This window comes from Acipenser ruthenus, chromosome 1 (assembly GCF_902713425.1).
Source record: "Acipenser ruthenus chromosome 1, fAciRut3.2 maternal haplotype, whole genome shotgun sequence".
Classification (NCBI taxonomy): domain Eukaryota; kingdom Metazoa; phylum Chordata; class Actinopteri; order Acipenseriformes; family Acipenseridae; genus Acipenser; species Acipenser ruthenus.
In genome coordinates, this window is record NC_081189.1 from 69464040 (window position 1) to 69608218 (window position 144179).

Sequence of the window (144179 nt, forward strand, 5' to 3'; positions counted from 1 at the left end):
AATCAGACCCATTAAAAAAATAAATAAAAGCAGGTTCTGGAACTGCATGGATACCTGCATGGCCCCAACATAAAGGAATATATCTCAATACATTTACAACAGAAATATAAAATTAAATTAGAGAACAGAGTTGAAGACGACGCAAAGTACCCTTACACCTCTTACTCGGATATCAAGGAATTTGGCAGAATAATTACATTTAATCTGCTCCTGAATGGTTAAAAACAAAAACTGCATTTAGTTGTATATCCCAAACCCATTATACTGAACTTCATTTATGACAGTGTCATTTTGTTTTAAAGTCATCTGATGTTCTGATTTGATTAAGAGCTCCTACATGCACCTTGCCTTTCTTGCTAGTTCTGTAAGATCAGTAGTTTAATTTTACTCTTACAAGAACATTCTGCATATGTACCACTAGGGTAAATTATTTGTGTATGTGGGTCTTACTGTGGGTCTTAAGTATTTTTTTTTAAATAAACAATTTACAATGAACACATTTAAATGGCAAATAAAAATACATTTCCCCTGTAAGTTGGAATAGTGGCACTATTGTCTCCCTTAAAATACTGTAGGATTACAACAAAGATCTTTTCAGTTGACCATACATTAACTATGACAACTATGGCACATAGTAAAATATATATATATATATATATATATATATATATATATATATATATATATATATATATATATATATATATATATAAAAGGTATAGAATACAATCACAGTGACTGACAGAAGTTTATTTATCTGATTCTTTCTGATCTTTTGCAGCTAATGAGGTGCTCACGGGAGTTTCTTCTTTTTCTATCATCTGTAGTTGATCCTTCAGTTTCTCCTTAGTCTGTTTTTTCTTTCTGTTGAAAACAAAAAAGGAGAATTTTAACTGCTGACAAAGTGCACAATGAAAAAAAATGCAACCTTTATTATCCAAAGCCTATGGTAGACCTTTTTCTGATAAGAGCAGCATTAAACGTGTTGCTTCCACTTGTATCTGAAAATAACAATAACAAAACAAACTAAAAATCCCTGAAAACTAAGCAATTAATGTTCCTATAAATGCACTGTTGCCCTGTTTGTTGGAGCAAATGTGTACGTGAAGGTTGAAAAAAGAATTAGAATGAACAAGTCATACCTGTATGTACTTACTTAATTATAATAACTTTATCTTTTTAAAAAAAAAAAAAAAAGGGTCACTTTTTGATACATTTGATACAATAAATACAGAAGACGTTCACTAACTAAAATCAGTTGTTCCTGGTGAAAGGAGTACAGATGTATAGATGTACACAATTGTCATCAATGGCCATTTCTTTAGATGCTAAAAAACACTTCACATAGTCTAAATTAATGATCGAAAAATGGTGGATCTAAACACTGCCACTATATAATTACTCAATCAGATTTTACACAGGCCTTATTTTACTGAATTTGTATTCTATGTAGTAATGTTACACCAACATGAGTAATATGGAGTTGAAGAACAGTGCTTTAAAGATACACCACAATTTGCCTTGACTGTTTTCTGGAAAGCCTCCAAGAATGTTGCCCAACAGGGTTCAATAATCAACTAATTACTGTTTTACAACTGATGATAACTGACGCTATCCAATGCTCTGGACTATATATATATACATATACATATTTTTTTATCATTTGTGCCAAATTTTAAATTTTGGTAAAAGTGAAAATAATTAAAATAAACAGATGTATTTAAGCCTGCAAACTGCTTCTCAATGAAGATCATTGTACATTAAAAAAAATAGTGTATTCAATACTGGTTTCAAGACAGTTTTCATTTAGAACCTCAGGCTCACATAAAAGAAAAATTAATATTGGTGGCCTACAACTTCCAGATCTTCTTTTCTGCTTCCCATATTGGCCGTTAAAACACTGAGAACTAGAGGACTGATACTGTATATAAGTGTATACCTTTCCAAGCTTTTAGGAACTTTCCATTCCAAGACAATTGATAATATTATAGTCTGAAATTCAAAGTAGAGTCTACTATACCACTATTTGTTCAATATGCACCATACAGAAGACTAAACCGACAGTGTTAATCATTTTATGCCAGCATTGTATCAGCAGAATTTCTTCATCGTTTTGCCTTTATTGAATTATATGTTGCAGTTGAAAGCTAAAGGGATTACTTTTGAATAGTCATTGCAAAGGTTGATTATATTCGTATATCAGTTAGACGCTGCATGCTATTATTACATTAGAGAAGCAGACCCTGTACTGTCAGAAATCTGACCGTATGATACTAAAGGACTGTGCTTCCTGTTAACCTATGCAAAATGATTCAAAAGTAGAGAAAGAAATGTTAATGATGCCAAAAGACCTCTATTAGCAAATATAACATTTAAAAGTTCACAAAGAAAGTTACTTGGTACAAAGTCATTCATAACACAAAGAACAGCAGCACACACTTTATACATTTCTTATTTTACAAAAACAAATTCAAATAATAATAAAATTTTATTTTTTGATTACATTTTCCTGAATAATATATTTTTACACTTTGTTACTGCCACAAGAAACAGCAATGTCACACCCCCTAATAGAGCCAAGACGCCATTTTCACTGCTGTCAAAATCATTATTACCATTGCTTTGCAAATTCAACTAAACAATAGTCAGAACATGTAGTATTTTAACAACTCTTACTTTAATCTATCACAGGAGTGAAAATGATATATATTCAATTTAATCTAATTATGAACATACTGTATAGCTTGTTCCAATTGTGTGTATATAGTTCAATTGTTATTGTATCAATAATGTCAATTCATATCAATACACGTCTACATCTTTAAATGCAGTAGAATAAAAAAAAACAATTTGTGATTGGGATTATTTTTTCTAGATTCATGAGAACTAAGATTAATGGAATACAGGCTGATTATGCCATGAATCTGCTCCAGATAGCGTTTTTATCCTTCAGCATGTCCAAAGGCATCCAAACACAAAGCAACTGCCCTTCACTTTTTAATTCTACTTCAATTATCATCCAGTAATGACACTGGTGATTTGATCAAAGCAGTACGTGTTAGTGATTAAAGCTCAAATGAAGATCTTCAAATGACCCTGGCAGCATGAAGTGTTTGCTTACTGTTTTTGGTCCAACCTGTATTAAACAGATGAGGTATTGAGGTGACAGGCTACTGAAATAAAAGTACACCAATTTATAAAGCAAGCATTGACTTATCTTTTTCATATGCGTGAATTTTTTTTTTTTTTTTCACCAGATCTTATTTTGGAATTTATCTTGCATTCATTCAAATCAAACGACAGAATGACTGGGCAAATCTCACTGGTCCAAATTATGCCGTGTTGCAAAGCTGCTGCAGAGCTTGATTTATGGAAAGTGATACTCCAATATCAGTTGTTAAACATACTTTCTTTCCATACATTGTAGGTTATATAAAAAAAAAATACACCATGAACGTTCATAAAATCCATTGGTTATTTTACTCATGAGGCTATCCTAATTCATGGAATAACGGTGTATATCTAGTACTTTTAACCATTTCAGTAATCGTTTAATTGACTAACTCGTTCTTGCAGAGAACTGAACTAGTTCAATATATGTAATGGTTGCTATGGGGTGAATGGGTGAAAATGCTATGCAATAGGAGTCTTATTTCCATCCCTGTGTGTGTGGGCATCTGTCTGTGTTTCTCTCTCTCTCTCTCATCTTAATAGCTCATCTGAGGAATGGGGGTTTGGGAATATATCTGTTGTGGGCTGGGGTGGGGTTTTGGGTTACATGTGTGCCTTGTGTTAAACTCAGCACAGTTGGAAAACGCAGGAGAGTGCTAACACCGCTAATTGTCCAGAGCTAATAGATAAGTATTTTACTTTATGTTACTCTGCATCAGGGCTAATTCATAAACTCTAGTAGTAGTGCATTTCTCTGTATAATTTTACCTGTATGTTAATAATAAAACATGATTACTGTGATTTGAAATTGTTTGTTGTGTCTGGTAATTTTTACTCCCAGGTTTCAATAGATATTAAGAAAATATTAGGCCTTGTTTTCTTACAAGGGATTGACGAAAAATGTTGGTTGCTTATTGAGGTGCTAAAATTGAAATTAGGTTTAAATCACAGCTCCTATTCAATAACCTTTAAACCATGAGTTAAAAAGCATGTGTTAAGGCATTAAATAAAAGTGTTATTAAAAGAAACACGCAACAGCCTATAGATATTGTATATACACATTTTTATTTAATGCTTTTGAGGCTAGATTGTAAATACAATATGTAACAGAGTGTGCCAAAGTGCTGTATCATAAGTATTACACCAAAAGAAATTATATTATTTTCATAAAAGCATTACTGTAAATGCCATTGTGAAAGGGGGTTATGGGTAAAACACTGACAGGTGAGGAGAGACATGGAAGTTGACACTGAATACGGCACCCAGGCGCTCCGGATTGATTTACAGCAAAAGGAAAAACCATGTGCTGCTACCAGAAATGGTAGCGCACAGGGATTATACAACAGAATGAACGTGAAAAGAAAATGCAAAAAGGCTAAAGAAAACACTGAGAAAACAAAACTGGATAGGCTAGCGCTACTGCATAATTCAAGGAGATCCTGCTGACACACCTCGCTATACTTATGATGGTCAGAGGTTTTAGTTTCTTTACAAAATACAGGTTTGTTGTCCTGGGTCGTGTGGACGATCCTGTCCTTGTCTTTTCAACAGCATTGAGGTGTGTCAGGTGACCCCTTTTATTGCAAGGCACGTCATCGGGACACGCCCACCTGCTGGACAGGGATCCCCAGTATAGCAGATTCCCAGTTCCCCTGCAACTGAAGACAGCAGGTAGCATGTCTCAGATGGACCGTGTTGCTCTCTAATCATTTACAAAAACACAAATGAAAACTAAACAAAATACAAAGCACATTTTCATTCTCATGTAAAGGGCCTCAGCCCTGTCACAGCTATGAACACCTATTATAAAAGTTACTAAATAATCAAATTCATGTCACTAAAACATTGTAATAAAATTTATATATATATATATATATATATATATATATATATATATATATATATATATATATATACTTTTTTTTTTTTTCTTTCTACAAATGTACCCTATACTGTGCCTGTATACAGTATGTATGCTAGACACAAAAGACCTTGTAGACTGGAATTATACAGACTGTACTATGACAGCACAAAAAGCAGTTGGCTGGATGATGAACATCTCAATCGGGTGAGAACAACCACCAGAAGACAGTAACAGCATAGAACTAAGAAGCAAACAGGAACAGCAGGGGAGGGCAGCAAAAACACTCTTAACCAGCGTTAGTGCCTGCCAAAGCTTTCAGTTTCCAGCAACCTAGCACCAAAGACGTCTCTGGTTAGGCCAAAGGATTGTGAATGTGTGGAAGTGTACAATTTTTGTTGTGTCAAATTATTATTATATCTATTATATACAATCTATTATGATGAAATTACATACAAGTCAAATCATACCTACATAGCAGTATCAATGTTTCCTGTGTAATGTGAATGAATTCCTGTAGTGAGTGCCCCAGTGGTTCAGCTTGGAAGCCCATGATCTCTCAGATCTACTCTAACAACTTGAACAAACCACCTATCTTCATATCTTTACCCCCACTCTCTACACTGGAATTCAATAGTTTGTTCAGACAATCAGAGCTTGATGCACCATGTACTGGATTAATTTTGCAATCTTTCTTGCAGAATGACCAGGCGAATCACACAGTTTCAAATTACGCTGCTTTGCTACAAGCTTGACATAAGGAAAGTAATTCCCAGAATTGAGCTTTTAATTAAGGTTTACTTACTTACTTAATAATACATTGTACTTATTATATAAGCGAAATACTCAATGAAAGTACATGCTGTGTTCATTTCCTCCATGAGTATGGCCGTAAACAACCTGTTTTGTCTAACAGCATTACGACATTAGGTTCTGTGAATTCTGTATACTGTTAGGTTTATTGCATATTTTTCTATTGCATTGCCTATATAACCAAGCTGCTTAAAAGACTGAAAAATCCCACAATTCCTGTGATATTAAAGGCTATATACTGGAAACTGCTTGTTCGATTTATATTTACTGTTGCATAAACATTCATTATGAGATTGTATTACGTGTGCTGTCTTCCACATTCAACTGTCTTAGTTCCTAGTTCTATTTTCCATGTTCCACTTAGTCTGGGGACTCAGGAGGCAGCACAAATAGTGGAGCCTCACTACTGGGGCTGGTTAGCCCATCCTTTTTTAATTAATATTGCAATAAGTAGTATTATTAATTACTGAAAGTCTGCCTTAGGATATATAACCAGGCAGAAAGAGACAGTGAGAGCTGAGTTTAGCAAGTTTGGAGGAAAACATTATACCGTTAGGTTATTATCATAACCCTGGTTCCCTGAAATAGAAATAAATATTACCTAATGGAATATAACCTCTTATAGCCCAAATGACCTAAGCACTTCATATCAAAGATGCTCCTTTGATATCCTCGTGTACGTAGACGTCGTCTCCGCCCCCAGGAGATAAATACGAGTGACACATTTTCTTTTCGGGCCTGCTGCGCTAGAAGTGAACGCAGTGACCTTGAAGGGTAATGGTTACATTTCTATTTCAGGGAATGTGGCAGGATGGCTTGCAGTGGTGAGGTGTGGTGACATCACGGACCAGGAAGTAACTGAACCAAAACAGTGGATGGGCGGGTGAAACTGAACGCAACGGCGTTCAGCTGATTTTATTAAATCATAAACCAAAAGATTTAAACAAACAAAACACAAAACAAAAAGGCGCGTTGGCCAAACAAATAAACAGAAACAAGTATACTTAAATATAGCAATTGTTCTTATTTTTCCTCGCTCTCTCCGCTCCCCATACTCTCCTCTGTACACACAACCCCACAGCACGGACAGCTGCAGGTTCTTATACTCTGGCCGAAGGGTTAACTAGCTGTTAATTATCTTATTACCCCTCGGCCACAGTCTGCACAAGTTTAGTAAGGATGCGTGACTGTCAGCTAGTTAAATAATCAGTAGCTGATCAGCCACGCATCCTCACGAGGTTTTTAAATATAAAAACAATAAGAAATACGCGGCGCTGTTAACCGCGCCGCAAACAATAATATAAATAATAATTAATAAATATATAGGGGCAGGACACTCCGCCACAGGGAACTAGGGTTATAATAATAACCTAACATTCCCTTTCAAGTACAAAATGTAACCATTACCTAATGGGATACAATACCCAAGCCGTCACAAATGAAGCACTTGCAGCACTAGATGTGCTAAAAAGGAAGATAAGCTGCCTTTAGCATTCTGGCCAAGGACCGATAAGGGTCCATGGCATATAGTCCACGGTACAGTGAGAGAGGACACTCATGCAGTGTATATGCTGCAAGGTTACACTAACTTAAGTTACAGTACCTCAGCATTTAACACCAGAAGTCCAAAAAGGGTGTATGGCTAACTACACCAGGACTTAAAGTGGAACAATAATAAAAAATGTGTTAAAGAGCAGAATGAGTGTCTGCTCTCAACACTGTGGTCCCAAAACCAGGGTTCTGCTGATCTACGACATTTAGTCGGTAGAACCTGGTAAAAGTATGAGGCGTGGTCCATAGTGCAGTGTTGCAAATGTCTGTGACAGATGCGCCCTGAAATAACACTCAAGAGGTTGCAAGCCTCTTGTGGAGTGACCTGTAACCTTTTCTGGTGGGGACAGGTTGGCTAGATCCTAAGCAATCCTGACTGTGTCTGCAATACACCTTCACAGCCGCTGTTCAGACAGGGCTTGTCCGTGAAACTTAGACCCGAAGCAAATAAACAATTGCTCTAATTGCCTCCAACTCGTACAGTCAACATAATACACCAGTGACCTAACCGGACAGAGCGTATGGAACTCCCTGTCAGACTGGAAGGGAGGTGGATGGAAGGCCTCCAATTCCACTGACTGGTTGATGGAAAGCAGAAATGCTTTTAGGGAGAAAAGCAGGATTAGTGCGGAGGAGTAACCTTAGTTCTAGCCTCCGCAAAAAACAAACAGGCTTTTGCTGTTGAGAATGCTTGCATTTCACATACCCACTTAGCGGAGGTAATAGCATGCAAGAAAGTTATCTTTAATGACAGGAATTTCAGCTCTGCTGAATGTAGGGGCTCAAATGGCGGTTTTGGAACACGCCCAATACTAGAAGTCGCCAGCGAGGAACAAGATCCTTTCTAGGGGGTCTTAACCTTTCAAAAACTGTCCTGCCAGGAAGTGTGCTCCTGGAGAGACTGAGTCAATTTTAATATGGCAAGCTAATAGCTGCCAGATATACCTTAATCATGGAGGGATATTTCCCTTCATCAAAAAGGTCCTGCAAAAAATGGCAGTATATTTGCCACGGGGCAAGTTGTGGGGTCCAGTTCATGTGACTGACACCACATCAGGAATGCAGACTCCCTGTACCCCAAAGCTGTTCCAGACAGTGCCCCAACCTAGGCTGGAAGCATCTCTCTCCTCATGACGCCCAAGCAGAGATGAGCTGGCTGTTTTCACCATGAGAGAGCCTCCATACAGTGATGAGACTGTGAGTAAGTGGTGGTGTTCTAAGACAGGGTGCCAGACCCTGTGGTTGAACCAGGCTTGGAGAGGGCGCATGCGTAAGAGCCCTAAGGGGAGAATCTGGTATGCGGCTACCATCAGGCCCAGAAGTCTCGAGAAGGTCAGTACCCTCACCGCTGCATTGGGCTGAAACAGCTCCAAGCAGACAGCCTCTGGATTTTGTAGTCCGACAGACTGGCAATCATGTTTCCAGAATTGAGGCTTACACTGAGATAGACAGCCCTTTGAGAGGGCATTAACAAGATTTTCAACTAGTTCACCGTGATGCCTAACGCCAGATGGTTAGTGACCAGTCCTGTGTAGTGGTGCAATCGACACCCTAATTTTGTATTCGATTATCGTATAGGCATTTATCAACGATAATCGATGTATTGACATTTTATTTTTCAAAATAAAAGAACAAACTTTTTTTTTAACAGAAGATACAATAAACAAAAACACTGTTGTGCATAATAGTTAAACAAAAAGACACAACTTACATTCAAATTAGAACACTTCAGATTATAAAAAAAGAAATACAAAGGACTTGCGTTTTTAACAACTAAAAAGAATATATGTGCATCTGTATCAGATGTCCTTTTAACATTGTTATAATAATAAAAAATACTATATTTTAACAAAAATCATTTCTATCTGAACTATGGTTATTCATTACTGTTAACATTTGATGTCCAAAAGCAAAGCAAAACATTTGAATTAATCTCACAAACCCTCCTGACTAATTTAACTATCGTACTAAATTCAGCTTCTTTTTATATAATATTGCCATATAATCCAAACACTTTGAAACTTTGAAACAAAAGAAGGTAAATCGGTAGATTTAACAGATTTAAAACAACAAACAAAAAAAAAACATATTGCCTTAATTTTTAAATCAAGAAAATGTGAATACAATAGGCCTAATTCTGATTTGGCTTGTACAACGTGAATGTATATGCCTAAAGTGTGTATCCTAGAAACGTGCTAATCTATCGTACTTGCACTAAAAGAAGTGCACTCTCATACACTCAAGGTTTTAATGGAAACTGGCAACAGGAGACTTCAAACTGGATTCTAATCTGATGCATCGATTCACCAATATGTAATCAAAGCTTGGGAAATTTAAGGACAGATGGTCAGTAATCGATGCATAGATTAATTGTTGCAACCCTAGGGCTGCTGGCTTGCAGAGGCTTGCGCCTGCGGCTGCAGCTGCAGCTGCTGCTTGTGAGCAGGGCGCCGATAATTGTGTGTTGCGCACTGTTAAAACGTTCTGTGCATTAGCTCTAGCAGGGGCTGCAGGAGCCTGAATCTGCTTTTGGGGCTGAGGACGCCCATTTTGTCAATGCTTTGCTAGCTTATGGGATGGGGGATTCTGCTTGGGAAGGAGGCGTGCCATATCCTTGGAAAACGTGCTTGGTGAGAGCGTTTTGGCATCTCATCCACTGCCGGCCCAAGCGTATGCCCTGGTGTTACAGGTGCATCCAGTAACAACGTTTTGTCCTTGTTAGGTACTCTAGCCTGCGCAAGCCAGAGCTGCCTTCTTGCTGTCACCAATGCAGCCATGCTCCTGCCCAGTGCCTGACCATTGTACTTAGACAACTAGAGCAGGTGGTTTTTGACCAGGCTCAGCTCGTCCAACTGGAGGGGCGAGGACAGCGATTGTAGCAGCATTTACTGGTAAGCCATCAGTATGCTACTGTAGCTACCAAGACGTGTGCAAAATGCTGAGGCCACACAGGCTTTTTATCAGCATCACTTCAGTGACACGGCACTGTTTATTAGGTCATGAAACTTCAGCCTCAACAGGCGGAAACTGGGCAAGGCCTAGCTTATCTGCATCGTGCACCCTATACAAACAGTCCAGTGACGTGGTAACAGCCGGGGCAGATGCTGGGTGCTCCCAGGATGATTGCACCTTGTGCAAAAAATATGGGAGAACCGCAGTGGACACCCTATCAAATATAGTGTTTAGGCTCATCTTCCGTGGCCCAAGGCACCTGCAGGGCCGTGGTGGCACATCTGATAAGGGAGGTGAACTCCTCTGACAGGGAGGGCCTTACTGTGGGAGCCAAGACATCTGATTCTGCTTACTTGAATGGGAAGATTAACTCTTGGGTGTCCATGCCCTCAGATGCAGTAAGGATGTCCTTCATTCAGCACTCAGTCACACACACAGCTCGTCAGCTGCTCCAGAACCATGGCAACTACGACACAACCACAACAACAGGGCGTCGCAACGCCTTTTATAACCCCAGCTATTCAATTAATAACTTACACATCCCATTGGTCCTCAGCAACACACTTCGGGCCAATGGGAACACACTGAACACGTGAACACACAGTGACTTACAGACGGGACCAATCACAGGGGAGATACAGACCACGGACTACACGAATGATACAGCGGGAAGGGTCAATCACAGGGGAGACAAAGAACATGCCCCCGCGCGCAGGCTAGGGTCACAAGGCAACACAGACAGAGTTAAACAACGGCAGGAAATACAGAGGGGGAAGGGAACACAATTACAAACAACGGGAACGACATAAGACACTCACAGCACTTAAACACACATACATAGTACAGTACAAGACAAATGCACAGATCGTTACACTATATATATATATATATATATACACTATATATATATATAGGAGGCTGTGTGGTCCAGTGGTTAAAGAAAAGGTCTTGTAACCAGGAGGTCCCCGGTTCAAATCCCACCTCAGCCACTGACTCATTGTGTGACCCTGAGCAAGTCACTTAACCTCCTTGTGCTCTGTCTTTTGGGTGAGACGTAATTGTAAGTGACTATACAGCTGATGCATAGTTCACACACCCTAGTCTCTGTAAGTCGCCTTGGATAAAGGCGTCTGCTAAATAAACTAATAATAATAAGAAGAAGATGATGCAAATAATATTTAAATGAGTATATTGCGGCTCTCTTCATTAACATATTTTTTCTTAGTACATACAACAAAATGTGCACTTTGCGAATTGTCGTAACCAAAATGCAAATTGCAGTATGTTTGCGCTGTGACTGGCCCATCTTAGTACACCTACCCCTATACCTCAAGGGGGTGTGGAACTCTCCATGTTACTTGTATTTGAATCCTAGCAAGTCCTCAAGTATACGATTTTCATAAACAATTTTAATTTGGGGGTTTAAATTATTATTTTTGATTCTGCAATTAAGGCTTAATTTGTTCACATTGTACAACTATAAAAAAAAAAAAAATCTTCAATCAAGCCCTGTTGCCCGGTAATTGTTCCACAATAAACACATCCAAGCAGTCTTTGGAGGAAAGGGGCAGCGTAAACTTTGTGTGCTGCATGCATAATCATTGTTTAAATAAGCACTGCACAGAACCTTCATGTATTATATTATTTAAGCAGGGGTCAAAGCTGCTTGTATTCCTTTGGGTAGGATCTGTGAGTTGCAGGAGATTTTAGTTGAGCATTATCCCTACACAGGGTTTTCACAGACTTATGTCTGTTGTTCCCCTTTCATTTACTCTGTCAGTGCTGTGGTGTAATATACATAATTTAAATAACCAGGAAATGTCTCTGGGCTCCGAACCACCTGCTGGCTTTTATTAGCTAATTAATGGTGATTTATCTGAGTTACTAATTTGAGTGGAGCTGATTATCCTTTAGGAATTTCTGAACGCTGTAAGAATCCTGATTGTAATTATGCTTATTTGATGGACAGTCTAATAAAACAAAAAGTTCTGTCTTATTTGCCTGCTGGCTACGAATTTTACTTTCCTGAAGAAACGACCTTGTGCTGTTACTTCTTATTAACAAAACCTATTTTTTTTGTTTTTCTCCTTGTTCAAACTGTGAGGGGAAGACTCACCTTTTGAACAAAGAGAGAGACTACTTAGTAATAAGAAAAATGTATGGGACTGTTACAGGAAACATTTTAGGTGGCCTTGAAGTACCAGTGACTTCCTCATCTTGGTACCATAAAAATGAGTAAAACAATCAGACTTTTAAAAACCAGGAAGCTTTACGTTTCCATGTTTGTTTGTTTTTTAACGATCCTTTTGTTCCACATAAGTTATTTTTTTTAATACAGTTTTATTCCAGGCTTTTGCAGTGTTTCTGGCCCTACAGTCTCCACAAACTCTTTATTCACATGTAAGCAACTCCCCTACCCTCCACCCCCCAGGCCAAAACATGTTACAGTGTACATTTCAGAAAACTAAGTTCATGGTGTACAGGGTATTGAAAATAATTTATAATTACCATCTTCTCCAAAGCAAATGTAAACCTTTTTGAAAATAAATGTGCTGTGAAGTTTTTAGATGGTTTTATGCAAGTAACAGAAGACAGCTTGCTTCCATAATAACAAACTTATAAACTTCACATCAAATTTTTTGGTCTTGTGTAGGAGAAACCTAACACTGTTTAATGGTGCACATCTTCTTGGCTGCATCTTTTGTAAGATCAAAATTTGATAAAGTAATAATAAGAAACATATAGATTTCATTTTTTACCCCAAGAAAGCAGCGCTTGAAGACATAGCGTTGAAGCAAAGAACTAGTATGTACTGTGCATATTCTGTTCAAACAAGATGTCCTGGAGCTAACTCTACAAGTCCCTTTGTTGTCTCTGAAAGCTGACATAAAATCTGTAGAGATCTGTTTTCAAAGATCTTCCCCTACAACTTTACAAGATACATTTATTTTATTACTGGAGAATCAGGTCTGACAATAAGTGCAACCCTGTAGAGCTTGCTACTCTCGTCTTTTACTGCTATATTTATAAAATGCAAAATTTCAAGCAGAAAACACATCACTAGGTTTAAAAAGTCAGATGGCCTGTAAATATATAGTTTTTTAAAGCCATATGATTTGATGCTTTTTTGAAAGTGTTCACACCTTTGTAAACTGTAAGATTATAGGTATGAAACTATGGGATAACTTAGTCATAATTTACCTAGTACATTCATAGCATGGTCTGCAGATCACAGTGCTGGTAAAGGTAGACTGCCCATCTAAGAATATATACAATTTTATCTATAGTCAAGGTCTTATCAGCTTTGGGGATTTCAAAGATCCCAGTGCATGTCAGGATGTGTGGTCATGTGGAAATGTCCTTGCATAGGACACTGGTTTCTATCTCTGGGACCTGATTTAAATGTGACTAAGGGATTAAACTAATTAAACTTCAAGTGGCCTTTGTCTAGCAATAAGTGGATGCTGCAACTAAACACATCCACAGAAACTGCCTAAATGCATATACATTCTCAAATTTCAATATCAAATTCAAATAGTCGGAATGTAAAAACTGTCCATGTAGTTTGAAAGTTGTCTCACGTATATAAAGCCATCCATTCCCAGTGTACTCTATACAGCCAAGAGCGCAAATGACAAATCTTTCCCAAACTTGCAACAAGTAAGTATGTATTGAAAACAGCCTTTTTGAGTGTAAAATCAAAGGAGAGCAACTTTCTAACCCCAGTGGTGGGTGGTCACTACAGAGCAGAACTACCAGACAAAATATGGGAAGACATGGCACGTTACCCTGTCCTTCTTGGATAAAAACAGGCTAGTCTCTCACCCTTCAATGAACTCACTACCTTAATTTGAATAAAATGTCTGATGATCTAAACATTATGCAGAACAGCCCAAAGCAAACTGTCTGTGTTATTTTGAATGAATGGTTTCTTTTATATAGACATAATTTCAAATTGTAAGGTGTTACACTCTTACAATATGGAACAAGTGAAGAATTGTTTGCACAGCAGGAACTAAAATACACCTTTATGTTACATGCTTTGAAATGTTATAAAAGGATGCTTCCTTAGGATTTTCTCCTGTTTTTGTTGATACAAATTGCTGCAGGAATTACATGTTACAAAACCAATGACACAAATACACCACTATATATAGTTTCCAATCACAACAATAATCTCAGTTGCCTGCATTATCATTAGCCAATAAATCATTGTTATTTATACACACCCCTAGGACACAGGGCAGAATTTCTGGTGTTCCTGCTTAAGTAACATACTTTTCCATAAGATTACTACACTATCTATTTATTTGCTTATTGGATTTTGTGCTGGGTATGCCAAAACAAATCTGCTGCCATGATACCCAAGTGTGCAGACAGTACACTCTTTAATATTGCAGTTAATGGTTAATGGTATTGCTTACTCTGACCTTTATGGAACAACAAAAGTAAACACTATTGTGTACAGTCTGGGTAGTAATTATACTGCAAATAAACAAATAAATAAATACATACACATAAGAACAGAACTGTTCCCATTTTGGCACACTTGCCCATGATGTTTAAAGTTGAGATGGAAATATTAGATCCATTGTGCCTGAAAAATGCAGTTATCTTTTCATTCTTCCTGTCTTTTAATGCTCCGGGGATTATTGAAACGGATAGGAGCAATAAGTTCACTTTGCAGAATTAATGCAGTAATTCTTTATCATGAGAGCTGTGCATTACCTTGGACTGCGTTTTATGCGAAATGGTTTGAAGCCTAGTTATTTTAATGATGGCCCTAATTTGTTAGCTCCTTCTAAATTATTAAGCTCTTTTATATTCAAGTAGTTATTACATGTCATAACTGTGTATCTATGGGGTGAAATTTAATAGCATCTGCTGGACCTTAGGAAAGGAGCTGGGTGTGAAATGCTATTAAAAATTGATAATTTGCTAAATATTTGCCTTGGCACATTAACAGAAATTGCAGTTCTAATTAACTGGGGAGCAGCAGGAATTACTGCAGAAGAAAATGTTACCATAAGACACTTACTGAACATAAAATCTAAAACAGTGACAGAATATGTAGCTTACAAACACATAGACCACGTTTGTATCCACGCTATTTAAATATTATTAAACAAATTAGCTGTCTATAAATGGCATGCTGTAGTGAACTGTAAGACAAAAACAGTTTTTAACCAAATTGCAGTAACAGCAAAAACAATAATCACATTTTCCTGGAATCTTTTTTTTTCTTCTTTTTTTTATTACAACCCTTCCCGTATTTGGGGAACCTGGGTGCAAACTTAAACAGTACAGAGACCGACAGCTGGACTGGAAAGGAACTTGCATTCACTGTATATAGTGCCTTTCATCCACAGAGCTTTACAAATATTTGCAATTGAACAACCACTATGCAGCTTCTTGGCCTTGTATACATATCGTTTCTGCACAACACATAACAGCTATAGTTTTTGACCTAAAGTATTATTGTTGTTGTCTCTTCTGCAAGATCGATAGGATGGAAATGCTTAGTTTTTGTACATGTTTAATGTTCTTAATGTTTTTTATTAGCCAGCAACAATATAGATAAAAGTACCTGATCATGTGTGTGTTATTATACAGGTAGTGGACACAAAAATGGAAACACTTGGGTAAATGAGGGACACCAAGTATATTGAAAGCAAGGGCTTCCACACAGGTGTGGCTCGTGTTAATTAAGCTAATAACATCCCAGTATGCTTAGGGTCATGTATAAAAATGCTGGACAGGCCTGGTTGCCTATAATTATGGCGAGCATGGCTGCAAGAGGAGACCTCAGTGACTTTGAAAGAGGGGTGATTGTTGGGGCGCGTTTGGCAGGAGCTTTAGTGACCAAGACAGCTGATGTTTCACGAGCAATGGTGTCTAAGGTGATGTCGGCATGGAACTCCGAGGGAAGGACATCATCAGCAAAGGGCAACAGTGGGCGGAAGCGCATACTCCAGGATTGTGATATCCGTGCATTAATTCGAAGTGCAAGGCAAAACAGGCGAGCAACTGCAAACCTATTAAGTGACTTTACAGTGGTGTTTCCATTTTTTTGTCCACTACCTGTATATTTACACTTTAATTACAATCGTGTATCACCTGTCAATTAGTAGGTAAAAGTAGAGTACTTTTAACTACATTCTGCTGTTTGTACCAACTCACTGCATGACCACTACAATTCAACTAGAGCTATTTCTCACAGAGTGACTGACTGGTGTATATTAAAACTTCAATTTTTCTACAATACAAAATATAAACAGTAAAAAGTAAATAAAATGTCTTGTTTTAACATCATCTAACATTTAAAAGAGTGTACTTGGAATTGGAAAGTAAATTGTTATTCTGTCAATATGTCTAATCCAGACAACTATCTAAAAACACGCGCCATGAGTGATTGTTTACATCACTTTTTTCTATTATATGTTCCAAAATTCATATGGATATAGTGCTGCCACTAAGAGGTCATGTTCAAGTACATTCATTAGGATATACAATTATAAGATGTAGTCAGAAACGTAATTGATGACTGCAAAACGAGGTTCATTAATAAAATATTTCTCCTTGGTCTATGTGACCCCCACTGTTTCCCTTCTTTTTTCTAACTGTTATTGGTGCTGTGACAGCAATAAAGTTACAGAACTAATTACTCTAGGCTCAGATAATAAATAGACCCTTTTATTATACTGGTAACCCTATGGCTCTGTAAAGTTTGGAGGCACATTCATATTGTTTATGTCATTGTGCATCATCGAGAGATTTGCCACCTAAAAATAAAATAAATTATCAATATTACAGTTAATTACTGTATAACAGGACACTCAAATGCAAATGACAGCCTGTATGGCTCACAGCATTCATATAACCATGTATTCAATGAGATATTTTGACACTTGGCATCATCAGCGCATCACAGCCACTAAGGTAAAGGAAAGAAAGTAAACGTTAAGTTATTATCATAACCCTGGTTCCCTGAAAAATAAATCTAACCATTACCGTATGGGTATTTACCTTGTAGGGACCTTTTTTTCCTTCAGATCTGCTGCAATCATGGACGCAGTGCCCTTGAAGGTTAATGGTTACATTTCTATTTCAGGGAACCAGGGTTATGATAATAACCTAACGTTCTCTTTCAAGTACGAAATGTAACCATTACCGTATGGGTGAGTGTACTAAAGCCGTCGCAAGGGCAATATTGCAGAACGACTGGAATGCTACAAGGCTAAGCCAAAGGGCTGCCTTGTGTATTACCATACGGATCCCCAGTAACAGTAGCTAGGGTGAAAACACTGCGGGAGAAACTCACCTCTATGCCTGTGTTGTAAGGGTCGACTGAGAAGCTGCCCTTAACACTCTAGTTACAAAACCAGGGTTTTGAGGATCCACAAAATTCAGTCTGTAGAACTGTGACAGAGACAGAATGATTCTTGGTGATAAATCTCTCTCCCGACCTGTGAGGGCGCTGTGTAAAGAGAACAGAGTGCTCTGAACTGGATGGCCAGACAATTCATTCCCAGGGTTAGAAGGAAGTCAGTCATCTAGAAAGGGTGCAGAGCTACGATACACTAAATCATCAACCCGGAAGGAAAACGACGTGGCAGCTGTGGATTGGAGGAGCGGTTGCACTAGTTAAACAAGGAGTCATGATTGATGGTACAAAAGGGGGCATAGCGAAGTGATTTGTTCCTTGTTATGGTTAACTCTAAACTGGAAGGAGACCCGTATTGTAAATCGTGAGTGTTTTGTTTGTCGTGTCTAAAAAACTGTTTTTTCTTTTTATTAGACGGCTAACACAATCCGGAGCTGTCGCCAAAGGCCAGCACTTACCTGGAAATCACTGCACATTGTTTCACGAATAACTGTATTTACACCACGAGCACTTTAGCACGTACTGTGGAATTGTGTTTGTGTTTTGTGTTACGTGTGGGTGTTTAGGAACTGGACTATTATTATTACGGGACCAACCCTGGGATTAACAACAGAGCAATATACGCCACTGTATTACCTGTTCTCATTGTTATTGTTTACTGCCGTTTTGTCATCAGACTTTGGATTGTACAAATAAAATATCATTGCACCTGGATTATCATTTTCTGTCTGTTCATTGATCACTGCTGCATTCCTACAGCTGCACACTGTTAACCACTTTGCCACAAGAACCTAGTAAAGGTATGGGGAGTAGCCCACACTGCTGCATTGCAAATGTCTCAGACAGTTGCACCCTGGAATAAAGCCCATGAAGTTGCCATGCCTCTGGTGGAATGAGCAGTCAGCTTTTCTGGAGGGGGCATGTCGCCCCATACCAGACAAAAAATTGGGTTGCCTCCTACTTTTCGTTCCTGTCAACGTAGTACGCCAGGGCCCGAACTGGGCAGAGTGTATGGAACTGTCGCTCTCTGTCAGACTGGATATGAGGTGGATGGAAAGCCTCCAATTCCACAGACTGGTTGAAATTAAATGCCAAGATAGTCTTCGGCAAAAAGACAACATTGGTACGGAGCATAACCTTTGTCCGGGCCTAAAAATTAAGCAGGCTTTTGCATAGAAAATGCCACTTTAAATGATAAAAATTTCAGCTCAGCTGAATGCAGAGACTCAAATGGAAGCTTCATGAGTGCATTAAGCACCATGTTTAGCCTCCAGCGAGGAACCATGTCTTTCATAGACGGCCAGCGCCACCAAGCCTTTTTAAAAAATTGCTCCGCCAGGAAGTGAGCTCCTGGGGAGACCAAGTAAATTTTGACATGGCAAGCTGAAATAGCTGCCAGATAAACCTTTAACATGGAGGGGGATTTCCCCTTGTCAAACAGGTCCTGCCAAACTTGCAGTATTACTGCCATGGGACAGGTTGTGAGGTTAAACCCACGAGGCAGACACCACGTCTGGAAAACACCCCACTTGTACCCTTACTGGGAATGTGTGGAGGGTGCTCTGGCATTCTGCAGGGTGTCAATAACCCTGTTGGAAAGTCCCAGACGGCTCAAATGCAGCCGCTCACGGCTGCAGGATCGATGGGTCGGGATGCCATAAGGTCCTCGTGCCTGAATGAGCAGGTTGCGGTGCTCGGGCAGTCTACACGGCTGGCTGCTCAGGAGCTGCATCAGGGTTGAATACCAGTCTCCTGGGCCAATAAGGGGCTACTGGGAGCACCTTGGCCCAGTCCTGACTGATTTTCTTCAGACACAGCGGGAGCAGGGTGAGCGGTGGGAAGGTGTATAACAGAAGCCTTGGCCACTGGTAGGCCAAGGCATCTATTGCCAGCGGGTCCCTGTCTCCTATTATGGAGAACCATAGGTGACAGTGGGTTCAAGTTAAAGTCTCCACTCAGGCACTGGGGAATCTACTTGAGAGGAGGTCCGCCGCCCAGTATGTCACCCCCTGCAGATGTACTGCCCGTAGTGAGAGGAGGTTCTTGTGTGTACAGAGCAAAAGCTTGCGAGCCACACGATGGAGACTGGACAACCTGAGGCCACTGTTGTGTTGTCTGTACGGATAAGCACGTCTCCCTCGAACCTCATGCAAAAAATTCGGCAAGGCCAGGTAAACTGCCTGCAGCTCTAAAACAGTGATGTGGAGACCCTGCCAGGGAGAGTTCCACACACCTGTGCACTTCTGCCATTATACACAGTGCCCCAGCCCAGGCTAGACAACTCTGGGGTGATGACCTCTCTTCTGTTGACACTGCAAAGCGCTACGCCGAGGCGTAGATGGGCCGGCAGTATCCACCAAGAGAGTGCCTTTACATTGATGAGACACTGTAAATAGGCGGTCGTGGTTCAACGCGGATAACCAGGCCTGCAGAGGGCACATGCGCAAGAGACCCAATGCCCAGAAGTTTCGGGAATGTCACTACCATGAGTGCTCTGTTGAGATGAAAGAGCTCCAAACAGGCGGCTATTCTCTGCACTCTGCCGTCTGACAGTGGACAGCATGGCCCGTGAGTCCAAGCACACACCTAGATAGGAGGCTGGTTCTTCGCATGATTTACTGTAAGGCTGAACCGTTGAAGGTGGCCGGTGACCAGTTCTGTGTGGGCCTCTGCCTGTGCTGGAGCCTGGGCACAAATTAGCCATTTGTCCAGATAATCGAGTACTTGAGTCTCAATGCGGCCAAAACAGCTTCCATGCATTTCGAGAAGGCACAGGGAGCAAGGGAGAGACCAAATGACAAAATACGGAGGTCGTACGCTGTTCCCTGAAAGGTGAATCGCAGATACTCCCTGTTCGCTGGGATGTGGAAATAAGCGTCTTTGAGGTCCACTGTGGTGAACCAGTCGTTTGGCCTGATTGACTGTAACAGCTGTTGCATCATCAACATTTTGAACCTCCTTCGGCTCAGAAACAGGTTGACCTGTCTGAGGTCGAGGATCAGTCTGAGGCCACCATCCCGTAGGAGTAGAACCCTTCCTCCAACTGGAGGGGGTCTATCATGCGAATAGCAAGTTTTTGCAGCAAAGCTGCTACCTCCTAAGTCACCCAGATGTCCGTGGCGCACTGACACCAATAGTTCAGATGGCTTCCTGAGAAGGGGCCCTGGGCCTGTGGTAGTACATTCCTACGACTGCTGCTTAGCTTGTGGCTTAGCCTGTGGTTTGGCCTGCGGCTTCTGTCTCTGCGCAGGGCGGCAGAACCTATTAAAGACCACGGCGAGCAGCCACAGGCCGGTTCTGAACAGCACCTCTGGCAGCGGGCGCAGCCGGCTGTGCCGGTCTTTGAGGCTGCTGGGGCCTGGTGCGCCAGTTTGCCGCTGGTTTATGCACTGGAGGTGGTCGCTTGGGAAGCAGGTGAACCAGCTCCTTCATGGATTCCTGCGCGCGGTGACAGCGCTGCAGCATCTCGTCCACTGCGGGACCAAATGTATGCCCTGGTGTAATAGGGGTGTCTAACAGCAGTGCCTTGTCCCCGTCAGGCACAGGTGCCTGGGAGAGCCAAATCTGCTCATGTGCCGCTACTAGTGCAGCCAGGTTCCTACCCACAGCCTGCCCGTTGAGTTTGGACACACGGAACAGGTCCTTGTTAACCAGGCGCAGCTCATCCAACTGTTGTGGTGAAGGCCTGTGGTTCTCAGAAAGGGACTCCACATCCTCAGACGGGAATACCAGCTCCTGTTCACCCACCTCCTCACATGAGGCGATGGACAGTATGTGCATTTGTGGCCAATCTGCACTTCTAGCCCCTTGAGGCCCCAAGGGGACAGGCGCGCTGAACGTTCAAGCAGTAAGAGAACAGTTCATTAGTGGGAAACAACTGCCCAGAGCTTATCTAGTTGCTCCGAGTCTGTCGATTGCTTGGAACGGTAACTCTTCTTCTTCTTCTTCTTCTTCCTCGGGGGAGGAGGAGTAACAGAAGAGGATGAGGTAGACTGTGAGGATGGCCTTCTGTCTGGGCTACTTTCCAGGGTGCATCGTCCACTCTCCCTTAGCACAGAGCCAAGTACTTATCTGATACCAGGCTCTCCAGTCAGGTCAATCTTGAAAGGAAAAATGGCGCTGAGATCTGTGAGCGCTGTCTGTTTGTGCCCTCGGGGGCAGTGCATGACTGCACCACAGGCTCACCGAGCAGTTTTGTTATATCTTATTCAGGTTTCGGGTCTCTATGAGGTAAATACCCATACGGTAATGGTTACATTTCATACTTGAAAGGGAACAATATTCACAGCAGGACTTAGAAAATGTTGTCACAACATAATGCAGGATACATGAACACAGTCTGCTTTTAGTAATGCACAGAAAAAATTGAAATCGAAAGAAAAAATAGCAGGGAAGCAGATCTGGGGAAAAAGCTGACAACGAGAAGACACTTAAAACAGGACTAAGAAACTTTACCGTGAGAAAAAAAGTTTCCTTATTGAGATCCTTGTTATCCATATTCTGTATTGAAAGCTTCTGGTGAGGAATATGAGCTTGTCAATCTTTCATCATTCTACCACAGTAGGTATCATAGAAGCAAAGGCTATGCCCACTTCCTGATTACAGATACATGTTAGGAAAGTGCCAAGGACTAAGACGAGTACCACATCGAATGATTTATAATGCTGCTAAATACTTCTGTACCAAATACCATAAAATCATGTGTCTGTAAGCATTGCACCATAGCAGTTGACTTGTAAGAACAAAATTCATATGTTAGGAATAATTATCTGTAATGCTTTTTGCCTGACAAATGTTAAATAAATTAAATTATATTTGAATGGTACGCCTTTATGTTTGATGTTTAATGTTTTATACATGATTTGTTTCACATTCTTTAGCATATCTGTGGTTTTTAAATTTGGTAGAGGGGATGTGTAAACTGCAAATCTACAAACAGCTAACTATCATTCCGGCTATGCATTGCTGCAATAGAATGTATGCACATTGATACCAAGTTGTATCACTAATGGATGAGCAGTTCTCCAGAAATATAAAAAGAATATGAACATATATAAGTACTAATGTACAGGTCTTATAGCATCTCCAACATTCAATACCAGTAAACAGGACATTTATATAGCTTTCATCAATGGAGCTGACCTATTATCTATATGTATATTTGGGGAACTTGCATTTTTAGCTGTAATTAAATTATATATATATATATATATATATATATATATATATATATATATATATATATATATATATATATATATATATATATATATTTTTTTTTTTTTAATTTGATGAAAACAACAGCATAAAAGTATTAAATAATACCCCTTAAATACATACAGACACTCAGTGTGATCATCCTGTGTAAAAACTTCCTGCGCAAAAAATTTACTGACAAGGCCAAACAGAATTATTAACCTGGCAGGTACTTTATCCTTAGTCACATGCCTGGTTTGGATGACATTATGCTTCTCCAAAAATACATGATATTACAGTACGGTATGTACAAAACCTTTAAGTAGAAAAAATGTTTGCATCCATTTGGAATCTTAAGCAATATGAAATGGCAAAACACCTTTTCATTATAAAAAATATAGTTGGTTATTCTAGCCATAACCAAGCATGGCATGTTTGGGGTTATTTTTATACTTTTCAATCTAGGGAAAGGTACTTCAAAAAAGTTAAAGAAGCACTTAAAGTATTTTTTTCATTTCTTCACTTTATTACTCACTTAATAAAAAATCTTACTCAACTTTGAAGATCATTTTTATATTTTAATGTATTGGTAGTTTAAAAACTATGGGCCAAATAGTCAAATGCCTTGCGTGTGTCGCAAGTGGAGTCGTAGAGATTTTTTTTCCGTAAGTCCTTTTTGCAAAAAAAGTCGCACTTTTGAGTGAGATTCAAAATTATGCTGCGTTGGAAAAAATGGGTTTGCGAGTTGTTCTCTCGTGCCTTTCTCTCAAATTTGGGGGTGGTGTCATGAATAGTCCCGCAAGTTCACCACCACGAGCTAAATTCAAAAGTTAATTTGCTTGCAAATCACTATGTTGCACGGAAATCACTTAAGACTGGTTACACTCCTCTTAATTATTTCGCAGAAAGTATTTCAGGAGAATCTCTGTTTCTAGTTAAAGAGTGAACACCTAGCTCTTTACGAGCACTACCTAACACACAGGAACACCCTGACTACAAGTGGGACAGCTAGGCCGTTTCCCCAACCAACAATAAACAAAACCACACAGGTTTAATACAGCACACTTTTACCTCACGACTGACAGGAAGCAGAGTACTCCTTTCTGCCTCCTTCTCCTCAGCAGCTTTGAGCAGTCTGACTGCTCCTCTTAAATACTCTGCACCTGGTCCCAATTTAACAATAGCTACCAGGTGCAGGGGATAATTAATAATAAAACAATTAACAAATTAAATGAAACAATAAAACAATACAATCAAACAAAAAGGTGCATTTTCTCTTCAGGGAGGTTTTAACCCCCTCCCTGCTGTCTCACACCACCTGCTGTCTTACAGTATATATATATATATATATATATATATATATATATATATATACAGTACTGTGCAAAAGTTTTAGGCAGGTGTGAAAAAATGCTGTAAAGTAAGAATGCTTTCAAAAATAGACATGTTAATAGTTTATATTTATCAATTAACAAAATGCAAAGTGAGTGAACAGAAGAAAAATCTACATCAAATCAATATTTGGTGTGACCACCCTTTGCCTTCAAAACAGCATCAATTCTTCTAGGTACACTTGCACACAGTTTTTGAAGGAACTTGGCAGGTAGGTTGGCCAAACATCTTGGAGAACTAACCACAGTTCTTCTGTGGATTTAGGCAGCCTCAGTTGCTTCTCTCTCTTCATGTAATCCCAGACAGACTCGATTATGTTAAGATCAGGGCTCTGTGGGGGCCATACCATCACTTCCAGGACTCCTTGTTCTTCTTTATGCTGAAGATAGTTCTTAATGACTTTCGCTGTATGTTTGGGGTCGTTGTCATGCTGCAGAATAAATTTGGGGTCAATCAGATACCTCCCTGATGGTATTGCATGATGGATAAGTATCTGCCTGTACTTCTCAGCATTGAGGAGACCATTAATTCTGACCAAATCCCCAACTTCATTTGCAGAAATGCAGCCCCAAACTTGCAAGGAACCTCCACCATGCTTCACTGTTGCCTGCAGACACTCATTCGTGTACCGCTCTCCAACCTTCAGCAAACAAACTGCCTTCTGCTACAGCCAAATATTTCAAATTTTGACTCATCAGTCCAGAGCACCTGCTGCCATTTTTCTGCACCCCAGTTCCTGTGTTTTCGTGTATAGTTGAGTCGCTTGGCCTTGTTTCCACGTCGGAGGTATGGCTTTTTGGCCGCAAGTCTTCCATGAAGGCCACTTCTGACCAGACTTCTCCGGACAGTAGACGGGTGTACCAGGGTCCCACTGTTTTCTGCCAATTCTGAGCTGATGGCACTGCTGGACATCTTTCGATTGCGAAGGGAACTAAGCATGATGTGTCTTTCATCTGCTGCAGTAAGTTTCCTTGGCCGACCAATGTGTCTACGGTCCTCAACGTTGCCCGTTTCTTTGTGCTTCTTCAAAAGAGCTTGGACAGCACATCTGGAAACCCCTGTCTGCCTTGACATTTCTGCCTGGGAGAGACCTTGCTGATGCAGTATAACTACCTTGTGTCTTGTTGCTGTGCTCAGTCTTGCCATGGTGTATGACTTTTGACAGTAAACTGTCTTCAGGTCACACCAAATATGGATTTGATGTAGATTTTTCTTCTGTTCACTCACTTTGCATTTAGTTAATTGATAAATATAATCTATTAACATGTCTATTTTTGAAAGCATTCTTACTTTACAGCATTTTCTCACACCTGCCTAAAACATTTGCACAGTACTATATATATATATATATATATATATATATATATATATATATATATATATATATATATACTGAGCATAGGACAGAGGGGGTGCCACCCCCTCTTTGGCGGTGGTGGGGACGACACACAACTATGTACTTTGCCCGTCCACTTTTTTTGCTCTGTGAATATGCACTATTATTCTATGTTTTGTTATGGTTTGGCATTTAAACGGTTTAAATTGAAATAAAAAAGTGGAAAGGCATTCCAGAACTCCAGAAGGCCGACACTGATAAAAAAAACCGTACACGCACCCTACACAAACATTGGTTTGACCCATGGTCCGTGCTGCAGTAATATCTAGCTATATCAAACATTATTAGCACTGTGAATGCAACAGAACCCACACTTTGTGGAGATGGAGATAAATCTCTGAAGTCTAAAATGGGGGCTTGAATCTGACGATGAAAAGAGAAACTCTCTTCAAGAAAAAAGAACCTGCAGCCAAAGTTTGAAATCCCACAGATTGATAGTTGTATCATTTTTTACAGACCCTGGAATGTCTTACTTGCAAGAAAATGACATAGCCCAGTGAAAAAATCAGGAGTAGCTTTTGCTTTCTTTTACTGTTGCCTGCAGCACATAAGTCTCTATTAAACTTCCTACTTCTTGAAAATATTGTTTCTCACCAGTAACAAAAATACCTTTGGTCTGCATAGCACAGATTTTGTGTACAAATATGACAATCAAATAACTCAATTTTGGAAGCCCTGTTCCTCCTTTTTCAGCTTCATCAGTAGTATCAAAACAAAAATCCTTTTTTGTTTATGAGAACTTTTTTGGCTGCCCAAATTCAATTACCACATTCTTAAACTGTGATGTATTCATTTGCAAGCACAGCCAGTAGGACAGTATTGATTAGAGTATACTGTCATGTGCTAGAGCGAGAGCAAGATTAAAAGTGTTTTCTGCTTAATGGCCAGACATAAAATAGGTGGGAATGGCCTCTAATTAGTCAACAAATGCTGCATAATCCAGTTTCCTCCTCAGATACCCCCCTCATTGGTCACCAGCTGCCAGTGTCTTTTGCTTTTTGGAAATCATTGCTGACTGCAGTGAGCACCTCTTTTTTTTAAAGAAAAAAGAAAAGAGCCTCAGCTGCTGGGGTACAGCTTGCTGCCTGCAATGAGTAACAGCTGTCAGTTTATTTTATCTCAACCTTTTCATCATTCGGCAAAAACTGGTTGGTTGAAGCCACCTGAGAGTCCTAAGAATTCATAGGCTACAAGTCATTAGCTAGGACTGCTCAATGATTCAGCGGGAGAAACTCTGTTGAATATTGCCTAAAATAAAATACATGTTAACTCTTGATTTTCTGATGGTCTGCTTGCCTCCTTACTGCTGCAGTCTTATAACCAGGCACTTACGGGTAGATTGCATCATGCTAAGTTGGATGTGTGTTCTGAGAAGTTGCGAAAATTGTACGGCTTTTCAGTTTGCGGTTTCTCTTACGAAGCATCAAATAAAAAAAATCCAGAAATTTAAGGCGGTTCAAAATGAGAGGCGATATAATGTGGGGATGTTTTACTTTTTGGGAGGGAAATGAAGTTACAATTTCCTATATCAGACTGTGTGAGGAGAGTTTAATAAAAATATGTATGTCTGCAAAGAAATTGCTTCATAGGCCTACTGCAGGTGGTAATGTTTTTTCTTCTTAATTCATTCTATAATAAAGGGGCAACAGGAAAAGTAAGACAAAAAACATTGGAACGTTAAAATACTGAAATACAATAAATAAATACAGCATATTTATAAACACTAACAATTAACATCTCAGCTAAATCTGTTTAGACAGACTATAAAATATCTTACTTACTCAACAAAGGAACATTTGTAAAACTTATTACAGAATTTGTAGCATGCAATAGTGTATAGTAAAACGTGTCTTACCCGGCATCATCAGAGAGCACAGTGAGGCTTACACTGGTTTTAGACAGACAAGACTTAGAAATCATGCCAGATTTCATAATAGACATGTTCCGGATTGTACAGGGTATCACACCATTAATTTGGTTGGGAACCCAAAATGATGCCAATACAGAATGCTGGTATGTAGAGGGTCAGGATTAGACACGTATTATTGTGTATTTGGTTATTGTTTTTTTAAATAATTAAAACGCAATAAAAATACAGAAATCTACGTATTTTCTTTTTAAAAAATTCTCAAAAGCTTTGTGCTGTTTACACTTGTATAGTCTACAGTTAGGTTTGGTGTACGTGATATAATGCCCATTTTATAATTAATTTATACTGTATGTTGTGTTATTGTTTTTAAAACTTGAGTTTTCAAGCATGCAAAAGGAGCCTCAACAGAGAGAAGATGCAAAATACCCACTTGAAATTTTTGTTTCAATACAAAGCAATTTTGCGGCATTTTCATTTTAATACCAACATCCCACCTTAGCTAAGAATTTACGTTTAATCTGCCCCTTGGAGAGTTCTTTGGCTGGTTTCACAGACCCCGATTAGCGCTAATCTTGGCCTACCTAATGTTACTTTAGGCAAGGTACTGTAATCGAAGATTAGAGCTAATCAGGGTCTATGAAACCATCCACTTGTGTTTAATTAAGAACATGCGTTCTGCTGAATAGTATGACAAGAAACGGCACTAATCGTTGCAAATATGTACTGTATAAAAAAAGCATCAATGGGTCAAAAAGAATGTCTTGCCATTATTAAACATCAGATCAATCTGACACAGTCAGTAAGTAAATTAGCTTGATTAGTATTATATTTGAAAAAAATATATTTGAGAGCATATTCAAAATTACATAACATAACCAATAACAACTTACATTAGGGGGTACATGGATTACCTAATAATAGTAGAAACATATTACTGTTAAATATATACTGGTATACTATTTTTAAATATATATTTTAAATAATAAAGTTATATATTTAGGGAATATATTGTACAATAGAAGGTGGCCAGTATTTTCAACATCAATCTTATTTATAACCTATAAAAGATGTAGATACTGTGTAGTTACATTCCCTTAAAAGCTATGCTGTTTCTGATCACACAGCTGCCTTCAGTGTATCGTTCAGCCTTGTAGTCGTATAATCATAACACCCAGCACAAAATGAAAGTAGAAGAAACAGAAAGGTAAAAAAAAGGCCTACCATTAAGAAGTGAGCAGCACTAATGTGTTTCGTGACCAATGACTTACAGACTGCACTTGGATCGTTGAACATGTCATTTCGACTATTCTTCCATGCCAGCACCCTCTCCATGTTGACATGTCCAGTAGCTTCGATGTGACGGCTAAATGCGGTCATCTGGTGTGCCTTGCCAATGCCGATGTAAACTTGTGCTTTCTCCAGCAGCTGCAGATCTCCTAAATTCATGGCGATTGTAGAAGCCATCTCAAAATACTTGCAGCCTTTGTCATATTGACCCTATAAAAGAGTCATAAAAGGGAAAGGAAAGGACTACATGGTTATTTTAGAATAGAAAATTGGCACAATATGAGCACTCATTGTAAGTGGATGTTTTCTATGCAAAAGCCCTGGGGTAATTCAGTAGTTACATAGTAGACCTTGTTTGATTGCCTGCGTAACAAAAGCAGGACAGTAACCGTTATGTGTTGGGAATTATTTTTAAGATGAAAACATAAAAGAGAAAAGGTATTGGGGGAGTATGAAATCCCATGCTAGAGCATGTGGTGTGTATACTGAGTCAACAGTGAAACGTGAGTCTATGCGTGATTTTTTTGTTTTGTTTGCTTGAACCTAATACCCAGGGTGGTTGGATGAAACTTAGACTGTGTTAACTGTTAGAATATCTCATCAGCAAACAGTGAAAGGACAGGCAATTTCTGCAGTTCTCTGCCAATTGGTTTGTCTTTCATCTCCCAAATCCAAAGGCAAATCTAGAGGGGGTGCATTAAAATATCAAAAGCTTTCTTTTAGAAGTATAATATTTACTTTTTCAGGCTTACCATTGTCTGGCTTGTTACATTATTTTACCAAATAGGTCCACAGACTGCAAATAGAAAGTGAACCATGGGTGACTTAAAAAACATTTGGACAATTATTATTATTATTTATTTCTTAGCAGACGCCCTTATCCAGGGCGACTTACAATTGTTACAACATATCACATTATACATTATTTCACATTTTACAGATATCACATTATTTTTTTTACATACAATTACCCATTTATACAGTTGGGTTATTACTGGAGCAATCTAGGTAAAGTACCTTGCTCAAGGGTACAACAGCAGTGTCCCCCACTGGGGATTGAACCCACAAGAGTCCAGAGCCCTAACCACTACTCCACACTGCACCAATGGAATGCACCAGTTTTGAGAGTAATTGTTTCTTAAAGTGAGGTCTTATTGCAACTTTGTCTGTTTTATTAAAATGATAAGCTAAATTCTTAACCTAACTTTGAAAAAGCATCAGTAGTAATCTTTATTCATTTTGGTGTGTGGATGTGGGCCACTTTGCCGGATCTTGGTTTCAATTTCAGAAAACATACTATACCACACAGGTATAATATGTTGACTAAAGCAGCAAAACAAAACTGAGGTACCAGTTGTTAACAGATATTAATTATCCTTATCTAGTCTTTATTTATGAATGTTAGTCCTGTGAGCCTTTAAATAAATTCAACATAACATCCAGTAGGAGCTGTGGCATACTCCACTCTGCAGCAATCTTTACTGACTTGGAGCAGCAATGGGCTTCCTCAGAGGCCCCAGCCTTAGCATCTAGCTGAAACATACCATAGTCAGCTAGTTCATTCTAAAGGCCTGCATGGACAGTGCTACATTTTTGAAGTCACCCCTGGTTCACTTTCTATTTGCAGTCAGTGGCCTATTTGATAAAATAATATATCCAAAATTGTGTATGAGGAATGTATGTTATGCTACTTTGTAGAATTATACAAGTAGCTTGCTACAGTACATGTACTGTATCACTTTGTAGCTGGCAGAAAGGCTGACTCAACCTCATGACTCAACCTGCTGTTTTTGCTCTGGAATCTCACTGCATCTCTGGGGTGAATTTAGATTCAATCCCTACTGGGAGTAAGGTTTCCAAACCTTCACATGATTTATCAGTTTTCTCTTGTAAATATTTTACTTTGAGCAGAAATTCTGTTTACCAAGCAATTAACTCTATTGATATCACTTCATGCTGATCTTTACCCTTAAGGAAATGTTTTCAACATTTATATGCTTTTAATGATTTTGCAATGCTTTACACTTTCGTGTCATCATTTTAAAACAATCATCTGAGAATGTTTTCAGTTTCTTAAATTATAATCAATATGCAGCCAAGTCTTTAAAAGCTTAGTTGATTAGTATAGTTGAATAACACCTGCATCGCCTAGGGTTGTCGAGCCTGCTCCGCCTAGGGCTGCCGTGCCTGCTCTGCCTAGGGCTGCCGTGCCTGCTCCGCATAGGGCTGCCGAGCCTGCTCCGCCTATGGCTGCTGAGCCTGCTCCGCCTAGGAGTGTCGAGTCTGCAACACCTAGGGATGCCACGCCTGCATCGCCCGAGGAGGCCTGCTTGCCGTCGACCTGGGAGGCCAGTTCGCCGTCGCCCAGGAAGGCCAGTTCACTGTGGCTCGGGGATGCCTGCACGTCACAGCCCGGGGATGTCTGCACGTCACCACCTGGGGATGCCTGCTCGCCGTCGTCTGGGGAGGCCTGCTTGCGGTCACCTGCACGTCACCACCTGGGGGTCGTTTGCTGCTGACTGCCAGGGATTTGCTGCGGCCTCTGGCGGAATGGGCCACATCACTGTCTACCTTTCTGCTGCCAGTGCTACCAGTGGCAGCATGTCCACTGGCACACCTGCCTTTGCTGGAGGAGCCAGCCTTGGCACTGTCAGCATGTCTGCTGTCAGCCTTGCCGCTGCCAACGTTGCCACGGGTAGCATTTCCGCTGTCGGAGTGGGTCACCCCGCCAACAGCCTTTCCGCTGCCTGCAGGGCCATGGGAGGAGGACTTCGCTCCGCTGTCAGCATATCTGCTGACAGCATTGCCATTGGAGTAGGACCTTGCTCCGATGTCGGCATTTCCGCTGACAGCATTGCCACTGGCTGCATTGGCGCTGCCAGGATCACTCCAGCTGGAGGAGCCAGCCTTGGTGCTGTTGGCACATCTGCTGACAGCATTGCCGCTGTCAGCATTGCAGCTGCCAGTGTTGCCAAAAGCAGCCTTTCTGCTGCTGGAGTGTGCCATCCCACTGTCAGCATTTCCGCTGCCAGGATTGCCGCTCGTGGGCCCCTTAATGCCTCTGTTCTTGGCCCAGGACTACTGGCAAGACTTTGGGGATTTTAAAGGGGGGAGGTGGCCTTTGAGGCCATGTGTGCTATGCACAAGGGGGGAGAAGTGTGACGGGGTACACCCCGCCCCTGTGTGTATTATATTATTTGTGTTGTATTATAATTTAAAATGTCTTTAGTTTGTAAAAACACAATATTTTTATTGTTATTTTGCAGCATGGGTTGAGTTAAAATTCCCCAAATGCCAAACTCATGTAGAATGTGACCATCTCCAGATTAATTAATTTATTGCTACATTTGGAGACGGTCACATGCATAAAAACCTGCAGCTTTGTCTGAGCAAGGTTGGAGTGTTCAGGAGTGGAGAACAGGAGAAGAGAGAGGAGGTAAAAGAAGAAATCTAAAGAAACAATTGCTACACGTATTGGTTCAACACCAGCACGATACTTGTTTTAGTTATTACTTATTTGTGTATTTTTTTTGGCCAACGTGCCTTTTTGTTTTATAAACTGTTTCTGTTTTGTTAAATCTTTTTATTTACAATTAAAAGGTGCAAGCAGCGTATTCATACCCCAGAACTGTCTGTGCCTGTCTTCTTCCGGGTCTGTGACGTCACACCACCCAGCCAGCCTGCCACAATCATGCATATCATATACATATAATTCTACTTTCAATTAATCATAGTAATTTAATATAATAACTTACCCTATTATTATAAATGACTCCGAGGCACATACATGCATCTTGCAAACTGCGACTCTGGTCACTGCTCTTTGCCACCTGAATAAACTTTTCCAGATACTTAACAGATTCAGTTATTTTACCCTGACTGAAAAAAAAGAAGTGCATTTTTAAAATTAGAAATACAGCCAAATCAGACAATGTTCTAAAATAACATACATATTTTGATATACCGGTACTTATCCATGCTTTTGAAATTGTTAACAGATGGCATTTATAAACCAACACTACTTTATTTTAAGTTTGCTCCATACTGGTACTATATTCCAAGGGGATGTGTGCATTAGAAATACACACAAGCTACACCTACAAAAACTAGTATAACTGAAAAAAGAAAAGAAAAATGGTTGTGATAAATTTGACATTTAAATCCATGACATACTATTTTAATAGTGAAGATCATATTTAGTAATGGGGTAAAGTGCAATGTTATTCAGTGTATTGTCACACTTCATTTGAATTGTGTTGTTCTTTTCAGCCAATATCAGTCCATTGCAGAACAAACATCAAATGGAAACTAGGCTTTCTATTCAGCTTCAATGTTCCCTATTCACTGGCTATATAAAATCCAAACCATGATTGTTCTTATTGAAACATGGATATTGACATATTTAAGTGAAAGGGTCTAAACTCTAAGCAGACATTAAATACTCAAAAACCTTACAAACAAAAAGTGAATGTTCAAATAAAGCTACTTCAAAATTTAAATGGCTTGATTGCGACATAATAATAATAATAATAATAATAATAATAATAATAATAATAATAATAATAATAATATAGGAAGCAACATGTGTAATAAATGTTTAGGTTTATGTTTCTACTTCTTGAACCACTAGCTGGTGTTCCTATCTTCCCTTTCAGATGATACTGGGAGGTATTCAAATATCTTGGGAGGAAAATGGATCCCTTGGTCCACAGATTGAGAATGAGATAGTGCAGACTATTTGTGTATCAAGGTGTTTCCAATTTCCAACTGGGAAAACAGGACTGTTAACACCCACCTCCCCTGACAACTGTCCAATTATGTATATCACACTTGGCCTACTGTTTGCAGTAGAAGTAATCAATAAAGGATGTGGTTGAGTGAACATAGATTTTGGTTGAACCAATGCATGAAAACTTAATCATTTGCTCAGAGTGGAGAAATCAAATAGAGCAGGGATGAAACAGCCACTCAGGGGTTTGTCGATTGCGCCACCAAGTTTGTGGGCCTGAGCTGTTAGTAATAAAGCAAATGGGATCAGTGACAGGTGGAAATCTAAAAGGCTGCTTCTATTTCATGAATTAATGTAAACACTACCCATGTAATTATTTTTGTGGTCATTTTTGGAAGAACCCGCAGGTCCAATTTAATGAAAATCCTCCGCTTACTGGGGCGTTTAATTGTATAGAAGGAAAATCTAAGTATGAACAGTAAAATAAAAAAAAAAACGAAAGCACAATCCAACAAGTGGAAAATTTTATTCAGTTTAAACATAGCATTTCTTTCAAGATTCAAAGTCTTATTGATCCATCCTGGAAAGGCTAAATATAAATGAAACACAGTATGTGAAGCCCTAACATTTGTTTTTAAACTGACGTGAAATCATTTTTCTACAGCCCTGGAAATCCATTTGAGTTGTATACTATATAGCACAAAATGAATCACTTTTAAATACTTGTTTAAACAATATTGCTAGATAAATTAGCTTTTATGGAGATTTGTAATTTATATTTATATATATATATATATATATATATATATATATATATATATATATATATATATATATATATATAAAGAATTCTCACAATAATTTGTAATGCGCTTGCAAATCACACAACTGCTTTTATTTAAAAAATAATGTGTTTAAAAATAAACCGTAATATAAACAACTAAGTATTGTATGACCCCGTTGTTTGTACTTTTTAAGCCTTAATTTATGGCATTACTATTTTTGGCTGTTAGTTTTGAACACGTTATCATTATGTTTAGAATTAATAAAATGTCTTGCTGTGAGGACCGGAACAGCACGGTGGGTTTTGTTTACACACAGACAGAACATACACGGTGCATTAACAAAAAGATGTGAAGTTAATGATATCAGCTTGGGTCTTTCTGTTTTCTGTCATTGTGGGGTATTTAAGGAAAACAGAATCAATCATTTTAAAAAAAGAAAAAAACTAATAGCTAAATACTTCTAAACTTTTCAAAAGTAGGCTACTTCAATGAACATATTATCTAGTTGCTCATTTTCTGCAAATTGTTAAACTACTGTTTTTATTTAACCCTTTGCAGCAACGTTACCATGATTTCAATGAGCTGGTGATGTGTTTGGTACGTTTGTAAATATGTTGAAAATGGTGAACAACCCATAAGCAAGTTTAAAGCCTAAAACATGGCTGTATAACTTATATATTATAAGGTTCTGCAAAAAAGATCAAATAAATATTAAAAGTCAGGTGATGCCATATACATGGTAACGACAGGTGTGAGCATGGTACTTTCTTGTTACTTGTATGTGTCTAGCCCTTCACACGCAACCTGGCATGGTACGCTATAAGATAACATTTACCCATTTTTTTCTCTTGCTGGATGCAGTACCTTGTCCCTGCAGTATTGTGCTAGATTTAAAATTAATGTTTGCATTTTTCTGTTCCGTACTATTATGTATCACGCGTGTGTGCGTAGCCCTTTATTGTGAACTGTTGAGAACTCCTACCACTGGACTAATACCAGTAAATCTACAGATCTCTTCATCACTCAGTAGAGTGGCAAGGAAAATATTTATTTGTTTCTGTGAATGTGTTTGTGCATTCAGCCTCAATTTGTTGTGTTAATAATACCACCCCCAGAGTATGACCAAAACATGTACAATTCATTCTAATTTAAATGCTGTATTGAGCACATGGTAACCACTAGTCTTCAAGAGAGTCATGGCTGGATATAGCCTCACATCTGGTCATTATAACGACAAGTTAACCTTACCTTTCAAGGGCTTTGGCCATAGCTTCGAAGGCTTTTCCTAGACCATTGCTATCACCCAGAGCCGTGGAGATTTCCATAAACATATTCAGATACTATGGAATAGAAAACAAGGAAAAATAGCTGTCAGTCACAACATATTGCTCTTTGCATCATAACTGTCATCCTACACAGTTAATTAATTACAGTATACGCAGCGGAATCTGACTTTTGGGACACCTCTTTATAAACACCATCTGTCTGCGGTAAGCCCTTTTCTCCATCCTGAACAATATTAAAGGCCACATTTCCCCAGTATCAGGGATAGCTGTCATAAGTTTCAGTGTTGCCACTGTTTATGACAGAACAGCATAGTTGAATACAAAATCATTTTTGCTATAGTTAGAAGTGCTTATTGTAAAAATTATGAACATGCATCCTAGGGAATTATGTTGTAGATTTTTTAATAATAGACAGATTATAATTTTGTTTTGCACTGGAACAAACTGAGAGAAAATAAATGTGGGTTTCCCACTTGGTTCAATATCAGATTTCATGTCTAACTTTATTACATTTTATGCCAGGGCTGGTACACCTCACCTCAATAATTACCATCATGAAGTTATTTACTCTCTACATTATTAAAGCTATTTTTACACCTTTGGTAAAGATTAACGCTATTGACATTTCTCCTACATACTTGGTTTACTGAATGCTATGGGGCATAACTTTCTATGTGGCCAGGAAATTACAGTACTGCTGCCTCTTCTGCAATACATCATTCATGAGTAATCACCCCAATTATATTACTTCAATAGAAATGTAACCAAGTGTTTTCTAATATGTATATAGAACAATAACTAAATGTTTGTTTGGTTTAAAAGTTCATAAGTAGATTCACAATTATACGTGAAATTCCTATTTTTTTAAGTTGGAATCTGCTTGGTTTACATAGCTGACTTGAACATAGTTTTTCATTTCATTGACATACTATCAAAACAGCTCATGCAAAATTGGTACTACTACTACTACCACTAATAATAATAATAATAATAAGAAGAAGAAGAAGAAGTTTATGTTTTTGGTTTCAAAAACGATTATCTGCATGCTGGAATGACTGCACCATACATTGAGAAAGGTCTCGAAGCTTGTAAATAACTTTGATACTTCAACTGTTTATTATTGTGGATCACATCTAATAAAATTACAAACAATTTTTTTTGTACAGAGCCTACCAATATTATATGTTGTGCCACTGATAAGTTAAATCAATCATGCAATCTTTATTTTATATAGCACCTTTCATAGTGGACCACCATCACAAGGCACTTTACAAGATGCAGTAACAACAAGAAAATCCGTAATACTTGAAATAAGTTGTCATTACAGTTATCTTAACTTTTTATCTAAAGAGTTATTTTTCTAGTCAATATAGAAGAATTGTACACGTAAACTATACAGTGTGGATTTCCACCTCTTATTAAATTGTATTGAAAAAGACCAATTGTTTATAGTTTGAACAACACCAGTACTGTATTTACTGTAGAAATATTGCATGAATCACTAGTATAGGGAATTGGGGGACATGCTGTAGGAGCACTATATCCGAGGTGCGTTATAACCGAGAGCCTTATAGCGAGGGAGCACTGTATGTATGCTTTCTGTTTTTGGGAACCCTTTCTTTTAGATCTACATTTTGGTTTGTTTTCACTGTGCCCAGTGTCAATGCTATGTTTAACACATCACATTCATTTGTTTGTTTTTTATTTTCTGCTGCTTTCTTTTTTGTAATCCTCTTAAGGTCATGCAATTTTTTTTTAAATGTCAAGTGTCTGTCTCTTTCAGTGTTCCAGTGAATTTATTTTTAGGTATTTCATTCCATGTTTCTTTTCTTAATGTTTTTTGGCCCTGCGAAATGTTAAATAATATTTATTGATTGTTTTCAATTTCACTAACTAACAGGTTAATTTCGTCTTTGTGGAAATTTGCTTTCCTTTTCTTTTTGACCGGTGCTAAAGTTGCATCAAGGTCTGAGTCTGCAGAAGCCGTAGCTCGATCCTATTATATTTGCCAACTACTTCTTGTTCACTATGCCACTCATTTATCTTTGCCAGGTGGAAGTTACAAATCTTGACTTTGCCGTTGCAAATCTATGTATAATGAGATGCAATTTCTGATCTCTCCTATATAATGAGCAGTCATTTATGCTGTTCGTAAACTTGCAGTGATATTACAGAAGTTGTTCATGAAAAAGCGCTGCTGCGAAGGATGGAGGCTACAAATTTGCAGTATTAACAAACACATAAGTAATATTAGTACATAGAGCCCAGTAAGTGTATGTAGAAGTAAGGGATGGCTGAAGGAGTGAAATCAGTTTAGACCAGTTTAAAGAATAGCTATAAACATATTTTGCAGCATTACAGAGCACTTAGAAAAAGGAGCATTTCATTTTTAAAAAAACAAAACAGCATACAATTTTGTAATTACAAACCTTCTTTATTTTATCAAAACAGACTTCAGGTAAGGATTTGTTTAATGTAAGTGAACTGGGCCCATTAACTGATTTCTGGCATGCTGATGTTGCACAGACATTTCTTACAGCAGTGAGGTTTTTTCCTCCTACTCTCTAGTCCTTGAGCACAATTCACACAATCAGCTGCAACATTAATCAAACAGATCATCAGCTAATGATTTCTGACAAGCGGAGCAATAACGGGTTGAAGACCAACCTCATGTACCGCTTCTGAATATGTTACTGGAGCCAGCTCACTGGGTGCTGGTAGACTGCTAATGTAAAGGGTGGCTAGACACTTTCACACAAAGCACTTAGTGCCTTAGAAATCCACATGCTGCAGAAGCTTTTTGATAGTACTGTAAAAAGCTCCGGGTGCTGGTGCTGTCACATGTGAATGTTTCTGAATAAACACTGTCAGATTTCACACATACTTCTATTATTGCTCTGAGCACACTCTTAAACTCAGGGGAAATGTTTAAGGAGGACAGAGATGTTTTGGACTCCTGTAGTGGATTGTTCATGCACTGGGCTTGCAACGTATCCAGACAACTTTTAATAATCAAGAAAATCACACAGACTCATTTAATTTGAAGTTTTAACGAATCAGAGCAGTAATTGTGCTCCTTCTGTTTATTAAAAGCTTAAAAATTGATTGGGTGGTTGCAGACCACAGCAAATCCCAAGCAATAGGCAGTCTGGGCGATTCTAGTGCCTTTACAGGTTTAACAGCATTAATACTTCAACACAGTAATACAGGTATGGTGATCACATACCCAGCCCTTAGGCTAGATATGCAAACCGCTACACCTTATAGCAATGCATCAATATAAATGAGATATAAATTCAAAGTTGTTCTTACCTTCCACTATATGGAAGTGTAGTTGTAGAATACAACATAAAAACAAGAGCTGTCTTTAAAGGCAGACTTCTGAATACGACCAAACAGCAACCAGCTTTTTCAGAGATCTTCAGAGCATGGACCACACAACTTGCAGTTCACAAGTTGAGTGACACTTGACTAGGATTTTACCTCAGCTTTTATAGTTTTTTCTCCAATTAATATGTCAGAAGACCCAATTAAATCTAATTATTTGCTCTGTTTTGACAGCTCTTTGTGTGAATAATATATTTCAAAAAGTACCAGTGACCCCCTTTTCAAAATTAATTGAATGTGAGCTCATGGTTCACTATCTTCCACCCCTCCTTTCCCTAAAAATTAGATGAACTGAAGTTGACAGGGTCCTTGCTACCAAATAAAATACAGGTATAACAATAAATAATAATAATCTTTATATGTATATGTGAATGTATGTGTATGTATATATATTTTTAATATGTAACACCAGCTGTATTTGATTATATTAACCTGGGTCAAAAATATATGTCCCTCTTAGCAGCATATTATGTTACCTTTTCAGTGTGTTGTCAATGGGCTAGTTTAACTTCATATACAAATGTGTGTTAACACACAATGGCCAGTCCAGTTATTTTCATTTAAATTCAGACTACAATGAACATGTTAAATATAATATATACATATTAACTATACCATGCTTGGACTAAGCCTGACCGCTCTCTGTTTCTAAAAAATCTCCTGCGCAAGCAGGTTTCATTCAATCTCACTTAAAGGACCACCCTACAATATCCTGGAGGCCACTCAAATACATTGAAAATAAATGCAAAATATCGCTGTATAACTTGTTACAAGCATCTCTATGGAATAATCAATTAATCCTTATTGGATATATATATATATATATATATATATATATATATATATATATATATATAGTGGAAAGATTGGATCGAAGCAGGAATATGGACGATATCAGACCTGTATAAAAATGGTAAATTAATTGCGCCATGTGAATTCCAGAAAACGACGCAGGTATTCTCTGCTAATTATTTTAGAATAATACAAATTCTTCAAGCGCTTACAGATGCAAACAAAAATATAAATTTAATTCCATTCCCTCCAGTTTGGAAGATTTTATTCATGAGAATTATAACAAAAAACATCTGGCATCTGGGATTTATAGCTACTTGAGTAAAGGGTCACAACATCTACATGAGCATCTTAGAAATAAATGGAATGCAGAACTAGAGCTAGAATTAAACTATGAGTCTTGGGAAATGATTTGGAAACATTGTTTCAATTTGTGTAGAGAAGCTAAAACACAGGCTATACAATTTAACATACTCCACATCTATTGGACACCACAAAAGCTCTTTAAAGCCAATCTAAAAGATAACAGTGAGTGCTGGAGATGCTCTGCTAAAGATGCAGTCTATGAACACATGTTTGTAAACTGTCCTCTTTTAGAGGGGTACTTTAGTAAAATTACAACAGAATCGATCAGGGTTGAGCCTGCTTTGATTATACTCGGTGTAGGCCTGAATTCATTTGAAAAGAAATCTGAGGGTAAATTCCACACTCAAGTATAAGGACACAGCTGACTTTTTTTCTTTTCTTTTCAAGTATTGTTATTTATTTATTCTCATTGATATCAGAAGCATACTTTGACACCCACGATCTGCATTCCATGCTATTGACTATGCCATACAGGTGTGGTAGGAGCAGGGTGCGTGGTGAGTGGGGAGCAGTTAGAAGGGGCTTTCAGCAGGAGTAGGAGTAAGGGATACACATGTGCAGACTGCATCCACAGGCATCCACAGGCAGCGTTCTTGGCTGGCTGGCAACCGGGACATTTGTCCAGGGCCCTGAGCTGCAGAGAGGGCCCACAGCCCAGGTTAAAATAAATACATAAATAAAAATCGCTATTTTACAATTTAAAATCCACTCTTACTGGTCACGTGCACGCTGGAGGACGGCAAGAGAGAGCGAGAGAGAGACTAACAGAAAAAAATGAAAAAACAGCGATGCAGCGAAATGAACAAAAGGAAAAGCAAGCTGTGAAAAATACCTGCTGGAAAAAAAAAATTAGAGACTATCAAATTTCAATTTTAAATCCTATAAAAAACAACAAATGTTGCTGAAGAGTTTTGGCGTCGCTACTGTTCCAAATACCGGGCCTGAAGAATTAGAAAGTACTGTACAGAACAAGGAGTCGGACCCAGTCTGCCCACATCACCAATTAACGATCAAGGCAACTTCAATCTGCCTTTACCCACAGACTTGTGGAATAACATTCTAGTGAGATTCAACAAAACTAGTAAATCCATTCAAGCAGAAAACATCGAACTGTCAGTGGTAGTTGAATTACTTGAATCTCTGAAAACATTTCTGGATGAGATTCGTGATCATTTTGATGATTTTGAAAACCGTGCAATGGAAACTGCAGTGCTGAAGAACCGCGGTAAAGTTTGATGTTCGATATTCAACATTAGTTTGCACACTGCATAGCGCATACAGACCTGGCATACGGAAAAAGGCTTTTTTTAAAACCTTATTTACAGCTAATATAGAGCTTTCAAAACAACTGTACATTAAAACCATTGTTTTACCTGCGAAGCCCAGGAATAATTTGTGAAAACAGATGGCATATCGCATAACTTTGCATACAGACCTGGCATGCGTAAAAGGCTTGTTTACCTTACTTCCAGGAGCTTCACAGCTTCCAAAAAGATGGTGCTGCGATACATTTTTTATTAATGTGGCCGCTGCAAAATTTGTCAAGCCCACAAACTTTAAACTGCTTCTGTTCGAAAACCATTTAGCTGATTGAATCCAAACATGGTAAATATAATCTTGGGGAAAGTAGAATTGCAACTTTGAAAAGTATTCTTCCTCCTTGAAAGGTAACAAAATGTGTTTTTTTTAAAGTGTATGTTCCCATGTGTTGCTACAACTGTTTAATTAAGGTGCGTGTATTATTTATTGGTGGGGCTTGCGAAGCAAGAGTCCCCACTTTAAATCTTCTACATACTATTTCTTCTTCTTCTTCTTCGGCACGCTACTCCTCTTAAGCTAGAAACGCTGTTCAGACTTTAAAACGTGTAGACCGGTCTGGAATAGTGTGCTTGTATACAACTTTTTGATATATTTTATACTTTTTAAACTATTAAGCTTTTTGTCCTTTTTTTGTCCATCTTCCTTCACTTTAATGGGACTTTTTTCAACATTCTAAAGCTCCCCATTATTTAAAAACTCCCAGACTTCCAACATTCTATTTACTGTAAATGATGTAACTTTTGACACAAATCAGCTACTTTGACCACTTTCCCAACAAGTAAGACAAAAAGTTAGAGCATATGGAATCTTCATCTACTTCTCTGTTATTCAAATCTGAACTCAAAACAGAAATAACTTTTACCAATCAAGAGGTACAGCTGTTTTAGTATCCGCATCAACTAAATTTTCTCTAAATGACCACTTTACCAACAAGCTAGACAAAAAGTTAGAATAAAACAGAAATGGTGTCTACCAATCAAGAGGTACAGCTGTTTTAGTAACCGCATCAACTTCTTTCAGTAGCCTACTTCCCACTGTTGAATCAAATTATAGCACATTCTAAGCATGAGACAATTAGTAAACAATGTGACTTTTGACACAAATCAGCTACTTTGACCACTTTCCCAATAATGTAAGCCCCACAACTTTACTTGTAAAGTTACCATCTAGTTTTTATCTTGAAAACACAGACATTGATTTTTCTCAGTTTCTTTATTATTATTTTTTTATATTATTATTGTTATTATTATAATTATTATTAGCTGCATTGTAAAACAGACATTTTTTCTTCTTTTTTTTTTCAAGGTTTGGTTTTGTTTCTTTGGTTATGCGAGATGCCATCTGTTTTCACAAATTATTCCTGCGGTTCACAGGTAAAACAATGGTTGTGAAATAATTCACAATTAGTCTTCTTTAATGTACAGTTGTTTTGAAAGCTCTATAGCTGCTGTAAATAAGGTAAAAAAAAAAAACAGCGCGACGGCAGAGATGACCACCCACTGCTCTGCAGGACCACGATTGCCGCAGTGTAACTAAAGTTTTACTACAGGGCAGAGATTTCGTGTCCATATTTTCCTAACGATTCTGGACGCTCTTTCAACAGATTGCTTGCACCGATCAAAAGCTTATGTTGCTGTGCACAACTTGTTTGGCTTCCTTACAGACTTTCAGAACATGTCAGAATACGATATCAAAAACAAAGCTGCTACACTCGTGCAAACCTATCCTGCAGATTTGGACGAATATTTCCCATCATAAATGCTCCAGTTGACTAAATTTGTTTCTTGTAAGGACAAGAGAACAGCGTTTGACCACCTTCAACTTATGCTGAATTCTCCACATTTCTGAATGTCACCACTGCTCTGTGCATTTACCTATCCTTAATGTGCACTAACTGTTCTGGAGAACAATCATTCTCGTGCATGGGACTCATTAAAAATGAACTGAGAGCCACCATGAACCAGGATCACCTAAACAGCCTTGACATCATGTTCTAAGTAAGGTTTATTTAGAACAGAGGTGATTAGGAAATTGAAGTAACGTGCTATTTAGTTTTAAGATAGATTGTGGTATTGACCACTTACTAACATTTTAATATTCCTAACATTGTCTATTAAAAGGTTATTTTCATATACTGAACATCAAAAGAAATTTATCACTTATATTTGATAAAACTCACTAATGTGGTGGAAAAATGACAAACTCTGTTTTAGATCAGATGCAGTGACTTTTTATTGTGCTGATTAACAAGTGACATCATGAAGATGCTGCAAAATGATCTGTCGATCTTGGGCAGGTGTTGTGACTTTTGGTCTCCCAGTTCATGGCCTGTCATTGACAGAGTGTGTCTGGTTATATCGTCTCACAGGTTTGAAATTGCTGGCTGTGAGCACCCAAGATGGGGATCCACAGTATGCTGCCTTAGTCCAGCCTCTGCTCTCTTGACAGACGTGGCATGTTGTTTTTTTTTCTGTGATTTTTATTGCTTTTATTCAAGGTTGCAATTCAACAGCTGAAATCACTCCATATCCAGTGTCCAATCAACTGGATCACTAATTAGGCGATTAAGTGCATCTGCTTCAGTCATAGTCACTCAAGCATGTCACGGTCAAGGATGAATGATCGAGTGATTAAAAAGAAACCAAAAACATTGCATCAATGTCCATCATTCATATACCTTATATTTTTTCGGAAATAAATGTGTTATAATAGTGATAAGTTTCTTTTGATGCTCTGTATATTTCCTTCAACATTGTCTTTTACATTGTTATAACAGTATTAATTGTGTGTGGGGGGGTGCTGTTCTGGTTCCTTGTCCAGGGGCCCATGATACCAAAATCCAGCCCTGCCGATGTGTGTTGAGCTTTGATTCTGCATTCCATGTGCAGGTTACATTTGAGTGTAGACTCGTCTGAGGAATATTGGTATGTACTGTACACCTATGATAGCTGCTTGGCAGGGTATTGTTAACAGTCCATTGGCGTGTAGTATTCCAATTCTGCACATTTCTGCTATACTGGTAATGAGTGCGCAAGTGGTTTTGAGAGGCACAAACACATTTGTGAATTGAGCAAAAAACTGCTATTTTCCAGCTTTGTGCAACTGTTTTGTGCCGTGTTGGAAAATATACATTTTTGTGCAAAAGCACTAACTTTTGCGAGGCACAAATTTTGCGAGGGGATTGCGCATCGCTTCAAATATGTGGGCCTAAGCCTTATCTTTTGAAGGTCTAATGCCCTTCTAGAATGATACTGTGTATCCGAGACAGTCTTTTAATTCTTTCACTTTTAAACTCTACAGTTTCCCTGTAAATAAATATTTCTGTTTATTGCTGCAGTAAAACTTAAATAAATGCAACACTGTTATGTTTTAGTTTTAAATGTAACTCTGTCTAACAGTTGCTTTTTCTTTTGTAACACAAAAGCCTCCATATTTTTGGCTCACAAACGTCATCCCAATTAAAGTCACTACCTTCCTGATAAGAGCTTATACTGTAGACAACTCTTCTAATTTAAATTAAATGCTCGCTTCAGGCTGTCAAGTTTTCATTAGTTTCTATAATATAATGAAGAGAACTGGCATTACACCATATACTCCCTTAGTTTGTTACCAAAAGGTATTTAATTAGTTAATTTTTTTAAAAGATTGCTCATTATAGAAAGGCCTTGGATTCAAAACTGCTGATTACCAGCAAGTCCCGCGTCAGCACAGGCTTGCTACGAGCGGGTAAAGGTAACCAAATTATTTATTTTCCTTCAGTAGGTCCACTGTGTACTAAAAGTTATTAAATCCAGTTTACACTTTATTGTCTTATATTCAAACATACCACTTCCTCTGTTATAATAAAACATTTACACTTATATTCTGTTTGAATTATTCTAGAATACCTGTTTAGCTTAAACACTACTTTCAGATCAAGCTACTTCTTTTCTAAATAAGAAACTTGACTGTGAATCCATTAAACTATAGGCTTGTTAATATTGAGAAATACAGCAGCATTATTAAGACTTCTGTTGTTATTACTATGGTTATTACACTAAAGCCCCAAACAGGCAAAAACACTTGTTAGTTGAAATATGATGTTTCTGTTTAACTCAAACATATTATTTCTCTTCAGACAGTTTATTTCATTCTGTTCCTTATTAGATCAAAATACTTTTTAAAACCTCTGTGCTTAGTTTCAATAACACCAAATAGGTATAACATAGCTTTTTTAGTTTTAACCCTTTGCGGTCCTATGTCGGACCTGGTCCGACATTGCAATTATTCCTATAAGGTCCAATGTCGGACTCTGTCCGACATCATCAAAAAGACGCAAAAAGGGGTTTTTAGTCGTTTTTTCTCCGGAAAAAAGCAGAGAAAACCATTCAATGGCCGAGTGGGAGCGACAGGAGCCAAGACAAGTCGAAAAAAATAAATAAAAAGGGCGTATCTCATCATGAATAGTCATACTTGCCCCTGGCATCTGATAATGGAGGCCACAAGGAAACAAGCTGGCTGTGACTGCATCGGCGCTCAGAGAATATCACGGACATTTGCAGAGCTTTTTTCAGATGTTATAGTAATAAAATAATGACTTGGATCGCATTATTGAGGCGTTTGGTGATAAAACGAGTGATCAGGAGATGATTGATCGGTATGTATGACTATTATTATTATTATTTATTTCTTAGCACATGTGAAAGCTATAGCGAACGAAAGGGTGGGGCGGGGCTGGAGATGCCTAGTGAGTGCTTTGTTGATATGCAGGGCCTTTTAAACCTGTTTGATTGTGGAAAAAAAATACTTTTAAACAGCGTGTCTAAAATTAACTGCGTGTGTGAAAATAAATTGGACCTGACGCGCACTTAATAAATTGACCGCAAAGGGTTAAACATTTGTTCTGTCTAGAAAGGGTTATTTTTTCTTTTTGTCAATTTTCAATACCTAGCCTCTGTGTTTAGTTCCCCCAGATGCCTGCTTTTACCAAGGTTACAGGTTTCCGCATGCAATAGTCTTTATTAATTTAAAGATAGGGGAAGACCCTATTTTTAAGTCTGACCAGCTTCCAAGAGTTTAACACTCTAATAACAAAGGCAAACAGGCAAGCTTTTTTCCTAACATTAACACTTGTTCAGTTTTCTTAAGGTGCTTTCACACAGAGGAGTTATGACGGTTCAGAACCGCCATTGTAGCGGCTTATAGGTCTGTGTGAATTGCTTATACCGCCACAGAACCGTCATATTTTATGCCGTCTCTGAACCACCTCACAAGGTAGTTCAGAGACGGCACTGAACCATCATAACTGCCTGTGTGAAAGGCTATACCGCCACTGAAGTGCTATAGTGGGTGTGGTTTCAAAGTGAACATGCCACGTCACTATAGCGTAGTGATTAATTTGTGCCTGAGCTTGAGTCAGTGCCGGTACCTATAGTTAAAAATCTCATAAAATGCTTTCTTTTTAAAATCTCAACACAATTGCATTAAGTCTGCAAGTTCTTGCGTGCGCGTTAGAGAGACAGTCCGCTGCCACGTTTGTAGCCTACTTTAAATTACTTTATAATTTCAGCTTGAGTGCCTTTAAGTAAGATGACACTGGCTGCAACTCTATACTCGTTTTTTATACACAAATAAGCTTACTTGATTTGAAAAAAGTCATGAACGATACAAGCAACTTCTTACACTACTTGGTTTGATTAAATGAGTAGTAAACAACAAAATATGAAAGCTCAACATTAATTTCAACAAAGAACAACGGCAACTTTTTAATGAAAAAAAATATTGTAGCCTAATTCAATAGGAACATTAGCCTGCTATATTATATTAAACCAAAACAATAAAAATAATAACAATCTGGTTGTCTTGCCTTTTTCAATGAATATAATTTAATTAATAGAGAACAAACATACTAAGTTAACAACTACCTAGCCTAAGTTTAATTAATAGTTTTTGTAATCTACCAGCAGCTTCTGTTGCTTACACATCGCTGATAATAGTGCAAACCGTGGGTCAAACCAATGTTCATGTTGGGGTGCGTTTTTTTGTCAATATCGTCCTTCTGGACTTTTTTTGTTTTTAATGTAGAATACGTGATTGTAAACACCTAACACAAGTACGTACAATACTTTTTCAAATAAATGTGTTATGATTTTGAATATGCGCTTCTTAGGGTCGGTATTATTGTCATTGCTTGCGTCCTGGCACCTCCTTCTTTACAAATTAAAAACTGCGTGCATGTGTTAGGTCTTGTCTGTTGTTGCCACGAGAACAATCTGTTGATTGACAGGTTTGAAAGTTGTACTCGCGCGATCTCTTTGGCTGTGTGAAAGGGTTATGACGATATTACACCGGCATAGATTGCGCAATTTCATGCTGTGTGAAAGGGTATTTTACACACTCGTTAAAATGTTTCAGAGACAGCACAGTAGCTGCATTTCTGTGTGAAAATGGTGTTAGTTCAAATCCCTGTAACCTGTTCATAATTTGCTGCAATACTATTTATGCTGGTTTTATATTCTTTAAAATCCATTACAGTCATTACAATATTTGTTGCAGTTTCAAAAATGTTCAATTTTTATCTCAAAGATCAGCCTGCTTCCAGTAGCTGTGACAGTCTTGGATCAGTTTCTGCTCTCAGTGAGTCTGTCAAAACCACCACAGGTGTGGGTGACAGTCTTTAAAAGCCTGATACCTGCAAAAACTGAAATCTTGTTAGCTGGGTTCCCATCTCTACATTCTCATTCACATAATCAGTGGGAAAGCTTCAAATAAATTAAACTGTTTCTATCAAAGAGCCATCCATCTATGCTGCATACAGCTTTCACTCAAAAAAGGTGCTCACACCTTGTACAAGTTTGGACTGGAGTAAAAACAGAATTTGAAAATAGAAGATCTGAAAGTATATGTCTGGGAAACTATATAAGCAACTATATAATTATTTTAGTTACCAGCTTGTGAAGTGTTTCATTGAACCTCGAGAGTGATCATGCAGACCTCCAATCAGTGCATTTCCCAGTACAACATGCCAAAAACAAGCTTCTAGCAATTTGAAGAGAAAACTGGGATGATAATGCAACAGCATGGGCAGTGCTGCTTGTCTTCTGTGATGTAAAATGAAAAGGGACTCATCAGCTCAATCAGTTGTCTTCACTTGGAGATTACACTTATGAGTCTGCATACTGTTTCAAATGCTAAAAACGATAATTATATATAATGTTGGCTAATTATTTCAGTTAATTTATTAGATTTTTAACATTGACCAATTTAACTTAACTATACAATCATCAGGAACATGTCGTGTGTGGTAGCCTTTGTAATGCTGCTTATATAATTTAAAAAATGCTGTTTAATTAATTTTATTTAAGCTGATCACAATGTCTATTCTGTTTACTGCTTAAGTTCACAATATACACATTCAGCTTTGGGACAGACTGAAGATTGGTTTGCTTGTGGTTCCATTTATTCTGCAATGATTAGCAAACATAAAATATCTTCAATCAGCTATAAAACTAGCAGTGCTTGAAATATATTCAGATTGCTTGGTATATTCGGAAGGTTGGTAATGAGAATGTACAGTACTGTTGCTATACTTAAAAACTGAACGCAAATTTTGCTGATTAATGCTGTTTAATAATGCAAAATGCACAGGGAATATTAAACTCATTTTGTTGAGATATGTACTGTGCTGGATATTTAGCATGGACTACACTATTATGTTGTAATTATGAAGATTGTATTTAAAAAAAAAACACAGACTGGTAAAATATTATATATATATATATATATATATATATATATATATATATATATATATATATATATATATATATATATATATATATAAAATGTAAAGATTTTTTTTAAGCCTGGTCTTTCTAATAATTTTAAATTAGTAAATGAAAGGTTTGTACTTAATTACTAGAATCTTGTGTTCCGGTTTCTGCAATCATTACCTTACACTAACATCACAATCATAGAATTGCGAAAGAGGAGACAAGGAGACACAGTCTACTTCTATTTAACATACAGTATGTCCTTGAAAATAAATAGGCGCTATGTTCAACTGTGTAACTTATTTGTACAACATTTGAACAGAGGTCAAATGCCAAAGATTTACCACAGTCTTTGTATGTTACATATTTTACCTGTGCAAAAATGACCTACTAAGTTTGTGCAATACAGGGCATGAAGGGCAAAGCATCATTTTGGTATACTGTGCTTTGCTTTGCGTAGCTGCAGAAAATAATTTCTGGTTAACATACCTGAAACATACTGAAAATCAGTACAGATTCAGGACACAGCACTTTGTTCTACAGTCATATTTTGCAAAAGAAGAACAAATTATTTTCTTGAGATTTTTTTTTTTTTAATATTCAATTTTTGCCACTCTTTTATCTACTATGGTACACAGAGTCCTAGCCCAATGTGGGTCAGGTACAAATATATTGTATGTGATGTTTCTTGGTAAATGAAGAATTCCCCAAATAGGAACTAGCTTTTGGCACTCCATCCGTTACATTTAACAGCCAGGCAAGAAAAGACATGCTTTATTTGCTCTTTGTGTATTGTCAAATGTGACAAACAATGACTAAATATTGTCTCTGCCAGGAGCTTTTATCATGTATGTAATAACAACTTGTAATAAGTGTAAATAATAAATGGCTAACATCTTATGGGGCTCAGCGGCACTACTAAACAATTTAAGGTGCCTGCTGATGGGAGCTTCTGATTCAGGAATTCCCCCTGGCTTCTCAGTAGAGTTTTGGCCTGACAATAAACAACAGTTTAATACTTTATCTAATCCCAGCCAGGAGGTTAGTCCAACAGCAAGCTTTTGCAGATGTTCACATCCAATAATCTATCCATAATTGATGAAACAGGGAGGTCAGATGTAATGGCTGCTGCTATTCCAGCAACAAATAAATGGTTATTGACAAAACAAGCCAGTGTGGTGCTGAATGCTGAGCAATGACAAGCACGAAGCAGTGCAGGGATAGAAGTAGCGATGAGACCACAGCCCAATAAGCTCAAGATTTCCTGAATGTGATGTGTGCCATCGGGGCCCAAATGACATGTCAGCAGACAGGGAAATTGTTACTAGCAAACGAGACCCCTTAAGTGCACAAATGATGAAGGAATAAGAGACAGAAACGAGGAGGGTGAAGATATCTAAACTGGTAAGTGCAAATGCATGAACTGTTCTGAGTACTGTGGGCCAGCTGTCTGGTTTACTTTTATCTCATGCCTGTGTCAGCTATAATATACCTGGTTGTCAAATTGCAGTATCCTCCTAAGACGTCTGTATCATACTGTATGCATGTGCATGCCTCAGTGTCTACAAGTTCTTATAACTAGAATTCCATGAGTGGTCGGCCGCACACTTTATAATACCTTTATTCTTGCACATCAAAGCTTCTGTCTTCTCCTTTGCACTTGGAAATGTACATAGATTTAAAATAAAGCCATGCAGAATTTGCACAACCAGATAAACACTTAGCATTTGTGAGATATCACAAGAAAGAATGTTTAAATCTTAATAGAATTAAAAACTACAGTGAGAAAAAAACTTAATAGAACACAAATAATTATTTAATATCATCAGTTAAATCAATCTCTTAAGTTAGCATTTTAATTACTTTATTATTTTATCAATAATATTACAATGTATTTTGTTGCCAATAACATTTTAATTTGAATATTTAAACAAATCTGATATTTGATCATCAACATCAGATTTAGTTTTACTTTGTTTAAGCAACAGTGTCAGTGCTGGATTAGTTGACTCTACAAAATCAAAACATGGTAGTTCTTACAATCAGCCTGTTCCTGATGATAATTGTATTCAAAGACAATGTACCTAACAGATATATATATATTTTAAATGCCATACTACCTTATGTAGCTTGATGCATTATTACAAAATATACCAAAGTCTCATCGTGTCCTGTACTCTCAGATCAACCAGAATTTAGGCGTTATTTTTCAAAAAAGTAGCTAGGGATTGTTATGAGCATTCTGTTTAAAAAAAATGATTAATTCCATGGTTTGAAGGGGTAGAAAACAATAATAACAATTTAAAACACTGTAAAATTCAGAAAGACTAAAAAATAATATATAGCAGCTATTTGTATCAGATTTTAATACAATGTGATTATGTTATTTCAGTATTAATAGAATTATATTTCCTACATTTATGACTATTTCTACATGTTTGAAATGCATAAAACGTTTAAACTTTGCTTAAAATCAAGGATGTCGTTTTAAGAGGTTTCTCACCATACTAACAGTCATGTACAATGTTATCTAAGAAAACATTTTATAGCAGTTACCCTTTTAGAAGAAGATCAAGCCAAATAGCAGTTTGATACTGATCCCACACAGTAAACCAGGTCCTGAGCATCAATAAATGTCAAGGTAAAAAATGTAACAGGAGTGAAAAAAAACTGATGACTGATCAATCAATCAAAGGGTCAATAAATGCATGCAAATATATCTCATATCTTTCTATCCAACTCCATAATTTCATCTTCATGTATCTACTGAGAACACTGTAAATCTAGCAATACCTACAAGATATCAACAGAGCGCTAACTAACCAAATGCATATAATTTTCCATACCGATGGATTTTAAATATTCATTTTTATAAAAAAAAACAAAAAAAAAAACAATAGATAATGTAAATAATATAATTGAGAGAATATGTTGTAATTTATTTAGCTTATCACAAAATACACACATCAAACACTCATCTAAGATTTAATCGAAGATAAAGTAAATTCTTTCATGAATTCTAAATTAATTTATTTTGGATAATAAGATTACAAGACATATGAACTGATACATTATTAGATCGATGAAACAGTTTAGATTCATTCTTTTTTTTTTACATACAATGTCACACAAACTGAAGACTGACAACTATAAATGCTAAACTGCTAAATGATCAATTAATAATAATAATAATAATAATAATAATAATAATAATAATAATAATAATAATTTAAATGGGTTTTATCAGAAAGGTCTTTGATGCAGCAATTTTCTTTTGTAATAAACTCACAATGTGGCAAACATGTCCTTTTCAACCACATTTCAGTGAACAGCAGAAAAATAAAGTAGTGAAGACATTTTTCATAAAAAATAAATCTTATGAAATGTTCCTATTGAAATAAATCAAAAGGAATGTTTTACTTGTAATGTTTTCTACATTGGTATGGTGAATCATAGCTTTATCGTCCTTTTTTTCAGAGGTATTATTTTTACCTCTTAATTACTGCATAAGATCATAAATCTTTCAAACATATGCTTACCCGCTTTGTCATTAGGGTTCAGAACTAAGAGAAACAAGTTAATATGCATATTAATAGGAAATGCCAGTGTGGTGACAGCAGGAGGAAATGGCACTCTTTAACAGCAGCTGCTCCTTAGATCCCCTCTAAGGAGACTGCCTGAGGTGGGCCACAGCACAAAGGGATAAAGGAGATGAAAACTCTGATGGAAAACAGGCAAACAACCACCAAGACCCTTGAGTCCAGACCCCAGGAGTCACAACTGTGTGTCAGGACCTCTTTAGCATTCTCCGAGGCAGCAGACAAACTGCACATTACCACGAGGCACAGGGACTTCTAATGGTTAAGAGTTTGCAAGCTATGTGTAATGACAAATGGAAGTCCTATGGGAGGGGAGGCTGTGATTGCGGCCCTGCATGCATCTGAGCTCTGGTTAGATGAAGGGACCATTAAAATGACAATGTAAATGAAAATCTTAGGCAATAATTCTTAAAAAGGGGGCACTTGCAGATCCCTATTGCATGGCATAGAGAGACATCATTGAGACTCCACTTAGGTTTGACCTTAATTGAGTTTATGGAGTGCAAACCACCACTTAGAAACATGATAATGATAATGAAAAATGATATCATTTATTCAGCATGCCCCAAATGAAACTTAATTGCTCCATGTCTTTCAAAAGAATAATATTTAATGTATTGACAACACATCCTAATACAATAGATCATAGAGTTTACATGGTCAAACAATCTATTAGTGCTTTAATTCCTCATCAAAAAGAGTATTACAATTACCAGTGTGGGCCAAACAATAAAGTTTTTTTTTTTGTTTGTTCTCCCAGCTACAGACTAATTGAACTGAGATCTATATTACAGAACCACTAAAAAAAAAAATCATTGATGAAAAATCACATTTGAAATTAATCAATGTGGAGAGCTAGTCAAAGGTTAAGCACAGTGGGTGGCTAAGTATTTTTGGTAGAATACATGCCCTATTTCTAAGCAGAATAACTATTACTTGCTTTTCTGGAACAGTGGGCTTATTTAGCCACTGTGCTCTTATGATAAGGTGTGATTATTTAAATAAGGTCAAAAAATGATGTTATAATCAAACTTTCTGTGTGTATATATAGTTTGAGAAAAAGGAAAACTGCTGTGTACCAAAATGATCAATAAGAAAAAAAAAAAAGAAAAGGATATTTCAGGTATTTAAAAAGGTAGAATAATTGATTACAAATCAATTATCAGGACGTTTCGGACTACAGTCCGGCTGAATACAAAAAAACAGTCATATATATATATATATATATATATATATATATATATATATATTCCCTTTACAGTTAAATGTAGTGCAACTTTATCATGTATGCCATTTGAACTAGGCTATGTAAAATATAACATTGATATATTAGTATATTAATTTTTAGAACAATATTTTTTTAAACGTGGTATTTCCGTGTAATTGTTTATAAAGATTGAATTTAAATATCTCAGACAAGTAGGATATGTCTCATGTTTAATTTATTAATCTAACCCCCCCCCCAAAAAAAAAAAAAATGTAAAGAAAATAAATTATAAATAATTTGAATTAGTCTTTCAGAGTACAAACTAAAAAAGTAACCAATTAATCATTAATTTTGTTTGTACTGCACTGAAAATTCAGGGTACAGTACATGTTAAAGCTGTTTAGTAAGCTTTGCCTCCAGTGTAGGGTTATGAAGAGGACTGTCGTCTCTAACACAAAATAATTACATAACTAAAATGTTATACAAACAATCAACACATACATAACATGAAAGTTGTAAGTACTTACAGTAGTAGCTGTTTCTGGATCTCCGCATCTGTGATAGGCCAGTCCAACACAATATGCCGCTTCGCCTTCTATTTTTTTGTCACCCACTACAAATAAAAAGGTGGTACAAAAAATATAAAAAGTACTTAAATGTGCATTTTCAATGTGAATGACAACCACGGTCTACTTATTTTGCACCCCCCTAGTTTTATTAATATATTTTCAGTGGCAGATTTAACCACAGTGCACTGCGGCCATTCCCTCGGGGGGGGCTCTGTTCCATGCAAGCACTTTTCCTCAGGTTTACTGCTCTGACTTTTATTTCACCAGGCAGTCACATAGACTTTGTGGGCTCTTAGAATAACTTGCCCCAGGCCATCCCAAAATCTTAAATCAGCCACTGTATATGTTTTATTCCAGTGGTTACAGATCATTTATGTTATAAAAATGAAAGAGAATGTGTTCATTGGGACTTCAGGAACTAGAAAACTAGTTCATTACCCAGTTGCTTTGTACCAAACGTCTATATATATATCTCAGTTTTCTTTTTATAATATCAGTCATATCTGTCTCTACAAAAGCAGTACATGTAGAATTAAGGGTGTAATTCAGACGTATCATTTTAAAGTTATTTATTATTTGTAAATGATAGATTATCTCAATGTACTAAAGATCTTTATGTTCTCATAATTTCTAAAGATAAATGATTATCCTAACTTTTTAAAAGGCCATTTAGCATTCCTGTCATTATGACTGACTGGTGCTTGCCACTTCTTCTGTCATCTGTTCACTTATAAGTAGTGACAAAACAAACCTAGACCAAAGAAAGGTAGTGACGTCATGAATCAGGCTCAGCATTCTACAACACTAATAAGGGAAACTGTTGTCTTTAACCTCCCAAATGTGTTGGAAGTCACGCTCAGGCATCTAAACAAGATTCATTCTCTGCAGCCTGGCTTTCAAGCAACTAATGGAAACTACTGCATCAGCTCGACGTAAAGAGAAAGAAAGGCACTTCTGTTTTATGGTCAGATTTGCAGGTATATTGACTGCATTTGTCTTCGGAATTCAGGGAGTATAATCAGCAAGCCAAGCATATGATGATTTTTAGTTTTTCTCCTGGGAAAACATGGGCCAGCACATTAAAGAAAGGGGTCTGAGAGTGTTATTTTCCACCCACCTTCTTTTGCCATTTCAAAGGCTTTTATTAGAGTTTTGATGGCCTGCTCGTGTTTTTTATTTTCAAGCATTTTGTCTGCGAGTAATGTGTAAATCCTCCAGAGACTCTCACAGCCCCATGAGTTGTGAGTGCGCCCTGCCTTATCCTTCCATGCCAGCCCCAGTGTCAGATGATGGAATACTTCATAATGTTCGGCTGCTTTCTCCAGCTGACCTGCAATACACATGTTGTTTGACATTTAACATTACCATATTCTTTTATTACATTTAAGTACTTACATTTTAATCACTTGTCAGTTCAGAATACTTTTGTTATGGTTGTTTATAGTGACGCTGTGGTTCAATTACAAATGGGTAGCAACACTCTAACCCCTCACTGAATAGAGTGAGCAGTGCTTGCAGGGTTCTGGGTCTGTAAAAGAAGGGCAATGACAAGGGCAGTGTCCTTTATACTGTATGCTTTATCTACATTCATTTATAATACTCGTAACATGCAAATGCTTGAAGACATTGGATGCAGCATGGAACAACACTGTTGAATTGAAGTTTCATGATATCCTTTCTGATTAAGTAAAAAAAGACACATCTTATTAATATATAAATAATCAAGAATGTCCTTGCTTATACTGACATGAACATAGGGTTTTCTATATAATGCTTGGCTATCAATATTAATGCCTAAGGTTAAAAATTAAACAGATTTAAGGCCCAATGTCAGTTCCGTAGCTGTAACATTTTAAACATATTAAAGTACATTTTGTGTCATACTGTAAAACTTGACAGAAAACAAGTTTTAGTCTTCGTTCTAAAAAAAAAAAAAAATCTTAAAAAGATAGAAGATAGTCAAAATCATGTACAGGGGTGTACATTAAGTACAAAGTCCTATTATGTATTTCTAAAATTAACCTCAAAGAGTGAAACTCTAATTGATGAAGAATATTTAGAAAAAAAGCTGTCCACAAAGTATCTGAATACTAAATTGACATGTTCAAGACAAACACATTGTCAGAGATACGGACTGAATGAGCGGATGCAAACCGAGAACTGCAGACTGAATTTAACTTGCATTGCAGCATTATTTAATCTATTTGCATCATGTCTTTGTGTAGATGTAATCTGTGAGCGGGCTCTTGTGTCATGTCAGAAGAAGAAAACCTTTATTTTACCTTTCCAAGAGCTATATAAACATTGAAATGCACATGTTAAATAAAATATTATATATATATATATATATTTCTAATGCTTAAAAAAGTGCAAATGCACAGCTGCCACTACAGAAGCAACATAAATGTAATTCTCTCTGTCCCTATTTTGATGCACATTTTTGAATCCATGAATATTTTATGAAATGGCCCAAACCGAAGCCATATAACATTCCTGCATTACTGATGCCTGCGCCCGTAAGCTATGAACATTAGAGGCATGATTGAGTGCATTAAAATGAACTCATTCAGCAGTGCATTGATTACTTGATGGAAAAATAGTTACTCCACTTAGACAAAATACCAGAAGATTCTGCATTTTTGCATATGAGAAAATGTAGCAATATTTGGTCAACCTGAAAATGCATGTTTTTCTTTTCTGGTACCTTTTAAATGATGTGTACATTTAGCCCTGACATTAATTAGGTGGGATGTTAATTAGTTCCAGAGATTGCTTCAGGTATTGTTCGGGTAATTTGAAATGTCAGAATCTGCAGGATGCACTGACTGACCTGCTCTTGCTCTACACCTCAGCAATATTGGGAGAAGCTAATTGTTTCACTTCTTCTAGTGTGTAGATTGTTGCTGGTAGAAATAAAAAGAAAATGAATAATAATTGGAAACATTAATGAGAAATATCTGTTAGACACAAATGACTGTCACTACAACAGAAGTTGAAGAATAAATCAATTTTTAAAAGTAAATATTATTATCAAAGAGAGTAGGAATACATTATGAATTATACTTTCAAAGCTAACTGACATTTTGCCCCTTTAAAGTTATATTGAGCTGACTCAGTTTCTTAATTAAACTTGGAAAAGCATTAATTGTGAAACAAGATCACTTTTGATTTTTCTCCCATAACTTGAATGAGATAATGTAAAAAACAAACCCAAAAAACGGCTACTTATTTTTAATTCAAACGGAACACAAAAATCAACTTCAGTTAAATTGCTTCACCCCGATTTAAAATCTTAATGACTCATTGCAAAAATGTTATAACCTGTTTTGCAAATAATAGTTTCCTCTTAATTAGGATTTAATTAAATCAATTTAACTTCACACACTGTTTGCCTTCGGTTAGAATAAAAAAGAAGGAGCTGCCTTTTTTTTTTTAAGAAATTATCGATGAAACAGAACCACAGTCTCAATCAAATTACAGGAGAAAAAAATAAAGCGAACTTGTTAATCAACACTTTTCCACTTTTAATTGAATGGAGTCGGCTCAAAAAAAGGGACATTCTGTGGTCAAAAATAAAAAACGAAAACAAAAAACGAAGAGCCCGAAGTATACAGAATCAAACCTGTGAAGGATCACAGTGGGCCTTAATTAGGTAATTTAACACAGGACAAAAAAAAAAAAAAAAGTGAATTTATATATATTATATATATATATATATATATATATATATATATATATATATATATATATATATATATATATATTTTGTGTCAGAGCGAAAGCCTGCCTGGGTGTTTGCTGGGGATTCACGGTGTGTGTGGTGTAATTTTGTAGTGCTTCTAGGGCTAAATGGGAAACACCTGGGTGCACTTGTATTATTGTTTAAGTGTTTGTAATTAATGTAATCTGCGTGTGTATAAAAGCCTGTCTTTGTCTGTGCTGGTGGCAAGTTATGAACTAGGAGTTTGGTGAAGTCTGTGTGAAGTCTGTGTGAAGTCAGTGAGCGAGCGAGTTACTGTAAGTACTGTGGGTACGGAGACAACTGTGTGCTGTATGTTTTCAACTGTTTGTTGGAAAGCCAGTACATTTTTTTTTTAATAATTATTTTTATTAATTTTCCAATTTTTCTCCCCAATTTTGGAATGTCCAATTATTATTCAACCTGACTCACCACTGCAACTCCCGAATTAACTTGGGAGAGACGAAGACGAGCACTAGCGTCCTCTGAAACGAGTGCCGTCAGCCGCCTGCTTTTTTCGCTCTGCAAGACCACTGTGCAGCCATATTCAGAACTTACGGCGTTGGAGGACCACACAGTTCCGAATTGCATACAAGCTCAACTTCAGGCGCCCGGCCAGCCCCAGGGGTCGCTGGTGTGCGGTGAGCCAAGGACTCCCTAGCCGACCTAACCTCTACCCCACCCGGGCAGCACTTGGCCAATTGTGCGCCGCCCCCTGGGAACTCCCGTCCAGTCAGCAGTGGCATAGCTTGGATTCGGACCGGCAATCTCCAAGCTATAGGGCGCATCCTGCATATTACTGAATTACAAATGGTACATTGAAATTTCGTTCTGTTTGATATTTTATTTTAAAACACTGAAACTCAAAATCAATTACTGTAAGGTGACACTGGTTTTATGTTGGGAAATATTTTTAAGAAAAATAAAAAACTGAAATATCTTGCTTGCATAAGTATTCAACCCCCACCATTAATATTTGGTAGAGCCACATTTCGCTGAAATAACAGCTTTAAGTCTTCTGGGGTAAGTATGTACCAGCTTTCCACACAGTGTCGGAGTGATTTTGGCTCATTCTTCTTGGCAGATTTGCTCCAGGTTGTTCAGGTTGGTTGGACAACGCTTGTGGACCGCAATTTTCAAATAGTGCCACAGACTCTCAATAGGATTGAGATCAGGACTTTGACTGGGCCACTGTAGGACATTCACCTTTTTGTTCTTGAGCCACTCCAATGTTGCTTTGGCCTTGTGCTTGGGATCATTGTCCTGCTGAAAGGTGAATTTCCTCCCAAGCTTCAGTTTTTTAGCGGACTGAAGCAGGTTCTCTTGCAGTATTTCCCTGTATTTTGCTCCATCCATTCTTCCTTCAATTTTAACAAGATGCCCAGTCCCTGCTGATGAGAAGCATCCCCACAGCATGATGCTGCCACCACCATACTTCACTGTAGGGATGGTGTGTCTTGAGGCATGGGCAGTGTTAGGTTTACGCCACACATAGCGCTTTGAGTTTTGGCCAAAAAGCTCTATCTTGGTCTCATCTGACCACAAAACCTTTTCCCACATCGCAGCTGGGTCACTCTCATGCTTTCTGGCAAACTCCAGACGTGCTTTCAGATGGTACTTTTTGAGTAACGGCTTCTTTCTTGCCACCCTCCCATATAGGCCAGTGTTATGCAGAGCTCTTGATATGGTTGACTGGTGCACCATTACTCCACTCCCAGCCACTGAACTCTGTAGCTCCTTCAAAGTGATTGTTGGCCTCGCTGTGGCTTCTCTCACAAGTCTCCTTCTTGTTTGAGCGCTGAATTTTGAGGGACAGCCTTTTCTTGGCAGTGCCTGGGTGGTGTGATGCAGCTTCCACTTCCTGATTATTGATCCAACTGTGCTCACTGGGATATCCAAACACTTGGATATTATTTTGTACCCTTTCCCTAATCTATGCATTTGTATTACTTTATCTCTAACTTCTTTAGAATGCTCTTTGGTCTTCATTTTCCTTCAGATTCACAGCCTGACCAATGATCCTTCAACAGTGGGGTTTTTATCCAGAAAATGTGACAGCAACTTTAATGGTTCACAGGTGGAGGCCAATGGTAAGGTAATTGTGTCCTCGTTGGGGCAATTTCTTTCATCGGTGTAAACTGGGAGCTTCCACAGCACAGGGGTTGAATACTTATGCAAGCAAGATATTTCAGTTTTTTATTTTTCTTAAAAATATTTCCCAACATAAAACCAATGTCACCTTACAATAATTGATTTTGAGTTTCAGTGTTTTAAAATAAAATATCAAACAGAATGAAATTTCAATGTACCATTTGTAATTCAGTAATATGAGAGAATTGGTCAGGGGTCTGAATACTTTTGCAAGGCACTGTATTTACAGACGTGCTCAAATTTGTTGGTACCCTTACAGCTCATTGAAATAATGCTTCATTCCTCCTGAAAAGTGATGAAATTAAAAGCTATTTTATCATGTATACTTGCATGCCTTTGGTATGTCATAGAATAAAGCAAAGAGGCTGTGAAAAGAGATGAATTATTGCTTATTCTACAAAGATATTCTAAAATGGCCTGGACACATTTGTTGGTACCCCTTAGAAAAGATAATAAATAATTGGATTATAGTGATATTTAAAACTAATTAGTTTCTTTAATTAGTATCACACATGTCTCCAATCTTGTAATCAGTCATTTAGCCTATTTAAATGGAGAAAAGTAGTCACTGTGCTGTTTGGTATCATTGTGTGCACCACACTGAACATGGACCAGAGAAAGCAAAAGAGAGAGTTGTCTGAGGAGATCAGAAAGAAAATAATAGGACAAGCATGGTAAAGGTAAAGGCTACAAGACCATCTCCAAGCAGCTTGATGTTCCTGTTACAACAGTTGCAAATATTATTAAGAAGTTTATTGTCCATGGAACTGTAGCCAACCTCCCTGGGCACGGCCGCAGGAGGAAAATCGACCCCAGATTGAACAGAAGGATAGTGCGAATGGTAGAAAAAGAACCAAGGATAACTGCCAAAGAGATACAAGCTGAACTCCAAGGTGAAGGTACGTCAGTTTCTGATCGCACCATCCGTCGCTTTTTGAGCGAAAGTGGGCTCCATGGAAGAAGACCCAGGAGGACTCCACTTTTGAAAGAAAAACATAAAAAAGCCAGACTGGAATTTGCTAAAATGCATATTGACAAGCCACAATCCTTCTGGGAGAATGTTCTTTGGACAGATGAGTCAAAACTGGAGCTTTTTGGCAAGTCACATCAGCTCTATGTTCACAGATGAAAAAATGAAGCTTTCAAAGAAAAGAACACCATACCTACAGTGAAACATGGAGGAGGCTCGGTTATGTTTTGGGGCTGCTTTGCTGCGCCTGGCACAGGGTGCCTTGAATCTGTGCAGGGCACAATGAAATCTCAAGACTATCAAGGCATTCTGGAGCGAAACGTACTGCCCAGTGTCAGAAAGCTCTGTCTCAGTCGCAGGTCATGGGTCCTCCAACAGGATAATGACCCAAAACACACAGCTAAAAGCACCCAAGAATGGATAAAAACAAAACATTGGACTATTCTGAAGTGGCCTTCTATGAGTCCTGATCTGAATCCTATCGAACATCTATTGAAAGAGCTGAAACTTGCAGTCTGGAGAAGGCACCCATCAAACCTGAGAAAGCTGGAGCAGTTTGCTCAGGAAGAGTGGGCCAAACTACCTGTTAACAGGTGCAGAAGTCTCATTGAGAGCTACAGAAAACGTTTGATTGCAGTGATTGCCTCTAAAGGTTGTGCAACAAAATATTAGGTTAGCGGTCCCATCATTTTTGTCCATACCATTTTCATTTGTTTTATTATTTACAATATTATGTTGAATAAAAAATCAAAAGCAAAGTCTGATTTCTATTAAATATGGAATAAACAATGGTGTATGCCAATTACTTTTGTCAGTTTCAAGTTATTTCAGAGAAAATTGTGCATTCTTCGTTTTTTGTGGAGGGGTACCAACAAATTTGAGCACGTCTGTATATATATATATATATATATATATATATATATATATATACATATATATATATACACACACATACACAAAAAGACGACAGGGTGTCTGTATACATTCATCAATATACGGACACATTGGGGTTTTACCATTGGCCTCCAAACCAGAAGTCTTCACGGGTCCAAATTAATCAACCCGACCTGACCATGAACCGACAATTATTTACCCGACCCGATCTGAAAATGAACATGGAGTTTCCATGAGTGTTCTAATTTTTCTCAAGACATTGTGCTCGAGCCAAATGAAAAATGACCCTACACATTTCGGGTTTCCATAGGCTCAGTTTATTTTACTCGAAGACCCTCTTTTCACCTGACGTCATGCAAATGAAGAGGAAAGGAGGAGGTTGATATGCAAATTAGCCATGTGTAGTGTTCTTGTGCTGTTTTTGCAGGCAGCTCGGGAAAATGTGGTTTCCATGCACAAAGAACAGGTACTCACCTCACCTGGAAATCCATGATTGTCAGGTGACATCTTGTTTGAGTGAAACTATAATAAAGCTGTGATTTGTAAATGCCTCATGCCTGGTTGTATGTGTTTTACAGCTCTTGCCCAAATTGTTTTTCAAATATCCATTGGTGGGGTGGCATATGGTTAGTAGTGAATAACATTCAACTAATTTATCACATTATTAATTAGTGAAAAAAGAACCCGGAGGTAACGAAACTGTCCAACCCAGCTATTGCAGATCACCATGGCTGAAAACCAGTGGAGATGTAGGATTATACAGATCTGTGCGAGACACCTTCCACGTATGCTCCCAAGGCTGTCTAAATTGGGAGCAATGGACGTTTACATGTGAAATGTGAGTTTCCATGTGAAAATGGGCATGGATTTCCCGTGTTTTACGTCATGCTCACGGCTAAATGAGATTTACCCTATCCCTCACTGTGGCCGTTACTTTCGGCCACAAACCTGATCCTCTCGAGCTGTTCTCCCAAACATGCATGCGCATCGCCACTTCATGTGTAAAGAACCACACATGGAAACTCCCCCATTGAAACACTAGGCCATTATTTTCTTCCTTGCATAAGAGAATAGTACATTCACTGCTGAGGTTAAATGGCCTAGGAAATGCAAATGCAAAAGACTACCTGAAACTAATGCAAAATGATAGTGGTACCAGATAATATTTTTGAAAATGAAAATACATGTTTGCGCTATCATATTTGACTAATTTAAAACTAAAGATTTGAGAAGAGAGAATGAAAGTGCATTGCAAGTGCATTTTGTAGAATGATTTAATTAGCTGTATAACCACCAAAAAAACCCCTCCAGAATACCTTTACAACCCAATAACTTCTTATCATGTATGCTAAAGTTCTAAAATGTATGCTAAATGGAAAGCACTACCACAAATGGAATGTTTTTCATTTTTGCATTGTTTTTGTTGTTTCTAAATCTATAATAATTGCACAGTACAACAACTGATCAGAATAAAGTCCTAAATTGGTCTTACACTTTTGCCACTTTACAACATCCTAATACAGTAAGTGTAATTGAATCTTAATAAGGAAAAGGCAACAAGATCATAAACAAAGAGCTGATGAAACACTAACTTTTTTTCTATTGTCATGTCAGTCATATGAATAGAATACCAATTTATGAGGTCCCTGTGTTCAGTTATGATTCAAAGAAAAACTGTGACACTTCTGTAAAGTCAGGGAAGTGTAACGTAAGCAGTGCCAATAATCTGTTGTTAAAGCTACCCTTTTAAAATTAATATAATTCAATTGCTAAATAGATGATACAGTGTATAAATAAATTGCTATATTTTTAACAAAGCTTTTTTTCATAAACACATATTAACACCATAAATGCCATATATTTATTTTGCTTTATCATTAGAAATACATTGTTATGACAAGGAAATCTGCTGTAACACCTTTCCTACCTTACAACTTTACAAGAGAACATGAATAATACATACAAAAGCAGTACTGTAAGCCATTTTCCATTATAAATGAAGACCAAAATGTTCAGAAGATAAAGATGTCAGCATCTCTAACAATTGTATTAAATACTTCAGTCATCTTTGAAAAATACAGCAAAATACAAATGACAAATCAACTCTCTGAAAACTGGATAATCTAACATTTTATTTCCTGAATTCTCACCAAGGACTGGGATATTTTTAACTTGATCTTCACTAGGAATTCCAATTGACCTTTTTCTACTTTACTAAAATCTAACTACTGTACTATACTACAGTGGCATTCCGGCTCTGTTCATTTACATGTATATGTGATAGTGTACAGCACTGTTATTAAGAAATCACTAAATGTTTTATGACCATAACTTCAAAAGGAAATATTGAATGAAGTTTATATTTGACAGAGATGTTTATACAGTAAGCCTACAAGGTTTGGTTGCAACACCCACCACAGAGTGTTGCACATGCATGTGGGGCACTGTGGTCGGATATGTAAGCAATAAGACACGACAGGGTTGTGCTAAAATAACCGCATGCCCAGGGGTGTAGTAAGCCCCTGGAAGTGTGGTTATTCTAGCACAACCAACACCCTGGAATGTCTTATTGCGCTTATAAAATGGGTTACTAGTTTGAGAAATAAAAATATTTAAATAAACAAATTTTTATTTAACCCTTTGCGGTCCTATATCGGACCTGGTCCGACATTGCAATTTTCCCTTTCCGGTCCAAGACGTAAAAAACAGGTCTCTAGTCGTTTTTTCTCCAGAAAAAGCAGAGAAAACCATTCAATGGTTGAGTGAGACCAACAGGAGCCGAGAGAAGCCGGAAAAAAGGGGCGTATCTCATGAATACAGATAGCCCCAGCACGAAATAGATAACACGGACATAAACAAACAAGATAGCTGCTTCCGCATCCAGTGCTCAAAGAATATCACAGACATTTGCAGAGCTTTTTTTAGATGTTATAGTAATAAAATAATGACTTGGATCGCATTATTGAGGAGTTTGGTGATAAAACGAGTGATCAGGAGATGATTTACCGGTATGCACTACTACGAAGAGGTATGTGAAAAATACAGCGAACAAGGGGTGGGGCGGGGCTGGAGATGCAGTACTGAGTGTCCTGTTGATATGCAGTGCCCTTTAAACCTGTTTTACTGTGAAAAAAAATCCTTTTAAAACAGCACGTCTAAAATAAACTGCGAGCGTGAAAATAAATTGGACCTGACGCGCCTGAGACGCGCTGAATAAATGGACCGCAAAGGGTTAAAAATGAATATAGGTTTATTTTTTCCTAAATATATTACTATACTATATTATTATTATTATATTATATATTAATATATAATATATTATATAGTTCCAATAAATGTAATATAAATTATTTTTAATAATAAATTAAAGAAATTAAAATAAATTAAATACTAGAATATTTTCAGTATTTGTCTCATGATGTTGACACATTGGTGTACAATGCAAATAAAAGATTATTATAAACTGAAAGCAAATTATTTTATCTTTTTTTTATATTATTTCTAACTTGGCCTACTTAGTAGCCCAGTCAATTATGATACTTACTCAATTCTCAATTCTCGTTAATACAAATTTTAAGGGACAGTATACTGTCAGTTTTTATTTTAGTTAGTCAGTGGTGCAGTGCTAAATTGTGCACAATTACAAACCACCTGCACATAGAATAAAATAGGTGTGTTTCCTATTACTATATAGATGCTCAGAATGAGCTGGAGAGGTTAGCGGCACATGTGGGCAGTCTTTTGCTGCCAACATGTTGGGGAAACCAGAAATGTAGTAGAAATTTGTTTTCAAGGCTTGTAAGTACACACTGCTTTTAGGGAAAAATAGGTATTTGGGTGTTCGCCTCAAAAATGCATTGAGCACAACTGGCAATGCATGAGAAAAAACGGACTGGGAAATGCCAGCAACAGCCGCACAGTACCCTGAAAGGATCCAAAGGCAAGATAATGCAGGGTGGACAATAGTTTGACCTCTGCATGGATAGCATGGCTTCTCTGGGTGACAGGCTCCAGTTCATCTTTTAAATCAAAACAGCAGCTCAATAATTATGTGGCTGCCAAGCCTGTACCTGTGCTTAATTTGGTCTTCATTTAAATCAAAGAGGGTAATGTGGGTACAAAATACCCTTTCTCTTCTCATTCTACAAATCACTTGTTCCTGCTGAAGACAATGTCTCCTTCTTGCTGCAATCACAGTGGCCATGGTTAGGGGACAGTGTTTTTCATACTGCCTTTTAAGGTGTGCTAATTGCAACTGTTTAAAATGTTTTCAAAAGTTAATAAATTGATGCAATTGTAAGTGTTGCAATTGCCGGCAGCTTTATTACATCTCATTATAATATTTGAGAACTCTCATTTACACTATCTCCATCTCCATCCCATTTTGCGAATTTATGCAGGAACGCCCATTGCGCTTGTTTAGTACATTCTACCCTAAACTTCCTCGTTTACAACTGGTTTGCGACTACTGCGACAGCCACAACACTTTAGTGCATCTACCCCTGAGAATGTTACTTAAATTTACTAACAAATGTGTCCCAAAGTGCACTGAAAGGAACATTTCCTTAAAGTATGTTATACATTTGTTGAGGTGAGGTGAGGTGAGGTGGGGTCACAGGGATGCAACGCTTGTTACTGTAAAGCAGAGACATAATGCTGAACAGTTTCCACCACCGCAAGTTAAAAAAATGTACACTAGTAATTTCTGCTCCCTACAACTGCATTTTCAAACCACTCCATGTATTAACTTTTATAAGTCTTCAGAAGCAGAGGCAGTTGTTTTTAAAAGGAACTCTTTTAGGCATAAATAATTATCTAGGCAGAGATCACAAGATCAAGATGGGAATGAAAGGATATATAATAGGTCATTAAACAGATAAGAAATAAATAAATTGTGAAAATGCTGTACCGGTACATTAAAAAAAGTATGTGTTATGAAGTGACATCTTTTAAAAAATATAAAGGATGTTTTCAATATCCTTTCTGAAATTCTGAGAATATCTTAATACATTTCAAACCATGCTTTCAGGACATACCCAATATTGAAAATCTAGATATAAAAACTTGAACATTTCATAATTTCTTTCTATTTCATTACTGGTATGTAGAAAACCTGTAACACTTTAATTCATATATAAACATTTAAATTGTTAAGGTCTTCAATGCAGAATTTATAAATCCTTTTCCATATTATATGTATTATAATATTATAACAGCAAGAGAACACTCAAAGAGGAGGTTAAATGTCTAAGAGATACAAATAGCAAAGTCATAGACGAAGAAAAAAAAATAGCAAATATATTAAATGATTACTTTTCACAAGTTTTTACAAAGGAGGATACGGACAACATGCCCCATATGTCAACCTGTTCCTATCCAGTTTTAAATAACTTTAGCATAACAGAGGCAGAAGTGTTAAAGGGACTAGGAGCTCTTAAAATAAACAAATCCCCTGGGCCGGATGAGATCCTCCCAATAGTACTCAAAGAAATGAAAGAAGTTATTTACAAACTGCAACAGTCTCTTGACACAGGGGTTGTACTGACAGACTGGAGAATTGCAAACGTAATACCGATCCACAAAAAGGGAGACAAAACCGAACCAAGTAACTACAGACCAATAAGCCTGACTTCTATTATATGTAAACTTATGGAAACTATAATAAGATCCAAAATGGAAAATTACCTATATGGTAACAGTATCCTGGGAGACAGTCAGCATGGTTTTAGGAAACGGAGATCGTGTCTAACTAACCTGCTTGATTTTTTTGAGGATGCGACATCGACAATGTATAATTGCAAAGCACATGGTTTATTTAGATTTCCAGAAAGCTTTTGACAAAGTCCCGCATAAAAGATTAATCCTCAAACTGAACACAGTAGGGATTCAAGGAAAATGCATGCACATGTATTAGAGAGTGGTTAACATGTAGAAAACAGAAAGTACTGATTAGAGGAGAAACCTCAAAATGGAGCGAGGTAACCAGTGGTGTACCACAGGGATCAGTATTAGGTCCTCTGCTATTCCTAATCTACATTAATGATTTAGATGCTGGTATAGTAAGCAAACTTGTTAAATTTGCAGATGACACAAAAATAGAAGGAGTGGCAAACACTGTTGCAGCAGCAAAGGTCATTCAAAATGATGCAGACAGCATTCAGAACTGGGCAGACACATGGCAAATGACATTTAATAGAGAAAAGTGTAAGGTACTGCACGCAGGCAATAAAAATGTGCATTATAAATATCATATGGGAGATAATGAAATTGAAGAATGAATCTATGAAAAAGACCTAGGAGTTTATGTTGACTCAGAAATGTCTACATCTAGACAATGTGGGGAAGCACATTTTGCTCTTGATGCTTTATAATTTAATGGTAAAGAAACAACCTGGCATACATTATCTTTTTTTATAGTTACATATATTTTGCTTATTGCATTTAAGATAAATAACAACATATGCAGGCATAATTAATACATTAGTCTTTCATTTTCTATAGACGTTAAGTCAAAGTAAATAAAAAGGTAGAAGATGAATGATTGCTGTCATTAAGGCCCTGTCCACACTGTGCCTTTAAACCATATTAGTTGCATTTAAACCGGCTTAAAAGTGCTAAATACGGTTTGCGTCCACACTACGCGGCATTTAATACCGGACTCGAGAACCGGACTCGAGAACACCTCAGGAGGTAGTCTCGAGTCCGGTTCTAATTAGATCGCATCAGGTAGTGCGGTTTATCAGAAGTGTGGACTCTGTAATACCAAACTACCCAATATCCCAAAATGCTTTGTGGTATGTTTGGCGAAATACTCAGAGCAGGCGCCTGAAGGACTTGCTGTCAGTGTACACTCCGCACTAGGTATTCATTTTTATGCTTCAAAAAATCTGACAGGACATCTCTGTTAAACTAGTGGGGAAAATAACAAAAACACAACTTTAAATTAGGCGACTGCAAAAATGAAATGCGAGTTAAAAGTAGGATCGGGGATGAACAAATTACGTAATTTGAAATAAAATTAAGAGGACCAGAATTAGGCTCAGGCAAGATATGAAGGTAAAAACAAAGATTGTTTTGTAATTAACAGCTTTTTCTGAGTTTAATTATAAAACAGAATCAGCTCAATTTGTTTAAAGGGACTTCACCTGATTAAAAATAAAACCTGAAAACTTCAAGCCCTACTGTGTGTGTGTCTGTTCGGATTTACTTTTTCCACAATACTTGTTATATTTCTTTTTAGCAATATGGACCTCTGTTAATATGGGGCATAACACATTATTTTAAAATGCATGGTGGGATGCTATCGTATTAATTTCCACGGTTCATTGAGCTGCTGGGAATTGTAACTGAACTATTCTAATGGAGTGTGGACGCATTAAGCCTGACTAAACATGAAACGGTACTTCAGTGTGGACGCTTTGAGCTGTATTAATTAGAGCGGTTTCGAGTACGGTTCTCGAGATCGGTTATGTAGTGTGGACAGGGCCTAAGACTCCCTGGCATGTACATCATTTTACAGTCAAAACCCTCAGAGATTTGCATGCAAGGTATATATTGTCATAGATTTGATCCTGTTTACCTTGTTCCATGTAGACCTTGCCCATGTTTGAATGTGCTTCTGCTTCTTTTTGTCCACCGTCTTTGACCAGTTTGGAAGTGTGGAGACATGATTCAAAGAAGTGATGAGAAAGCCATTTGTCACCTGAATTGTTGAAATAATTGGCCAGTGAAAGCTGGTTTGTATACATCTCCTCATAACGGCCTTGAAAATGAAAAAAATAAAACTATGTAAAAATATCACAAATGAGAAACTGCAATACATTTAAAAGGAGAATATAATACAAATTTGCTGTAAAAACCTTCTTGACAATTTGCTTAATTTTCATGCCATCTGAAAAATTGTATTTTCACTTTCTTAAAATACCTGTGCTGAAACTGATGATTTTAAAGCCTAGCATCAAAATGCTTCATTTGTGGCATTGTGTGATGAGAAAGGAACAGAATACTGTGTAGCGACAGTATATAGCAGCATTTCATGGTTAGATCAAATTCTAAGGCTCATGTCTGACCCATGGTACAACCTTTATTGGATTCCTGTTGGTTATTGGCCTACCCACTGCATCTTTCTTTCCACAGCAGGTAACTTAGTGAGACCCATGAGTGGGAGCACACTGAGAATGGACAGAACTGAGATCCACAAGAAAAGAAAATCACATTGTCTCAATATGCTGGTGCTGCATTTTGGTTTCTCACTATTTTCACCATCCAATGTTGGTTTCTGCGAGAATAGGTTTCGGTTTACCAGCTACACGTCCACAAGTGTAGCTACAACTGTTTAAATAATGTACCTGTCATTATTTTTTTCATTGTTAACATCCTGACAACGTTTTACACGTATAACTTTAATGTCCGCTCTAGTGTATTGATAGTATAAGGATTATTGCCCACATTGTCAAACAGGTAACACAGCAATAACGATCCATGATGTGGCACGGAACAGAAAAGCCAGAGCACTTGTTATGTTTTTTTTTTTTTTTTTTTTTTTTTTTTTTTAAATCGCTCTGCCTTGGGTTTCCCTCCAATGAATATCTGAGACTGAAATGACTGACTTGTGGAACTTATTCTTCCTAGATGGGTTGCTATGCTTGTTTTCCAACTTCTTTGGAACTAAAAGATGTCAGATTAATTGAGTTACTCCAATTTGTTAGATACTTTACACTACTTTTGCTAATTTTGCATCTGCATTGTTTTATGTCTGTCCCTATCTCCCCTAGAAGATTGAACTACAATCTTTTAATTGCAGCACATTTTATATATGCTCTGCCTACCTGCACTGAACGTCACTTAGTTACATTGAACGAACATCCTTGATATGTAGATTTCAGCTCTCTTTTTTTTTTTTTTTTTTTTTTTTGCAGTTTTTTTCAAATCTTTCAAATTGCTATCTAATGTAGCATCTATATACCGGTATTTATGTACTGACTAAATACATGGCTCTACCAGCAGATGCAAAAAGTGATAAAAAATCACACCTTTCACTGGAAAAAAACTTCGCCATCTATTACACTTTCAGGAAAGACGACTCACTGTATCTGTAAATTCAGTTCTATGGTAACACAGCGTTACAGTCATTGAATTATGAAGAATAATAGAAGAACAATTTAACTGAGTTTCCACTCACTTTCTGTCTTGGCTGAATGTCATGTTAGGTCAGAAAGCTAATAAGTCTGCTGTATAGCCAGGTTTACATTTATAGGAATGATTTGTTAATAGCCGACAGGGATGCCAAAATGCTTTTATCTGCCTTTGTAATGAATAAATGACATTAGCTACACTCACCGCATGCTTCAGGCAGTTCTTGGCACCTTTTATAGAAAGACACTAATGGACAGGTTGGTTTGCTTCGTTCTTTGGCATAGTTCAGGCACATTGTATGCTCTATTTTATTTTAAATGAATATTCTTGAAAGAAGAGGCCTGGGACTGAAGCATGAAGTCTGCTGTTATTCAATGGACTGAAAATAAGGCAAATGGGTTTGATGAACTACAATACCAGGCTCACACGATTTCTTCTCTTACTACTCTGATCTACAACAGACTGTTTTCACAGATAATATCCTTTACCCCCGACGCTGTAATTCTGTATTTATTTCAGGAACTGCTGTGCAATAGATCCTTATTGCCTTCACAGCTAACCCAGAACTCACAGTGTAGTAAACAATGAACTTACTTACACTTGCTGACAACTATTTGACAGTTCACTAAATTCATTTGATCTGTGTAAAAATTCCCGAAAACAATCAACAGGGGCTGGATGCTTATACAGGTAGTAAGAAGGTAATAGGATTAGGTGTGAAAAACTGCAAATTAAAGCCTAGTGTTTAAACAGTATTAGTTAGTGGGTACACCCAGGGCATATTTAAAACAAATATCATACATTATCTACATATATGTTGAAACTTTTTTTTTTTTTTTTTTAACGACAAAAATATCTATGCCGTAATGTGGCATAGTCAAATTCAAGAGTTGTCTAGTTGATGCTGTAGAAACTTTTTTTTTTTTTTTTTTTCATTTTTCATCTTTGTCCTTTTAATAATTTATAAAAGTGCCTTATACTTTTTCTTTTGGGTCAGTGCACAACATTAGACAATGTCAGCACAAATGTTTTAACATATTTTAAAGGACTGCAATCTTTTTCTATTATTTCAAACCTGATGGATAGAAAAAATACAACTGTTACAATCACCATTAAGTTCAGAGTCCAGCTTGCAGGATATCATTTTTTTGTGTTATTAGATTTGTCTTACAATATAAAAGCTCTCAGTGACATGCAATAACACTACTTTAACAGTGACTTTAATATATTTTTGCTTACAGAGGTGTCTAGAGTTCAGGCAACTGTTGCCACATTTATTATGTTATGCATTCATAAAGCACCAGCCAGATAACTCATAAATATGAAATAAAAAAGGGATTCCCAAAAGGTTCCCATAGTAAAAGCACAGCAAAATCTAAGAAAGTATAGTTAAAGCATGGTAAAACTGGCAAAATACTGTACAAAAAAAAAAATTATAATAAAATGAATGTAAATTTAAAGGTATGGGTAAATAACATATTCTGTGAATCTGCAGTACAATGTAGAACTCAGCAGGTTACAGTTTGTATTTGCTAATTTACAGAAATGTAGCCAATTTGTAGGTGAAACAATTTCCAATCCTCCCCCCAGGCACCTGCTGCTGCCGCTCTTACTGTTCTGGTACCCAGAATTCCCCTGTTTACCTGCTCTCTGGGCAGCCTCGGCCCTGGTCAGGAAGTGCTGAAGCTGATCCAGCTTATCAGGCTGCTTCTCAAGGGGCTCCTCCTGCCATATGGCTGACCCAGGCCCTGCAGCCTCCCTTGAGGTGTTCCACTTCTGGATCAGAGCAAAAAGCTCAGAGAAGGACTTGTGATAACCCTCACGCAGCATGTTTACACAGATGTTGTGTTTGTGTGAATTCTTGTAACTGGGAATAAAGAAAAGAGAAGGTGTGCAAAAAGGTTAATTCCAATGCATCAACCCCTTAATACATTTGTTTTTCCAGTCAATTACAGGTGTTAAAAGATGCATCTTTCTTTCATGCTTAATATGCGACCACTGAAAAAAAAAGGATGGTTAGTATCCACGGCAGTGCAAAAGACAGAAAATTATAAAAAAAAAATGTAACATTGTATGTATCTTTTATGAAAATATTTAACTATAACTATGCAGCACAATGTTCAAATTAATACACAGGTATATGTGAGTATATATACTGACAACCCTTTATTCAATGGCTGTATCTCAAGCATGACAGACTGATGAGTCTTCTAGTATATAAAAAAAATGCTGAAATAAAAAGTTTTAGACATCTATTGCTTGTAACTCTTTTTCCTCATCCACAAAAGCAAAACTTTTGCTAGAAAAGATTTTTCCTAAAATGTTTGAGAAATTTCTAGAAATTATAAATTTCCATTGGGGTATGTAAACTTTTGACAACAACTGTGAGATTATATGTGTATATATGTATATATATATATATAATAGATGGGCTTCAGTGAGTTACAGGAAAATAATTTCATCTGGGGTTTCTGTGACGTCATAAATTACGAGACCGAAGACCGAAGTTCGAGTAATTTATAAACTGTCACGGAAACCCGAGATGTAATTGTTTTCCTGTAACTCACTGAAGAGGCCCATCTGTTATTTTTTATAATACATGGATACTCCTGTGATGCTAATATTAAAGAAGACTAGGTTCAGCACTACAGTTTGTTTTTTTTAAACGTGGTTTTTCAGTGCTGTACAGCCGTTCTATGTCGTTATGCACTTCTCTAGTTTCTCTGAGATACGAATGTACCAGCTTTACATCTTTCTCTTTTTAACATATTCTAATTTTGTTGATAATGAACTTCTCTGTACTGTGGGTGTTGTCGAATGAACATTACCTTGTCATGAATAATCTCGATAAAAACTGTACAATCTTTAATGATAATTGGGGTAGGCATTAAACTGCATTTTAACTGCAATGTTACTTTTAACTACTGTGCAACCACGCGTGTGTTCTACAAGGTTCTTTATCGGCTCAGCGCATTTTTTTCTCGAGGTATCACACCGACTCTGCAAATTAATTACATTACTTATATTTTAACATTAAATTCTTAAACATGTTCTATATAATGTCAGATAAATAAAATAAGGAAATGCATTTATAAGTTATAAAACAGTTTGCTTAATATTATAGGCTCCTTTTTTTGTGGTTGCCTCCGACGATGGTTCCAGCTGGATTTGTAGCTGGACTGGGGTGTTTACGCTTCAACCTGTGTAGCTTCAAATTTTGCTTGTTCTTACTGTGATTGGCTGCAAAGACAACAGGGCTAGCCAGAGATTGGATAAAGATTGTTGGGTTGGTTCTTCTTGTGTACAGTTTCCTAGTAACTGAAGACATTGGGCCCTATTTAGCAATGTTCGCAAACCCCTAAAGGCAATCGCAAAACACTTTTGCGAACAGTTAGCACACCAGGCGCACGTGTGGGCAAACAGACTTTGCCCACATATATGATTTAGCAACCATGTTTTAGTGCCCACTCGGCAAGTCAGCGTTAGCGCTGGACATGGGCTGAACTTTAGGGGAGTGTCCTCATTTACATACAAATTTTGCGATTTAGCAAACCATCAACAGTGTTAGCGTTTGCGTTTCAATTGACATGTGAAAACCAGGTCTAAACTGTGCACAAATGTGATACTTTGTACTATGATTTTGTAACAATTGTAAGTCGCCCTGGATAAGGGTGTCTGCTAATAAATAAATACATACATACATACATACATACATAAATAAATAAATAATAATGGCCAGACAAAGAGAGGAGGAGGAAATGTCCCCAAATATTTAGAAGTCATCTGTCTTTTCTGATCCTGTCTGACACACAATGTATGCAGCAATTTCACCTCAACAGACAAACAATCACTGACATCTGCCAACTGCTTCAGGCTGACCTGGAAGGAGACATGCGGAGAGCACACTGTTTGCTTGTAGCACTAAGGTACGCGCACCAACACAGAACAGGCACCTCTACGTAGATTGCAAGGGAACCTATTCTGTCAACGTGCAAGTAGTGTGTGATCTGTGATGCCAACAACTACATCACAAACGTGTATGCAAACTATCATTGCTCCACTCATGACTTGTTTATCCTCGATAATTTGCATGTGGCAGCTGCGTTTCAGCGGGATGACAGTCTGAGAGGCTGGTTGATAGGGGACAACGGGTATCCACTGAAGCGGTGGCTGCTCAACCCCAAGACCCCTGTTGAACAGAGGTATAACCGTAACTTTAAATGTGCTCCTACTGTAATTGAGCGAACATTTGGAATCCTCAATATGTGATTCTGATGTTTGGATGTCTCTGGGGGAACACTAACATACACTGCTCAGAAGTTTAGCAATATCATCCTGGCTTCTTGTTTTTTTATACAGCGTAGCTTTCCGTAATCGATGTTGAACTTACAGAGGAAAGATTACAGGGTTTGAGGGATGCAGATGCTGAACTTGAAGCCCCAGTGTTGGAGGTTGCAGATGGAGATGAAAAATATATACATATAACTTAAATTTTACTTATAGATCACTTTTTTAATTTCATATTCACTCTCACCCTCTAGGCTGCTAAAAAAAAAAAAGTGTAGCCCTGCTTGAGGGGCTTGGTCATCCTCTTCACTTGGGCTGCTGGACATTTAAAAAAGACTTGTGCTCTTGTCTTGCTTCTTTTTTTGGGGTTTCAAAATACCCTCCTTTTGCACACAGGTGCTCTTAAAGGGAATGTTGAATCCTTACTGGTTGTAACCTTACTCCCCCCACTGTGCTTTGATTGGCTGGGCACATGATTCGCTATTTTATGTGCGTTAGCCCACGCATGACACCCGACTTCTAAATCACGTTTTCGTGCGCTATTGCAGCAGTTCGCCGATGCTGTCATTCTTGCACTAGCTATATCAGCTACACACATATTTGCTAAATAGGGCCCACTGTATTCTGGGAGATGTAGTTGTTAGTGGAGGTTTTAGGGGAGGCAGACAAGCTGTGCAGCAAAATTGATATGTGTTTTTTTACACATTACATTTAAATTTAGTGTAAAAACGGCAGGTAAGTAACTAATCTGGACCGCTGCTTAGGGGTGTTCGTTTGTCTTTTATCCTGGAAATAATGGTCTACCTTTCTCTGACAGAGTCTGAACACTAAACCATAAACAAAACTTAGAAAGTAGACATTAAACAAATGCACACAAAATTTACACAAAGCTCAGAGCATTAAAAACTGGGCCAGATGGCACTCTGAAACATGTAAGACAAACAACCTCTTTTGGTTCTCTCTGAAAATAAAAGTAATATAATCTGATATGGCTTTCTTTAACACATTGTTTAAGTGATACAACAAAACATTCTAAAAAGTATAATGTACATATTTTGATGTACATATGTCTTGGTCATGGATCCTTATAAATCACTTGGGCACTAGCACCATTTTTATAACTCTATTAGTTTAATTAGAATAGTATATTCAATAACTTGCATACCATATTATTGAATCAACTGCATTTTAAGAAATATGCAGTTTTTAAAACCAATACCAAAACATACAAACATGTCACTTGCTTAACAATATATATTTCCTATGTTATATTTTAACAAAGTCAAAAAGTCATATAATATCTTAACAACTATTCTAATAACATCTTGGAAATTAAATTAGTGTATTATATTGTTAACATGGCTGGACTAAATAGTAACTGTTGTAATGCTTACAGATGAACATTCAACATTCAGACAAAGCTTGATTCTCTAAAATAAAATTGGTTGTCAAGAAATGTTGACCCTTTTTTATTACTTTTTTTGCCTTTGAATCTATACAATTTTAGAAGAAAAATCTACAAAAATAAAATAAATATAAATATGACTAGAAGATTCTCAGACCATATATGCTCCTCTAAGACATGCATCTACCTTTCAGAAAGTTCATTGTTAACATAAAAAGTGAACTGACAATGCACAGTCAATGGCATCAGTATCAACAGTACAAACCAAACATAAGGATGCCACAATGACCAAAATATTGATGTTTTCAGTATCACTTCAATACGAAAATAGCAACAACACACAGAGCTAATTCTGATACAACAAATATGCTTATTTTACTATGTACCAGTCAATGTACTGTATTGTTCATTAATATTTTCAGTAGTTTGCAGTACTGTATTGTATATCACATTGAATATACACGGTTTATACACACAGACGTATATTTCAATACTGTACAAACACTTAAATGTCAATTTTAAATGTCTATTTTGAAGAGGAGTTGAAATCAGTTGTGTAACTGATAACTGTCATTAATATTAAACAGAGTCTGATATTGTCAGTCCCTACTGACTTCTATTATATTCAAGCAGGAAAATTCAATCTGGTAATAACATGTGGAAGGTGACATTAAGTGATGCCTTATTAAACAGGTTTGTCTATAATCAAATTAATGAGGTAAAAGAACACAGAAATAGAGTGTTTAGATATATTTATATATAGATACATATTTTTTTCATATATCACTTACTTTAAACACTAAATAAATGTGTTTAAAATCATGGTCATAAACACAGCTTCATCGTCTTTTGGCTTTATTTCTTCATTAGTGTCTGCCTCATGGTTGTAGACTAAAAAGTAGTAGTAGAGTAAACAGTTTATTTTTCTAATGATTTAGCTGAAGGGTTTTTTTGTCAAAATGTGTGCTCGTTTAATACAGACAATCAAAAAACCTACAAATAAATTGCTTTTAAAATGCATCGCAGGAAATTATTATAACAATGTGTAACAATTGTTGTGTGGTTTCTGGGGACACCTGCTGGTTTAATTGTGCAGCTGCATTATTGACAGAAATAATCCATGTTCTAACTGAATAGAAAAATGTATTATATGTAATATAAAATGTGCTTACTAACTTGTTTTGGTGTAATATTAAACAGCAGGTGATCCATACAGATAGATAAGCCCTGTACAACAACTAAATCCAAACCCATGAATAATAACAACAACAACAACAATACTACTACTACTACTACTAATAATAATAATAATATTATTGACTAGTTATTAGTCATGAAGTCACTTCACGTCAAGTAATTATGAATTTCCCAAAGCTTATTCTTAGACTTTTTGTACATCTTATAAACAGTGGGCTATAGCCTGTTTTGAAATTCCAACAGTAAAGACAAACGCGAACAATAAAACACAAACACAACAAAGAAAATGGCCTTTGATATAAAGTTTTTAAAGGCTTACCGGTACCTAAAACAGGTTTCAGGCTAAATACTGTGATTATTTATTTTTACTGTTAAATTAGTCCATAACTACACTTGAGGGCACAATAATGTAACACTTTCGAGTTCAATCTGAGTTTTAATAAAAAAATGTAAAAAAAAAAAAAAGTCAGGACTCTGCCGTATTAACACAGGATAACAGGATCTGGAATCCCAGAAAGTTTACGGCAGACAGATTCTATTAGTCATATAAAAAAAAAAAACTAATAATTTTAGCCAAACTCATTCCATATTTTATACTATTCACTGCAGCCTCTCTCTTATCCTATATATTTTATATGTTACCTGTAAATAAAAAAAGCATTTGAATCGCTTTAAACTTCGAAATTACATCTGCTTTCACAGGTTGAAGGGATTTTCCCTACATGTTACAAGTGGTTTAATTTAGTAAGCAATTCCTAAACAAATTATACTGTAGTATTCTTAATTAAACGTCATCAAGTGAAGGTCATACATATTTAAAGCATTCAAGTATGTCTGCATAAATGTGTTTTAATGCTAAAATGTTCCAGATAGTAAAAGATACCAGCAGTAATAACTTGTCTTCCGAATTTATCACAAATTTTGGATGAAAAAAATGTAATTCAGCTTTAATTAGTTATCTGTACTGTAAGTTAGCATCAAACTGAATTTAAGAACATAAGAAAGTTTACACACAAGAGGAGGCCATTCGGCCCATCTTGCTTGTTTGGTTGTTAGTAGCTTATTGATCCCAGAATCTCATCAAGCAGCTTCTTGAAGGATCCCTCACAATTCTCTATGTAAAAAAGTGCCTCCTATTTTCTGTTCTGAATGCCCCTTTATCTAATCTCCATTTGTGACCCCTGGTCCTTGTTTCTTTTTTCAGGTCGAAAAAGTCCCCTGGGTCAACATTGTCAATACCTTTTAGAATTTTGAATGCTTGAATCAGATCATCATGTAAAAAAAAAAAAAAAAGTTTAAACTACTTGCATGCTTAGATGCATGCAAGTACTTTAAACATATCTAAAATTCAATTTCTCACAAAAACAATGTTAACAACCCATAATGTAAATAACTCTTCGCCCACCATTTTTTTTCTTTTAAATGACCAGTAACTGCAGAAATTTTAAAGTGGTTTAAATAAGACATTTTGAAATATTTATGGATTTAAATCCGAGATCTCTCCAAATTAAAATTCTGCTTACCAAATGTAGAAGTTAAAAACAAATGTGCAAGTACAACCTGGGGAAATATCAATTAATGATGTAAAAGTTAATCACTTCTTAGTTTACAAGCTATATATTCCAAGTACTACTGTACTCCCTACATGTAGTTCATCCTCAGGGACATGTAAAATACTTAATAATAATTAAAACACTCAATGGGTCTAAAAGCACAGCCTGCCATATACACAGGCAAAGCATTATATGCTAGGTTATTATAGGATTTTGTTCATGAAGACAATTCATTTGAAGATTTGATACTGTTTACGTTACAGAAAAATAAACAGATGCTATTGTTTACATTTGCACATAAAAAATGTCTATGTAAATACTGATGTGTATCACATGGGGTTTGCCAAACTAGAGATTCGATCAATTCAATAAAGAATTCTGTCTCACTTGCAGGAGTACATATTATACAGTAAATGCACTGTACAATGTACAATAATGCATAGTGGAAAGTGTGGGAAACTGAAAAATGTCCATACTACCAGTTTAAAAGTAAACGACATCTCTTGTGTGAATGTGGACACACCATAATCAGGAAACCATGCTTAATCAACGCAACACATATTGGCTACAGTATTACTATAAACACGTATATTTTGTCCAGAGATATACAGGGCCATATTCAGTGAAACATAACTGTACAAGACAAGTCTAAGATGTACTGTAAATACAGGTAGATAATTAGGAGAAGTTAATTAGGTAGGAGTTAATGCATGTTTTACTTAATGTCGCCAAATCATTTAATGCTTGTTTTCATTTTGTTTTTTCCTAAATTTAAAGCACCAACCTCACTGTATTTTTATGTCTCTACTTGAGAAATAAAAACTGTGCATTTGAATAATATCTAAAAATCATGAATTGATTAACTTATATATAAAAGACTGAATTGGAAAAGCCTGAATTAAAAAACACCCGATACAAATCTACCAATAGTTTTCTGTACCTCCTTTGCATATATGTTTGTGTTAATTGACTAACATAATCTGTCACCCTATTGACGATATGTATTGTAAAATTAGCTATCAGACTGTGAACAAGATGTTGCATAACAGTGAATCTTTCCAAATTATATATATATATATATATATATACACACACAAACACATACACATACAGTTGTCCCGTGTTATACCGCCCCCCTTTATAACGCCAACCTCACACACCGCCAGCTATTCTCTCTGAACAAATGTCACCAATATAAAAACAGTGCTATTTGTACCCGTTATATCGCCACCCCGCTGTCCGCCACCCGCCAACTTCCCAAGCCAAGCAAACATAAATATAAGCATTGTAGTTTCCCTCATTGTAGCGCCAGCGAAATAATCATGGTCAATTAAAACAACAAAGTTATGAAGTTAACCTTTGACTCGCTTTCCTAATTCGTTGTTAACCGAACGTTCATAACAATGTCATCAACACTCCCGCTCCCAAAGCAAAGAGGATTCACTGTATGTGTGTGTGTGTGTGTGTGTGTGTGTATATATATATATATATATATATATATATATATATATATATATATATATATATAAAACGAATACAACACATACACACAGTCCTGAAATATAGAATATATATTTGGCATAAAGAACTGAAATGCACAGCATGCTAATGAACATATCACACAGAAATTTGGTTGATGTACTTATTTACAAACATAATATTATATATTTAGTAGTTCTTGTATATTACTTTTCGTTTGGTTTGCATACTTTCAAGGCAAATAATTTTCTTAAACAGTTTAGACTTTTCTTTTGCTGGATCAGGTCCCTGCAATGTTTGCTTTGTTTGAGCATCGGAGTATACTGGAGAAAGAAGGCTGAAGAAAAGAGGTGAAGATTTAGTTAGCAACCCATTTGTTGTAAATTATCAGTTTTATGTTATGCTTTATTCATCCCTACTTTTCTAGAAGTGTATATGATAAATAGAATCATTCATGATTTTTTTCTTTTCTTAGTTTGTAAATCTTAGTTTGTAAAAATTATACATAATGGCCAGAAATTAGTCAAAAGTTTCTTCAGCCCCTTTAGCTATGTTGACAGACATGAATCCCAGTTTTTAGTACAGAGTAATACTTGCCTTTTAATTACCGTATTTGAGAGGAGCCACCTCTCATTAACATAAAGCAGTGTTAATTTCATCTGCTCTGTTCCCAGTTTCTGTTTCACAGAGCATAAGGAGTTTTTTCCTCTATCAAACTGCATCACAGATTGACAATACTGGGCATTGGAGATTGGTCTTACATGTATATAAAGTATTAATGCAGAATTAGTATCAAACGAAAATGGACATATTAGTCATGATAGTAAATAACACACGTGTTATTTATATTACATCATTAGAAAATGAAAAGATTTTATCAGCAATACAATTTTCAACATTAGGTACACTGTTACAAAAAATCAGTACAATTCTGTAAAACAATCAGTGTTACTGTAACAGACCCTTTTTTGCTGTAAATATTTGTATAGAAAATGGACAAACTGGCAGAATTACTCAAAATTACTTTACTTTTGTTTTGTTTTTTGGTTTGTTTTTTGTAAGTGTAGCCATATTTATAAGTGACACGGTATCCATAAAAATGTCATAATCTTTCAAGAAATGTAATAGTTATTATTAAAAATCACTCACACTGCGATTTCTAGTTTGGAAAGCTCTGGATGCTTGGGTTTTTCTCCTAAGCCATGTGATGGTCCAATATCTTTATCCTTTTTGTGAATCCTGAAAAGAAACACAAAATTGAGCAAATGCATTTCTGTACTCGTATTTCTGTTTTTAATGTACATTTACTTTGTTCAAAGATCATATTCCAAATAAACAAATTTGATGTTAATTTTACTTTAGCTATGTATTTAACATTCTTCCTCGGTTTATTTTATTTTGAATGCCTATTCATTATTTTCCTTTATTTATTTTTTTATGTGCAGATTACAAAATATTGGTGGCATCTGAAAATGGTGCTAGGCAATAAAATATTTTTTTAAGATAGCTCCTGTTTGATCAAGGAACCAGGATACATAGATGCAAAAATCACAACACTAAATCACTATTGTGTACAAAATAAATATTTCTAAAATGTTGTGTATGGAAGTGCCTTTTAAAACTGACCAGACAAAACCAGATCACTTTTGACTAGTGATTTTCAAGCAACAGTACCCAACTGTTTTAAGTCATCTCAGATAATTGCAAAGTAGCCATGGTTGAAGTCTAGAAAAAGATACTGTATTCTTTATTTTGTTCATATTTGAATGCGATCTTATTTTCTACTGATTATACTGTACTTTATAACTGCTCTTATCTGTAATGTGATATTGTATAATGTGATGTTGTATAATGTGATACTTTGTAGTGTGATACTTTGTAATAATTGTAAATCACCCTGGATAAGGGTGTCGGCTCAGAAGTAAACAAACAAATAAATAAATAAATAAATAAATAAATAAATAAATAATGTGCAGTGAACACCTGATAGTTCATTAAAGTGCAACATTAGAGGAACTGAAAGTCATGCCATATTCTGCACTGACACCTCTCCAACATTCCTCATTATGGGGTCATCCATGTTTCACAACTCAATCCTATTGGAAGCTATTCGCAAATCTTTAACCGATACTTTTTTTTTCATGGATTAACAGCAAAATCAATTTTCTTACACTTCACTATGATTTATTTCAAGTCAAATTGGCCTTGTTTAAAAACCTTTAACTTGTATGTTATTTAAATGTTTTTCTTTCAGTGTTGTGATTAAACCTTTCCTACACTACACAAGAAGCCAACAACACTCTGAAATGGTTTGACTAAAAGCTTTGTGAATATGGGTGTTTATTTCAATGCTTGATTTGCAATATTGTCAGCTTCAGTTTAATGAAGCCATTATGAAAGACATTTTTTTGTTTGGCAGACATCCCACATTCATCTTAAAGTGCCAATCGTTTTTTCAATATACATACCAGCACTGATAAAACATAAAGCAGAACGCCAACCAACTTACCAGGATCTAGAATTAGGAAGCTGCTGCTGCTGGGCAGGGGATGGGTTGGATGTTTGTGAAGTTATACTGGGAAGGAACCCCACATGTTGTGGCATAGCAGGCAAAGTACTCATTTTACTGTTAACAAAAAAAAATAATAACGAAATAATGTACTTCTCTAGAACGTATTTTATGTAAATATTATATGTTTCTTAAAAAAAAAAAAAAAAAAAAAGAAAATACCTATTTCAGGACCTGGGATAACCTTAAAATACTTCGCATGACCGTCTCCCAATCATAATCTCCCATGCTACCAGTGACAGCCAATGCGTGAGACATTTGTTCAGTACTGTTGTGTACTGTATTATCAGCATGTTTTATTATATTATCAGCATTGTTTCAGCACACTATACTTATTATAAATACAATGAAAACATTTGGTTGGTACTTGGTGCACATCACATAATTCTCAATCAAAACATTCCATTATTTAGTCACATATGCATTTATTAGTTTTTTCTATTATTATTATTATTATTATTTTTGTTGTTGTAATTTTACAAATTAGATATTCAAAGTAAAATTATTATTTTAATCTTATGTTCAACGTAAAGTCATCTTAAAATGTATTTGAAAATGTAATCCATTGTTTTGGCTGATCAATATAAACAGACATTTACCAGATATATGCTACAACTGATATTACTATTTAAAACAACTCTTAAATCTGGCTGAAACGTCATTTATTTTCCTACAGCTTAACAAGGACTTTACTGTCTAGTTAACTAAACCAAAGAAAGCATAATAATAATAATAATAATAATAATAATAATAATAATAATAATAATAATAATAATAATAATAATAATAAGAAGAAGAAGAAGAAGAAGAAGAAGAAGAAGAAGAAGAAGAAGAAGAAGAAGAAGAAGAAATAAATACATACATAAAACGGCATATTTTCTATGACGTCACAGTATATCATGATTGGTTTTAGTTTACTATTCCTATTAATAAGTTAGTTACAGTTTTTTTAATTTAATTTTGTTTTAATTGCTGGTACCCTCCTCATAAGGTAATGCAATTAACACAGAGACACGCAGGCTCAATAAAAATGTAGTGAAAAAAAACAACTTACAGACTTGTTTTGGTTTCAGCGGAAAAAGTTTCCAGCAGTCAGCACATTACAACCTTTGCGGTTAATATGGTTATAAAGTTTACGCCTGATAAAAGTTTGCTTGCAAATGCATTTATTTAATTAATTTTCTTTCTGTTTTTTTCACCCCGCGTTGTTTTCAAGCAGGTTTGTAGATCAGACGCCGTCTCTATAGCAACATTCCGGAAGAGCCCATTCATTCGTCTGCTTAACCAGGAAATGAATGTAATTGTTTTTTTTTTTTTACTGAGGTAAGTATTATTAATATGTACTACTGCATGCACTAATAATCGTGCGAACACTTATCGTTCGAGTGGTGTATGTTCTAGACCTTGTTTTAAATATTTTTGTTGTTAATATTGCACATATTAGCCTACATGGTTTTATTTTTTATACATGCGTATTACCTGAACAAGCTTGGGAAAATGCCTTATTCTGAGTTACAGGTTCAGTTATGGAAAATGCAGTGCCAGCTCTACCCATAGCATTTGCAGAGTTCAAGAATATTTTTCTAACTACACATTACTGACAGATAAATCATTGTGATGGCAGGAGCCTGGAGGTCATTACGTGAGAAAAAAAAAAAAAAAAGTTTAATTACCAGCAATCAGTGGGAAGATAACTGTACTGTTAAAAACAACAAGGCGACAAACTTAGCCCATTTCAGAGGTTACTGATCCAGAGTTTTAAAGGTAATTTAATATGAATTACGTGGTGAAACAAGCTTTTTTATACAGTACCCGGACAGAATAATTTGAACACCCCAGTTTGACTACATGCTGCATGTTTATTGTGGCAACAACTGTAACGTTTGCCTTCCGTCACAAAATTGCCATTTCCTTCAGATAGGGTTTGATCTCTGTGTCCACACTATACATGTTCTATGGTGTTGAGCAGTATAGGCCCAAGAGACTGGGCTTGCTGCCTTTGTTATACCAGTGACCTTTCATGTTTAACCTCTTGCATTAGGAAATTGGACAGGGGAAGCAAAAAATAAATAAAAAATCACCAGTTTTTTATTTTTCATCAACCAAACATAATTTCTGTAAATAATGATTTCCTAATGATTTTTTTTTTTACAAGGAATACATTTAAAGTGAAATCCCATAATACAGTTGGACTGCTTTCAAAGACTCTTTATTTATTGCTGAACAGTTGCAAAAAAGTATTTAATAATACTTTTTTTACAATTTTATTTTTAGAATTATTTTATTATATGGAAGGCCTGTTCTATTTATCACTAAACTGTTATAAAACCTACTAGGTTCCCACTACAGTTGGTTCAGACCAGTTACAAAACCTGATTGGTTCAGGGGAACTTGCCTTTTATCACTCTTGGTTGTTTTGTTATTTTATATACACTGCTGGGGGGGGGGGGGGGGGGGGTTATACTACCATAGAATCAACCCGCGGCATCTACAGAACGTCATGTCACATATAAAAAATCTTGGACGCTTCTCGTGCCCACCCCCACTCACCCCCCTTGGATTGCTTCGTGCCCCCTCCCTCCCCCCTCCCTGTTGAGAACCACTGGGCAAATGTGATGGATTAGCTACTAATACACATCATATTAGCTGCTCATGTATAGTTTACTTTGAGTTGTGAACACAAGTTTTTGAAGATTCTAATCAATGTGAATTCAAGATTGCTAAATGTCAAGCTTGGTTTCTTCTCACCCAAACTAAGCTGTATTAATAACAGTCAAAGTTGTTATAATAGTGGAAAACACTAGTGGTGGCTTTGAGTAAATTGTTGATGCTGATAACATCGATATATATTGTAATGCCTGAATGTGTCTAAGTCTTTTACACAGCAGTGTATAAAAGATTAGTAATACGGTTAATATGAGAGGGCACATTTATTTGTATTACAACAATATTAAGTAATATATGTGTAATATTTTAAACTAAGATTTGTTTTTATTATTATAATTTTTTTTATCCCATCAAAAATATCCCTTTAGGATTCTATGGTCTTAATTGCTCTTTCTATCAAGCTCTGTATTCAGAAGAGTGAAATACTTTGGAAACAGAGCTGAGATTTCTCTATTAGCATGCGTTGAATTCTGGTCTTTTAAGAAGCGGATCATTTCAATAATATCAAATTTCTGGGTATCAAAGTGAAATAGTCTCATTGGAAACCCAAGCCTTGGGATGAGAACAGAGACTTCAACTTGTAAAAAAAAAAAAAGTAGGTTGGGTCGCAGAGGGGCACGGATAGATCTGTCAAAATGTACATTTCAGCTTTTTCTGTGTTTCAATGATAGTGAAGATTATACAAGAAACCCTAACCCAAGATGCAAAACCATAACGTATCTGCCTTCATTAACATTCTTTTATTAGTGTAAAATATCAAACAAAATCATTAGGGCTTTATTGTCAGTTTTTAAATTAATTTCTAAGTGCAAGCATGCAGTTTTACTGTGTACTAAAACTTGGACCCTTGGTGATGGCTTTCTCCCACTCACTGGTGTACACAAGGGCTGCAAAGTCAGGGGATGCGTGGTTACACAAACACTAAGGAGCTAGAATTGTAATGCAGCTTTGAAATTGGCAAAATAATATAATACAATGTTTAAACTTATTTTTCAAGTTTGTGTATTTGAGATATGAATACCCCCTTCAGTCTCTAATAAGTCTCCTTATCTAAATGTCCGCATTGCTTTGCTCCCACACCTCTTCAGTTGCTAATACTGTATAGCCATTAGAATTCTGTTGCCCCACATTTACAGAGAGAGTGATTATAGCTAATTAAATAATTTCATTCATCTTACCTGTCGAGTACTTCCATTGGCTAGGTTACACATTTGCAGTTTTGAAAGAAACAAATGTTGTAGAAAACTTGTCATTTCAAATTTAAATTAAATTACATCAGGGACCACAGTAAGTTAATTCAGAAAGGAGACAGCCACATGATTTGAAATCAACAATTCTTTATTGCATTTGATAAATGACCATGCCCATAATGAAACATAATATAATTTGGCCCATGGCCTTGTCCATTGGAGCTCGATAGCTGCCCCATATGCTGTCCGAACTATGATGTAATGCATATTGATTGAATGATAACTAATGCCAGCAGACAGGACAAGTTGCAGTCTGGGCTACCTTCCCCCTAGACAAGGCGCGCTGCAAGGTGGAGGCAGGGGGAAAAGAAACAGCAAGGAGGTGTAGATGAGAGGGCTATTTAAAGGAACAGTTTGATTATGTATGTGATTAGTGGGTGGATTCCCCTTTCAGAAAGACAACATAGTTCAAAGAAAGCTATGTTTGCACGCCTCAGGTGCTTGCCTCATGAAGTCTTGCACTTCCTTAGTAATTTTACCTGGAAGCCATTTGCAGCCAGTGACATTCTCTGCTCCAAAGACACTGCTGAGGTAAAATGACCTAGGAAGTGACTTTGTAACAGACCACCTGAAACTGAGAACTGAGAAATGATGACCGTACTTAACTTAGTTTGGTTCCAGGTAGTGTTGTTGTAGTGGTGTTGTTGTTCCATGGAGTGTATTTATTAAGCATTTTAAAAGGAGCGATCCTACTAAAGATTTTGAACTAAACAAATGTAGTGAATTAGGTATACAAAATGTAAGAAATGAGACATACCATATTTAAGTTCTGGACCATGTAGAACTCAGATTCCCTTGGACAATAACCGACATTCACACAACGTAAGAATAAACAGGGGTGCAGTTCATTGATTGCATATTAGTCAAACAATTACAACTACCATAACATCATTAGTATACATGGTTAATATACTAATATTAAATATGGCTTATCACACAAAGTGTCAACTTTGCATTTGTATTTTCAATACCAGTTTCTCATTGTAATCGATCATGTCAATATGCACAAGAATTAATTCAACTTCCCATTCAGAACTGAATCCAACATTCCACTACCTAATTTAGCAAATTAGTTTTACCGTGTTAATTTAGTTTAGATGTGATGTACCAAACTAATGTTATCAACCTCAGTTGATTATATATTCAAATTAACTCAGAAATGGGGCAATGATCAAATTCTCTGCATTTACGAGGCAACTCCTTTTGAGTTGCACATTTCAACAAACAAAATACATTTCTTACACACTCTAAAACAGGAAGTTATATTCTATTCCTAGAACAGTTTATCCACTAACTTGATAGCATTTACTACAGTTACTTTCTCAAGTCATAAAGTATTTAATATTAGATATGTTGAATACTTATCGATTTCCATATAAAGAAGTCAATCTTTGTAGATGAATACTGCAGCTCTATGGATCTGAAGTTCCAATGAAGACGGTACTTTGCTGTACACATTGTATTGCGTAGGCTCGCAATAAACAAATAGTTCTTTTCAAATGGAGATCAGCTTGTTGATCTCCAAGTCTTGCAACATTATCTTTGTTGTCAACAGTTATCCAACTGGGAATAGTTCCGAATGCTTTCGCGTCCTCGTTCGCTAAGTGCTAACTTTGATTTGGTCCAGCGCATAGACTGATACAACATTCTGCTTGTAGCCAATGTAGTTTAGGATGATTTTTTACCTTTCTAAACAGAAATGTATTTTTTATTTTAGACAGTTTTCTTTTTTTGGGTATATTCATTTATTTTTGACGGTATAGTGGAGGAGTGGTTAGGGCTCTGGACTCTTGCCTGGAGAGTTGTGAGTTCAATCCCAAGTGGGGGACACTGCTGCTGTACCCTTGAGCAAGGTACTTTACCTAGATTGCTCCAATAAAAACCCAACAGTATAAATGGGTAATTGTATGTAAAAATAATGTGCAAAAAAAAAATAATGTAATTGTATGTAAAAAAAAAAAAAAAAGTGACAATTGTAAGTCGCCCTGGATAAGGGCGTCTGCTAAGAAATAAATAATAATAATAATAACATTCTAGAAAGCCAGTTTGTCTGCAAGAAATTTTCAGTAGTTGCTGAAAAGATCAAGCCTTTCATTCCCCAAATTGCTATATTATTTTTGCATCCTTATGAGATATATTTAAGTGAGGGGACCATTATACTAAATTACCGTATTACTTCAATTTGGCGCCGCTGCGTTTATTTTAAATTGATCAAAATGACTGCGGCCCTTAAACAAGAGCGGCGATTATATGAGGGCAGCCTTTATTAATAATACTATGCTTTACAAACGCTGTAGTATTTTATTAAATGATTTAAGGCATTTTAGAAAGGGCGCCATGAGAGGCTCCGATCTGCAGCACTATACTCTTGTGTGTTTAGGGGGCTTGAATACAGTATATTTACTGACAGTTAACGAGAGCCTATTAGGTAGGAGTTGGGAGGTCAGGGGAGTACTGTACCAGCGAATCAGGAGTGTGTATTGGTTGCTATGGGGCAGGACAAGAAGAGGAGAGAGAACAGTATTTTAGTGTGATGCAGTTGTTTTTTTTAAGGAAAAATATTACCTCTGAATATCGGTTTGATTTCTGTTAAAACTAAAATATATCCTACTCAGTTATTTTTTTCTCACAGTAATTTACCTGCTTGTTTGTAATTTCTCTGTAAGAGAAACCGGAACAAAATCTTCTCATAGATAGTAAGCAAGTTATATATATATATATATATATATATATATATATATATATATATATATATATATATGAATAATATATATATATATATATATATATATATATATATATATATATATATATATATATATATATATATATATGATGTAACTTAAAAAAGAGGATGATGAGTAAGTAGATTCAAGAAAAATGCACAGAGTCCTTTTCTTCACTCAGTTGTTAGGTTTATTGAAATATGCAGGGAGTCTGGTCCCAGGTACAGGACAAACAGAATACTCGTTCTTACAATTGCTGCATGACATTAAATACCCTTCTGCATAGGTGTCTCTCTCCTCCTCTTTCTCTGACACTTAACCAATAGAAAAGGTACAACTCATTATCCTGTTACCATACATTTAATTTTGTGTGAGTGTGTGTGTGTGTGTGTGTGTGACGACCTCTGAACTCAGTGCATTCCTCAAACCCCTGGTGCCCCAAAAAGGTCCATACATCTGGTTTTTGTCATCTTCCTTGTAACTATCTCTCCGTTTTGCCTTAGACCCTTTGAGTCCAGTGGCATTATCTCTTACTCTCCCTGTGAACCTTTGGGTCCAACGGCAGTCCCTGGGAGCCTTTCAGCTCCTTTATGCTTTGTATTCCCAAAAAGTCTTAGAGCCTGGCCCCTTCTGGTCCATAGCACTGTTATCTTGTTAGCTTGCAGTCAATGTTGGACAAGAAGCTTGTAGAAACAAAGTCTCTTATCAATTGTTAGCAGTACATGCAATTTGAACCAAACAGTCTGCTATCTGCAATATTAGTTTCTTTTCAGAAAAGAACACCAGTATAGCTCTGCCAGTCCACATGCGTAGCAAACTGCTAATCAATTCTTGATCCATGTTTTCCAACAATATATATATATATATATATATATATATATATATATATATATATATATATATATATATATATATATATATAATTGTACAGGACTGAGTTAAATTCCAGGTGAATAAAAAACAAAACCACTAAACCCCCTACAAGAAGATATCTTCAGCCAGCTTTCGGATAGCGCTTAGAGTGACCGGCAAAGCTCCAAGTTCCTCTGAGTTTAAGTTTTCACCATCCAGTCTGATGACGATGTAAACAGACAGCCCTTGTTTTATCCCCAGCTGTGTTGGCACTGAACTCTGCTGGAAAAAAAGGGACGTGAAGGACTGCTGTGCTGTAAGTAGTTCATCTCGGGTTGTCTGTCGGGACTGTACTATAAAATAACATTTGCTTACTAAGGTGGGTGTACATTAGTTTGTATTACATGCTGGATTGAGGTTGCAGTCTCTTCAGGGGTGTCATGTACATAGGCAGAGTTGTGTGTTTCTTTCTTTATTTTTTGAGCAGGGGAAAAAAAATACCTTTCCGTTTCTTTATTGAGAGCGGCGTTTATTCGAGGGCAGCGTCAATTAAAAAGCTGATATCTGAGTGAGGCGTTAATTCGAGAGTGGCGTTAATTTGAATTAATACGGTATTCCAAATTATATAACAGGTCTTCTGTTTGTCACTTAGAAAATCACCCAAGAAAAATCTACATTATTATGTAGTTTATTTTTTAAAATTCTATTCAAAATGGCTTACATTGCAGGATAAAAATGTAAAAATAAAGTTTAGCAGTTGTATATACAGATAAGAAAGGTGTGCACGTGTTAAGGGAGTTAAGGGAGTATCCCTTTGTGTCTCTGCCGTTTCTATTTGATATCAAGGTTCAATGTACTGTATATACTTGGAAGAAGCATTGTACTGACTGTAGTGCTTAAAGCTGAACAACAGAAGGCAGGAGACTTCTGTGCTGTTGTTCCATTGGAAATTAGTATTTTAGTTTTGTTTCCAATGTAAATTAACCCAATGCTAGGTGAGGGACTTCCCCAAGGTTTCCTACACCTGTAGCTTGCTTGGCATTTTATGCCTCTTAAGCGATATTTCCATCTGCCAATGCTGTGACTATATTATACTGACAAAAAAAAAAAAAAAAAAAAAAACTTGCTACACAGTTTACAGGTAATCGTTGAGTTTTGTGTAATGTCCATCTGCAGATTAGATTTTAGACTGCAGGTGAAACTGGTTGCAGGCCCGGTTTGCTATTGGAACAAGATGAGATTTAGTTTAACAGGTTTAATGGCACAAATGGAAATGCAATACAACTTGGTCCTGGACTATGAACCACAGCAAACCTCTCAATATAATTTTGGAAGACTAACATTTAAAAAAATATATAATAATAATTGTATTTTGAATTACATTACCATCAATAAAGAAATCAGAAGAACTAAAGTAGATAAAACACAGATGAAAGGCTGCAAACTAGTATTTCAATATATTTAGGAAAATACCCAGGGGTGTCTGCAGTTGGCAACCAGTGTCCTACCTGTCAATCATTTATTTCTCATCTTTGAGGCATCCGTCCCTTGTTAGTTAGGATGTTAAGAAGTATTTTTTAACATATCATGAATTTCAAGACATTATACCCATTGGTGCCTTTGTAGGGAGCTCTCCATGGAAAGCACTGTTTCTGGGGCACTTCCTGCAGTTCCACACAAATAATTTAATTTGAGATTCAAAGGGCCAATCATGTTGATAGACACACATGTAAAAAAAACAACAAGCTAAACTGGGGTTAAACTTGGGTGAAAGTGCAGAAAGCTGGTACAGAAGATTTGTGGCCTACAAAGGGAATCAATTTGTGCCAATCTCTGAATTCATAAAGATAAAAAAGCATGGTATACCAAATCATTTTTATGAAGTTTAAAGTGAAATTAAAAAGTAGACACGTAAAACACTGCTAGATACACATGGATTTTATGTGCCATAAATAGAGCATTTAGGACCGAACAGACCATAGTAGATCCTGCATGAATTCATGCAGCTTGTAATGGCACAGACAAGCACTGTTCTATGTTATATTAGTAGTCATGCTATTGCTAACTGTAATGGTTTCAGCACTGTGCACAGTTTGAATAGGGTGAATCAAGAGCCAACAAGCATCATTATTATAGTCAATTACTGCAGCGGGCTTTGTTTTTGTTTTGTTTTTTTAGTATATCAGCTATTTGAATTACTGAAGCTGCTGCACACTAACTATAATTCATGGGATAGAAATACAAAAGTGAGCAGGAAAAAGGTAGTGATACGACAAAAGATTACAAAATTTGAACAGGAAAAACAAGACAATATATGTATTGTTATTATAAGAGCTTTATAAGACCTGTCAATTGAACAAAAAATTAGCAAATATCCACTGGGGCTAATTTGGACCCGGACGTTTGAAATGTGTATGGTAGTAAAAATAAAAATATTGAGGATAATTATTTTAAAAAGGATACCTGATAAAATATCCTTGATGTCCTTGTTAGACATCATTGTAACTATTGTTATACAGTGGGATTAAAAGCTGTAACCAGAACCGCTTATCTGTGATTAAGTTTCCATTAAAAATGAACCTAATTGTCATTTAATTACACCAGCTTGCTCAATTTAATTTAGTACGTTCCAGTTAGATATGGATCACCCTTCTTTTTCAATTAGGGAATAAAAATCTTTATTTACATAAGTATAACAAGCATGCATTATTAATCTTAATTAAACCGCAGTCTCGTGTTGCACTCTTGACCACCTGTTGGGCCTGCTCTAAATATTTTACAGCTTTTTTCTTTTTCTTTTTTTTTCATAGCTTCTTTGATGTTTTGTTCTATATCCTTCCTTTTTGTCCTCTGTGGAATATCCTTTGAATAATCCTACAGTTCACTTTCATGATAGAAACTTTGCATTTTAACAGTTGTCTACAGATACTTTTCCTTCCTTGTGAAATATCATCTTTAATAAAAGTATAAGAAAAAATGCCATAAATCTGTACTAACCCCATAAAGCTGAAGTCTCTGAGAGACTGATTAACATCCACTCTGTTCAGGTTTTTCAATAATTAGAGGATGTGCTGGTTTGGAGCCATGACTGGTCTGGCCTTGATACCATTTCCTGGGCAGGCAGCAATTATTATAGCCTACATTTCCTACATTTGCTGCCTCCAGCCACTGAAGATCTTTTCAGATGAAAGGTCTATTAATTTCCTACAGTCTTGTCACAAGGTTGGAATTGCAAAGATTCTATAAGCATACCCAGCAGTTGAATGCACTTCTGCAAGTAAAAGCTAGACAATGCTTATTATTAGTTTCATATTTTTAGGGAGTGAAAGACAATGTTTAAAAACATTTTAATAATAATGGGAGCTTGTGGGGGCCGTGGTTTTCTATGTAAATAGTTACTGTATTGGGGAATTATGGGAGGGAGTTCTTGGGGTACATTTAGCATTTATTTTTTTTTATTTTTTTTTATTGCACTTTATTTCATATATACAAACATACAATTAAACAACAACAAAAAGAACACAGTTAAAGTCCAAAGCCCCTTTCACACTGTCATGCTTTACCTGGGTCAGGACTTACCTGGGTCAGAACCTACCTGGGTCAGGACACGGTATGCATTTTTTGATAAAGCAGGGTTGATTTGTTACTAACGCTTCCATCCAAGCTTCTCTGGATTGAACCGTCAGCCTAAATGTTGATTAAAGTGAATGTTTCTACATCCCTGCTGCAATCTGGCTCATGCTGTGTCTCAATCAACAAAAATATGGCTAAACAGAAATGTTCCTTGCGGAAGTGAAACCTTCACGCAGGCGTAGCTGTTTGTTATTGTGTTGGCTGATGAACGGCCGTCAAGCATTTTGTCTCTCACCCAGGTCAAAGTGTGTCAACCCACATCCTTCTCCTCCCTCCTAAACCCTCCCCCCCTCCTCCCTCCTCTATCTCCCCTGATGACTTTGCCCCCTTCTTCTCTTCTAAAGTCTCAGATATCCGCAAGCTTTAACACCTCTCCCTCCCCCGCACCCCCTCCTGCTCCAACCCCTACACCCACTACATCCCCTACTAACTCGCCCTCCTTCTCCACCTTCTTGCCCCTCTCGGACTCTGACCTCTCCTCCCTGCTCCAGGGTCACAAACCCACCACGTGTGCCTTGGACCCCCTCCCCACTCACCTCTTTCAAGCTGCTGCTCCTGCTCTACTCCCCTTCATCTCCTCCCTCCTCAACACCTCTCTACTTTCTGGTATCTTCCCCTCTGCCTTCAAAAAAGCCTCTATCACTCCCCTCCTCAAAAAACCTACCCTCGACCCCACCTCCCTCCAGAGCTACCGTCCTGTCTCCCTCCTACGCTTCCTCTCCAAAACCATCGAGCGGACTGTACACCGCCAGCTCTCTGCTTTCCTGTCCAACCACTCTCTGCTTGACCCTCTCCAATCTGGCTTCCGCTCTGCTCACTCCACTGAAACCGCCCTCCTGTCTGTCACCAACTCACTTAAATGTGCCCGAGCTGCCTCTCTCTCCTCTGTCCTAATTCTCCTCGACCTCTCTGCTGCCTTTGACACTGTTGATCACTCTATTCTACTATCATCTCTTGCTGACCTGGGGATCTCTGGCACTGCTCTGGCCTGGTTCTCCTCCTACCTCTCCAACCGCACTTACCAGGTAACCTGGCGTGGAGCAACCTCCACACCTCACCCTCTCTTAACTGGAGTCCCCCAAGGGTCAGTCTTGGGTCCTCTCCTGTTCTCTCTCTACACCCGCTCCCTGGGCCCGCTCATCGCATCCTATGGTTTCTCATACCACTTCTATGCTGATGATGCTCAGATTTTCCTCTCCTTCCCCACCTCTGACTCCACCATCTCCTCCCGTATCTCTACCTGTCTGTCTGCTATTTCCTCCTGGATGCACTCGCATCACCTCAAACTCAACCTCTCTAAATCTGACCTCCTTTTCTTTCCCTCCTCCTCCCCCTCCTGATCTCTCTATCTCTGTTCCTCTGGAATCTACCACACTCTCTCCCTCTTCCTCCGCTAAGAACCTTGGAGTCACCCTGGACCCCTGCCTCTCTTATTCCCAGCACATCTCCACTCTGGCACGCACTTGCCGATTCTTCCTGAGCAACATCCGAAGAATCCGACCCTTCCTCACCAACTATGCTACCCAGCTCCTGGTCCAGGCCCTGGTACTCTCCCGCCTAGACTACTGCAACTCCCTCCTGGCTGGCCTCCCTGCGTCTGCCACCCGTCCGCTCCAGCTCATCCAGAACTCTGCTGCCCGCCTGGTGTTCTCTCTGCCTCGCTTCGCCCACGCTACTCCACTACTCCGCTCACTCCACTGGCTCCCGATCACCGCTCGCATCCAGTTCAAGACTCTTGTACTAGCCTACAGATGCCTTGACCAGACTGCACCCAGCTACCTCCAGACCCTCATCTCTCCCTACACCCCCACTCGACCTCTCCGCTCCGCCTGCACTAGAAGACTAGCTCTACCTCCGCTACGCTCCCCTGCCTCCAGAGCCCGCTCCTTCTCCACCCTTGCTCCGCAGTGGTGGAATGACCTTCCTACAGATGTCAGGACTGCCCAGTCCCTGACCACATTCCGGCGCCTCCTTAAGACCCACCTCTTCAAACAGCACCTGTAGAACTCCTCTGTTTGTATCCTGGGACACTATCACCCTTCATGTAAATGTGCTTTATTTTGCTCTTATCTGCCCTCTATTTTACTGCATTTAATCTTGTACTTCAGAATACTGTAATCTGCCAAGTGTTTAACCTGTAGTACTTTGTATTTAATCATATCCTGATGTAACTATCACTATTTAATCATATCCTGATGTAACTATCACTATTATCTGCTGTATTATTGAATTGTGGTTTGTCACACTTGTACTTTGCTTGAACAAAAGTTATTGTATTTCTTGCTCTTAGTGTATTACTTGTATTGTAACACTTGAAATGTATTTGCTCACGATTGTAAGTCGCCCTGGATAAGGGCGTCTGCTAAGAAATAAATAATAATAATAATATACAGCTCTGGAAAAAATTAAGAGACCACTGCAAAATTAACAGTTTCTCTGGTTTTACTATTTATAGGTATGTGTTTGGGTAAAATGAACATTTTTGTTTTATTCTATAAACTACTGACAACATTTCTCCCAAATTCCAAATATAAATATTGTCATTTAGAGCATTTATTTGCAGAAAATGACAACTGGTCAAAATAACAAAAAAGATGCAGTGTTGTGAGACCTCGAATAATGCAAAGAAAATAAGTTCATATTCATTTTTAAACAACACAATACTAATGTTTTAACTTAGGAAGAGTTCAGAAATCAATATTTGGTGGAATAACCCTGATTTTCAAGCACAGCTTTCATGCATCTTGGCATGCTCTCCACCAGTCTTTCACATTGATGTTGGGTGACTTTATGCCACTCCTGGCGCAAAAATTCAAGCAGCTCGGCTTTATTTGATGGCTTGTGACCATCCATCTTCCTCTTGATCACATTCCAGAGGTTTTCAATGGGGTTCAGGTCTGGAGATTGGGCTGGCCATGACAGGGTCTTGATCTGGTGGTCCTCCATCCACACCTTGATTGACCTGGCTGTGTGGCATGGAGCATTGTCCTGCTGGAAAAACCAATCCTCAGAGTCGGGGAACATTGTCAGAGCAGAAGGAAGCAAGTTTTCTTCCAGGACAACCTTGTACTTGGCTTGATTCATGCGTCCTTCACAAAGACAAATCTGCCCGATTTCAGCCTTGCTGAAGCACCCCCAGATGAGTACAATTTTCAGCTTTGCCCAACACCTGGTTGTCTAATGGTTAGACGGAGACCTGGAGAGGCGTACAAGCCACAGTGTCTCGCACCCACTGTGAAATGTGGTGGAGGATGGGTGATGATCTGGGGGTGCTTCAGCAAGGCTGGAATTGGGCAGCTTTGGTAATTAAAGCTTATCCTGCTGAGTCTATTTAAAAAAAAAAATAAATAAAAAAAAAAGAAGAACTTTGTAATTCATTTAAAGGGAGAATTGCTCCAGTTAAATAGTTGTGTTATTTAACTCATGTTTGGATAGGCTTGCAAAGTTTTTTCTTCATGGCATTATTCTAACATTCTGTCATGTGGCTGTGACAGAGAAAGAATGAATCTTGGTTCTAAATCTCCCTCCTGACCTGCGAGGTTGCTGCGTAAAGGACTGGATGGTCAATTAATTCTTTAGTTAGGTGGAAGTGCCAGCTGATCTTGCGTTGTTCCACACTCTCTCATCTCATCCATTCTCCCTGCTTGGCCTGGGAAACAGCCTTTATGCACCTCATCCTCTCCTCCTGCTTTTGCACCTCGTTGACTACCAGCTTCCTCCTTTGAGCTGGGGCTGCCTTGTACCATGTAGGAGGAGCTGAACTGAAACCAGGACCCCCTCTTCCATGCTGAACTTGCCCCACGATATCACCGATTCAAAGGGCACCCTTTGCATCTTCCATGGCTTTCTTTGCCGCCCACTTTCTTTCAGTTTTCAACACAGGTGCTGCCTCCCTTACGCATTTGTCGTGTGACTCTACTAATGTAATTTCCAGTCAGACCATTCCAGTCAGACACTTAAACTCCTCGGTTAGAGCGGAGACTGGTAGCTGCAGTATTCCTTTACCATAAAGTCCCACTCTGCTGAGGCAGCGTGGAACTCCCAACCATTTCCTGATGTATGAACTGATTAAAACTTGCAGCTTCTCTACTCTTGTCAAAGAAACCTCGTACACAGTCAGTGGCCACAGAAGCCTCGGCAGTAGACCAAACTGAAAGCGCCAGAGTTTTTGTTTGCCCGGTAAAGCGCTGCTGTCTATGCTCTCAACCCTTCCACTGCTTGTTGTCTAACTTCTCCCACACAAACTGTGTCCTTTAGATCCCCGTCGTACCATCTACCAAGACTTTTCACTGACTTCTCAGACACTGTTGGTATTGCCTCACCATTAATGTAGAACCTTATATCTACTTGTAACAGGGAGAGACCCGGACTGGCCGTCTGACGCATGCACGATGCTGCAGGAAGGGGGCGGCAGTCCCGTGGGGTCTGCCTGCCAGTCATGGCGGTGACACGGAGAGGTGGGGAAGAGGGTGTGTGTGCTTTCCCCCTCTCTGAGTGGCTGGGAGGCGGACTTTAATGGGATTGTTAACCTACAAAGTAACACTCTGTTGTTTCCTCAGATCTGCCCCTTTAGACTGGAACAGCGAGCAAAGCGGTCTCGTTTTGACTACCTAGGGACGGGAGTATAACAAATGTCCGGAAAGAAAAATCAAAGAAAATAATTTTAAAGAAAGAGAGGGAAAAGTGGGGGATCGTTGGGCAGCCCCAGCATTGTTGTGCAGTGAGTTGGAGACAGCAGAGTGTAGGACGGAGTCCCGGGTCGTACGGGTAGCGGCGACTGGGGAGATTCACACTGCGAAGTGCAGCACATTTACAGTGCCTTGCGAAAGTATTCGGCCCCCTTGAACTTTGCGACCTTTTGCCACATTTCAGGCTTCAAACATAAAGATATGAAACTGTAATTTTTTGTGAAGAATCAACAACAAGTGGGACACAATCATGAAGTGGAACGAAATTTATTGGATATTTCAAACTTTTTTAACAAATAAAAAACTGAAAAATTGGGCGTGCAAAATTATTCAGCCCCCTTAAGTTAATACTTTGTAGCGCCACCTTTTGCTGCGATTACAGCTGTAAGTCGCTTGGGGTATGTCTCTATCAGTTTTGCACATCGAGAGACTGAAATTTTTGCCCATTCCTCCTTGCAAAACAGCTCGAGCTCAGTGAGGTTGGATGGAGAGCATTTGTGAACAGCAGTTTTCAGTTCTTTCCACAGATTCTCGATTGGATTCAGGTCTGGACTTTGACTTGGCCATTCTAACACCTGGATATGTTTATTTGTGAACCATTCCATTGTAGATTTTGCTTTATGTTTTGGATCATTGTCTTGTTGGAAGACAAATCTCCGTCCCAGTCTCAGGTCTTTTGCAGACTCCATCAGGTTTTCTTCCAGAATGGTCCTGTATTTGGCTCCATCCATCTTCCCATCAATTTTAACCATCTTCCCTGTCCCTGCTGAAGAAAAGCAGGCCCAAACCATGATGCTGCCACCACCATGTTTGACAGTGGGGATGGTGTGTTCAGGGTGATGAGCTGTGTTGCTTTTACGCCAAACATAACGTTTTGCATTGTTGTCAAAAAGTTCGATTTTGGTTTCATCTGACCAGAGCACCTTCTTCCACATGTTTGGTGTGTCTTCCAGGTGGCTTGTGGCAAACTGTAAACGACACTTTTTATGGATGTCTTTAAGAAATGGCTTTCTTCTTGCCACTCTTCCATAAAGGCCAGATTTGTGCAGTATACGACTGATTGTTGTCCTATGGACAGAGTCTCCCACCTCAGCTGTAGATCTCTGCAGTTCATCCAGAGTGATCATGGGCCTCTTGGCTGCATCTCTGATCAGTCTTCTCCTTGTATGAGCTGAAAGTTTAGAGGGACGGCCAGGTCTTGGTAGATTTGCAGTGGTCTGATACTCCTTCCATTTCAATATTATCGCTTGCACAGTGCTCCTTGGGATGTTTAAAGCTTGGGAAATCTTTTTGTATCCAAATCCGGCTTTAAACTTCTCCACAACAGTATCTCGGACCTGCCTGGTGTGTTCCTTGTTCTTCATGATGCTCTCTGCGCTTTAAACGGACCTCTGAGACTATCACAGTGCAGGTGCATTTATACAGAGACTTGATTACACACAGGTGGATTCTATTTATCATCATTAGTCATTTAGGTCAACATTGGATCATTCAGAGATCCTCACTGAACTTCTGGAGAGAGTTTGCTGCACTGAAAATAAAGGGGCTGAATAATTTTGCACGCCCAATTTTTCAGTTTTTTATTTGTTAAAAAAGTTTGAAATATCCAATAAATTTCGTTCCACTTCATGATTGTGTCCCACTTGTTGTTGATTCTTCACAAAAAATTACAGTTTCATATCTTTATGTTTGAAGCCTGAAATGTGGCAAAAGGTCGCAAAGTTCAAGGGGGCCGAATACTTTCGCAAGGCACTGTATTTTGTAGTTTTTCCTTACTGTGTTTTATTTTCCCTGTTTCTTTTTGCCTTTTTCCTTTTTTATAATTTGTGAGCACCTGCGAGTGCCGGACTGTACCTGAGTACCCTGCCGTGGTATTCCCCGTTGGTTCTGGATACCATAGCTGGTAGCCAGACCACGGACCACAAGCGCCCTCTACGGGCTCAAAGAAATCAGTGCACCTCACCAGAATACAAAAGAAAACAATAAAACCGAGCACATGTGTGGTGTTGTCAAATACAATTTCTGTCTCCCGTGTTAGTGAATACCCGCACCCTCCCACACTACTACTTTACCTTTAATTATAAGAGATGCTCATTGATTTAGTGTATTCATGCCAATTCAATGATATTGGTTAATTTGCCCAATAACCAATTAGTGCAGGCTACTGTTGTAGTCATGGTTGTCATGTCATCCATGTATGCTCAAATTGGTGGTAGTCGCATTCCAGAAGCCAAGGGGAATTATGCCAAGCGCTCTCCTCACACAATCCATTTTGATGCCCTAATAATTACTTCCATTGCCATGGTAAAAGCCAGTGGAGAAATGGTGCATCCTGCCATTATTCCAACCTCTAGGCATTGCCATGTAGTGCTGAATTCTGAAGTTGAAAAACTAAATTGCAAATCTCCAAAGTAGGTTTTCACTAAATGTGTTATTGTCATCGATACACTGAAAAAATCAAATGCTGCCCAAAGAAGTTCATGTGGCACTGAACCATATGCATAGACAAATCCAGGAATATCACGTGGAGCTCCGTCCTCTCCTTTTTAGCTGATTGAATTTGTTGCCACGTCACACTGATGTGTTCTAAGCATCCTGGGAAACCTGGAATGCCCGCTTTTTGATTATTTGTTTAAGCTACAGTGCATCCAAAGCCTGGGTTGCGTTCAATAGCCAGAGCGCCACAGAACGTTCTGTAACATTTTCCATTGAACACCCTGTTACAAAAAAGTGCTCTGTAACGTTAGATAATCCTCTCAGTTGACTCTGTTGGCGTGTCAAAATGGCGGCGGTGAACTACCAATGTGCAAAGTGCGGTCACATTTGACCAAAATATCTGTGTTAAGTACATTATTGTCTATGCTTGTAGTCATTGTTAATGTGTAAATCTTGTTTGCTTTAAAAAAGTGACGTAAACAGTCTTATGTTTTGTAATAGCTGTACACATTTATAAATGTTATTGTAAATAAATATAAACTTATGGTCACATACTGTAGTATTTTTATTACGTTACTAAAGATAGGAATGTTAAACGCTATTATTCTCATGGTTTTGCTAGCCCTGCACAGTTACAACGTTAATTTTTTTTTTTTAAAAGGGGGAGAGTGACATTAACGTCCTCGCTCTCGCTCTCTACGCTCCTCTCGTACACCCACCCCGAGTGCAGCGAGCTGCAAGCTTTCATATCGTGGCCGAGGGGTTTAACTGGCTAGTAATTATTCTACTACCCCTCGGCCACAATCTGCATGAGTTTATTAACTCAACTGCTGTGGATGGGGCTTCCCATCCACGCTACTAAATAAAATAAAACACACGGCTACGCCGTCAATAAATACAATAATAAATCATAAAACAAAACAAATACAAAACAATAATCTGCACAGGGGCGGAGGGGGAAACCCTGTTCTAAAAATCCTCCTCGTCCTGTTACAGTGTTATTAAAATAAAACAAGACATATTCTACCTCAAATGTTGCTCGCTCCATCTGAAAATGAGCTTTAAATGCAGCATCGGTGTAGTAGGCTATATCACAACATTCTCAACGTCATTTTCTACCCTCACTGGACTATTTGAGTTCACTGCTGTCACAGCCGCTAACGCTGCAATATTCGTTGCTGAGTATACTGTCATGTAGGCATGATGCTGTCCATCTTCCAGAAATCTCCTGCAAAACTAACCCCATCGCAACTTTGTCCGCCATTTTTGAAAATGTTCGCTAACATACCGTTCAAGAAGACCTTTTGCCTTGTAGCGCCACAAAAATGATGGCATGAAATTACCATACAAGTACAATCAGGTTCAGATTTTAAAGTGAATGTTTAAGTAGCCTAAGAGATACGGTTTGATTGGCAGTCTGATCAAGCTCGGTATGCTTCATTCAGAGAATACATTTTTTTTTGTTTTGTTTTGGTTTTTTTTGCCTTGTTTTTGCACCTACTGTAAATGCAAACTACACCCATGTATTTTTTACACCTTTATTACAACATCTTTACTTAGTTTTAATTACCACAATATCAAACTAAATGTAAAAAAGCTTAAATATAATACTACCAATAATAATAGAAGAAAATTATTAGTAATACAAAGAACAACACACAACACAGAAACGGTCACTTCTCCTGACAGTGAGTGCTCAGAGTGCAGGTGCGGTGCAAGGTAATTACAGTGACAGTCGTGCAGTGTAATCCGGGCTTGATGCTGGCCTGTAGTGACAGCTCCCGGTTTGTGTTAGCCGCCTAACAGTGACAAACACAGACAGTTAGTTTCCACAAACAAACAAAACACTCACGATACACTTTTCACAGTCCGTTTCCTTTCTCGGTCATTCTCATAACCAGATCAAAGGAACAGATTACATCGTCACATCCCCATTTATACCCTTAGTCACACCCCCTGCAATAGCTAGTTCAGTCATGTCTCCTCCAATCCATGACTGACACATTGCATACCGCTTTAGGGCGAGGACTTTGGGTATTGTGACTCCGCCCCCTTCCTGGATGGCTGGCTTCTGACTGGCCCTGGAATGAACTGCCAGAACAACCAGTACGAGGCACTCTGTTTCTGTTATACAGCGCCCTCACAGATCGGGAGAGAGATTGGTGACTAGGATTCAATCTCTCTCTGTCACACACTGCTACAATTGTTAACATGGTAAAGGTCATGAAACTCAAGGGAAATATTTGTTCAAGCGACAAAATCAAAAATTCTCCCTTTTAACAATTGCATAATTGCTTAATGCCCTCTCTCCCCTTTCCTTTTATTATCAGATTCTGAATTAAATACTGTAGGCCTAATTTTAGAAATTGCCAATGAACCCATGTGCTCTCAAACTTATCTTGGCATGGAATTATACATTTATTTTTTCTCAATACAGAGAAAAAATAATATTATTGCTGGGGAAAATTAGCTAGGGAACTGAAATTGTTGTATTCTAGTGGCGATCAAGCCAGTCATTGTAGAATCCTAAATTAAATTTGACTGAAGTTATGTGCGCATGACAATCAGCCACTATAAAAGTGAATAAATGCTGGTAGAACAACAACAAAAAAAGAAATAGATTATTTTTATTTATTTATGCGGCAAAGCAAAATTGAATAAAGAACAAAAAACAATGAAAACAGTTAAAGATTAACTGTTCTTTCATGTCAAACTTTTCATGTCGGGTTGATTTGGAATAAAAACTCAGTTTAGGATTCTTGCATGTTGGATTAAGATTTGGTGCACTTTGAAACTTTTGATTGTACTTTCGCTATAACAAACCCCTCGATATAACGAACAAAAGGCTTTGGACCCCAACAGGTTTGTTATAGCTGGGGTGTACTGTATGTATTATTTTGTATTTGTGGTGTGTTGTTATTATTTCAAATGTATGTATTTGGGCACTGTTGTTTTAGGTCAGCAGGGAAGGGTTAATCCTGCCAAATCACTTCACATAGAGAATTGCCTGGGCTTGAATTATTAACAAGCAGTCAAACTCAGTTACAGCTGTATAAAAGAGCAGATCAGCCGCTCATGATGGTTACAGTAAGACAGTAAGCTTTAAAAGAAATATAACAATTGCTACCCGTCCTGGCTTTACAACAGCACAATACTTGTTTAATGTATTGTTTGTTCAGTGTTTTGTTTTTGTCTAGCTGTTTTGGCCACAGTGCCATTTTCTTTTGTAGTGGGCAGGCAGTGTATGGTCGTCGTGTATATGCTTCTGATGAAACACTTAACTTGCTTAATTACCTGACTACGCCATCTATTGTTTCCTTGAGGAATAGAACCTCTCCAGTCATTTCTCATTCTGTTTCAAATGAATGAAAGCCCAGAGATCAAAAATAAAGTTGTAGCTCTTCCGAGCAGGATTATTTATTACACAGAACAAGGACCATGCATACAAATATTGTAGCAGTGCTGCAGTGTGCAAAAGAAAATATCAAACAGAATATGTTGCTGTCAAAACTATCCCTTTATATATACCTATATATAGATATCCTACTGCTGCTAGTCCTACAGGTGGTGCTACTCCCCAACCGTTTGGTCAGGTAGCTCACCACCTAGTAATGAAGTGAAACTGCCCCATTAAGGAGTTATCAGTCCAGAGATGCGAAGAATTTCTTTCTCATTTCAGTCATAAGGTGACTTCTATCAGAGCCCTGTTCTCAGCAGATGTTCCAGTTGCCACCAGCACCCCAAGAGCTGACATTGTTAAACTTGATTATTTTCAGCCTGTTTTTCCTCTTTCAGTTGGCAAACTAATTCTTGCAATGAAGCCAAGCACCCGTGTGCTCGATTCCTGGCCTACTAAACTGCTCCATGAGTGCTTGGCAGTCATGGGGCCACCAATCTCTAAGATCTTAAACAGTTGCTTGTTCCACTGGGTTTCAAGATCGCTGTCGTCACTGCTAAAAAAGCCCCAGCTTCACCCTGAGATCCTTGATAACTACAGGCCCAGCTCCAACCCGTCTTTCCTGGCTAGAGTGCTGGAACGAGTGGTGGCTCTTCAACTGGGTGAACATCTCATACACAATCATCTCTTTAAAAAGTTCCAATCTGGTTTTAGATCTTTTCACAGTACTGAAACTGCACTGATAAAAGATACTAACAACCTTTTGTTGCAGACGGACTCTGGTAAATTGTCTCTGCTGGTTTTGCTTGATCTCACTGCTGCCTTTGATACTGTTCACCATGAGAGATTGATCGACCGCCTCGACTCTGATGTTGGTATCTCCGGCTTGACTGGTTTAAATCTTACCTTTCCTCTAGGTGTCAGCTTGTTTCAATGGGAGGTTGTTCCTCAGGTTCTCTGCCAGTGACCTCTGGGGTCCCCCAGGGTTCAGTCCTGGCCACTTCTTTTCAGTATACATATGCTCCCTCTTAGGCAGGTAATCCGGAAACATAACGTGGGCTTTCATTTCTGGGTCGATGGCACTCAGATTTATTTCTCTTTTTAATCCTTCTGATAAACATGCTTATTCTGCTCTTTTCCTCTGTCTCAGTGATAGTATGTCCTGAATGAGTAACAGCTTAATTCAGGTAAAACTGAAGTTATGCTAATTGGTTCCTGGCATCAGTTGAAAAAAATCCTTGCTGTTCTTTGATGACAATCAACTTGAACTTACATCTGCAGCAAGGAATCTTGGGCTCTCTTTTGACTCTCACCACATCCATGCGATTACAAAAATGTCCTACTTTCATCTTAGGAATGTTTCTAGAATCCAGCTCATGCTGTCTCAAAAGACTACAGAAATCCTGATTCACACTTTTGTCTCTTCCAGGGCTGATTATTGTGATTCTCTCTTCCTGTCTCTACCATGCCACGACGTCAGCTACACCAAAACTCTGCTGCGCGCCTCCTAACTCGTACCAAACTAAGACAGCACATTAGCCCTGTCTTGACTTCCTTACATTGGCTGCCTGTAAAGCAGAAAAATTAATTTTACGGTCCTACCTCTGACACATAAGGCTTGGAGGGTTCTTGGTCCAGATTACATTCGTGTTGCCATACACTCCGAGTCGCTCGCTGCGTTCCTCCAACTCGGGTCGGCTCTCTGTTCCTTCCTTCCTCCTTGTCTCTATGGGTGGAAGAGCTTTGTCTAATTATGTGCCTAAACTCTGGAACTCACTCCCTGAGAATATCCACCAGGCTGACTCGCTTCTGATTTTTAAAAGCAGGTTAAAAACGTTCCTTTTCGATATGGCCTATTGTTGATTGTACAGCGCTTTGTGATAGCTCTGCTGTGAAAGGCACTATATAAAATGTAAAAAAATAAATAAATAAATTGTATACTATATGGAGAGTCATGGAATTGGTATCAATTTTCAATTATACAACAAAATATGTATGTAAAAAACGGAATTATATAGTACGTTCTTACATGTAAGTCTCAATCTTGGCTTCTGCTAATCTAGTATGATGTATTATGAATGTATGAAGAGGTTAACTTCCAACAACACAATTTTCTAGCTCTGGAAATTAGAAGCAAGCCAGGTGCTGTACATGTTCAAACAAAATGGAAATTTGAGGGGTTAACATGTGGGGCAAAGTTAACCAGAGGAGTTGAATTCATCTAAATGAGAATTCCCCTTTAAGAGAGGTGAATTCAATGTAATGATTAAGTAATGCTCAAATACAAATACAGCTTGGCATAATGTTAAGTATTAGTTTTAGACACATTTAATTATTTTAACTTCAAACCTAGTGCTTTGTGAAAAGTAAATTTTTTAAATGTTTTATTCCAGTAGTGGGTTTTAGCCATTAGCTATTACTTTTTCATACCCCGTTGTTTGTGGGAGGGATGCAGAATGACTAGCAGCATCAGTTTTTTTTTCTACAGGATGCCTTAGGTAAAAGGAGAATGGCCAACGGCTATGTGGGATTCTCAAGAGACGAACTGGGCTCATAAACTGCAAAACTGACATATCTCATCTATTACACCTGTTAACTAGACCTTTAAGAACCTTGACAGTCTACTAAGTTTGTTGAGGAAATATGGATTTATATGTATGTGTTTCACTTGGTTCTATTAAGTAATGCAAAATAAGACAAAGATATAATCATATGCATAATGTCGCCCTTGGTAAGGGTATCTGCTAAGAAATAATAATAATAATAATAATAATAATAATAATAATAATAATAATAATAATAATAATAATAATAATTTATCAAGGTTAGTATGTGCACAAATACATTTGGAGAAATACATTTGGCTAGGTTTTTCACAGCCACAATGTACATAAGGTATAGACAGGGACTTTAATGAACTGGAAACCTCTGACATCATCGATTTTCCTTCGTGACAGTTGTCTGGATGAGACAAGCCTTGCAGGATGCATACGGGAATGTTCCTGTAGTCAATAGGTAACATCTTGGAATGGATCAGATGCAAGAGTCTCATCATCTCCACTTAGACTTTACTTAACAAGTTGGAAAGCAATTTCTGTCTCCTTATAGTGGCTTCTAACAGACGCATTGCCTTTCTAGATAGACACGTATATAGCAGAAGTAATATATGGTGAAAGGGCATTACCTGCAGTACTAAATAATTGACCACAACGTTAATTTTCCTGAGGCAAAGGCAAGGGCACTTAAAGGCTGTTATTGCTATAATTAACCTATTTATAGGTTGTTTCTTTTGAAAGTCTCTACTGTGAGAGTTTCAAGATTCAAAAGCTGTATCTAAATATGTAAAAGGTATACTCCTTTACAGAATAATTTCAAGATTTAAAGCTATTTTGGCTTAGAAGTAAGCAATAACAGACAACAGGGTGTCCGGATATTCATAACTGCCGTACACCCTGAAGTGTGTTATTGCTCTTATTAAAAAGGGCAAATATATAATTATATGTTTTGATTAAAATATGTACTTACATATCAATATTCTTCCACAAGGAAAAGTGCCACAAAACCTTTATGTATTCATTCTGTTTTTTGTCATTTAAATTATACAATTTTAAAGAAAACATACAATACAAATAAAACACAAAGGCAGGAACAACATTCAAAATGTTCAGATTAATCAAATACTTATTATATTTTATTATTAGCTTATTTAGCAGACACCTTTATCCAAGGCGACTTACAGAGACTAGGGTGTGTGAACTATGCATCAGCTGCAGAGTCACTTACAGTTACGTCTCACCCGAAAGACGGAGCACAAGGAGGTTAAGTGACTTGCTCAGGGTCACACAATGAGTCAGTGGCTGAGGTGGGATTTGAACCAGGGACACAATATATTCATTAATTTATGTATTTATATTTACCGCTTACAACTTCTCCTCTATGCACTGATTTTGTTTTTATAGTCACCGAGACAATATACGTTCTGACGGTGAGTGAGATTGCCGCTTACACTTTTTTTCATTTTGAAAAATTAAATGAATTGCCCTAAATGAGATTTGTCTATGGTCCTGCCAAAGGACATCTCCACAAAACTTGCAGGCTACACATGGCGATGTCCTAATCGCGAGTGTTGTGTGAAAAAATCTGTTCTTACCTCAAGTTATTTTGAAAGTAGGCAAACATTACTTATAATTTGTTTCACTCATCATATTTGACACACTTTTGTCTGAAACGGCGCCTCATAGTGAAACCTATTAAATTAGGTTTAAAGTGTGTGTGTGTGTGTGTGTGTGTGTGTGTGTGTGTGTGTGTGTGTGTGTGTGTGTTAGCGTAATTAAGGTAGATGCATGTGTGTTGGAATTAAGAACTGATTTATATCTTAAACACGCCATTCGAATTCTCTCAGCTGACCCGTCATTGAAAAGCCTGCCCCGTTTGCATCTAAGCCCTTTATCAAACGCATTTCTTGTTAATGATCTTAGTCCTTCTTTACCACATCTCGCCAAATACAATTCTACATCAAACCATACTTTGCCAGCCAGTCCAACAACTGTATCAAGAGAGAATGTTAGTACTTGTAGCTTTTTTAAATCGTTCTCCTTTATGCGTAGGTGTCTTTACCAGACTTTCTAAATAATTTAATAACTGAGAAAAACACATTATTTGCCGATTGGAAATCACTGTTCCAAATCACAGTTTCTTCCAACTTCTGCACTGTTCAGATGTCTGTTTATCCCTACTCTCACTCAGTCCAAGGAAGCTGGAAACACAGTAGCATTTGCATTCCACGTTTCTGACTGTGCCATAAAACTCTCTTAAAATCATATTTAACTCTACAGTTGTTACTGTTTTCAGGTTTACGGCAATTTATTTTCCAGCATCCAGTCATTAAATACTTTCATGGTCCATGAAGTAGATTTTTTTGGTATTTTTCTCATTTTTGTTTTCTTCAAGATTATTAAGTTATTTTTCACTTGGAGATATATGCCTACTTACACTTTTTGGTTTTATTTTCTTTTGAGGTGATGATAGTCATCCAGTGCAGCCAGCCATCTTTCAACAGAAAGTTCACCGGAAAGATCAAAGCTGCAAATTCTATGGCTGCTCAGTTATTGTATATGGTGCTTTACAATTATGAGTTATTTTAAATTGGTTTATTCTAACAGCTGATGGCGGATGAATACGTTTGTGATTCAAAAAATGAGATCCGCACTGTCCATAAATGAGCTTGGTTTGCACCCCCATTTTATAAGGCATTGTTGGATGAGTGCTTTGTGTCCTTTTTGAAGAACAAATCTCTGGTGTTTTGGATGGGTGTTTAATATAAGGCACTAAAAGCCAGATGTATGTGTCTCCTGGGTGGGTTTTATCAATGATTTGGTGAGAGACCACCACAGTGGTAATTTGTCCTTTGGTGCACTGTGATCAAATGTATACTGTATATATAGCTATAGATTTATTATTATTATTATTATTATTATTATTATTATTATTATTATTATTATTATTATTATTATTATTTATTATTATTATTATTATTATTATTATTATTATTATTATTATTATTATTATTATAATCCGCAGATTTAGGATTAATTACAAAAAAAAAGGTATTTTTGTTTATATAACATACATATTTGTGGAAACTGTATGATCCTCATGTCTTTCCTCTTTAGATTTTTGATATTTTTTTCTAAAATATCAGCACTTTGAAGACCCCTAAAGCGGGCCTACAGGTCCGAAGGACTATATTTATTTTCACTGTGATTCATATAAAAGTTACCTAAAGATTCTTTGATGGCCTTAGAGTCCAGGATAGGTCTAACTTCACTGTTAAGGATTAGATAGGTTTGAAGGCTTCTTGAATAGGGTTCTTTCCTTCTCACAGCAACTTTCCTGCCTCTGTTTCTCTGGTCCCCTTAAACTCAACTCCCTGCAGGCCCTTGATTTCCAGTAGTTGCAAGTTTAAGAATATGTTGAGGCATTAAAGTGGTATTTCAAAACGTTTTGTACAGTTTTGAAAGAAACACGTATGTGTTTTCATTTTAAAACTTTTATATCTGGTACTACACAAAGTCAATTACATCTCATGTTTGCAAGCCTTGCTATCAGGTGTGGTGTTACACTTCCTTGGCCATTTCACGGGGAGAGTGAAATTGTCTCCACCACTTCAACGCTTTTCTTTCCTGAATGACATCATTTGCAGTTTGTAACATGCTTTGACCCAGGAGACACTGTTGAGGTGAAATGACTAAGAAAGTGAAGCAGTAGCAGACTTCCTGAGATTCATGGTATAAAGCTACTGCCAAGTGCAGTGATCGTAAATGTGTTCAATGTATTGCCTGAATTTACCTGGTCTTACTATTCTCAAACAAGTATAAGAAACTTCTTCAAACCTTTTAATGATAGATGAATGATTTTAGGAGTATCAGTTTGGGGGATTAATTCCAGGGATTAATTTAGCCTTTATCTGTTTTATGGACCTGGTTTATTTCAGCATTCAATTAATCTTTCAGACCGGTGAGCATCCCTGGAAACCTTCAACCTTGGATCAGAATATATCTGATTCAAATATGAGGCAGATAGATTAATTATTTATTTATTTTATATTTTAAATTATTTTTATTAGGGTATCTAAATACACATGTGAGAAAATAGTAATACATTGAACTAAGGGGTTGATTTGACCTATTACCCCTAGGATAGGAGTTGATTTGATCTATTCCTCCCCAATATTTTATCTGAGGATTTTACTGCAGGTGAATTGTGAATCACCCTGAATTGAATACATTTTCAGAGGATTCCCAAGTGCTGTGCATTTCCTACCTGTATACTCTAAATTGATCAGATTGACCTCTAAGTTAGTTATTAATTCTCAGAAAAGTCAGCGTCACAGAAGTTTTCCCAAAGCTAAAGCGTTGCATATACATAGAATATAATACAGTGATACAAGTTTGCACATTTTAATTTTAGGCCAGTAACCAAATTAGGAACCATTAACAATTTGGAGGTGTCATGGAGTTTTAAAGACATATGTCATTTTTGGACACTGATCAAAGAAGCTGGCCTCATAGCATAAGAGATCTTTATAGAATTTTGATTATCTTTAACCCTGGCCAACAACATTACTTTACATGCAAGTGCTAAACTTTTAATATGTTTCATATACAGTACAGTACAGTACTTCAGTTTAACAAGGGGGTTCACAACACATAAATACTTATGTGCTTACATAAGCCTATTGACTCCTGCTCCAATTATACTGTTGCATGTGTATGCTTGTGTGTTTGTTTAATTCACATACACATTTAAAATCTCACACATTTAAAATCTCACACATTTAAAATCTCTTGGTTCATAAAATTTCCATTTGATATTCATTCATTTTTGATGTTGATTAGTGAGTTTTATAAGAATTAGTCCATATTTCACTATTTCTGTGTAACATTTAACACTACTTTTTTTAATATGTAAATTGTTGCTGAAAAACATATCAAGTAAGGGCATTATTCATAAATGCCAGCAGTTATTTCAAACAGCATTTTTGTGTTTGTTTCTTTTAGCAATTGTAGCTTACTCATCAGTACAATGAAGTTTAAAACCTGCAGCCAGAGCCTTAGCTTGAACCTTAACCTTAAATTAACAGAAATGTAATTTATGAATATGTGTATATGCTGTGTGTAGGTGCAACACATCAATATTTCAACACAGTTATGAATACAATAAATAAACTACATGTTTTAAAATATTTATTATGGCATTGTTAGGAAACTATGTTTGTGAAGCCAGGAACAACAGGGGTCCCCAGACTCCAAACTTTTGTTGCTTTTGTTAGGTTATATGCAGCAGCCCTTTTTATATTAACATCAGCATGTTCTTTTAATTATCTCTGTTTTCAGCATTGACATGGCATTGGTTTACCTATATAAATATAAATAAAAAATAGAACAAAAAACATTTTAATAAATTGTTCTCCCACAATTTGCTGGTAGACACTATTCAAAGCTCTTTTCAAAATGTCCGCTCTAGTGCACTGGCAACTCCAGAGCCCCGCATATTGCTTCTCTTGGTCTTGAATTTGGATGGTCGCTCGCACCGCACCACTGTCAAAGTTGTGTATGTACATTAGGCTACTGTCACTTTAGAGAATTATCCCTCTGGGCCCCGCCCCACACAAAAGTATTAACGTAAGTAAACATTTCTTATTCTGCAACGTTGTGTATGATTCACTAGCAGAGCAGAGAGCCTGTTAATAAACAACCCATACTACATTTTGGGAGACTGCACCTCTGTACCCATTGCTTATATTTCTGAAATATACTTGTGTGTGTTTGTGTTATAATTTCATGGTAAAAATTGCCTATTTCACAGCAATTGTCTAAAAATAGGTATGTCAAGATATTATACTATTAAACATAATATTTATTATAGGAGAAAAAAATATTATACAACAGATGTTCCTAAATATTTAAATGCTTACCTCAAAAACAGTAAATTGTAGAATATTTAGTTTTTTTTTATGTCCACCTTGTAAATAAAGAATAAAAACAAATGTTGTTTATTGTTATAAAAGTTTTTATTTAAAACAGGTCTAGAAAAAAAAAAAGTTCCATTTCAAAGTGTGTTGCCCAAGCAGTAATGTAAATACAGCTGATGTCATCTTCGATTTGAAAATGTTAGAAAATGTACATTATTTATTTAAGTTTCGGTTTAGTTTTCTTGATTATTTCAGCCGGCGCGGTGAAGTTATTCAGAGCAGTCCCGAACAGCAACTTAACAGCAACTGTGATCAGTGTTGCAAACTTTTCAGATCTGAAAGTCACCAGATCAGCCTCAGAAAGTCGCTATTTTAAAGCAAAAGTCGCCAAGCAATCATATTACATAGACACACCATCCACTATACATAGTATGCAGTGGTGTAGTCCTAAATCTAGATGTACCAGAACGCTAGGGGGGGGGGGCGGGTGATAGAGAGCAAGCGTGCCAGTGTCACACGAAAATGGGCCCCCCGGGACTAAATTCCATACATTCAAAATAAATATTTAGCTTTGCAGGACGAATTACATTTTAAGCAAGCCTATTGTATATTTAAAAAAAAAGGTACAGCGATATTTGGGTTTAAAACATAAAAAAGGCCTGAAACAGAACAATAGTTTAAGTGGTGTTGACATATCAACGTCAAATGTAACTGGCTACATGAAGCATTTTGAAATACAGAATTACCACATCAAACGGCAGCGCTGCCAAACTGCAAAAACAAAACTTCAAAATAAAACAACCAAACACTCAATATTTCCAGCTAAAAATGTCTTTGTTGAGGAGACACAATAAAAATCCAGACAGCAGAAACACGGTTTAGTTCATGCAATATCACAACTACGTGAAATATTGAAGCATATTTATAGTCTTAACATGAATGATGACGACAACACCACCAAACAACACTATTTTTATCCTTCTTAACAGTTGTGGGTCATTTGCAGTGTACTGGTGATTTAGTACACATCAAGTGGACTAAAATGCGGACTAGAAAATCCTGCAAATCTGTACTAACTTAATCCTGATTGCAGCGTACCAAACAGGTGATCCTGGTAATTGGTTTCACTAATCGGAACAAGTGGAACAAGATAGACTGATAATGGGGACTAACCTACAGCTGATGCCCTTATCCAGGGCGACTTACAATTGTTACAAGATATCACATTATTTTTATGTACAGTTACCTATTTATACAGCTGGGTTTTTACTGGAGCAATCTAGGTAAAGTACCTTACTCAAGGGGACAGCAGCAGTGTCCCCCACCTGGGATTGAACCCACAACCCTCCAGTCAAGAGTCCAGAGCCCTAACCACTACTCCACACTGCTGCCAAATCTACTAAGAAATAACTCTAGTTGTAATTAAAATTTGAAAAACACAACAAAAGTCAATTTGTCATTTGCTAAACAACAGGCTTATCAACCACGAACATGGTTCTAAATAAACTAGCAACATGGCGTCGCCAGTGGTAAAGTTGTTTTGAAGTTCGATATTCATTTAATATTTGCAACCATGCCACCCAGACGTTTCAAACCAGCTTTTGAAACGTCTAATGAACCCTGCTAAATAATGTTACGTTAATATATTAAATTACATACTGCTTTGTAATTTTCCTTATAATTGAAAAATTTGACATTTCGAAAACACTGTACTGCCTTATGGCTTTCGGTAGACCTTTGCGATATAATTTTGTAGTTTCTTTGATTACATTATGTTAAATAAAATATCTAAATTATGTTCATATAGTTTATTTTTTATTTTTTATTATGTCTCAATCCTAAAATTCTCGGTGATGCAAAACATTGTTGGCAACACTATTTAAGTTTGGGAGAGGGATACGTCAGCCAGTTCAAAGGCCGACGAGACAGTCTCAGTGTGCCACCGTGACCTCCAATATCTGGAACTCAGGCCGCAGTCTATAAAAAAGCCTGACTACACCATCTAAAGTTTACTGAGGGATAGAACCTCTGTTATCAAATACAATTGCTATGCCACTAATACCTAAGTCCCCACACTAAGCCCCCCTCAAATAAATGAAAGTCAGGAGATCAGAAATTGGTTGGTACTCTTCCGAGCAGGAATATTTATTTATTACAAAGTTATTTTTAAAACAGTTAATAAATAAGGACTTGGATGCAGTGCTGCAAAAGAAGCAACGATATATATATATATATATATATATATATATATATATATATATATATATATATACACTGTGTGTATATATATATATATATATATATATTGCTGAAGTATCTTGTTAGTAAAAGTTAATATTACATTTATTTTTCCCAAGCGACACCTAGAGGAGAGAGAGAGAACGTCAAGCCCAATTATTAACTATAGCCTGCTGCTCCATCCAACAAAGCCTTGATGGACAGTCAAGAAACATCCGTGATTAAACAAATTAAAACAAACCCACACTCAAAATCAAACAAGAGAGAAATAAACAAAAGTGAATTCATTCCACCCCCAGTGCTAGAGGTTTTTCTTGAATTTGGGACTGAATTGTTTAAAAGTCAAATTTCTTACAGGTCTCTAAAGGAAACATAGGAAACCTATATTGTTTTTTTCAGCACAATCTGAACTTTTCAATGATATAATTTACTTATATCTACTCAACTGATTGAGATATTGCAGATTAAATGGGGAAAAAAATTAAAAATTACAATTTCTGTGCAATTTCCTAAAATGGCAATTAGACATGTCTTGCATTGCTAATATGTTAACTATCTATGGAGAAAAAAAAATAGAGTTAGTATATTTCTATCATGGCTGCGTCACCATTTGTATTAATAAATAATAATAATAAACATTTAAAACAGAACTTTGTTGGGTCAATATGTAAACTATACATATTTTTAAATGTAGACAACAACTAAATTAAAAATTGAATTTCGAAAGACTATATCCCCCTACACATCTCCTAAAATGTTGTAAGCGATTACTCACTCGTAGCCTTTAGGCCACCGATATTTTTTATAATAGTGTAGCGTGCACGGGGAAGGCAGCAGCAGGGCTGGTGACGTAATCACACACAAAGACATGAGCCCGATATACGCTCATTGCAAAGGAGCCGGCTCTTTTGTACAGCGGTGTCGGCACTATGGCTTAGTGTGAGAGGTCCCGGGTTCATGCCTACTCTCCACCTGTGTGTGGATTGCCTCGCCCTGTGTGATGCGCCTGCCTGTGTTAAGATCTCTACAATATTATTATTACTGCATATGGTGTAGCATAGCCTGGGACAGTACACAGCAATCAATAACGATTGATTAGTTCTGAGAATAACTGTTGAAAATAAAATAAAATTTGACAAAAATATCTCCTGTGGGTCTGCTAAATGTTGTAGCCATCAGGATTTGCTCAAATCAAACCACGATCGGAAATATAAAACTCTTCAGTTTGTTTATTTGACTTACTGGATTCCAGACTGAACAACACAGAGAAATCCTATAAGCCAGTTTAGGCATCAGTCATTCACCATTTGATTGATGTGATCAATCCACCATTCACACGTTTTGAGAGACTAAACCCTCCCACACATATCCTAAAATCTGTAGCTACTGCACATCACTGCACGTGCATTTAAAGTAAGTAATATGCGCACACGAGGTTGCACATAATTAATTCACGTGCTGGGATTCAAGTGAATAATTAATTAGTAATTGAATCCCAGCACAACAGTATAAATACAGTGCCTTGCGAAAGTATTCGGCCCCCTTGAACTTTGCGACCTTTTGCCACATTTCAGGCTTCAAACATAAAGATATGAAACTGTAATTTTTTGTGAAGAATCAACAACAAGTGGGACACAATCATGAAGTGGAACGAAATTTATTGGATATTTCAAACTTTTTTAACAAATAAAAAACTGAAAAATTGGGCGTGCAAAATTATTCAGCCCCTTTACTTTCAGTGCAGCAAACTCTCTCCAGAAGTTCAGTGAGGATCTCTGAATGATCCAATGTTGACCTAAATGACTAATGATGATAAATAGAATCCACCTGTGTGTAATCAAGTCTCCGTATAAATGCACCTGCACTGTGATAGTCTCAGAGGTCCGTTTAAAGCGCAGAGAGCATCATGAAGAACAAGGAACACACCAGGCAGGTCCGAGATACTGTTGTGGAGAAGTTTAAAGGCGGATTTGGATACAAAAAGATTTCCCAAGCTTTAAACATCCCAAGGAGCACTGTGCAAGCGATAATATTGAAATGGAAGGAGTATCAGACCACTGCAAATCTACCAAGACCTGGCCGTCCCTCTAAACTTTCAGCTCATACAAGGAGAAGACTGATCAGAGATGCAGCCAAGAGGCCCATGATCACTCTGGATGAACTGCAGAGATCTACAGCTGAGGTGGGAGACTCTGTCCATAGGACAACAATCAGTCGTATACTGCACAAATCTGGCCTTTATGGAAGAGTGGCAAGAAGAAAGCCATTTCTTAAAGATATCCATAAAAAGTGTCGTTTACAGTTTGCCACAAGCCACCTGGGAGACACACCAAACATGTGGAAGAAGGTGCTCTGGTCAGATGAAACCAAAATCGAACTTTTTGGCAACAATGCAAAACGTTATGTTTGGTGTAAAAGCAACACAGCTCATCACCCTGAACACACCATCCCCACTGTCAAACATGGTGGTGGCAGCATCATGGTTTGGGCCTGCTTTTCTTCAGCAGGGACAGGGAAGATGGTTAAAATTGATGGGAAGATGGATGGAGCCAAATACAGGACCATTCTGGAAGAAAACCTGATGGAGTCTGCAAAAGACCTGAGACTGGGACGGAGATTTGTCTTCCAACAAGACAATGATCCAAAACATAAAGCAAAATCTACAATGGAATGGTTCACAAATAAACATATCCAGGTGTTAGAATGGCCAAGTCAAAGTCCAGACCTGAATCCAATCGAGAATCTGTGGAAAGAACTGAAAACTGCTGTTCACAAATGCTCTCCATCCAACCTCACTGAGCTCAAGCTGTTTTGCAAGGAGGAATGGGCAAAAATGTCAGTCTCTCGATGTGCAAAACTGATAGAGACATACCCCAAGCGACTTACAGCTGTAATCGCAGCAAAAGGTGGCGCTACAAAGTATTAACTTAAGGGGGCTGAATAATTTTGCACGCCCAATTTTTCAGTTTTTTATTTGTTAAAAAAGTTTGAAATATCCAATAAATTTCGTTCCACTTCATGATTGTGTCCCACTTGTTGTTGATTCTTCACAAAAAATTACAGTTTCATATCTTTATGTTTGAAGCCTGAAACGTGGCAAAAGGTCGCAAAGTTCAAGGGGGCCGAATACTTTCGCAAGGCACTGTAGATGCACGTTTCATTCACTCGGGGTTGGGTGTTCGTGAGTGGAGAACGGGAGAGAGAGGAGGAGAACTAAAAAGAAAGTAAAGCATAACAATTGCTACAGCGTGCTGGAAGTGCCAGCAGGGTACTTGTTTAAACATTTGTCGGGTACTTGTTTAAACGTTCGTCCGCTTGTTTTGTGTGTTAGTTCGTTTTGTTTACCTGTTTATTTTGGCTCCAGTGCCGTGTCCTGTTTTGTGTTTAAAACCCTTTTATTTCGTTTAATAAACGCTGAGTGCAACCATTGCACTCAGCATTACTCATCACCACCGTCTGTCTGTGTGTTTCTTCCGGGTCTGACGTGTCACCACTCAGCCAGCCTTGTGACAAGCTGATACTGAATCTGAGCAGAAAAAAATGGAAGAAGCAGGACCCAAAACTAAAATAATGAATAAGTAAGTCTAAGATACTGAGCATGGACAGTGCATGGACAGTATTGACGTCTTTATTCATGCTTCTATTCAGACACTGCACTCCATCTAACCCTGCCGGTCATACAACAGACCAGTCCATGTGGATAGTTCCCTGGTTGAGCTCAGTAGCCTGGTAAAAGAGAACATTGACTTGACAGCGGAAACTTAATTTTGATCTTTAGTCTTCCTGACATATTAAATTACAGCCACTACTGACAGATTTGAGTACCCATGCACGCTTGAAGGAATATGGTTAGGAATAGAAGTAATGGCTCATATGCACACCCTTAATGTTATCTAGCCTTGTTGAATGCTTATTGAAAATGTGTTGAATTGAAATGAGGAGGTAGGCAGGATCTGATGTGGCAGGCAAGTGAAAGAGTATATGTAAAACAGGCATTCTCAATATTATATATAAACAAAATCCCAGTACTTATCCTGTGTGTGTGTGTGTGTGTCATGTACAAAGAACACATGGTATAGTTATAAAGTTAAAACATTACAGTACAGTACAACACTATATCAAGGTAACACGTGTAGTGTGTCTGTTTTAAAACAGAAATAACGAGCAATCTAAACTGTACAAGATAACAATAAGAGTCTCCCTACACACAGTGTATTAAGTTACAATAACATTAAATACTTTTCTAATAATACCGGTAATAATAATGATACTATACACTTTGAAGTAAAGTGATTGCCTAAAGTCACGTTGGGATATAGCAAACCTAAAGATGAAATAATCTAACTACACAGCATTCTTTTTATTCAGTTACTTTTCTTAACCACAAGAAAGTTGTTGTGCTATGATATTGTGTTAGTCCTGAGGTGGCGCGGATGCTGTTACCTAAACTATCTATCATGCTTTACACCTTTTAAGCCCTACAGTTTTCAACTGGGTGCCCTTTATAAAAATATATAAATAAATAAATATAAAAGTCTGATGTAAAAGAGCCTCATGTTATTTAAGCCACAACGGTGTTAGCAGAAAAAAAGAAAAAAAAAACATACAATGCCAACGTCTATCTCCCCAGCGTAAGTGCTACTTGTGAGGCTGTTGCGTTTAATTCTAGATATTTTTGAACAATTTCTTTGCTGTGGAAGGTGGTGGGAGGGCTTTCCTACGGCATTGCCAGACAGGAGATGATCCTGTTCGGGAGAGGCTTGACACCCTTCGGAGAGCCTGTGGTGGTGGCTGTCACTGTCTGCCATGCTCAGAGGCATTTTTTATTGTCCCTGTCAGTTAGCAGCCTAAGGTTACAACCAGCACACAGTCTCCTTCTGTCAACCATAACCAGGTCCTTTTAGTTAGCGGCTATTTTTTTTTTTTCGTGCTCTGTTCCTTTCTGGACTCTATTTCTCGACTAATTAGCTCTTTGGAGATTTCCCTTAAAAAAAAACAAAAAAACTTGCTATCACAGAGGACATGAAATGTTCAAAAGTTTGGATTTAATATAAATTCTGCTCTCATCCCAGTACAGTGCATCCGTGATTTAATATTAGTGACAGGTTAGGCAGTGTAAGATGAAAAAGCAACATCATGGTCAATAAAAATGTATTGGTTTCCTCTGGCTTCCTCTAATTTCTATATAGGAAAGTGAGGAACAATAGAAACTTATTTCTTTCTTTTTTATTCTCTCCATTAAAAAGTATCCTGGTTTGCAAAAGGGAAGATGATTAATACATTTGAAGCAGCATAATAGATTCACTTTTTCTTTGTCTTGTGGTGTGTAAATATTGTGCTAGTGAAATATGAAAGTAGTGCAACTTTAAGGTACAAAAAACATAGGAAAAAACATCAAGAGCAGGCCTTACATCAAGGAGGACCCTGAGGATGTCTTTGTTGTCAACTTCAGAAGGGCAGAGAGATAAGAGGAGGAAACAGGCAGAAGGGATAGACGCCAGAAAGAGCTCAAAGGATTCGGTCTGGGCAAGGTGATCGGTATTCCTAAGCAGTCTGCCTTCTGGCTTAGATCTGTGGGAATAAGCTGGCAGCGAAGCCAGAGGGCATAACAGCACAAACACACCTTCAGCACACTGCTAGAGGCTTGCCTCAGAATCTCAGGAAAAATGAACTACCAATTAGAAGCAAATGGGTTTCAAATCAACACGCGTGCTGGTTCATGTGTGTTTGCAGACAACCATGTTTTTATTCTTTACCCTAGCTTGGTGAACTTTAATCTAATTGCTTTTCTCTGTTGCCATAAGAAGAAAGAAAAAATGGTGTTAAATAAAATATCAAAATTTTGTTCATGTAGTTTCTTTTTTTAAATTGTTTCAATTTTAAAATTGTAGGCATGCAAAACTTTTGACCATAGCTGTAGATTTGATTGACATATGATATGTGTCATTATGTTTTTAATGAAGTGCCCTGTCTGGAGATGTGCATTTCCATTGCATTTGTGCACATCATTTACCATACAGGATACATTTTTATCCATGTTTGCTTGCATGAATTTACCGAATTTCACCAGTTTCCATCACAGTTGTCAAGCTCTTTTTTTTTCGCATGAGTTTTAGCGCATAAAAAGTTTTCTTCCAGCTACTTTGACAGAGGTTAATGCATATATAAAAATTATAATATGTCTTATTGTACTTTTCAAGTATTGTATTCTTTATATCCCAAAAGTAAATATACCTTTACATTTGCACCATTGAAGATTTAATATTTTAATAGTTTAAATTACTTTTTCTTCCAACAAAATAAATGCCTAAATAAATTAAAAATGATTGATTTAAACTGGTTTGTTCTGAATAAAAAAAAAATCCTTCATAGTAAGCTGTCTGAAATGAAAAAATAACTTTGGTAACATGGTAGCAATTCTTTCAGAATGTATGCATGATTTGTATTTGAATAATTAAGCATACAACATCACGAATCTTTAAGAAGTGTGGACATTTAACACAGTTTTACAAGATGTCAGATGTTAGCTGATGTATGGTAAAAAAAACACGAAAGACCAGCAGTGAATAAAGCTGGTTTTCTTAAATACACATATTCAAATATTATAAATAATGGGATATTATAAACAATTGTATTATTTGTGTTTGTGTGTATTGCATCACATACATTGCAGTTCTACATTAGAGAATTAGAGGGTGTTAAATATATTATACAGTAGATGTAAGAGTAGCCTTGTTACTTTAAATAACAAACATATTTAGCTTTCTTTTTTATTAATTTATGTATTTTTTCTAGAAGAAAAACAAAGTGTTGAAACCACGTTTATGGTAATGCCACTTCTTTTTCTTTTTAATCATACGCGAGGGTTCCAGGAAAAGATCATACTGCACCACTTTGGCTTTCTAAAAATCGTTGTTATCTTACAGATTTTCCACTGTTGCGTCTCGCAGTGTAGTTCTGAGAGGTCCATGCGGGTACATGGGAAGCCATCTTGAGGCAGGGAATGCAATTTAAAAGTTTAAAAAAGTGGTCAAAATGTAAAAAAAAAAAAGAAAGAAAACAATATACACACCTTATGTAAACAGTTGTAGCAACACATGGGAACGTGTAACACAATAAAATAAAAAGGTCCCTATGTACCCTTTAATTGACAGAATTGATTAGTCTTTTGTTCTGACTCAAAATATTTCACTGAGTTTCCCCCTAACTATTCTGTGACGATGACGTCCTGTAGTATTGGTATTTTTCCCAACCTGGATAAGCCAGCCAGTTGTGTGATGCAAATTACAATGCCCTAATTTCTATCCTGCGTTGTGCTCTCACTCTCTCAACTGTTACACACTTCAGGAGAGTCATCTAGATATGCACTCTGCCTTTCCACTGGGAGAAACACTGTCATGTGCTATTAATCAGTCAGTGGCAGTAATCAGATGCAAACAGAATTTCTGTTGTGGTGTTTATTTAATTTGACTGTTGATTACAAACACTACAATGAAAACAATTCAAAGTGTCAAATGCATTATTGAAGTAGAACATGTTTTAATTTTATTTATCTCTATTAGGCTGCATAATGTTTTATGACTATACCATACCACTATGCTTTAATAATACATTTTTTATATAACAACCTTGTACTACTGAAGTATTTATACTGGGTACATCAGAACTTCCCATAAATACAAATGTATTGTCTGACCAAAAATTAATTACTCCCTTATTATGTTTCAGGAATTGATAACCATATTTGAACTGCAGTTACAGGGTCACACTATACCACGTTCTTCCACACAATCTTGATTGATTACTGAACTAATAACTGTCGAACCAACTATATATATATATATATATATATATATATATATATATATATATATATATATATATATATATATATATATATATATACAGTGCCTTGCAAAAGTATTCAGACCCCTGACCAATTCTTTCATATTACTGAATTACAAATGGTACATTGAAATTTCGTTCTGTTTGATATTTTGTTTTAAAACACTGAAACTCAAAATCAATTATTGTAAGGTGACATTGGTTTTATGTTGGGAAATATTTTTACGAAAAATAAAAAACTGAAATATCTTGCTTGCATAAGTATTCAGCCTCCACACATTAATATTTGGTAGAGCCACCTTTTGCTGCAATAACAGCTTTAAGTCTTTTGGGGTAAGTATGTACCAGCTTTGCACACAGTGTTGGAGTGATTTTGGCCCATTCTTCTTGGCAGATTTGCTCCAGGTTGTTCAGGTTGGTTGGACGACGCTTGTGGACCGCAATTTTCAAATAGTGTCACAGATTCTCAATGGGATTGAGATCAGGACTTTGACTGGGCCACTGTAGGACATTCACCTTTTTGTTCTTGAGCCACTCCAATGTTGCTTTGGCCTTGTGCTTGGGTTCATTGTGCTGCTGAAAGGTGAATTTCCTCCCAAGCTTCAGTTTTTTAGCGGACTGAAGCAGGTTCTCTTGCAGTATTTCCCTGTATTTTCCTTCAATTTTAACAAGATGCCCAGTCCCAACAATTCAAATGTGACAGCAACTTTAATGGTTCACAGGTGGAGGCCAATGGTAAGGTAATTGTGTCCTCGTTAGGGCAATTTCTTTCATTGGTGTAAACTGGGAGCTTCCACAGCACAGGGGTTGAATACTTATGCAAGCAAGATATTTCAGTTTTTTATTTTTCTTAAAAATATTTCCCAACATAAAACCAATGTCACCTTACAATAATTGATTTTGAGTTTCTATGGCAATAAGGTCATGTTGCTAGGTAGAAACACAAAACCACTGTTCTAATTAAAAGTTTTAATTTCTTACTCTCAATACCCTTAGTCATTTTGAATGTTAAACGCAAACTTTCAGACTCTTGACTGACCTCCTCTTGAAAACATCACAGCTATACTGCTTCACTTAGTGTTAACACAATAGCTGTCAGGCTCTGAATTTCCTTATTCCCACCTTCCTGAGCCATTGATTTGTCAACATTTCAGCTGAACCCGCCCCTGGGAACCATACCAAACAGCTATTGGTTAGAAAGCCTAGTAGTAAAGTTTTCAAATCATCCGTTCATTGTAACTGCAATGCTATAAGAATGCAGGTGACTTTGAGACTGGATAAAGTAGGACAGTAAGAAAAAAAAAAGAAAATGCTACTCAACAGGTTTGAGTAGACTATCAGCGTGACCAAATCGCTCAATTTTTGTTTCATCACTCCACAAAATCTTTAACCAGAACTCATATCCATCATTCAAATGCCGTTTGGCAAACTTTAAGTAATTGTCCTTGTGACATTTTCCAAAGAGTGACTTTTTCCTTGGCCTGTCACCATTGAGACCTTCCCCATGCAATAGTCCCAGTCCCACTTTCAGCCAATTCACTTTGAATATCTTTGACAGTCAATCTCGGATTGTTATTAACCTTGCTCACAATTCTTCTACTTGTTCTTGCTGAAAGAACCTTCTTTCTTCCAGAGCGAGGGAGCGGTGTGACAGTACCATGAGTCGTGTACTTCTTGATAATAGAAACGATAGTTGAAATTGGGATACTCAAATGCTTGGAAATCTTCTTGTATCCTTCTCCAGCTTCATGACAATAAATAGTTTTCTGCCTGAGGTCTTCAGATATCTCTTTACTTTTTCCCATTTTGACTTATTGGTAATAACAGCAATCATCCTATGCCTAACCCTTTTATACTCTCTAAGAATGTTCACCTACAATCCAGCATTTTCTAGACTTTTCTAGAATTAGGTTCTGCATTATCATATTGAAATTGCTTTTAAATTTTTTTTTATTAGTCGAAGATTTATGTCGCTCGCTTGGTTGGTGCTCCCGTTGGTGAAGGATGATTGTAAATCTTCACAGAGACAGATTTGTTAAAAGTGCCTAAAAAACACAAATTGTGGGTTTTGTCGAGTGATTGAAATTTTGAAAGTCATTCACAGGAATGTCTTTAACCCTTGGCGGTCCATTTATTCAGCGCGTCTCAGGCGCATCAGGTCCAATTTATATTCACATGCTCAGTTTATTTTATAAGTGCTGTTTAAAAGTATTTTTTTTTCACAGTAAAACAGGTTTAAAAGGCACTGCATAGCAACAAGACACTCAGTACTGCATCTCCAGCCACGCCCCACCCCTTGTTCGCTGTATTTTTCACATACCTCTTCATAGTCGTGCATACTGATAAATCATTTCCTGATCATTCATTTTATCACCAAACTCCTCAATAATGCGATCCAAGTCATTATTTTATTACTGTAACATCTCAAAAAGCTCTGCAAACGTTTGTGATATTCTTTGAGCGCTGGATGCGGAAGCAGCTATCTTGTTTGTTTATGGCCGTGTTATCTCTGTGGTGCAGGGTCTATGTGTATTGCTCAGATCTGCCCCTTTTTTTCCTGGTTTCTCTCGGCTCCTATCGGTCTCACTCGGCCATTGAATGGTTTTCTCATCTTTTTCCGGAGAAAAAAACGACTAGAGACCTGTGCTTTACATCTTTTTGATGATGTCGGACAGGGTCCGACATTGGATTGGAAAGGGAAAATTGTAATGTCAGACCTGGTCCGACATAGGACCGCAAAGGGTTAATTTCCCGTTTCTCTGAGATACGAATGTACCAGCTTGTGATAAAGTCTCCCTCCCGATCCAAAAGGGTGCCGTGTAAGGTTGGTAGTACGCCTCCCCATAGATGGGTCAACTCAATGGTGGGCAGAAACAGGAAGTCGACCATCTTTGTGGAGGCACGTAGCTGTCCATACACGAAACGACTCACATGCGATCAGCTGCGGGCCAAGCAGCAACTGGTTACACCGGGTCGCCGAGCTGATTACAGTGAGGAGTTGGATTGTACAAAGGGGACGCAGCTATACAAGTATGGCCCCTTGCTCTGAAAACGTAGCAGACGGCTGGAGCCTGTATTGTTTTTTGTTTTGTTACATTTGTGTTTTTGTGTTTTATAGAGGAAGAGTGAGCACTCAGGAGCTATCGCTCAACCCTCAGCAGTCAACCCTGAGCACTTCCTTGCACGTCACAACACACACACACACACTATCCACGATCCTCCGGAGTTGAGGATGCACACTTTCGTGCATGGAGGACTTTGGACAGACAAAGTCTTTTGGATTATTATTATTATTATTTCGGGTTTGCAAGCCTGCTGTTTACCCCCAATACCATTGCTGGTAGAGGGGCAGATTATTCTGTTTATTAAAATAAAACACAGATCGCTTTGGGAGAAATACTGTTTGGACATTCACTTTGTTCCCCACAGAACTTGCACCTGATGTCACAGCGTCACATCATTTTTTTTAAAAAACATATTCTCACTTTGTTGATCATTAATGAACATTTCTCTACTGTAGGTGTTGGCGAATGATTGATAACGAGACATTTTGTGTTTGAATTGAAAGTGGTCTCAAGGAGTCGAATGGGTCAAAGTTCAAGTATATTTTCCTCTAGAGGAATTATAACATTTTGACATCACTCTTTGTCTATTATATATATATATATATATATATATATATATATATATATATAGTTACAGACAAAAGTATTTGGGCAGTTAAAAAAATGAGAAACCACAAAGAGATGAAATGGTAGCCGTATTAGTCTAGCGATAGACAAAGAGACGATGTGACGCCTTTTATTGGACTAACTAAACATTTATAATTATAATTAAAAATTTTGTTTAGTTAGTTCAATAAAAGGTATCACATCTCATTCTCCTTCTTTGTCTATAATTGTTATATTGAAAGACATAAATTAAAGTAGAGATTCAGCTTTATAAAACAACAAATTATTTCATACTTATACATCATATCATGACAAAAGTATTTGGGCACTCTTACATTATTATTTTGTTTTCCCACCCTTTCCTTCCTTTACAGCTTGCAATCTTTTTTTGTATTTTGAAATCAGTTCCTGGCATCTTTCCGGAGATATTTTTGCCCATTTGTCAACACATACAGCTTTGAGTTCTGTAATCGCCTTAGGTTACCTTTTTGCAGCAGCAGCCTTCATGTCAATCCACAACATCTTGATGGTATTCAAGGCTGGGGACTGAGATGGCTAATCCATAACTGTAATCTTCCTTTTTTTAGAAATTCCTTTGTAGACTTCGCAGAATGCTTAGGGTCATTATCCTGCTGGAATACAAACTTCCATCCAATAAGCCTTTTAACACTGGGTAACAAATGAGACTGCAAAATGTCTTGATATTTTGCAGCATACATCAATCCTTCTGCATACAAAGGTCACCAGTGCCTGAGGACAAAAAACAAGCCCATACCATCACACAACCTCCACCATTTTTAATACTGGGCATGATGAACTTTTCCTTAAATTCTTCTCCCTCTTCCTCCAAACATATTGTTGCTTTCTTGGTGAAAAAATGTATATTTTAGATTTGTCTGACCATAAAATTTGGTTGAAGAAATCATCAGGCTTTCTTCGCTATCTTCTCTCAATTCTTGTGTCAAATCTTTTGCAGTAATCGGAGGATTTTGCTGGGATGCTTGATCGATTCTTCCAGATTTTGCAGAAATCTTTCTTGGTCTTCCACACATTGAGCTAGTTGCAGTAGTTCCTGTTCTTCTGTGTCTGTCAATAACAGCCCTGTGACAGAGACAGAATGATTCTTGGTGATAAATCTCCCTCCCGACCTGTGAGGGTGCTGTGTGAAGGGAACAGAGTGCCCTGGACTGGATGGCCAGACAATTAATTCCCTGGGTTAGGTGGAAGTTGGCCATCTAGAAAGGGGTCGGAACTACGGTACACAAAGTCATCGACACGGATGGGAAGCCATGTGGCAGCCGTGGATTGGAGGAGCAGTTGCAATCGTTTACCAAGGGGGCGTGATTGACGGTACATAAGGGGACGTAGCGAGGTGATCTGTTCCTTTGTTATGGTTAACGCTAACCTGGAAGGAGAACCGTATTGTAACTCGTGAGTGTTTTGTTTGTTTTGTCGTGTCTAAATATATACTTGTTTGTTGTTATTAGATGGCTAACACGATCCGGAGTTGTCGCTACAGGCCAGCACAAAACCTTTGGACTTGTGACCGTGTTTGTATATTGTGTGTGTATTAAATACCGTGTTTATTGTTTCGGTACTGAACCCCGTGGTTTTACTGAGCAATATGCAACGTTGTGTATTGCCAGTTAACAATATTATTTACTGTTGTCAAGTGACTTTGGATTACAAATAAACCATTATTTCGCCAGTAACATTGTTGTTGTCATTCTCTTGAGCACTGCATCACCTCTATACCTGCGCACTGCAAACCACTTTGCCACAAGCCCACACAGTGCTTTTCGGCAAACCAAGTCTTTCTGCTATTTTTCTGGTAGTGTCCTCTTTTTTGTTTAGTTGTGTCATTGCCATTTTCTACTCTTTTGCTTTAACCATTTTTGTTGCTTTTTTTAATCACAAATTTCCAATGTATTTTTCAGCACTTGATGAGTATGTATATTTATTCTATAATAATCATCAGGTGTTGGTTTTCAATCATGATAACTGTCAATAATTAGCAACGACTGGGTTTCATACAAAATATGTTGATTGACCAAATACTTTTGTTAAAAGTATAAAATTAATTTCTGCACGTTATATATCATTCAGTAGAGCAATTAGAAATTACAGAAATCACTTTCTTAGTATTTTTTCTTTTTTTAAAACTGCCTGTGATTGGTTAAAAACTCATCATAGGAGCAAAAATAGATTGAACTATTGCCCTGATATCCTTACACTACTGGGCAGTAGTCTCCATCTGTCATGTGATTAGTTCACATCACTGTCAGTCCCACTCCTTTTCAAAGGAATGTCTTTCATTTCCACGCCTCACAAGAAGAGAAAATGGCAGAACACCAATTCTGTGACTTAACAGAAAATGAATTACAAAACATACTACAAAAGAAAGGTGCTCCAAACATTAAAATGGTGATTAAAATGTCACTGTTACTGTTTTCTGACTTTCTGAAATTCAACTCGACGAAAACAAATATGACGGGCGGAATATAAACTGGATTATGCAGCAGTCAGCAAACTAGACAGAGACCTCTACGCCAAAAAAAACAAACGTTGAAGAATCTTAACACATGACACACATGGGTGTAGGTGGGGGGACCCAAGTTTTTTTTCTATAAAGTACTGTAAAATAAACAGGCTTCCTAACTTAATAGGCACGTTTGAAAGTTTGCTTTTCGGCACTGCAGTTTTAATAAATAAAAAAGGCGTTATCAATTTAGAAATTGTCTAGACAACCAAACAACACAGATGCCCAAGAGTCAAACACAACTCAGAAAATCACTGTATCAAGTCTGCTTTATATGGCAAGAAATATAAAACTTCTTTAAAAACAAAAGCAAAGTAAAAAAAAAAAAAAAAAAAAAAAGCAAAGTAGCTTCTCATTATTTCCTTTGAGCTAAGGTCAAAGGAAGGTTATTTAAGTACGTTTAACCGAAGTGTGTGTGTTTGAAACCAGTACTACGACTAATAATACTGTGGTGTCAGGTTCATCAGTGCCATAGTCTATTTTGAAAACAATATTTTAGTATAAAAACATCAGTCAAAATGAAGCAAAATGAATGAGATTGGGAAGGCTTTAATTTCTGACTAAGAAAATAAAAAAAAGTCTACAGAATATATACTATTTTAAGATGTTCATTGGATTACGCCAAATTACCTTAAATATTACACTGAATGAACGAAGTGCATATTTTCTTTGTTTGTTATTAAATTTAAATGACAAGCTTGGTTGATAAGGAATCCGAGAGGGCTATACCTTATTTTAATTATGAAAGAAAATAAGGCTGGAGCAAAATAATATGTTTGTCTCTTTAATTTAACAATACTGTATGTAGAATGACAGGGAGTTACTTTATTTGGATCTGCTGCTTTAATAGGGCTCAGTCGCTCATGTTCTTAACTGTCATAAAACCTTCAATTTAAAACTCGGAATGAATTACTTTTTTTATTAAACTGTAGCTTCAACGATACAAACAAGTTTTTTTTCACATTTTTCTATTCATAATGCATGTTTATACATATATGTATTTGTCATTGATTTGTATAGTTGCTACATGTTTGCCAGATGAGAATTTTTGAGAGTTGTCCTCCCAATAGGTCTGATCTCAAGAGTTACGGTACTTGGAAAAAGTACAGTTTACAGTTATCATTTAACGTTGCTGGAAAAGGAACAGTTAAACTTATAACACATTTGTATTCTGTTAGTGCCCCAAACCTTACAACCCCCTCTAAAATATCTTAATTTTTTAAAGTTAAACAGGGTGTTGCAATTAAAGCTTGTATTTTCCCAATCCACTTCTTTCCTGAGACCTTAGCTCAAGGTTAAAGAATGCACATTTGTAAAATGAGTGAAACATCAATATTATAATCAATACTCCACGTTCGTAATTATCACTGTTGGGATCAGGCAGCCTGCATTTCCATTAGAGCTGCAGCAAACACGTTCGTCTGGAATTTGAACAGCCTCCTTTGGAGTTTGTGCAAAGTTTTCAAGCTTTTGGCACTGCTGGTAAAAAAAAAAAAAGACTTTTATGGAGCTCGCATCTCAGATTCACGCCTGACTGAAGCTGTATGAACTCTGGAGCTTGGCAACATTTTTCCCCTGCATCATCAGCCTGTCTGCATTCAGGAAGCTGTAGATTCACTCAAACCTATTGCCACATAGCCGGCTTGTTTCAAGAGAGACAGGGATCAATATAAGTGGCACTTGTTTCATTGAGTAGTACTCCTGGAAATGTTTGAAAAGAAAAAAAAAATAGAAGTAAATGTAAATAAAAATTAAGAAATAAGAAAGTCAACAGAAAAGAAAACATTTGAAACAAGAAAAAGGTTTAAAAAAATTAAACTTCAGTCAACTTCTGCCACTAAATTAAAACACATTTATATTTTTTTCTTGGATGGTGAAGGTGGGGTTGCAGAATCTTATCTCATGACTGTGGCAAAGTGGTTTGCAGTGCGCCGGTGTAGGGGTGATGCAGTGCTCAAGACAAGGACAAACAACAAAGTTCTGGTGAACTGATGGGTTTATTTTGTAATCCCAAGTCTGATGACAACAGTAAACAATAATGATAACAGGCAATACAGCGTTGCATATTGCTCCGTTTAATCCACAGGTTGTTCCTGAAATAATAGTCCCAATATTTTAAACACCCACATGTAACACAAACACGATCACAAGTCCACAGTGACTGCTATAGTGCTCGTGGTGCAAATACAGTTAATCGTGACACAAGCACAATGTGTCCAGGTTTGGTGCTGGCCTTTATCGTGTTAGCCATCTAATTACAACAAACAAGTATATATTTAGACACAACAAAACAAACAAAACACTCACGATAACAACACGGTTCTCCTTCCGGTTCAGCATTAACCATAACAAAGGAACAGATCACCTCGCTACGTCCCCTTATATACCATCAATCACGCCCCCCTTGGTTAACGATTGCAACCGCTCCTCCAATCCGCGGCTGCCACATGGTTTCCCTTCCAGGTAGATGAATTAATGTACCGTAGTTCCGACCCCTTTCTAGATGTCCGACTTCCGCCTAACCCAGGGAATGAATTGTCTGGCCATCCAGTCCAGGGCACCCTGTTCCCTTCACACAGCGCCCTCACAGGTCGGGAGGGAGATTTATCACCAAGAGTCATTCTGTCCCTGTCACAATGACATACATGGGTGTAGATGGGGGGACCCAAGTTTTTTTCTGTAAAATAAACAGGCTTCCTAACTTAATAGGCATTTTTTTAAAGTTTGCTTTTTGGCACTGCAGTTTTAATAAATAAAAATCGATTACATATCTGCCGTTTAGGCCGAAATTAATTGAATGATGACTGATAATGCTGACAGAAAAATATTAATTGGACATGAGTGAGGGCTGCAAGGATTAAGAAACCTTGGGAATTGATAATAGGAGAGATGTGCTTCATGACTTAGAAATGAGTAAGGAGATTCCCCTTGGCTCGCGGAGAGTCGCCCTCGCAGAGGTGAGACCAAACCAATCGATCTCCGAGGCTGGGAAGCAACCGATACTTCCCCCAAGGGGAACCTAGAGGTGAGAAAATGGGAAGACGATAGAGAGTTAGATAGATTTAGCTGGGGGTCCCCCTTGTCTCGCTGAGAACCTTCCTGAAGGAGGACGAAGCCAGTGCGGCTGGGGTTCTAAGGTTGGGAAGTGAACTTCACTTACCCCCAGAGGGAGACAGTTGCAGAGGTCTCCCTCTGAGGCAGAATAGAGGAGGAAAGTGTAGTGAGGTATATATATACACAATTGTGCCGGGATTCAATTACTAATACATTTTTCACTTGAATCCCAGCACGTGAACTAGCATTCCCCGTGCTCACATATTAATACACATTTTATCTGCACGTGAAGTGATTGTGCAATCCTCGTGCCTAAATACAACTATATATTTTAAATCACTTGTGTTCCACAGCCCCATTATATCCCGAGCACCAATATATATACACCAACAATCACACACTACATACAACATAAAACACAATCTACATACAGGGGCAGGTCACCCTGCCACTATGACTTAACAATGGAAACCATATGTCTATCTGCATTTGCTGGGTTTTTGAGATGCTCAGAATATACAGTTCCTTCTATTGCCAGCTTTCCTACTCTGGGTATTCGTGCAGTGATCTCACGCACATTTTAGATTCCCATTTTATTCTCTTCCTACGCATTTCAAAAATTGATCTGCTTCAGCAAGGACAATGTATTCAGCTTTCAAAAAATTGACTCTCCTCTATGCCCCATATGCTTCCATGCGGAGATATATTGCAGAACACAAACCCATTTCATCTTCTGACTCCTCAATTCAAGCCTGTCTGTTGTATCAAGTGTGAAAGAGGCTACTCGTACTCGCCACTAGGGCATTATACGCCCTGTACGGGCTACTAACTAGCTCACTTCTTCGACCCTAGCTAACTGTAGGTGATGAAGAGGAGATGGTAACACTGGTCCCGGACACTGGCTCCCCCTCGTGGGACACTCCGGCCTCTCAGGTAAGGGAAGGTTGGCGGCTCCCCTGGATGACGTGTCCAAGAACACAGGTAAGGGAAGGTAAGTTGGGGAAATGGTTCCCCCCTCCAGGAACAGTAGAGCACCGGCAAGTTGGGGAAATGGCTCCCCCTCCAGGAACAGTGAAGCACAGGTAAGTTGGGGAAATGGCTCCCCCTCCAGGAACAGTGAAGTACAGGTAAGTTGGGGAAATTGGCTTCCCCTCCAAGAACAGTGAAGTACAGGTAAGTTGGGGAAATGGCTCCCCCTCCAGGAACAGTGAAGCACAGGTAGGTTGGGGAAATGGCTCCCCCTCCAGGAACAGTGAAGCACAGGTAAGTTGGGGAAAAGGCTCCCCCTCCAGTAACAGTGAGGCACTGGGTGATGAGTGTGGTCCAAACAATACACAAAGTGCTGAACCAATATACAGTCCCCCTCTACGGTCGTGGTGTCCTTGTTTTCTTTTCCTGTTCTTCACACAACACAAACAAAAGGTTTTCACAGGTTCGCTCTGGCCCAGTGGACCTTGGCTTTTCCACCTCACGGCGGTAAATAACGAAGGCAAAACAAATAAACACACAACGTTTGAACCGGACTGTATTGTTACAGAAAACTGATAAATAAACAAAAGCGAATGCACAAAACGGTTCTTCGAACTAAACTATACTTTTCAAAACGCCGCCCCGTAGTTAACCCTGGCGCTAGGCAGTCTGTGCCGTGTAGTTTTTTGTTGCGGCCACCATTCCTTAAAGGAATATCGCCTATTTCCCTCACACAAGGCATTGGTTCACTTCTCATCGCTCCACTTTTGTTTCCAGAACAGGACTTCTCCTGCAATTCTACACTCCTCATTCATTCAGAATCGGGGCAGCCACATCAGCAACAAGAGCAAAAATTTACCAGCATCTAATAAAAAATATGGGCCGCTGGACCTCATCAGCAGTTGAAGCTTACATTCGTTCTTCCCCAATCAAAATATCCTCTGCTCACCAGTCCATTGCTAGTATGTCCGGAGTGGGGACAACCTTTCCGCCAGGGCCACCAAAGGTTTCCCCCTAAAAAGAAAGGGGTTTTCTCCTTTCCACTGATGCGGAGGGTCATGTTAAATGTTTTCTTGTTGTTCTTGTGTTAAATGTTTTTTTTCTTTTTCTTTGTTTTCTATATGCATTTGCGGTTCTTTGTCTGTCTACACATGTAGGAGTCTTTAGCGGGGAGCCGGGGGTCCATCTTTGGGGGGTTAGGGATTCCACTTTCTCCAACCCTTTGTTAAGCTTTCATTTACCTCTAAGAGGAGGGTTCTCCACGAGTCAGAGGGGACCCCCAGCCAAACCCCACCTTTTAGCATCGCATGCTTTTCTTCATCTCTTTCAGGTTCTGAAACCTCTATTTATGTGTGGGCCCCCAAGCCGCGGGACCCCTCTTTGTATGTCGGGTCTCCTCAGTGACGGAACTTCTTTGTGTTGGACCTTCAAAGAGGCAGAGCTCCTCTCTTTATAAGTTTCATCTGTTACTAACTCCATGTTGTTAAACATCACCTCGGGTGGCCTTGTTCCCACCCCGCAAATCAGCAATAAAATAGAATCTTGGAATCTGATATTATTGAACTGTTACTGTGTAATGTAATGACTATACCTGTTGTGTATAAAACAAATGACATCACAAAGACAATAAGATCATTTATTCACAAAAAAAGTTTTTGAAAGTAAAAGATTCCACTCTGAATATCACGAGTCTATGCATTCACTTTCAATATGATATTAGATCAAACATTGCCAAGGTGAAAATAAAAACCAGAAATCTTCCCCGTAGCTTTGATGTTGGAAGTTATTCACAATATTTCCATACTGTCCCAGTTTAAGGACTTACAAATGTGGTCACCTTAACCTTAGGAAGTGTAAATAATAGGTGCGTACTTGGTGAATCAATCAATTGTTTTTTTTTTGTTTTGTTTTTAAATAGCCTAAATTTAATTCACCTCTGTATGTCTAAGAAATGTAATGTAATGAAGAAGAAACTGTTTGTGATATTGGTCAATTTTATGTGCTATATAGTAAGAAAAGTAACTGGAATGGAGTTTGAGGCCCTGGAATTCATTCCTTAAAGGTAGCCTCACATAGTTTAAAACGCTGCAGTGGAAGAGAGGGGTGTACTGGAGGTGCTTTTCATCTCTCTTTTTAACGGGAGCTCGAATCACCATAGACTATCATTGAGCTTCTTCGTAAAAATTGATCGTTTTGTTATAAGAAAAAGAAGTTCGGAATCAATTCAGAAAATGCCAGTGTATGTACGTCGCCTGCAACAGAAAGTTCTAATTCTACGACTGCCAAGTCGACCTCTGAAGTCTGAACCACCTAAAAAGATAAATAAATCATGGACACGGCAATATAACGATTCCTTTTTGAAAGTTTCATAAATTGTGCAAACGCAAATCGGGATCCTAAGCCCCAGTGTGTTTGCAGTGAGGTGCTTGTGAAAGAAGGTTTAAAACCGTCAAAACTTAAAAAACATTTAGAAACAAAACAAGGGGAACTCATGGATAAGCCTATCAAGTATTTTCAACGGAAGCAACGTGAGTTAAAGTTTTCGGCTCATGTTCTTAGTCGCTCAACTAACTTGAATGATAAGGCATAACTGGCTTCATATTTGGTTGCATACCGTGTGGCAAAAAAGAAAATGTCTCATACAGTGGCTAAAAAATGGATATGGTGCGTACAACTTTTGACGAGAAGTCTGCTGCAAAATTGAGAAGTATTCCTCTCAGTGACATCACAATGTGTTGGCGAATATGTGACATTGCAGAGCATTTGGAAGTCCAGCTTATTACTCTGTTGCAGTCAGCTGGGGATTTTGCTATCCAACTTGACGAGAGTACTGATGTTTCAAATTGTGCAACACTGTTAGTTTATGTGAGGTATGTATGGCAAGAAATTTACCAACAAATACAACAGGCACACATATATTTGAAGCACTGCATGACTGCATTGTTGGAAAATACAAATTGGATTGGGCTAATTGCAAAGGAATAACAAGTGATGGTGCAGCAAATATGACAGGTAGAAATAGCCGAGTGGTGAAAAAATATCGCAGGCAGCTGGTAATCATGTTGTTTGGAATCACTGTTTCATTCACTGCAAAGCTTTGGCATCCAAGGGTGTTTCCCCTTATCATATGGCAGTACTGAAGGAAGGAGTGAAAATGGTTAATGTCATTAAAGGAAGCTCGCGGAAGAGCAGGCTTTTTGAAGCGTTATGCTCAGAAATGGGAGCGGAGCACACTCATTTACTGTTTCACACCGAAGTACCGTGGTTGTCAAGGGGCAGAGTGCTTACAAGGGTGTACAAACTCAGGAATGAGATTCACATTTTTCTGGTAGAGAAACAGTCTAACTTGGCAAATTTGTTTGACAATGCCAGTTGGTTAATAAAGTTGTCATATCTAGTTGACATTTTCTCAGTCTTAAAGAACTGAATTTGAAGTTACAAGGAAGCGGCAATGATTTGTTCCCGACACTGTGCGCACATACAAGCATTCCAAAAGTCGTTAGCACTGTGACAAGCACGACTGAAAAGTAATCGTCCCAGCTACTACATGTTCCCAACACTGTTACAACACACTGAGGAGAACAGCATCAGTGAAGAAAAAGTGAATGACATTGCAAGTTTGAAGGGAAAGCATTGGGTGAAAGATCCTTTTGCTTTCGAAAATCCTGAATCAATAATAGAGCTAAACATGATGCCTGAGCAAGAAAACAAGCTGCTGCAACTCACCTGTGATAGCACACAAGTCATTGAATTTGTCATTGTTTTGGATCAGTGTTTTCAAAGAATATCCACTGTTAAGTAGGATTAGTGTTCTGTTGTTGCTGCCATTCACAACAACCTACATGTGCAAACTGGGATTTTGGAGTTTGACAAGGTTAAAAACCAAAGAAAGAAACCGACTCAACAGTGCACCTGACATGCGGGTAGCGCTTTCATCCTGTGATCCAGAAAAACAGGCAGGCCCACCCATCACATTAAGTAAGCAAAACTTACCTGATCTTTTTTTTTTTTTACTGTATTTAAAATTTTTACAAGTAAAGTCGATGTCTAATTTTAATTATTACTTAAAGTGAAGCGGTGAAAGCTAGCATGTATCTATTGCCCAGGCTTTACTGTGATTTTATGAAAATTCTAGTCAGAAGATATTATTGTTTTGGGTCGCTGAGAAGTGTTTTTCCTCCACTGGGTCACGAGAAAAAAAGTTTGAAAACAACTGCTCTAGTGTACTGTTAGTATAAGTATTATTGCCCACATGATCAAACAGGTAACACATCAATAACGATCCATGATGTGGTATGGAACAGAAAAGCCAGATAATTTGTTGTTAGGTTTCTTGTTTGTTTTTTTTAAATCGCTTTTCCTGCAGTGATTTAGAGGACAAATCTCAAACCCCAGTGCACTAGAGCGGCCATTTTGAAAAGAGCTTTGAAACAAACTTCAAAGTTCTAAGTGTAAAAAGTTGTCAGAATGTTATCAATGAAAAGAGAAATTACAGGTGTGTTATTTAAACAGTTGTAGCAACACGTGGGGACGTATAACGCTATTAGTGCGTCTGCTAATAAATAATAATAATAATAATATTTTTTATAACCCCGCTACTTACTCACTAAAACTTGCCTGTTTGCATGTCGAACACTAAAAAGCTTATGCAGCTCTAGTTTCCATTCAGTTTCCGGCACTTTTTGAAACTTTTTCAAGCAAAAATACATGGTTTTGATTTTAAAATGCAATTACAAGGTCAATAACTAAATACCCATAACGCATGCCATTAATGATAACTTAAAACTCTGTAAACTTAAACAAAGACAATGTTTAATACATTTAAAAGATAGAGGACATAACTGCAACTGTGTTTATAACTGCAGACACAGAAGGGTTAACTCTAAAGCTTTTCAGCAATGGTAGAGGTTCTTTTGTTTGATTTATTGTAATGAATCTTTTTGTTTTCAAGATTTGCGCCACTGATATTGTCCTCTGTACTGGTCTAATCTTGAACAGAAATGCACATTTCCACTGTTGAAAACAGAAATTTCTAAAGCTATGTTAGTAATTTAAATCTAAAACAGTGATATTGATGCATATGAGAAAATCCAGGACATGAACCTAATTGTAAGCATAAAAAAAGAGAGTTTAAAAGTTTTATGTATATAGAAATGCAAAAAAATGAATCATATCTAAAATCAATACCCCACAAACGTTCATTGAGTACTGTATTTATTTATATGAATGAGGAAGGCCAAATAAAATACAAGGCCCTGAAGGGACCATCCTCATATTACACCTACTTGTTTGCTGTTTAGAGGAAACGGTGTGATAAGTACAATGTCACTGAGGATTGCATATAGTAATGTTTGTGGATTAGCTGTGTGTTTAAAGCATAAATCCACAACTCTGACTTGGTATCTCTAGCAGCCAGTTCTAGTGCAGAATGTCAATGATGTACAGTATGTGCGTAAGTATTCGTGGGTTAATAATTTAAATGAAATTGCCTATTTAAAACTAGCAATCCAATAACTGGGTTTTTATTAAAAAAAAAAAAAATCAATCTGTAGATAGAAAAAAACAAACACATTTTTCTTTGTATAAGCTTCTTTTTATTTCTGTTGACACACATTTTAGCTTTAATTAGTGATAAGCTTTTCGGGCCTGTGTGGGTCTTCTATAAGGTGTTATACCTAAACTGCATGGTCTTGTGAGGACAAAGTTATTGTAAAAAAAGTTATTTCTGACTTAATGAGTAACTGAAGCTACTCTCAGAGTTTCTTAGTCACATGTGTGGTATAAACTATTTTATACAACAAATTAATGTGGTCAACCTACAGTACTTTCTTGATTTTTGGAAAAGGGATCACAAATCCAAACAAAATACAGAATAACACACATACAGTCCAAAAAGCCTTAAAAGGAAGTACTGTAGTTAATATCTGTAACACATTTTTGTTTAATAAGTAAGAAATACCTAAATGTTTTATGAGCACATATCTTTTTAAATAATTCTTAAATACTGGCACTAATTGTATCGGTTAAATATTTCTGTTCTGTGATTTGACTGTAGAGGCTGTTACAGTATGTAGATTTTTAAACTTTCAAATTCGCAGTTGATTATTCTCTGCCCTTAATGTCAAACAGAACTTTAAAAATGCAGCTCTTTTGAACCCATTCTGTATGATAAAAGCCTTGCATAAATCAACAGACCGCATGTGTTTTTGGAGCTGTTAATTGGTCGGGCTGTTTACCATCCTCTACATTTTATTTGAAAGTAAAACCAGTCTTGCTTCTTGGCTATTCTTCAAGTTCTTTTATACAGCTCAAAATCTGCTGTTTCATGCTTGCCTATTTTATTTTTTCCATTTTAAAATGTATTAAAAGCTGCAGGAGGTCTGCTAAATGTTTTATACCCCCTCACCTCTCCATCCATATTCACTCCCATGCTGAGCTTGTAGACCATGGGCCCGATTTTCATGAAGTCGCCGCAAAATTTTTTGCATTGGAATTCGATTTTGGAGCCAGAGCTTTACGTCGTCTTTTAGTGCTAGCGCTAGCACCAGTGGTCGGCATAACCTTTGAGGCGTGGTGCCATTAACATTTCGTTGTGAAGTGATTTTGATGCTGCGCAAAGCCGGCACTGGGTGCTGCGTTTGCCTTTTTAAAGAGACATCTCAGGCAGGCTTATTCGGAGCGCTCTCATCAGGGCCGGAGGTAGGAAGTGAAACGTGGAGCAACGAGAAGAAGAACGTAAAGACAAAGCGAAAGTATTTCTATATTTATATTTTATAAATCTGATTTTTATTAATTTTGTGTTTGTTTGTTTTTAGAGAGAATGGAATACGCATTGGCATTCCTGCATCAAAGGGAAAGAAGGAGATATCAAAATACAGTTTTCAGAACCAGTGTCACTTTTTTATGCCTATCAGACAGCGAATGCAGACATTGACTCTGACTAGCGCAAAGACATTGTGTCGGAAAACGTTTGCGCCGGGTGCTAAATCTGATCAAAATTACTCTCAAAATGACCCTTGCTCTTGCACATGGGCCCTATGACTCCTCTATGTGTTGACCCAGTTATATGCGTGGATTCAATAATGAGACAGAAACCACTTGGATCACTGAGGTTTGAGGCCACCGAAACATAAGGCAAGCATGTGTGTCCCTACATTTTCTTTGCTTTAGAAGCCCATGGAAAGTTTTTGACAGCGTTCATTTATATGCACTGTTTTCAATTTCAAAGTTGTTTACAGAACATCATGGCAAAGTTTTTCTTTTTTTTTGGTGCACACACATTGACAACACACCAGCAAAACAAGCGTGTACAACAGTTTGCAAATTAGAAACTGCTGAGCTGGAAGCAGGGCAAGATGATCACTATAACCAAAATACAATCTGAAATGTGAAGCAGAAAGGTTCTGTATCCCATTACCAATCCACTCAGACTTACAGACCCCTGGTTTTATGTGATTTTAATTGGAACTGGTATTACCGGTAAAATACCTATAGAGATAATTAACTGCTGAGAAGGGTGGTAAATATTAATCAAGCTGCTCTGTGGTGTATATACACTGCACGAAAAGCATTGTTGTGGGTATATTTTTTGTACTGCTTTGGTTTTACTGTCTTGTTTTATCTTTTACAGTATATACAGTACAGTAGATCTGTATTACATGGATACTTCATATCATCTACATTTTCATAATATTTATTTCACACCTCTTTAAAAACCTTTTACAGGTTGTCTGTATGGTTGTCTATTGTTTTTCTCCCCCGCTGAGATCATGATTTAATGTGCATACAAAGTATCCCACAAGCATTTTCTCATTTTTTGTTTTATTTTTAAATACAAACATTGAACCTGGAAAAAATGACTTCCAGTAGTAACATTTGTCATTAAATGTATTAAGCTTCCTTTAGTATTTCTAAATTCAGTGCTATTGAGTGTTTAATAGTTATGGGTGATTTATTTTCTAGAGGAATTACTGTGATTTTGTTCAATACTTGGTGGATTCTTTGTGCAATTCTCTAAGAGCATACAAACTGAGAAATTCCTCAAGAAAATTCTAAAAGATTAGAAACGTGTGATACAGTACACCTGCACAACATGCTTAAAGAAAAAACAATAAAAATGTCTTGTGTCTAATGGACAATGAAATACTGTTCTTAATGTTGCCAGTGTGCAGGACCCTGGATTCATTTAAAACTGCCAGAGGTCTTAGCTAAGAAAAGTCACATATGGTGCAGCAGTCAGGCAGATTTCCATATGTGTTAGCTGAGGTAGTAGCCTCTTTGATGGACGGGTTCAAATGCAACACAGATCAAATAAACTGTAAAGTTATAACTTTAGCTCTGTTTCTGTTTCAAAATATACAACAGTTAGGAAGGCAGATGTATGGGCTTAGTTGAATATGTATGTTTTGCCTCTTGGCAGTTTGCTAATTTTTATTTTTTTTTGTACCTGTTAGTTAACAAATTGAGAGGAGTGGTAGTGACTGTCAACTTAAAGAAAGCAAAAAGTAGCCTTTAATAATTAAAGTCAATATTCAGTATTCGGTGGCGGCCTGCTCCTGTCTGTCTGCCTCCCTACAGCAGGTGGTACACCATCTTCTGCCTCTTGCTCTTGGAAAGCATCTGCTGGCTCAGAGCTTCCCCAGCGGACGCAGCAGTCATTTGTTTGATTTAAGGCAGGCACTGCCACTGCTTGGTGCAACACTTCACAGAAATAGTTCCTATTAGGCACACAAACCATCTGAGCAGCAACAGGCAGGCCGCAGGCTTCATTAATAATGCATACCAGCTCATTGATAGATTTAGACAACTGGTATTTAGAAGCCCCTTTCACAAGGAGAGTTTCAAAACAACAGTTAGCCTTGTTTGTGCCAGTTTCATGATTTAGACATCCATCAGATCAGAGATGGAGGGACACCGTACGCGATGATATTAAACTACACTTGTGTAATTTTTGACACCAGTCCCACAATATGTACCAGTATTATTCTTTTTAATAACTTTTTTCCCCTATCTTGTTTGTTGAATTATTTATTCAAACTGACAAAGAGACATGCTTGGTATTGTTAAATCTACATTGCCTAGAGACTTTTAAAAGTTTCATCGACAGCAAATCATGCTTTAAAGGCTACTTCCTTTAAAAAACATTGCAAAGAAAATATTTATATCAAAGTTCATGGTTCCTTTTTTTCCCACTCTCTGCATATTTAATGTTTCATGTCAAGAAGAGCACAGAAACTAATTCTGGAATGGGAAAGTCTTTGTTAATAGATGTCACTTTTGGGTTATAAAATAGGTATCTATAATCTATATTTATGACTGGATTCAGAACTAGAATCCCTCCCAGTGCTCAGCTATCACAAATCCTTTCTATTGCAGTCTATTGCACTCTGTTGTAGGAGGCTGTGTGGTTGAGTGGTTAAAGAAACGGGCTTGTAACCAGGAGGTCCCCGGTTCAAATCCCACCTCAGCCACTGCCTCATTGTGTGACCCTGAGCAAGTCATTTAACCTCCTTGTGCTCCTTCTTTCGGGTGAGACGTAGTTGTAAGTGACTCTGCAGCTGATGCATAGTTCACACACCCTAGTCTCTGTAAGTTGCCTTGGATAAAGGCGTCTGCTAAATAAACAAATAATAATAATAATAATATCCAGCTCTGTGTGGGGAGCACATGTTAGCATCATGAGTGAGGCTGCAAGATCA

At 37.5% G+C, this 144179-nt stretch overlaps 1 protein-coding gene across 2 annotated transcripts; it reads right to left on the reverse strand.

Annotated features, from left to right (window-relative positions):
• Positions 1–715: 715 nt before the first annotated feature.
• ttc29 (tetratricopeptide repeat domain 29) lies at positions 716–85627 on the reverse strand. Of its 2 annotated transcripts, none has more exons than XM_059028650.1 (11): positions 85523–85627; positions 83984–84100; positions 82624–82713; positions 73197–73420; positions 69998–70180; positions 55782–55994; positions 54623–54708; positions 35636–35727; positions 32629–32752; positions 28855–29083; positions 716–864 (listed from the first exon to the last, which is right to left on the reverse strand). In XM_059028650.1, coding segments are annotated over exons 2-11 (1356 nt in total). In that variant the 5' UTR covers positions 84097–84100; positions 85523–85627; the 3' UTR covers positions 716–862. The 2 variants fall into 2 exon arrangements, with proteins under 2 accessions (XP_058884633.1, XP_034777005.2); XM_034921114.2 differs by lacking the exon at positions 85523–85627 and adding an exon at positions 85098–85328.
• Between the last annotated feature and the right edge of the window lie 58552 nt (positions 85628–144179).

What these genes read in the sequence shown, in the direction of transcription:
- ttc29 (XM_059028650.1), bottom strand. Translation starts at nt 84,096, where the DNA reads ATGAGTACTTTGCCTGCTATGCCACAACATGTGGGGTTCCTTCCCAGT. An exon ending in CTTCCTAATTCTAGATCCTG is followed by an intron (nt 82,714 to 83,983) that starts GTAAGTTGGTTG and finishes GTTTCTTTTCAG; the next exon opens with GATTCACAAAAAGGATAAAG. An exon ending in CAAGGTCTACATGGAACAAG is followed by an intron (nt 55,995 to 69,997) that starts GTAAACAGGATC and finishes TGTGTATTGCAG; the next exon opens with GTCAGCTGGAGAAAGCAGCC.